The sequence below is a fragment of the Mesoplodon mirus genome (assembly GCF_964341445.2).
Source record: "Mesoplodon mirus genome assembly, chromosome: 3".
Classification (NCBI taxonomy): domain Eukaryota; kingdom Metazoa; phylum Chordata; class Mammalia; order Artiodactyla; family Ziphiidae; genus Mesoplodon; species Mesoplodon mirus.
In genome coordinates, this window is record NC_138978.1 from 115413457 (window position 1) to 115529520 (window position 116064).

The 116064-nt window shown below is 37.4% G+C and overlaps 3 protein-coding genes and 1 pseudogene across 7 annotated transcripts; all 4 read right to left on the bottom strand.

The window, feature by feature from the left end:
• Positions 1-11770: 11770 nt before the first annotated feature.
• GOLPH3L (golgi phosphoprotein 3 like) lies at positions 11771-53355 on the bottom strand. Of its 3 annotated transcripts, XM_082615371.1 has the most exons (6): positions 53169-53353; positions 52575-52711; positions 51167-51361; positions 29296-29427; positions 27710-27824; positions 11771-12448 (listed from the first exon to the last, which is right to left on the bottom strand). In XM_082615371.1, the coding sequence occupies exons 3-6, from the start codon at positions 51347-51349 to the stop codon at positions 12021-12023; spliced, it is 858 nt and encodes a 285-aa protein (XP_082471497.1). In that variant the 5' UTR covers positions 51350-51361; positions 52575-52711; positions 53169-53353; the 3' UTR covers positions 11771-12020. The 3 variants fall into 3 exon arrangements, with proteins under 3 accessions (XP_082471497.1, XP_082471496.1, XP_082471498.1); XM_082615370.1 differs by lacking the exon at positions 52575-52711 and having other exon boundaries at positions 53169-53352; XM_082615372.1 differs by lacking the exons at positions 29296-29427; positions 52575-52711 and having other exon boundaries at positions 53169-53355.
• LOC309800826 lies at positions 32381-33283 on the bottom strand (annotated as a pseudogene). Its single transcript has one exon. The product of its transcript is annotated as an uncharacterized misc_RNA (transcript).
• Positions 53356-54789: 1434 nt separating the features above from the next.
• HORMAD1 (HORMA domain containing 1) lies at positions 54790-71556 on the bottom strand (the record flags this gene model as incomplete). Its single annotated transcript, XM_082614373.1, has 14 exons — positions 71500-71556; positions 70641-70785; positions 69196-69259; positions 68724-68760; positions 66514-66534; positions 66221-66247; positions 64587-64654; positions 63568-63719; positions 61544-61803; positions 59992-60058; positions 59838-59914; positions 59021-59104; positions 56550-56621; positions 54790-54870 (listed from the first exon to the last, which is right to left on the bottom strand). The coding sequence occupies exons 1-14, from the start codon at positions 71530-71532 to the stop codon at positions 54790-54792; spliced, it is 1188 nt and encodes a 395-aa protein (XP_082470499.1). The 5' UTR covers positions 71533-71556.
• Positions 71557-84967: 13411 nt separating this feature from the next.
• CTSS (cathepsin S) lies at positions 84968-114462 on the bottom strand. 2 transcript variants are annotated; one of them, XM_082616499.1, is made up of 8 exons: positions 114336-114462; positions 113249-113375; positions 110049-110171; positions 109063-109212; positions 107301-107528; positions 105135-105300; positions 104159-104261; positions 84968-85915 (listed from the first exon to the last, which is right to left on the bottom strand). In XM_082616499.1, the coding sequence occupies exons 1-8, from the start codon at positions 114359-114361 to the stop codon at positions 85816-85818; spliced, it is 1023 nt and encodes a 340-aa protein (XP_082472625.1). In that variant the 5' UTR covers positions 114362-114462; the 3' UTR covers positions 84968-85815. The 2 variants fall into 2 exon arrangements, with proteins under 2 accessions (XP_082472625.1, XP_082472626.1); XM_082616500.1 differs by lacking the exon at positions 114336-114462 and adding an exon at positions 113765-113902.
• Between the last annotated feature and the right edge of the window lie 1602 nt (positions 114463-116064).

Sequence of the window (116064 nt, forward strand, 5' to 3'; positions counted from 1 at the left end):
TGAGATCTCCATAGCTGAAATTTTAGCATTCTAGGAAATATAAATCTGGAGTTTGGAATAAAAGTAGTAGCCAAATATGAATGAAATTTGGACTTCTTCACATAACTATAGGTAAAGTTGTGGAATTAGATGGGATCAACCAAGGAGAAAGTAGAAAAAAAAAGAAGTCCCAAGACACAAACCTGGGGAAAAGTTGGCAAGGGACCCAGAGGAAAATGATCAGAGTGGTAAGAAGAGAGAAGTAACAGAGAAGTTAAAGTTGAAGGGGACAAAAGCTAATTGCAAGTGGTTAAAGAGTGAAGAGGTGGTAGCAATATTTAACAATAAAGCAAAGAAAGGAATGAGGACAATGAACAGAAGAGGAAGCAGCAGAGGACTTTCTTTTTTTGGAGAGTAGGAAAGATTTAAGCAAGTGTTAGAAAAGGGGAAGGGCTAATTGAGAGAAAAACTAAAAATATAATTAACTACTTAAAGAGGAGATAAATAATTAAAGTCTCATAGAAAACAAACTTACAGTTACCAAAGAGGAAAGAGGGAGGAGGGATAAATTAGGAGTTTGGGACTAACATATACACACTACTATGTACAAAATAGATAACCAACAAGGAACTACTGTATAGCACAGGGAACTATACTCAATAGTTTGTAATAACCTATAAGGGAAAAGAATCTGAAAAAGAATATACACACACACACACACACACACATGCATAACTGAATCACTCTGCTGTATACCTGAAACTAACACAACATGGTAAATCAACTATACTTCAATTTAAAAAAAAGTTAAAGTCTCAGAGGAGATCATTAGATCAGGAGAGAGAGAGGCAGAAAGGTTGGCTTTGGCCACTGAAAAGGAAGAATGGGAAGGGAAATGTACAGAGAGATTTTGAGGTGGCTAAACATTTAGAGAAGTCATATTGAATGGACTTGCTTTTCTGAGGTTAAGCTTTTGAGAATAAAAAGGATGATGGGTGGGATAGAGGATCTAGGAAAAATGGGGTAGAAACTGTGCCATAGAAAATGGCAATGATGCAAAACAGCAAGAAAGATCTACCTGAGATTAGATAAGAGTGAATGTGTAGTAGTCTTAATCAGCATGGCTTTGTGACTTCGGTCAGTAACTCCTGGCTGCCTTGGGATGGAGAAAACAGACAGCCTGAGTGAATTAACCAGGATGAAGGACTGGTAAAGAAGGAACAGTGGAGGGAGGACAATGAGGAAGTCTAGAATGGTTTGCCTGTTTGTTGAAATAGCTGACTGTGGCATCTAGGCTCTTTAGGAAAGACAGAATGAGATTGATGAACTGGGAGGAGTAGAAAAGAGTTGAAGAACTGGTTATGAGACAGATGAAGCTCAGATTTGGTGGGAATGACTGAGAGGCAGATGAATAGGAAGCTGCAGTGAGAGGGAAATTTCAGTTTGTATCTGGGAAGGTGGAGACATTGTAGGTTATGATGAGCTCTAGCCTATAATAATTATAATTGGTGTCAGATATGGCTATAGTAGTCACTGTTGATACAATCAAGCAAATATGAAGTCACAAAATTTGAAGTTCCAGAGCATGATAAGGAAGGTGGTTAGGACAGGGTGTCTGCGACCCATATGTTGGAATGAGCTATAGGTCACCAATACGTGTATTTAAGTATATAAGGTACCACATTGTGTGGAAGTAACTATAATATTAGGTAATGTATGATACCAAGTGAGTTGTATTTATAAGTGTTTCAAAGATCATTTCTGGCTGAGCTGGTCAAGGAATGTTTTAGATGTTAGAGAACCTAAACTGGGACTATGAGGATGAATAGAAAAATTGGAGATTAGCAGGAGGGGGGAGGAAAGGAAGACAATTTAGAGGACCACCCTATCTTATAAAAGTTTAGAGGGTGACTGACCCCTGACTGAGGAGAAAGTATCTATAGCAAGAGTTTCTAGAGGGAGTGAGATCCTGCTAGCCCAGCAAGACTCCTCTTTCATCCAACAAATTTCATTGAGCACTCATTACGTGTTATGTATTGTGCTGGGCATGTTACCGAACAAAACTTGGGTCTGCTGTGCTTGGGATGCACAGCAAAGCCTATATACTGACACTGGGTTGTGATGAAGAAAAGTACAGTGTTTATTGCAGGGCACTACACAGGAGAATGGGTAGTTAGTGTTCAAAGGACCCAAACCTCCCTACCCCCCCATGGCTTTCAGAGAAGAGTTTTAATGCCAGTGTGAGGGAGAGGGTCATATGTTGTGTGATCAGCTCCTACACAATTCTCTAATTGGTGATGGTGAGGTAACAGGGTGATGTTTTGTGAATCTGTCATCAACCTTCTGGTTCCAACTGGTCTGGGGTCTGTGTGCTAGTGGTCAGCATGCAGTTAACTTTCTCTGCCTGGTGGGGATTTTAGTATCTGAAAAAGAACTCAAGGATATGGCTCAGGATATTATCTACAGCCCTTGAGGAGGAACTAAAGGTCCTTGACTTTATGGCTAAACTATTATTTTGTCTTGCTTGACTGATCCTGTTTCTGCATTTCTCACTTTTCTTGATTAAATTTGCTCTTTGGAACTTGGGGAAGGCCTAGGAGGCTAAAGCTTTTCTATAAACAAGAGTTGAGGGACACAGTGGGATCTGTTCCTGAGAAGGCCCTGCAAGTTCCTGCTCGATTTCAGGCACCATGGATGGATGCAAAGATAAGGTCAGTCCCTGCCTTCAAGCTGTTCACAGATGAGTAAGAAGATAAGAGATGAAGATGGTTTACACCGGCGAAGACTATTAAAAGCAGCTTCTTGGAGGAGATGACATTTAAGGAAGTATAGGAATACTCAAGGTAAAAAAAAAGGGAGTGTGGAGAAGCCCTTTTCAAGCAGAAAAAGCCTCATGTGAAAAGACATAGAGCCATAAGAAACTCCATGTTCTGGATCCTTGGTTCTCAGACTCGGTTGATTAGAAGTTCCCAGGGAACTTTATAAAAATACAGATTTCCTCAGCCCTCTTTCACCCCAGTTGAATCAGCATCTCTGGGCTGGGGCCTGGAAATCTGTACTTTTAAAAAGCTCCCTAAGGAGAGACTGCAAATAAGGCTGATTTGGAACCCCTGTGGAGCAGCAAGACATGACACTGTTCAGGTTGCTGGGGTCAGGGGAGGCTTGTAAGTCATGCTAAAGTGTTGGGGTTTCATGAAGCCAAAGGGGGAACCTCTGATTTCAAGCAGGGAAATGGTATTGTTAGACTTGGGATTTGGAAAGATATAACTGTGGTAGTGTTGCAGCAAGAAGAGAAATGAGACTTTTCTGATAAACAAAGAAAACAAGAGGGGACTTCCCTGGTGGTCCAGTGGTTGAGAATCTGCCTTCCAGTGCAGGGGACACGGGTTCAATTCCTGGCCCGGGAACTAAGATCCCACATGCCGCGGAGCAACTAAGCCCGTGTGCCACAACTACTGAGCCTGCTCGCACTGGAGCCTGCATGCCACAACAAAGAGCCCGTGAGCCATAACTAAGACCCGATGCAGCCAGATTAATTAATTAATTAATTTTTAAAAAAGAAAACAAGGGAACAGTGAACAGGCTAGAGAAGAAACAGACTGGCCTGAAAGAGTCAATCACTCCTAGTTTTATTTTAACTGTTACTAATCTATAGTGTCTGTAACTAGATTTGTACTTCATGAAGCTAACCTATCACTCCTTAACACTATGTGAATTACACCCTGCACTCCCCTGTAGCAAATCACCCCTTGTAGCATTTGCATTTCAGAAAGAAGGTTGCAGGCCAATAACCCAGAGACAAACGGACCCAATTACCGGGCTTGCCTGAGCCAGCTGTGACTGTTTTGAACTAACTCAGGAAGAATACAAGAGCTTCATTACTAGAGCCTTATCACCTACCATAGACTATGAGCCCTGGCTATATAACCTCTCTCAGTTCCCCAGGGAGGGGGGCACAGTTCTTGAGGCGCTAGCCTGATCTGTCTTCCCTTTGCATGGCAGAGGAATAAAGCCTTCAAAGCCTTATCCTTCAAAATCTCTATCTCCGTATTTCTGTTCAGCGTCGGTGCACAGAGAGCCAAGGTTTTTTGACAACAGTAGCCATGTGGAGATTGGACTGAAGTGGAGAGGGAGACTCCAGGATTGCAGTAAATCCAGGCAAGACTTGAAAGGCCTGATCAAAGGCAGGGCCGAGTGAATGAAGAGAAGCTGAAGAGACAAATGATATTGGATGTAGGGAATGAAGGTGACGGAGAATTAAGGATGAATCCCAAATTCCTGAGTAAATGGTGGTGCCATTTACCAAAAAGCAAATAGAGGGAGAAAAGTAGATTGGAGTGAGGAAAGTGAGGAGAGAAGAGGACCTGAACTTCTTGTTTATTCCTAGTCTGTTGGTCTTTTTTCTTGTTTATGTTTGAATTTTTCAGGGGAAGACCTAAATCTTTTCAGAGTATGAGAGATGAAATATCTTGGAATAACACTGTAAAATTCATCAGTGCTTAAGCAAGGTTCTACAGAAGAATGGAATATAAAAAGAATATAAAAAGTGAAACTGGGGACTTCCCTGGTGGTCCACTGGATAAGACTCCATGCTTCCAATGCAGGGGCACAGGTTCCATCCCTCGTTGACCCCTGGTCGGGGAACTAAGATCTCACATGCCGCACAGCGTGGCCAGAAAACTGCAGAAATATCTGGGTTTAAGACACATGCCATTAGCACTCTCTGATGGGCCAGACTGAGAATACCAGGGAATTAACCAAGCTCAGTCCTCTCCTTGTCTCTTTTAGAAAGGTATACTCTTAGGGCTGGCCTTAAGTGTAGCCTAAGAAAAGTAGCTAAATGATCAGAATAACACAGTGTTAAAGATAATTTTCAAAAAAGTAAAATCATAACTCATACAAATGAGGGAACTAGTAAGATGTTAAACTGGTTCAAAAGAGAATCTGAAGACAGACACATATATAGGCAATTAAGAATGCTGAAATTGGGCTTCCCTGGTGGTGCAGTGGTTGAGAGTCCACCTGCCAATGCAGGGGACACAGATTCGTGTCCCGGTCCGGGAAGATCCCACATGCCGCAGAGCGGCTGGGCCTGTGAGCCACGGCCGCTGAGCCTGCGCGTCCGGAGCCTGTGCTCCTCAATGGGAGAGGCCACAACAGTGAGAGGCCCACGTACCGCAAAAAAAAAAAAAAAAAAAAAAGAATGCTGAAATTGCTAATAGATATAAAATTGGCCAAAATCTACAGGGCATAAAATATTATGTTTGGAGTTACCTTTTTCACAGGGTGGAAATTGTATCTCACTGGCCAAAATTCATTTGTATCTCTATGTATAAGAATCATTTGCACTGCCATCAGTTTTCTCAATTTACAAATTGTAAAATAGTTCAAAGACAATGAAAGCCATAGATCGATTATGCCAAAGACTCCTCTAGACAATACCCAATAATGTTTTTGCCCATTTCAAAGTTTTTTAAATGATTTCCCCCCTGAGAACAGAAAAGCCTCTCTTCTCATAAATATCTCACCTCTGCCATACACTGCATTGAAGTGGAAGCAGCAGCAGGACACCAATTAGGAGAGATGACAGTGGTTTGGACTAGGAGGTAGTAGCTACAGAGAAGGTTGAAAATGGCTGGATGTGGAGTTTTGAAGGTACAGCCAACAGAATTTGCTGTTATGAGAATCCAGGATAACTTCAAAGCTTTTGGCCTGAGCAGCTAGGTGAACGATGGCACCATTTACTAATATGGGGAAATATGAAAGTGGGAGGTTTAGGAGAAGAAATACAGATTTTGTTTTGGACACATTATATTCTCTAAAGACATCATTTAAAATGTGGTATTTCTTTTTTTTTAAAGAGGTTTTTTAAAAAAATATCCACATTGCTTTATTTATTTATTTTTTGACACACTGGTGAGGAGAGCACTTCTTTTTTGGAGGCATCACACGGAGTGTGGAGCTTCCCCGACCAGGGATTGAACCCGTGCCCCCGGCAGTGGAAGCATGGAGTCTCAACCACTGGACCACCAGGGAAGTCCAAAAATGTGGTATTTCTATACAGTGTAAAATTATTTGACAATAAAAATAAATGAAGCACTGATACGTACTACAACATGGATGAACCTTGAAAACATTATGCTAAGTGAAAGAAGCAGTCACAAAAGACACATATTGTATGATTCCATTTATATGAAATGTCCAGAATAGGCAAATCTGCAGAGACAGAAAGTACATTAGTGTTTGCCTAGGACTGAGGGAAATGGGGAATGACTGCTAATGGGTATGTGTTTTTTTCTAGGGTGATGACATGTTCTAAAATTGATTGTGGTGATAGCATGATGCTGTGAATATACTAAAAAACCATCAAATTATTCACTTTAAGTAGGTATGCTATATGGTATGTGCATTTTATATCAATAAAGCTGTTATAAAAATAGTTATCAGGGTCTTCCCTGGTGGCGCAGTGGTTGAGAGTCCACCTGCCGATGCAGGGGACACGGGTTCGTGCCCTGGTCCAGGAAGATCCCACATGCGGCGGAGCGGCTGGGCCCGTGAGCCATGGCCGCTGAGCCTGCGGGTCCGGAGCCTGTGCTCCGCAACGGGAGAGACCGCAACAGTGAGAGGCTCACGTACTGCAAAAAAAAAAAAAAGATCAAAATATGTAGTTATCAAAACATTATGAAGCTATTTTAATAAAGGATTTTAACCTGCTAAAAATAAAAGGAAAATTAAGTGGTCAAGGGTGCTAATCCTTCTCTGTTAACCACAGGAAACCTGCCTATTCAGACTGTCTATGTCAATGCACCATAACCAACGTAGAACAGTTTGCTAATAGCAAGCAAATAGCTTCTTGACTGCTGGGCTCCCATAAAGCAATCATTCTTAATGTGTGTGTGTGTGTGTGTGTGTGTGTGTGAAGGATTGGATTATTTTTAGCTTTAGTATACACAGCCACCAGTTTTCCAAAGTATGGAAAATCTGATCTTTGAGAATCTAATACAAGCTGTGTTTCTTCTCTCCTCAAAGTGCACGTATACACACATGCATGCATGCAAAAATATTGTACATACTTTCAGGGTGTACAGAGACCCACTGAAGCCCACCAGAGAAGTTGTTTCCATAAATTAAAGCATTGTCACAGGAATTTACAGTGGCCTTCATTTATTCAGATTTGTGTTCAGTTATGTGCCCCAAATTTATGATTTGACAATTTAAAACTCTGTAGTATGGTTGGTGGGAGTGTAAATTGGTACAACCATACTTCGGAAAACTGGTGGCACTATATACTAAAGCTAAATGTAATTCAAATCCTATAGCCCAGCAATTCCACTCCTAGGTACATATATCCAACTGAAATGCATTCTCATGTTCACCAAAACAAGTATTCACAGCAGCTCTATTTATAATTGCTCCAAACTAGAACAACCCAAATGTTCAAAATAAAATAACCAACTGTCACAAAAAATACATATTGGATGATTTCATTTATATAACGTTCAAAAGCAAAACCAATCTACTGTATTAAAAGTCAGGATTGTAGTTAGGAGGGATATAGTGACTGGGAGAGGGCATGAAGGGGGCTTTTGGGGAGCTGGTAATGTTTTGTTTCTTGACTGGGGTGCTGGTTACATAGGAATGCTCACTATTCATTACTGAGTCGTACATTTTTATTTATTTTGATTTAAGCATTTTTCTCTGGTTATGATTCCATAAAAAGTTTTAAAAGATATCTAATGTGAAGAGTAAGATGGAGGAGAGAAGTGAAAGACTGAATTAAGTCATCTAATTTTTAAAACATGAACATTTTAAAATAAAAAGTATTTGTTCAGTCTTTTAAATGTTCACAATGTTAAGAATCTAGTCAACTATTCTGTTACCTTCTCTAGTCTTCCCCTCTTTGATCATAAACATCTCTTCCTCCCTGCTCTCAAATGAAAGGAATCCAATTTAGTTTAATATAAATCAGTTTAAACTAAGTTATCTAAGACCCTTCTGGCCTCCACTTGGGAGTTCAAGAAAGGCTGGAGTGACAGAGCTGGGGGAAAAAGTTTTTTAAAAAAATTATTATTAAGGCTAACCCGTAAGTATTTTGAGGTGTTGTATTATGGCTTTAAATGTCCAGAAATCTTTGAAGAAGTATTCATCTTTAGATTGGGAGTGGGATCTCAGCATCTCCGAAATATGAGAAAAACTTTGGCTTTGAATTTTTTCCCATCAAATCAGGAGAATAACATACATCTATTGGGCTTGCATATGTGGCAGAAACATGGCGATTTGGTCAAGCAGTCCTTCTGACGGGGCAGAAGCCTCTAGATTCCTAGCTGAGTTTCTAAAGTAAGTTCAGATAAAATATGCTATTATTCTTGGGGATGTTCACTTAGTTGAGAAAAACAAAGTGGTGGGCAGAGTATTGATATTCAGGGAACAAAAATCTACACAAAACACACCTATTTGAAGAGTTCTTATGGAGTATTTGCTCCCCACCTTCCACCCAAATTGAATCTACTTTTTTACAATCTGGAATGTAAAGAAAAACTAACAGCAGTGAGTTGGGCTGCTAGAAAAATATTTCCGCCAAGAAGTGACCCTTGCTTTTCTGACTTGCATTCCATGAGAATTTTATTGCGTTCTGGGAGGGATGGCTCCCTTTCTCACTTATCAGTAAGAAGTCATGTCTAGTCTGTCTCTTTCCAAATTATGTACCCACCTGGAACTCACTGAGGAGAAAAGGAAGGCAGACCAAGGCCTTGAGAAGAACTGGGGACACAGGAACAAAGATTCATGTACACATGTAATAGGTAATAGGAAAATATAAAAAATCCATTCTACTTAACTTATTTCAGCATTAAAGCAATTATTTTTATTCTTTAGGGAGTAAAACATTCTTAGAAATTATATGAATATATAATCTGTGCATTTTAGCTGTATGGAAAAGGAAAAGAACATTTAAAAAATCTTTCAATTAGAATTCTCTTTATAGTTTTGTTAAAATTTTTAAAAATTAGTTAATTAATTACTTAATTACTTTTTGGCTGTGTTGGGTCTTCGTTTCTGTGCGAGGGCTTTCTCTAGTTGGGGCAAGCAGGGGCCACTCTACATTGCGGTGCGCGGGCCTCTCACTATCGCGGCCTCTCTTGTTGCAGAGCACAGGCTCCAGACACGCAGGCTCAGTAGTTGTGGCTCACGGGCCTAGTTGCTTCGCGGCATGTGGGATCTTCCCAGACCAGGGCTCGAACCCGTGTGCCCTGCATCGGCAGGCAGACTCTCAACCACTGTGCCACCAGGGAAGCCCTTATCCTTCACTTTTGAAGGATAATTTTACTGGATATAGAATTCTAGATTGCTGGGTGGTTTTTTGTTTTTGTTTTACAATACTTTTTTATTTTTTATTTTTTTAAATATGTATTTATTTATTTGGCTGTGCCGGGTGTTCGTTGTGGCATTCCAGATGAGGGATTTTTAGTTGCGGCATGCAGGATCTAGTTCCCTAACCAGAGATAGAACCCAGGCCCCCTGCATTGGAAGTGCAGAATCTTAACCACTGGACCACCAGGGAAGTCCCCAACACTTTAAATATTTCACCGTACTCTCTTCTTGCATGAGTGTTTTCTGATATCAAATTTTAACAAACAGGTTATTTTGATGCACCACATTTTGAGAAACATTGTTACAAAGGATGACTTATGGGAAAACAATACTTCTTCTGAGATAAAAATAACAAGTATAAACAATCCTAGTAAATACATTTCTTATTGTCCTTTATGCTGTAGACATTATAAAAGTGAAGAACAATAAGCCAATTACAAGCTCAATTATCTTTCTTTTCACACGTTGTTAACTCTGTTATAATTAGGTATGTTACCTACACTTGGAACCTAAGACTTTCAGCTCTTCAGTAAGTTCAGGTGTCACGTGCAAACAGTTATTAATAGGACAGAATATACTCATTATCTTCATGGTAATAATGGTGTAATTGGGTAACTTATTTTGCTCGAGATGGAGACACTATTCAGACTTTACATTAGCTGGTGTTCGGGTTAGACTTAACGTGCCCTGCCCTCCAGTATATATATGTTACAATTATAATATTTGTGTATGCCTTATTTTCCACACAGGATGAAACAGAGGCTGGTATCCTAGTGTAAACGGGGAGTGTTACTGGCCCTGTGTGAAAAGTTCTTATTTCCAGTTAAAATAACTGAAGTTGTAAAACTGCACAGAGATACCAGAGACAATAATTGATCTTTATTATACAGAAATGTGAAGGCCATATGCATTAAATGAAAAGGTGTTTTGCAATGAACATTATGCAGATTCAAACTGAAGACATCTTCATCTTATTGAGATACAATATAAAAATAAACACTGACCAAGAGTTGCTAGAAAGAACTCAACTCAACTTCTACTCTCCCAATCAAGCTGAAACTTTCCACAGGAAAACCTGGTTTCAATTCATGCCGAATTGTTTTCATATGGAAAGAAAAAACTAAGTCAGGTAGAGACAACCAGGTACTGGTTTTTATACTTTTAGAGAGCCAGACGGAAGCTCTACTCAGCTTCACATTTAAGTATTTGTTTCACTTTAAAATTTATATCCCTAGTCACCTAAGTGATACCTAAAGTGAAAAAAGAAAGTTAATTGAGTTGGGAATTTTGTGGAGCTAGACAGGTTTAGGGGAGAAGATGAAAGTTACAATCATTCATTTAATTACTTCTGATCAGGAAGATTTGATATCAGGTCTGGATCATCTGTATTAGCCCTTTGATAGCTGGTTTCTCTGTAGTTGTCAAGAGGCAAGACCCATTAAAAGTATCAGCATAACAAATGCATGACATTAGCACAGTTTGGTGCCTGTCCTCTTTATATTCCCAAATACTGGACTTTATATCAGGATGCTTTTAAGATCAAATTGCCCTTCTAAACAGGATTTTTCTTAATAAGCTCCTGTTTGCATTAATTACAGAATTAAAAAATGTTTTAGCGATTTGGTTAGACAGATGGTTGTGTTGAGACAAGACTAATGACTAGAAGGGTATCTGTGGATTAAATATAGATAAAACTACCTCCAGAACCCTTAAATATAGACAGAATCTATCAATTTATGTAGGAAGCCAAAATAGGGAACAAGAGGATTTACAGTTTAGATATATTGTCTGGACTCAGGATGCTGCTTTATGCAATTGAAATTTATAACTCCCTAAATTCAATCAGAGTAGGGACATTTAAAGTAGTCAGGAGGAATCAGGATAGTCATGTGCTAAAGAGTGGAAATTCTGATGCCACCTCCCTTTGCAAATTGTATTGCTGACTGCTTAAAGGAGGTGGTTGAGAGATACATTTTTTTCATTTAGACTTCTGTTCTAATGAATGATGGAGTAGGATAATGCTGAGAGAGAGTAGAGAATATATTTCTGGCTCTAGGACTGTGAGAACCAGGTAATCACATTTGGAATATTCTCATTAGGTTAGAAAAGGAAAAATGAGAAAACCACTAGCGGGACATGCATTTATATGCCAGAGACCATATGCTCCAAAAATTAGTTTTGTTTCCATTGCCCCTTATTCAAAGAGATGGTTACTTCAACAAGCTACATTACTTAGCAGAGCCTGAGAGACAGACTGAAAACATATATTTAAAATGGAAAATAGAAATTTAAAAATATGATAAATGGTTTGCTCTACATCTCATTCACATTCTGTGGCTAGAGAAATCCAAATCTCACTTAGATATTCCTGCTAATGCAAAAGCACACTAGAGGGAAATAAACCAAGAAATGAGAGAAAATGTTTATTTATTGGGTGGCTGTTGGTTCACCCCGTTTATTCACCTCTGGAGTGGAAGTACAGGGAAATATAAAGTCTGCTTATAATAGTCAAGGTCTATACAGGAGCCTTGAAGTTGCTCTCCCCAAATAACGAGATTGGTTCAAGAGAAGGAAAAAACATGATGGAAAACATCTCATCACACAAAGCTTGCTGATGGTGTCTCTGACAGTCACTGGCCAGCAAGGGAAAAGGAGAAACCCACCTGCTGGCTTTAGGATTTATTGAAGGCTGCCAGCACAGCCCAGATCATCTCTGTGGCACTGTGCTTTGTCCCCTCTACCTCAGGGTCCAGCTCCACTAGGTCCTTGGCCCGATTCATTGCCACATCATACTTGTCATCTGTCAAAGAGGAGAAGACATTCTCTAGCACATCAGAGGAGTGGGCTAGCACCAGTAGTGCGAGTGTCCGCTTGTCCATACGCTGCGGGTCATTTACCCACCGCTCTAGGACACTGTCTTGAAGCTTTTTCACTAGCCGCTGCTTCTCTGTTGTATTGGTCACTGGGTGAGTAGTCATGTCAAATAGGAGGAAATTCTGCTTCTCAGTGGTTAGAATACCCTTCTCTACTAGGTTCTTTGCAATTCTCTCTCTTACATTTCTCAGCTGGTACTGTAATTTGAAAGGGTTCCAGGTCTCACCTATGGGAAAAATAAATAGAAGGCTTGAACAACATTATAAACCAACTAGACCTAAGAAGACATCTACAGAATATTCTACCCTATAACAGTAGAATGTACATTCTCCTCAAGTGCACATGAAACATTCTCCGGGATAGACCATATGCTAGGCCATAAAACAAGCCTTAATAAATTTAAAAGGACTGAAAACATACAAAGTATGCTATCCAATCACAATGGAATTAATAACAGAAGAAAATTTGGGAAATTAAAAAAATATGTGGAAATTAAACAACACAATCTGAAATAACCAATGAGTCAAAGAAGAAATCACAAGGAAAATTTAAAAAATACTTTTGAGTTGAATGAAAGAAACCCCACAATATACCAAAACTTATGGGATGCAGCTTAAAGCAGTACAAAGAGGGAAATTTATGATCCAAATGCTATATTAGAAAAGGAGATGTCAAATCAATAACCTAACATTCTATCCTAAAAAACTAGAAAAAGAAGATCATACTAAACCCAAAGCAAGCAGGAGAAAGGAAATAATAAAGATTAGAGAGGAAACAGAGAAAATCAATAAAATCAAAACTTGGCTCAATGAAAAGATAAAAAAAGGGACAAACCTAGAGTGACCAAGGAAAAAAGAGAGAAGACTCAAAATTACTAAAATTAGGAATGAAAGAGGAGACATCACTACCGACCTTATAAAAATAAAAAGGATTATAAGGAAATACTATGAAAAACAGGATGCCAACAAATTAGACAACCTAGAAGAATGGACAAATTCTTTGAAATACACAAATTACCTAAACCAACTCAACAAGAAAGAGAGAATTTGAATATATATATATAACAAGTAAATAGACTGAATAGTAACTTTAAAACTTCCCACAAAGAAAAGTGTGGTCAAGATGGCTTTACTGGTAATTCTACCAAACATTAATGAAGAATTAATGACAATCCTTCACAAATGCTTAAAAAAAAAGAACAGGGGGCTCCCCTGGTGGCGCAGTGGTGGGGATCCGCCTGCCGATGCAGGGGACGCAGGTTCGTGCCCCGGTCTGGGAGGATCCCACATGCCGCGGAGCGGCTGGGCCCGTGAGCCATGGCGGCTGAGCCTGCGCGTCCAGAGCCTGTGCTCCGCAACGGGAGAGGCCACAACAGTGAGAGGCCCGCGTACCGTGAAAAAAAAAAAAAAAAGAAGAGGAAGAGGAGGGAACACTTCCTTAGTCTACACAGTAAGTATTACTCTGATAGTAAAAGGAGACAAAGACTTCACAAGAAAACTATACACCAATATCCCTTATGAATATAGGTACAAAAATGCTCAACAAAATACTAGCAAACAAATCTAGCAACATATAATAAACACTATGTACGGAATTTCCTGGTGGCCCAGTGGTTAGGACTCTATGCTTTCACTGCCAAGGGTGTGGGTTCAATCCCTGGTCAGGGAACTAAGATCCTGAAAGCTGTGTGGCAAGGCTGAAGGAAAAAACAAACAAAAAACAAAAAAATGGGACTTCCCTGGTGGCACAGTGGTTAAGAATCCGCCTGCCAATGCAGGGGACACAGGTTCGCGCCCTGGTCTGTGAAGATCCCACATGCTGTGGAGCAACTAAGCCCGTGTGCCACAACTACTGAGCCCGCGTGCCACATCTACTGAAGCCTGCGCACCTAGAGCCTATGCTCCGCAACAAGAGAACCCACCGCAATGAGAAGTCCGCGCACTGCAACGAAGAGAACACGTGCAGCAACGAAGACCCAATGCAGCCAAAAATAAAGAAAGAAAGAAAAGAAAAGAAAAAAAAACTCTCCTAAACTATGTAATATGATCGGGGGGACTTAAACCAGAAATGCAAGGTTGCTTTAAAATATAAAAATCAAGTAATATGTCATGTCAATAGAATAAAAAGCAAAAATGAAGTGATCATCTCAATAGACACACAAAAAAGCATTTGATAAAATCCAACACCCTTACATGATAAAAACACTCCACAAGCTAGGAATAGACAGAAACTTTCTCAACTTGATAGAGGGAATTTGTGAAAAACGTACAGCTAGCATAATACTTAATGGGGAAAGACTGAATGTTGTCCTTCTAAGATCAGGGATAAGACAAGGAAGTCATTCTCATCACTCCTAGTACGGATGGTTCTAGCCAGGGTAATTAGGTAAGACAAAGAAATAAAAGGCATCCAGATTAGACAGGAACAAGTTAAACTATTTTTATTTTCAGATGACATGATCTTGTGTACAGAAAAATCTAAGAAATCTGCTTTAAAAGTATTATAGCTAATAAGTACAGCAAGGTTTCAGGATACAAGATTGATACTCAAAAATGAACTTAATTTCTATATATTAGCAATGAACAACCTGAAAAAGAAATTAAGAAAACAACTACATTTACAAGAGCATCAAAAAGAATATACTTAGGAATAAATTTAACAAAAGAAGTACAAGACATGTATACTGAAAATTACAAAATATTGTTGAAATTAAAGAAGATCTAAATAAATGAAAAGCTATCCCATGTTCACGTATTGGAACACTTAATATTATTAAGATATCACTATTCCCCAAATTGATTTACAGATTCAACACAATCGCTATCAAAATCCTAGCTTGCTTTATTGCAGAAATTGACAAGCTGATCCCAAAATTCGTATGGAAATGCAAAGGACCCAGAATGGCCAAAATAATCCTGAAAAAGGACAAAGTTGGAAGACTCACACTTCCTGATTTCAAAATTACTACAAAGCTACAACAATCGAGAAGTGTGGTACTGGCATAATGACAGACATATAGATCAGTGGAAGAGTCCAGAAATAAACCCATACATTTATGGTCAAATGATTTCTGACAATGGTACCATGACAATTCATGGGGAAACAGTCTTTTTAACAATAGCGGTAGGACAACTCTCTATATATCCTCATGCAAAAGAATGACATTAGAGCCCTACCTCACATCATATAAAACAATGAATCTCAAAAAGGATAATAGACACAAATGAAAGAGCTAAAGCTATATAACTCCTAGAAGAAAACATGGGAATACATTTTTATGATGTTGTTAGGTAATGGTTTCTTAGATATTATAACAAAATTACAAGCAACAAAAGAAAAAAAAGATTAGTTGAAATGTATCAAAATCAAAAACTTTTATGCTTCAAAGGACACAATCAAGAAACTGAAAAGACAACCCACAAAATGGGAGAAAAATTTTGCAAATCATGTATCTGAACAGATTTGTATTTAGAACATATTTTAACAGTACAACTCAATAGTAAAAAGCAAATCCAATTTAAAAATGGGCAAAGGATCTGAATAGACAGTTCTCCAAAGAAGATATACAAATGGCCAATAAGCACATATAAACATGCTCAACATCATTAGTCATTAGGGGATTGCAAATAAAAATCACAATGTCGTACCACTATATACTCACTAGGATGGCTAAAATAAAATTACAAAGACAGAGAATAACAAGTATTGATGAGGATGTGGAGGAACTGAAACTCTCACACACTGGCGGTGGGAATGTAAAACAGTATAGCCACTTTGAAAAACAGTCCCTATTTCTGTCCTCAAGAAATTTACAATCTAGAATGAGGTGAAAGTGGGGACACAAAAATAATATTTGAAGTGGGCCCTAAAGAAAAACTGGGTATAGTTGATAAGGGTCTTTTAAAATAATTAATTAATTAATTAATTAATGGCTGAGTTGGGTCTTTGTTGCTGTGCACAGGCTTCCTCTAGTTGCGGCAAGAGGGGGCTACTCTTTGTTGCGGTGCACAGGCTTCTCATTGCAGTGGCTTCTTTTGCTGTGGAGCAGGGGCTCTAGGCGTGCGGGCTTAAGTAGTTGCAGCACGTGGGCTCAGTAGTTGTGGCTCACAGGCTCTAGAGCTCAGGCTCAGTACTTGTGGCTCATGGGCTTAGTTTCTCCGTGGCATGTGGGATCTTCCCAGACCAGGGCTCAAACCCGTGTCCCCTGCATTGGGAGGTGGATTCTTAACCATGGCGCCACCAGGGAAGCCCGATAAGGGTCTTTAAAATGTTAATCACTGAGATATTACATCTGGGACAATGGCAGAGTAACAAACACCAGAAACTCATCTCTCCACCTAGACAATAATTATACTAGTAGAATCTATCCAAAACAACTATTTTTGGAACTCTGGAGTTTCTGTGAACACTTGTAGGTTCCAGGGAAAGGCTAGGCTGGCAAATTGTGGTTAATATCAGTCAATTTCAGCCTTCAGTGCAGTAGTGACTACTCAGCCCCCAGCCCTATGATAGGCAGCCGTGGGGAGAGCAATCTGTTGTTTTGGTGTAGCTTGCTTGAGTCAGGGTGGGCAATAAGGACGTTGTCTCTGAAATATCAGGAACAGTGTTCTGATTATGGACTGCAGCTTCTGATGGCTGACATGCAGCTAAAGGCTGCCATTGTCCCAATTCCCACCAGCTGAAGCAGCTTCCAGGGGATTTAAAAAAGCAGCTTTTTTTTTTTTTACATTCAAAAACAACTACATGTACACGGTATTTTAGAAAGCCACTGTGCTTGCTTAAGAAAAGGTGTAACCTCAGGAAAAAACAAAAACAGCAAAGCCTGGGGGATGGGGAAAATCTGATTTCCAGAGTTACCACATTATAAGATTAAATGTCCAGTTTTCAACAACAACAACAAAAATCACAAGGCATATAGAGAAAGAGAAAGGAAAAAAAGAAAAAGGAAAAAAAGAAAATGACATAATTTGCACTCGAGGAAGTCCAGGTGTCAAGTTTACTAGACAAAGACTTGAAAACAACTGTCTTAGAGTTGTTCCTTTATGATGCTTCCTTTAGCAAATAGCTAAAAGAAGACATGGGCAAAGACAGGAAAATGATGTATGAACAAAATTAGAATACCAGTAAAGAGACAGAAATTATAAAAAGGAACCAAAAAGAAAGTCTGGAGATTAAATACAATAACTAAAATGAAGAATACACTATATGGGTTCAAAAACAGATTTAAGCAGGCAGAAGAAAGATTAGCAAGTTTGAAGATAGGACAACTGAAGTAATAAAGTCTGGGGAACAACAGTAAAAAAAGTGAATGGAGCCCTAAGGGACCTCTGAGACACCACCAAATGGACAAATATTTTCATTGTAGGAATCCCAGAGGAGAAGAGAGAGAAAAAAGGGCAGAAAAAATATTTGAAAAAATAATGGCTGAAAGCTTTCCAAATTTCATGAACGACACGAATCTACGAACTAAGAAGCTTAATGAGCTCAATGTTGACTAAAACATCTGAGACATATCATAATCAAACTATTGAAAGCCAAAGATAAATAATCTTTTTCTTAACCATTTTTTAAATTGAAGTATAGTTAATTTACAATGTTGTGTTAGTTTCAGGTACAGAGCACAGTGATTCAGTTACATGTATATACCAAATTCTTTTTTCAGATTCTTTTCCATTATAGGTTATTATAAGATTTTTTTCCATTATAGGTTATTATGATATATTGAATATAGTTCCCTGTGCTATACAGTAGGTCTTGTTGTTTATCTATTTTATATATAATGGTGTGTATATGTTAATCCCAAACTCCTAATTTATCTCCCCCACACCCTGCCTCTGCTATCCACTTTGGTAACCATAAGTTTATTTTCTATGTCTGAGTCTATTTCTGTTTTATAAATAGTTCATTTTAGATTCTACATATAAGTGATATCATATGATATTTGCCTTTCTCTATCTGAGTTACTTCACTTAATATGATAATCTCTAGGTCCATCCATGTTGATGCAGATGGCATTATTTCATTCTTTTTTATGGCTGAGTAATGTTCCATTATGTATATATACCACATCTTCTTTATCCATTCATCAGCTGTTGATGGATATTTAGGTTGCTTCCATGTCTTTGCTATTGTAAATAGTGCTGCTATGAACACTGGGGTGCATGTATGTTTTTGAATTAGAGTTTTCTCAGATATATGGCCAGGAATGTGATTGATGGATTATTTGGTAACTCTATTTTTAGTTTTTAAGGAAACGCCATACTGTTCTCCATAGTGGCTGCACCAATTTGCAATCCTACCAACAGTGTAGGAGGGTTCCTTTTTCTCCACACCCTAGCCAGCAGTATATGTAGTTTACAAAGATAAAGAATCTTGAAAGCAGGAAGAGAGAAGTGAGTTGTCACACGCAAGGTGTCTTCAATAAGATTATCACCAGACTTCTCATCAGAAACTTTGGAGGCTAGAAGACAGCGGGCTGATATATTCAAAGAGCTGAAAGAAAAAAAATCTGTCACCTGAGAATCCTATATCCAGAAAAAGTGTCCTTCAAAAGTGAAATTAAGACTTTCCCAGATAAACAAAAACTGAGGAAGTTTGTTACCACTAGACTTGCCCTGCAAGAAATGCTAAAAAGGAGTGCTGCAGGTTGAAATGAAGGGAAGCTAGAAGTAACTTGAAGCAGTATGAAGAAATAAAGATATCCAATAAAGGCTAAATACATGGACAACCATAAAAGCTAGTTTTATTTCGTAACTCCATTTTTTATTTTCTATATACTTTAAAAAACAAATGCATTAAAAAACAATTATTAATCTATATTATTGGTCACACAATTTATAAAGGTATAATCTGTGACATCAGACCAGACAGAGTGAAATGAAGCTATATAGGAACAGTTTTTATGTTATTGAAGTTAAGTTGGTATAAATTCAAATTAGGTTGTCATTAACTTTAGGATGTTAAATGTAATCCCCATGGTACAATAAAGAAAATGTCTATAGAATATACACAAAAGAAAATGAGAGGGGAATCAAAATGTTTCACTACAAAAAATCAACCAAACATAAAGCAAGACAGTAATGCGGGAAGTACAGACAAAAATCTATAGACTATATAGTATTAGAAAACAAATAGCCAGGGCTTCCCTGGTGACGCAGTGGTTAAGAATCAGCCGGCCAATGCAGGGGACACGGGTTCAAGCCCTGGTTCGGGAAGATCCCACATGCTGTGGAGCAACTAAGCCCAGGTGCCACAACTACTGAGCCTGCACTCTAGAGCCTGCAAGCCACAACTACTGAGCCCGTGTGCCACAACTACTGAAGCCCGTGGGCCTAGAGCCCGTGCTCCACAAGAGAAGCCACTGCAATGAGAAGCTCGCGTGCCACAACGAAGAGTAGCCCCCGCTCGCCACAACTAAAGAAAGCCTGTGTGCAGCAATGAAGACCAAATACAGCCAAAAATAAAATAAATAAAAAAATAAATTAATTAAAAAAATTTTTTTTCATTAAAAAAAAGAAAACAAATAGCAAAATGGCAGAATTGACTGTCTCCTTATCAGTAATTACTTTAAATGTAAATGGATTAAACTATTTAATAATAAGAAAAAAATTGGCAGAATGGGTTAAAAAACATGATCCAATTATATGCTGTCTATGAGAGATTCACTTTAGATCAAAGGACACAGATAGGCTGAAAGTGAATGGATGGAAAAAGATATTCCACTCAAATAGTAACCAAAAGACAGCAGGGTGGCTATACTAATTTTGGACAAAATAGATTTAAAATCATATAAGGTAAGAGAGACTGAGAAAGACATTATATATTAATAAAAGTTTCAGTACAACAAGAAGATATAACAACTATAAATATTTACATGCCTAAGAACAGACTCAAAATATATGAAGCAAAATGGGCAGAACAGTCAGAAGTAGACAGTTTTATAACACCCCACTTTCAATGAGGCTTAGATCAAGTAGACTGAAAATAATTTAAAAATAGAAGATTCAACAACATAATAAACTCACTAAGCCTAACAGACATATACAGAACACTCCACCTAACAGCAGAATACACATTCTTCTCAAGTGTACAAGGCACATTCTCCAGGACAGACCACTTGTCAGGCCATAAAATAAATCTCAATAGATTTCAAAAGATACATACAAAGTGTGTTCTCTGACCACAGTGGGATGAAATTAGAGATCAGTAAAAGGAGGAAAATGAAAATTTGCCTATATGTGTAAATTAAACAAGCTTAAACAACCAATGGGTCAAAGAAGAAATTACAAGGGAAATTAGAAAATACTTAGAAATGGAGGAAAACACAATGCACTAAAATGTATGGGATATAGTGAAAGCAGTGCTCAGAGGGAAACTTATAGCTGTAAATGCCTAAATTAAAAAAGTAAGTCTCGGGCTTCCCTGGTGGCGCAGTGGTTGAGAGTCCACCTGCCGATGCAGGGGACACGGGTTCGTGCCCTGGGCCAGGAGGATCCCACATGCCGTGGAGCAGCTGGGCCCGTGAGCCATGGCGGCTGAGCCTGCGCGTCCAGAGCCTGTGCTCTGCAACGGGAGAGGCCACAACAGTGAGAGGCCCACGTACCACAAAAAAAAAAAAAAAAAGTCAGTCTCAAATCAATCACTTAACTTTACACTTTAATGGACTAGAAAAAGAAGAGCAAAGTAAACCCAAAGCTAACAGAAGGAACGAAATAAAGATTAGAGAAGAGATGAACAAAAAGAGAGATCAGAAAAACAACAAAGAAGACCAAAGAAACAAAGAGTTGGTTTTTTGAAAAGATCAACAAAATTCACAAACCTTTAGGTAGACTGCCAAAGAAAAAGAGAAAAGCTACAAACAACTAAAATGAGAAATTAAAGTGGGGACATTACAACTGACCTTGCAGAGATTAAAAAAAGGATTATAAGAGAATACTATGAATAATGGTAAGCCAACAAATTACATAACCTAGAAGAAATGGACAAATTCCCTGAAACACTCAAATTATCTAAACTGACTGATGAAGAAATAGAAAATTTCAACAGATTTATAGCAAGTAAAAAGATGAAATCAGGGCTTCCCTGGTGGCGCAGTGGTTGAGAGTCCGCCTGCCGATGCAGGGGACACGGGTTCGTGCCCCGGTCCGGGAAGATCCCACATGCCGCGGAGCGGCTAGGCCCGTGAGCCATGGCCGCTGAGCCTGCACGTCTGGAGCCTGTGCTCCGCAACAGGAGAGGCCACAACAGTAAGAGGCCCGTGTACCGAAAAAAAAAAAAAAAATGAAATCAGTAATCAAAAACCTCCCCAAAAAGAAAAGTCCTGGACCAGACGGCTTCATCAGTGAATTCTACCTAACATTTAAACAAGAATTAACACAAATCCTTCTCAAAGTCTTCCAAAAAACTGAAGAGGGAACACCTCCTAATTCATTCTGTGAGGCAAGGATTATCCTGATACTAAAGCCAGATAAAGACATCACAAGAGGACTTCACTGGTGGTACAGTGGTTAAGAAGCAGCCTGTCAATGCAGGGGACATGGGTTTGAGCCCTGGTCCGGGAAGATCCCATGTGCCACGGAGCAACTAAGCCCAGCTCGTGAGCCACAACTACTGAGTCCGTGTGCCACAACTACTGAAGCCTGTGCGCCTAGAGCCTGTGCTCCACAACGAGAAGCACCACAGTGAGAAGCCTGTGAATCGCAACGAAGAGTAGCCCCCACTCGACGTAACTAGAGAAAGCCCACGCGCAGCAACAAAGACCCAATGCAGCCAAAAATAAATAATAAATTAATAAATTTTAAAAAATACATCACAAGAAAAGAAAGTTACAGACCAATAAGTCCTATGAATATAGATGCAACTTAATAAAATATTAGCAAATTGAATCCAACAGCATAAAATGATTATTCACCTTGATCAAGTAAAATTTATCCCAGGAATGTAACAGAAAATCAAATGGGCTGAGGATCTGAATAGACATATTTCTAAAGAAGACATACAAATGGCCAAAAGACACATGAAAACGTGCTCAACATCACTAATCATCAAGGAAATGCAAATCAAAACCATAGTGTAATATCACTCCACATTCGTTAAGATGGCTAATATTAAAAAGACCAAAAATAACAACTGTTGGTGAGGATATAGAGAAAAGGGAACCCTTGTGCACTGTTAGTGAAAATGTAAATTGGCCCAGTCACTACAGAAAACAGTACAGGACTTCCCTGGTGGTGCAGTGGTTGAGAATCCATCTGCCAATGCAGGGGACATGGTTTAATCCCTGGTCTGGGAAGATCCCACATGCCGTGGAGCACCTAAGCCCGTGTGCCACAACTACTGAGCCTGTGCTTTACAGGCCGTGAGCCACAATTACTGAGCCCGCATGCCACAACCACTGAAGCCCACGCACCTAGAGCCCGTGCTCCGCAACAAGAGAAGCCACTGCAATGAGAAGTCCACGCACTGCAACGAAAAGTAGCCCCCACTCACTGCAACTAGAGAAAGCCCACGTGCAGCAATGAAGACCCAATGTAGCCAAAAAAATAAATAAAATTTAAAAAATGTTTTAATTAAAAAAAAAAGAAAACAGTATAGAGGTTTCTCAAAAACTTAAAATTACAACTACCATATAATCTAGTAATTCTACTTCTGAGTAGAATTGAAAAGATATATGCAGCCCATGTTCACTGCAGCATTATTTATAATAGCCAAGACATGGAAGCAACTTAAATACCAATTATGGATGAATGGATAAAGAAAATGTGGTATATGTATATACACACACCACACACATACATATATGCACACATATACATACAACAGAATATTATTCAACCATAAAAAACAGGAAACCTTGCCATTCATGACAACCTGGATGGACCTTGAGGGCATTATGCTAAGTGAAGTAAGTCAGACAGAGGGACTTCCCTGGTGGTACAGTGGTGAAGACTCTGTGCTCCCAACGCAGGGGGCCTGGGTTCAATCGCTGCTCAGGGAACTAGATCCCACATGCATGCCACAACTAAGAGTTACATGCTGCAACTAAGGAGCCCTTGGGCTGCAACTAAGAAGCCTGCCTGCCACAATTAAGGAGCCTGCGAGCCGCAACTAAGGAGCCTGCGAGCTGCAACTAAGGAGCCTGCCTGCTGCAACAAAGACCCAGCACAACCAAATAAATAAATAAATATTAAAAATATATAAAATAAAATAAATAAGTGAGGCTGAATGCCCACATAAATCTATATAAAAAAAAGTCAGACAGAGAAAGACAAATACTATTATGATCTCACTTATATGTGGAATGTAAAACAAAAATAAAAAATTCCAAAATCATAGATACAGAGAACAGATTGGTAGTTGCTAGGGGCAGGAAGGGGGAGAATGCCAGAATGGGTGAAGGAGATCAAAAGATACAAAATTCTAGTTATAAAATAAATAAATCCTGGGGATGTAATGTACAGCATGGTGACTACAGTTAATAACACTGTATTATATATTTGAAAGTTCTAAGAAAATAGATCTTAAAAGTTCTCAGGACTTCCTTGGTGGTCCAGTGGTTAAGACTCCATGCTCCCAATGCAGGGGGCCCGGGTTTGATCCCTGGTCGGAGAACTAGATCCCACATGCCACAACTAAGAGCTCACATGCCACAACTAAAGATCCTACTTGCCACAACTAAAAGGTCCCATATGCCGCAACGAAGATCCTGCATGCAGCAATGAAGATCCCGTGTACTGCAACTAAGACCCGGTGCAGCCAAATAAATAAATAAATAAATAAATAAATAAATAAACATTAAAAAAAAAAGTTCTCATACAAGAAACAAAAACTAACTATGTGTGATGATGGATACTAACTAGACTTATTGTGGTGATCATTTCATGATATGTACAAATATTGAATCAATATGATGTACACCTGAAATTAATATAATGCTTATGCCAATTATATCTCAATAAAAAGTCAAACAATGTAATACATCATTTAATAGAATGAAAAAAAACCTCACATGATCATCTCACTTGACTCAGAAAAGCAACTTGAGAAAAACAAACACCATTTCATGAGAAAAACTTATAGGAAACTAGGAGTAAAAGAAAAATTCCTCAACATGATAAAGAGTATTTATGAAAACCTCAAAGCTAATAACATATTCAATGGTAAAAGGCTGAAAGATCCCCCAAAGGTCAAGGAACAAGAAAGACAAGGATGCCTGCTTTCACCACTGCTATTCAACAATTTACTGGAAGTTCTGGCCAGAGCTAGTAGACGAGAAAGAAAAAATTAAAGGCATCTAAATTGTAAAGGAAAAACTAAAACTATCTCTGTTTGCAGATGACATGATCCTATACATAGAAAATCCCCCAAAGTACACAAAAAGCTACTAGAGCTAATAAACTCAGCTAAGTTGCAGGGTACAAGATGAACACACAAAAAACCAGTTGTTGGGCTTCCCTGGTGGCGCAGTGGTTGAGAGTCCACCTGCCGATGCAGGGGACACGGGTTCGTGCCCCAGTCTGGGAGGATCCCACATGCCACGGAGCAGCTGGGCCCGTGAGCCACGGCCACTGAGCTTGCGCGTCTGGAGCCTGTGCCCCACAACGGGAGATGCCACAACAGTGAGAGGCCCGCGTAATGCAAAACAAACAAACAAACAAACAAAAAACTTACCACGAAGCTACAGTAAGTAAAACAGTATGGTACTGGCATAAGGACAAACATACAGATTAATGCAATAGAATAGAGAGCCCAGAAATAAACCCTCACAGATATAGTCAACTGATTTTTCAACAAGGCTGCCAACACCATTCAAGAGGGAAAAAATAGTGTTTTTAACAAATGGTTCTGAGAAACTGCATATCCACATGCAAAAGAATGAAGCTGAACCTTTACCTTACATCATATACAAAAATTAAGTAAAAATGGATCAAAGAACCAAATTTAAGAACTAAAACTATAAAACTCTTAGAAGAAAGCACTGGGGAAAATCTTTATGACATTAGATTTGGCAAAGATTTCATGGATATGACACCAAAAGTACAGGCAACAAGTAGATAAGTTGGACTTCATCAAAATTAAGAACTTTTGTACATCAAGAGTTATTATCAGTAAAGTGAAGAGATAACTTACAGAATGAGAGAAGATATTTGCAAATTATATATCTGATAAGGGATTACTATCTAGAATATAGAAAGAGCTTCTAAAACTCAACAACAACAACAGAAGCCAATTCAAAAATGGGCAAAGGACTTGAATAGACATTTCTCCAAAGAAGATATATAAATGGTCCATGAAAAGATGTTCAACATCATTAATCATTAGGGAAATGCAAGTCAAAACCACAGTGAGATACCACTTCACACCTACTAGGATGGCTATAATTAAAAACAAAACAAAACAAAAATTAGAATATAAAAAGTGTTGATGAGGATGTGGAGAAATTGCAACCTTCACACTTGGCTGGTAAGAATGTAAAAGAGTGCAGCCTCTGTAGAAAACAGTTTGGTGGTTTCTCAAAACATTGAACTATCACATACCCAGTAATTCTACTCCAAGATATACATCCAAAAGAATGGAAAGCAGTGACTTGAACAGATATATGTACAAAAATGTTCACAGCAGCATTATCCACAATAGCCAAAAGATGGAAACACCCAAGTGTCCATCAACAGATGAAATGAACAAAATGTGGTATACACATACAGTAGAATATTATTCAACCATAAAAAGGAATGAGATTTTGATGTATGCTACAAAATGAATGGACCTTGAAAACATGCTTAGTGAAATAAGCCAGACATAGAAGGAGAAATATTATATGATTCCACTTATATGAGTTACTTAGTACAGGCAAATTCATAGAGACAGAAAGTAGGTGGAATGAGGGGAGGGAGGAAGGGGGGTGTTTGCGATGATGTGAAAGCTTTGAGTGTAGAGAGAAGTGATGGTTATATAATACTGTGCCTGTATTTAATGTCGCTGAATTGTACACTTATGATTAAGATAATAAATATGTACATTTACCACAATAAAAAGTTAACTATATACCCCCCAAAGTTAAAACATGTCCACACAAAAACTTGTCTATGAATGTTCATAGCAGCACTATTCATAATAGTCAAAAAGTGGAAATAACTCAAATGTCCATCAACTGATGAATAAGTAATTAAAGTTGTATAAGCATATAATGAAATATTATTTGGCAATAAAAAGGAGTCAAATTAAAACTGGGGAAATTCTTGGGACTTCCCTGGTGGTCCGGTGGTTAAGACTCTGCACTTCCATTGCAGGGGGCACAAGTTTGATCCTTGGTTTGGGAACTAAGATTCTGCACGCTATGCAGTGTGGCCAAAAAAAAAAAAAAAAAAAAAGGGGGAAATTCTAATAAGATTGGTGGATTGTATCAATTTCAGTATCCTGGTTGTCATATATTAAAATTTTGAGAAATGTTACCAATGGGGGATTCTGGACAAAGCATATAAAGGGATCTTTCTGTATTATTTCTTACAACTGCATGTGAATATACAAATGTCTCAATAAGAACTTCAGTTAAAAAAATTGTTCCAGGGCTTCCCTGGTGGCGCAGTGGTTGAGAGTCCGCCTGTTGATGCAGGGGACACGGGTTTGTGCCCCGGTCCGGGAGGATCCAACATGCCACGGAGTGGCTGGGCCCGTGAGCCATGGCCGCTGAGCCTGCGCATCCAGAGCCTGTGCTCCGCAACGGAAGAGGCCACAACAGTGAGAGGCCCGCGTACCACAAAAAAAAAAAAAAAAAAAAAAAAAAAAAATTGTTCCAGAAGGTGACACTGGTTGTGATCTCAAAGTGCCCTGTGGAATATTCTCCTAAAATATTATGCCTTAGGCTTGATTATTCATATTAAAGTTTTTGAACTTGACCTTGAGAAAAACAGGAATGAAGTGCCAATACATGCCACAACATGGATGAACCTTGAAAATATTATCCTTGGCAGTTAGTCACAAAAAACCATAAGTTGTATGATTTCATTTATATGGAATATCCAGAATAGGCAAATCTACAGAGGCAGAACGTAGATTAGTGGTTGCCTGTAGCTGGGCAGGAGGGTTGGGGAAATGTGGGGAAAACTGCTAATGAGTATGGGGTTTATTTTGGGGATGATGAAAATGTTCTAAACTTAGGTTGTGATGATGGTTGCACAACTGTGTGAATATACTAAAATCCATTTAATTGTATACTTTAAATGGGTCAACTGTATGGGATGTGAATTATACATCAACATGGTTGTTAAAAAATTTCTTGTGAGCTTATGAGGTGGACAGAGGTAAGATGAAGCTTTGGAAAACTTTATGTACTGATTAATCATGTCTTTTTTGTCCCTCATTAGTACAGTTAAACAGTGAACCATATATATCTTACGTAGCACCCTGACCTTCTATACTTCTTCTCCCAACCTTAAGAGTAGGATAAAAATGATAAAATGTGGGATTTTTAAATCATTCTGAGTCTTACCAGTGAGTAGCTCTATCCATGTTTGGACAGTTTCTGTGGGTTCAGTTGCTTTGATGTGTTTGAGAGTTTCATCCAGTAAAACATCACCTGTTGGGCTGTCTGACTTTAGTAGTACCTTTCAGAAAAGAAGAAACAAGAGACCCTGGTTGATATACTTCATTCAAATTAAAGTTATTCAATATGCTATACATATATTATTGGTTAAGTCATAGGAAATGCAAAGCAGCATAACATATTTTCTCTGTCCTCAGAAATTTAAAATCTAGTATGGGGTGATAATAGGGAGATAAAAAAAAATTTGAAGTGGGCCCCAATGACAAACTGGATATAAATGATGATGGAGAAAAGATTCAATAATAACTCTTTGAGCCTGGAAAACCAACTTGTGAAACAATTAATAAAGATAGGAAAGTCAGGAAAAGTTGATGACGTTTGGTTTTAACTGATATGGGATAGCTAAGTTGAAATGTCTGGACAATACTTAAGTATGTTCCTGGGGGTAGAAAAAGAAGACAGGCCTAGAAATTTGGGAGTTAATATACATGGGGGTGATAGATGAAGCTGTAAAAGTAAATGATTTCTCCAAAAGTTATACAGAGTGATACAAACTGAGACTTAGATGTTAAGGAATGGAAAAGTAAAGGAAATAGGGTACAGCCAGAGAAGCAAGAGGATGTAATATAGCAAAGGTCAAGAACAGATGGGACTTTCCCGGTGGTCCAGTGGTTAAGAATCTACCTTCCAATGCAGGGGATGCAGGTTTGATCCGTGGTCGTGGAACTAAGATCCCACATGCTGTGGGGCAATTAAGCCCGTGCGCTGCAACTACTGAGCCCATGTGCCACAACTAGAGAGAAGCCCATGCGCCACAACTAGAGAAGCCCGCACGCTGCAATGAGGATCGCGCATGCTGCAACTAAGACCCGACACAGCCAAAAAAAAAAATAATAATAATAAATAAATAGAGATTTTTTAGAAAGAACAGAAAGTTTCAAGTAAGAGGTAGTCAAAAGTGTTGAACACCACATATAGGTTAAAAGAGAAAAATAAATTGAAGACTGAAAATTAGCTGGTGACACCTAAGAATGTAGTTTCAGTAGATTGCTGAGTATGACAATGAAGTTGTGAGTGGAAAAAATGAGTAGTAAGAAAATGGAGAGGGCGGTATACCTCATAGGCTAGAGAGAACTTGCAAAATACTTGGAAGGAGGGAAATTGAATGGTTATCTGAGGATGACCAGAGTTAAGTAAAGACTGTACCTGACCCACATGTTTGCCTCTTCATATACAATACTCTATTTCATAATATTATAGGTACAGATATAGAGAGAAAAATAATCAACACCATCCTAAATGTGATTTTTCTGCATAAAAATGGAAGACAAAATCATGAATTTCTTATAACTCTTTTGACCATGGATACTTGGATTTCTTTCTCTGCTACAGGATAATTAAACCTGCCAGACAATGGGACAACTGAATAAGTGATATTTATATTGTCTCACTACTCAAATCTTCCTATTCATCCAAAATGGACTGTTGCTATCTGCCCTTTCATAAGAGGATGTTCGCAGAGGACGCTCTACCTTTCTGTCTAGTAGTCGCTTCTTACGCATGGTGGGAGGTTCTAGATAGATTCGACCTCGCATGGCCAGCTCTATCAGGATGCCCCCTCGCAGGCCAGATGATATGCAGTCATTCCAGAAAGATGTGTAACCCTAGGAAAGGGGAAAAGAGAAGAGAAAGAATGTTCTGAAAGGGATATGGACTTGCAGCAAGCACTCAAAGAATGGTCCACTTTGTTGTGTGATTCATTTCACTTCACATTACATGAACTCAAGGCAACGTATAAAATAAATGAAAAAAATCTCTTTAAGTCCCTTAATCTAACCCCCTGCCCCAAAGTATGACTTTCTGTCTAACTTCAAGGTCTTTGTGAATTCCTGTGGTTTGGCTGTTAGTTAACAATTGGCATGCCAAATTTTAATTTTTGAGAAGACTTCTGGCTTCTTTGAAATCTGTTTCCATGACACTCTAAATTTCAGAGCGGGATACAAATAAGTCAAGTAGAAAAATGTATAAATCATTTGAGCCTTTTACGCCTCCAAGACATGTATTATTTGCAAGCTATTTTGATGGGTGGTATAGTCAGCTCTGCCACTGACTAGTTAAGTGCCTTGGGTATGTTACTTAGCCTTTCTCAAGTGCAATGTCCTCATCTGTAAAATGGGGGCACTGATATCTATCTGTATAAGTTTATTGTGAGGAATAAGTGAGATATATATAAGAAACCATTTAGTATAGTACCTGGCATATCATAGGCACTTAAATGTTAGTTTCTTTTCCCTAGGAACTATAGGGAATACAAAGGTATATAGTTAATAGCCACTGTCTTAAGGAGCTGAAAATGTAGCTGGAAAGACCATGCAAACTCCAGGAAAATTTTCTGTGATAATATAAAATTTAAATAAAAGCTCAACCGAAAATGGAGTAGAAGAGACAGGCATAAATCACTATAGGAAGTTTGGCTTGTTTATTTATTTATTTTAAATTAATAAATCTATTTATTTATTTATTTATTTATTGGTTGCGTTGGGTCTTCGTTGCTGCGTGTAGGCTTTCTCTAGTTGCAGCAGGCGGGGCTACTCTTCGTTGTGGTGCGTGGGCTTCTCATTGCAGTGGCTTCTCTTGTTGTGAAGCATGGGCTCTAGGCATGTGGGCTTCAGTAGTTGTGGCACGCAGGCTCAGTAGTTGTGGCTTGCGGGCTCTAGAGTGCAGACTCAGTAGTTGTGGCGCACGGGTTTAGTTGCTCCGAAGCATGTGGAATCTTCCCTGACCAGGGCTCGAACCCATGTCCCCGGCACTGGCAGGTGGATTCTTAACTGCTGCACCACCAGGGAAGTCCCGGAAGTTTGGTTTAGATGACAGTTTTTCAAATTATAAATCACTTTTGGGCTAGAGTAGTCAGGAACTCTTATGGGACTTGAGCTGGGGTTTGAAGAATAGGTGGAATTTAGCAGAGAGGGTGGATTTTCCAGATGAAGGAAGTCATCCAAATTTTACCTGTTCTTCAAAAGGTGTTCCAAGTAAAAGTGTCAAGGAAGGAGACCTCAAATATGTTTACAGATTTAACTCAAGAATTTAAAGAGAACTCATGAGATCAAGTTGGTTGGGCTAGGCTGTGGAAAGCCTTGATGCTCTGAACTTTTTATTGAAAGGCAATATTAAATTCTGAAGGTTCTGAACAAGGAGTTATGATTAACACAAGGAAGACCCATCAATGTTATCAGAACTGTTTAACACTCTTTAGCTATCTTTGTGTGTAGCATTCCCTCTCACTGGAGAGAAGGTGGGTGTGATGTTGGCAGATTCTAGCATGGCTTTAAAGCATCACCAAGACTAAGTCACTAGTAATAACAGTAATGTCTAATATTTGTTGAACAGTTATTATGCAGTAGATTTGTGCTAAGCTTTTTTGCATGCATTATATGATTACATCTTCACAAGAGTCTTATAAGGGAGGTATTACTATTATCCACATTTTAAAGATGAGGAAATTAAGGCTTATGGAGGTTATGTAATATGATAGAGGTCACAAAGCTAAGTGGTGGCAAAGAATTAAAAAACATCTTTTAAAAATTCCAGTTTTCCTCTTTACTGATTTGGAAGTTGTACATTCACTTTTCTTTAGGAAGTTATTTTTGAAATTTTAACATGCATGATCATTTAAAATTCATACAAGATCTAATTTATTTTTAAAAGATAAATATATTAATCACTCTCCTAGTTTGCCATATTTTATCTTTTTTTTAACCTCACAAATTAGACATCATTATTAGCATCATCATTATTTTATACAGGTAGCCCTTGTTTAGATTTACTCAGTTGCTTACCAAATTCTTTTCTCACCATTCCTTCGTGCATCTCAGACGTCCTTTCTGGTACCATTTTCCTTCCTCCTAAAGTAGAATTTCCTTAAATGAAATTCTGTTGGAGACAAACTTTATTTTGTTTATGTGAAATGTCTTTATTTTACCATTGTTTTTAAAATACTTCTTCTCTGGACATAAAATTCTAGGTTGATAGTTTTCTCTTTATCACATTGAAGATATTATGCCCTCCTAACTTCCACTGTTGCAGTGAGAAATCTATCACTCTTATTGATTGTGGTAGGCAATTTGCCTTTTCCCTTTGGTCCTTTAAGGTCTTCTCTCTTGGTGTTTTGCAGTTTGACTACAACATGACTGTGTGTGAACTTATGCATCCTGTTTGGTAATATGCTTCCTATGTCTGTACGCTCATTTTTTACTTCTTAAAAATTCTCAATTCTTATAAGAATTTTGGCTTTCCTTCATTTCCTTTTTTCTTTCTTTCAATCTTTCTTATTCTAACCTCCATGTCTTTTAATCTCTCCTTTATATTTTCCATTTCCTTTGTCTCTATATTGATTTCACAAGAGTTAGTTCATATCTGGCTTCCAATTTACTCTCTCCACTTATATTTAATATGTTAAACTATCCCTGAGATTTTGATTTCAACTATTTTTCATCTCTAAAAGTTTTATTTAGTTATTTTTCACATTTGCCTGGTCATTTGTGATCATTTCTTCTTGTTCATTTTGTGATTCTTATAATTCTTTAAAAATATCATTGATACTTCATATTGGTTGATCATTTTAATATCTAAGGTCCTTGAATGACCTATTATTTGTTATTTCTGCTGATTCTTTCTCATGTGTATTTTTCTTTGTATGTTTGATGATATTTGATTAAGAGGTCCATATTTAATTTCTTTTTCCAGGTTCATAATTTATTGTACAAATTGGGTATCACATGATGAGTTGACATTAGCTTCTTCAGGCACGGGAACTTAACAGATGAGGTACAGTTGAGAATCCGTTTATGTTGTTTTCACAGCTGGAGTTTTTTTAGACCTTAACTTAAAGTATAAAACTATCAAAGCAATACCTCTGTATGTGGCCAGTACACAATTCATTCTCCCTGTGAGAGTGTAAGAGTTGAAATATTTTTTTGATACCAGTGAATTGGTACTGGGCATCAGTTTCTGGACCTGCCATGATTTCAATCTTCCAAGACGCACAGACCCCGCTGCAGGTGTCCTTCAACTGATGAAGCTGCTCCTCTGCCCCGCCGCTAATTTTTTTTGAAGCTACGAGATTCTGGAGGCCTAAATTGAGGGTATTTTCCTCTAGAGAGGAAGATCTGCACTTGCTTCTGCTGAGAGTAAGGCATGGTGGACTGGGAGACTGCCACACAACAGGGACCACATTTAAACCTAGCTTCTCCATTTTATTTCAACCCAAAAGTTTATTCCTGACCACCTAATTCCTGAATCTCTGGACTGATCTGGTAATTTGCCCCAGAGCAATATGGTTTTCATGTTTGTTTTTGGCTCAAGTCTAGGATTTTAATTTTGGTGTTTGCTTCAGGGCCCTGAAGATTTCCTTTCCATTCCAAAGGCCCAACAATACATTAAAAATTAAGTCTTACCACTGTACTGCCAGAAGTAGAGGTCTTCTAATTCCATTTTTCCCACAGCCAGGATGATCTTTAAGCTCAAAGCTAATCATATAACTCCCTTCCCTTCTGCTTAAAAATTTTTCAAATGCTCCTCCCAGTCAAATCCAAATTTTTTAGTAATAGCACTTAAATCAGGAGGCTGCTTACTAGTCTCTCTCTGGCTTCTTTCCCCTAGAACACTATGCCCCAGCTTTCTGGAACCATTTTAAGTACTCTTAATGCATCATTTTTGCCTACTGGCCTTTGCACACACAGTTCTCTCTGTCTAGAAGAACCAATACTCTTCTTTACTCAACTCCTCCTTGTTCTTAAGGATTGAGTACAAGGGTCACATCTTCCATGTCACCTTCTCCAACATTATCTTTCCCTCCACTCCATCCTTTGGGTTAGATTCCTCACCTGGGTGTGTGTTTGTGTGTCTACTTCTCCCCTATCATTTATTATATCACATTGCAACCAACTGCTTGTCCTCAGTAGACTATAAATTCCTTAGGGAGAGAGTATATGACTGATATACAGTATTTCTCAATAAATGTTTTTTGAAAGCATATATTTATGATTGAGAGTAAATATGTTAACCTGGCAAAAGGTCAGCTTGAATCATAAGCATCCCTAGACATATCCAAATTTCCTGAGGGCCTGATCTTAGACTAAAACCTGGGATTAATTCTCTCCACTGCCCGCCTCGTGGCTACTTCAGGAGTAATACTTGTAACTCCTCTTTAAGGAGGGAGTAAGCCTTTTTTTACCCAATTAATACTTGGTTTATACAAGTTAGCTGCCTCGTTAAGGTTAAACTATAACTTTACTTTACAATATATAATATACTTAGGCATAACTTTTATATAATCCTGATGACTTTATGAATCTCAACAGGTGTGCAAACATTTCAGCCAGTATTAATGCAATCAGAGGAAAGTTTTTCTTGTTTTTTCATTTCTGCCTGACCATATAATTTCTGTTTTAGTAACAATGATGTCAGATTGTCAACAGAACTATAAATGAGAATCCCTGCAAATAAAGGAGCAATGGAGGCTTCCCTGGTGGTGCAGTGGTTAAGAATCTGCCTGCCAATGCAGGGGGCACGGGTTCGAGCCCTGGTCCGGGAAGATCCCAAATGCTGTGGAGCAACTAAGCCCGTGTGCCACAACTACTGAGCCTGTGCTCTAGAGCTCGCGAGCCACAACTACTGAGCCCGCGTGCCACAACTACTGAAGCCCGCACGCCTAGAGCCTGTGCTCTGCAACAAGAGAAGCCACCACAATGAGAAGCCGGCGCACCGCTAGGAAGAGTAGCCCCCACCTGCGACAACTAGAGAAAGCCCGTGCGCAGAAATGAAGACCCAAGGCAGCCAAAAATGAATTAAAAAAAAAAAAAGAAGCAATGGAGACCAGGATGTATAAACTGTATGTTTTTCAATATCACCCTTTCCCATCATAGTATCCCATATTATATAAAACTCTTCAAATGTTTTTTAACTTTCTTTTTATTGAATCATATGCCATAATAGAAAAAAGTATAAAAATATACATGAAGAGTTTTAAAAATGATTATAACTGTAAGTCCATTTTGCTCTAAATATATGGAGCTGTCTTGGTAAATTCTCAAACCATCTATAATAAAGATGCTATGTTAAAGGGCCACTGCTTTAGTATGCAGGATGATCTAGCACATGTATACTGAAATTCACCATTCAGTCATTAAATTTAATTACCAAAGGCTATATACATGAGGGAAAAGAGAAAAAGAAAAATTTTAGGATCTACTAAAAATACCAAAATTGCACACTACTTCATGACCAACAGAGACTATTGGAGGATTGGCAGAATGAGATCTTTGGATAGTAGATTTTTTTTGTCTTGATTTTAAACGTAATAGATGATTGTCAAAAAAAAAAAAAGAAAAGAAAGATCATATTTTAGAAATGTATAATTTAGAAAGTAAAAGTCTCCTATAATCTTATCATCTCCACATAACAGTTTAGTGGATATTTTCTAGATTTTACATACATAGTCTATTATATATTTGTTAATATTACATACAGAAATAAGATCATACTGAGTGGCAACTTTTCCACTTAGCCATTATTTTGGATATCTTTCCACATCACTAAACACAGAGCTACCTCAATCATTGTTATGACTGCATGGTACTGCATTTTAAATTTTTTTTTTTTTTTTTTTTTTTTTTTTTTTTTTTTTTGCGGTACGCGTGCCTCTCACTGTTGTGGCATCTCCCGCTGCGGAGCACAGGCTCCGGACGCGCAGGCTCAGAGGCCATGGCTCACGGACCCAGCCGCTGCGCGGCATGTGGGATCTTCCCAGACCGGGGCACCAACCCGTGTTCCCTGCATCGGCAGGCGGACTCTCAACCACTGCGCCACCAGGGAAGCCCAGTACTGCATTTTAGATGCACTATAGTTTTATTTTAGTAAATTTAATTGTTTATTTTTGGCTGTGTTGGGTCTTCGTTGCTGCCTGTGAGCTTTCTCTAGTTGCGCTGAGCGGGGGCTACTCTTCGTTGCAGTGCACGGGCTTCTCATTGTGGTGGCTTCTCCTGTTGCGGAGCACGGGCTCAAGGCGCACGGGCTTCAGCAGTTATGCCTTGCAGACTCTAGAGCGCAGGCTCAGCAGTTGTGGCGCATGGGCTTAGTTGCTCCATGGCATGTGGGATCTTCCTGGACCATGGCTCGAACCTGTGTCCCCTGCATTGGCAGGCAGATTCTCAAAAACTGTGCCACGAGGGAAGCCCGTAAATGCCCTATAGTTTATCTACCCAAGTCCTTTCTGATGTATGTATTGGTTGCCTACAATTTTTTGCCATTATAAAAAAAATGCTATAAAGAAATATTCATTTGTATGTGTATTTCTGTTGAATAAATTCCTAGAAGAAATTTTTGAGTCAAAGATTATACATATAGAAATTTTTGATAATGCTATTTTATTCTTGTAAAAGGTTGGACAATAAAATGTCAATAAATTCAGACAGTCAACACTTTGCACTGAATTTCTGCCTAGTGAAGTATTCGTTATTCAAACTTCTTTAAAGACACACCTTAAAACAACAATGAAGGTTAAAGATTTTAAAGTTGCCTGCTTGGGGTAAAAAGAGGAAAGAAAGTAAAGAAACTTAAAGCATCATTAAAAGGAGTTTTTAAAAATATGGTTAGAAAATCCTTATGATAAATTTGAATGAAAAACAGGCAAATACATAATTGTATATTCAGGATTATCACAATTATGTAAAATACTGTCTACAAACCAACCAAAAAAGTGGTTTTCTAATTTTTCCAAATTATCTACACTGAAAAAAAAATCTTTCTCCCCGACCAAATCTGAAGATTCAACATAAAAATTGCTTCACTTTCCATGAGAGAAAGAATTTTACTGTGTCTTCTTGAAGCCTTTTCTATATGCCCAGTTCCAAAGCCTAATGTCTGCATGATGATCTCCAGGGTTATCAAAAATTATACAAGAAAAAAAAAGTTTTACAAGCAAAACGAATTTTATTTCATTTTTTTCCTCTAAAAATTACTTTAAGAAGAGTTAATTTACTATTTTCCTTTGAAGTGCTCTATAAAAAGAGTGGCTTCCGGGGCCTCCCTGGTGGCGCAGTGGTTGAGAGTCCGCCTGCCGATGCAGGGGACGCGGGTTCGTGCCCCAGTCCGGGAGGATCCCACGTGCCGTGGAGCGGCTGGGCCCGTGAGCCATGGCTGCTGAGCCTGTGCGTCCGGAGCCTGTGCTCTGCAAAGGGAGAGGCCACAACAGTGAGAGGCCCACATACCGCAAAAAAAAAAAAAAAAAAGAGTGGCTTCCAGGATTTGATCTAAATTCCTCTTTTATAAATTAATGTGATTCATTCTAACACTGATTAATATTTCTATGTCCACAGAGCCAAAAGAGACATTTTGTTTATTTTTATTGGAGTCTAATTGCTTTACAATATTGAGTTAGCTAATACTGTACAGCAAAGTGAATCAGCTATACGTATACATATATCCCCTCTTTTTTGGATTTCCTTCTCATTTAGGTCACCACAGAGCACTGAGTAGAGTTCCCTGTGCTATACTATATGTCAATCCCAGTTTTCCAATTCATCCCCCCACCTTCCACCTTGGTATCCATACGTTTGTTCTCTAGGTCTGTGTCTCTATTTCTGCTTTGTAAATAAGATCATCTATACCAATTTTTTCAGATTCCAAATATATGCATTAATATATGACATTTGTTTTTCTCTTTCTGACTTACTTCACTGTGTATGACAGTCACTAGGTCCATCCATGTCAAAAGAGACATTTTAGAAAAGAGATTAAGCATTAATAAAAGCTCACTCTGCTTAATCATAATGGGGAATAAGGAACTGTGACCTCGATGTTATTCTGGTTTAACAGATGATTTCAGCATGATTGGGAAGAATGGATTATAAACCCAGACAAATGGATACAATTTCTCAAGCCATGAGAGCCAGGAATCCTAACCACTAGGCCACCAGGGAACTCCCCATGCGCCCTTTTTAAAATAAAAACCACTATCAAAAGTTCAGAAAATAAAAACAACATGGAAATGCCTTGTCAGTGAAAAGGAAATACAAAATAAAGGAAAGCAACTGGTAATCTTTGAATATTCCCACATAAGCTTTAAATCTCATTTTGGCCAGTAAAAATGTCCTCAATTTTTAATTCTAAAAAATTTTAAAATGATGGTAGCACCAAAAACAGTAACAGTAACTTACATGCCTTTCTTTTCCCACAATCTGTTACTTATGAGAAAATGGAATTTTCATTGCTACACACCATGCAAAGAAAGTTGAAAAGGGGGAGTAGAAAGTCTGAAAATGTGTCTAAGGCGCTAAATCTACTTCCCTACAATTCCTCAAATGATTTAAAATAGATTTAGAAACACATAAAGGCATTTATGGTATGTTCAAACCTCAGAAGAGCCAAACTACGTGAATGCAGATATATCTTTTGTCTTCAAATAGATCTTTTCTCCCTGATTAAAAAGTAATATACATATATTTTAGAAAATATGGAAAGAAAAAAAGAATCATAAAAAATAAAATAAAAATTGCTCATAATTCTATCATCCTATTATCATTTTGGTGTATGTAAAACTAGATTTTTCTTTATATATGCAATACACATATCTTCTCTCATACCCACCAAGTTTCCCATCTGCTTCTCCCCCCACCCCAGTTGTGGGGCTTCCCTTCATAGAACAGCTTTGTGTAAATTATGGAACAGAACATATACATTATAAATTTTCATAAAGTATTGGGGAGTAGAAGTAAAAGAAACTGTGAGAGAGGTAATTTCTTAATCTTTCATAACAGGGAGTCAATAGGATATTGCCTAAATTGGAATCATGTGGTTTAAGAAAACATGACCCCAACACCATTTTCTAAACGCATTTTTGGTTTAACATTTCCAAACATACACAAACTATAGAGATTATTAACCTCTATGTATCCATCATCTAACGTCAATAGCTACCAGTACAATCTTTCATCTATACCTCTCACCCCAATTCCAGATTATTTCAGTGCAAATCCCAGCCGCTGTAACATATCATCCATAAAATATTATAATACTCTCCCCAAGAGATGAAGGAAAAAAATGCAATACTTCACACCTAAAAAAATCAATAATTCCTTAATACTATCAAAATATTCAGTAAGCGTTCAAATTCCATCAATTGTTTAATGCGTTTTTAGAATACCTGGTTTGCTTGAATTAGGAGCCAAACAAGGTCCACACATAGTCTTATTTTTTTCATAAGCTCTTTTTTAACCTTAGTGGGGCCTTTTAGTAAATGATACCTTGTGATGAAGAAAAGCAATATTCAGTTTAACCTCAATTTCCCTTTTATGTCAAATTCAAGTAACATTACACTCAACATTTTTAAAAAATGGAGTAAATCATACTACATATGCTATTTTTAAAGTAAAATGTAATAAATATAATTTTACTTAAATTTAACATAAAAAGAAAATGAACTGAAACTGAAGGAATAACTGAACTTCAAACATTTCCTTATTACATGAGATTTTCCTAAAAGACTCATTTCTAAGGTTAAGAAAATAGATTAAGAGGTTGAGTTTTTTGTCTAAAGTAAATGTTTCAATATTAGACAACATCTAATTGACTTCTTACTATAAAAAATAAAAGTTAATATTTCTCCTATGCTTTCTCCCATCTTTATTCCTTGACTTCCCAATTTTTAAATTATAAATTTATATGGCTATTATTATTTTTTATTGATATAATTGACATATAACTTTATATTAGTTTCAGGTGTACAACATGATTCTATATATGTATATATTGTGAAATGATCCTCACAATAAATCTACTTAACATCCATTATCAAACATAGTAAATTACAAATTTTTTCTTGTGATGAGAACTTTTAATATCTACTCTCTCAGCAACTTTAATATATACAATACAGTATTATTAACTATAGGTATCATGCCAAAGATTACATCTCCAGGACTTATTTATTTTATAACTGGAAGTTTGTACCTTTTTGATTACCTTCACTCATTTCACCTACCCACCAATCCCTACCTCTGGCAACCATCAATCTGTTCTATGTGTCTATGAGTTTTTTTTTTTTTAATTCTTCATATAAGTGAAATCATACAGTATCTTTTGTCTGACTTATTTCAATTCACTTTGGTTATTGAGTATTTATATGTGTCAGGCCGATTTAAACATTTTATAGAAGTAATTTAATTCTTACAATAGCACTATGAAGTCAATATTATTATCTCTATAAAATGAGTATAAGGAAATAATGTAGAAAACGAGGCCAAGTCAAATATTTAGTAAGTGGTAGACTTTGCATTTTAATGTAGCTATGTCTGCTTCCAAAGCCTGTGTTGTTTTTTTAAAAATAAATTTATTTATTTATTTTTGGCCACATTGGGTCTTCGTTGCTGCATGCAGGCTTTCTCTAGTTGCAGTGAGTGGGGGTTAATACTCTTCGTTGTGGTGCGTGGGCTTCTCATTGCAGTGGCTTCTCTTGTTGTGGAGCACGGGCTCCAGGCATGCGGGCTCAGTAGTTGTGGCATGTAGGCTCAGTAGTTGTGGCTCGTGGGCTCTAGAGCACAGGCTCAGTAGTTGTAGCGTACAGGCTTAGTTGCCCCACGGCATGTGGGATCTTCCTGGACCAGGACTCGAACCCATGTCCCCTGAACTGGCAGGTGGATTCTTAACCACTGCACCACCAGGGAAGCCCCCAAAGCCTGTGTCTTTAAACACTGCCTATAAGAAAATTAGAAAATGCAGTAACTAAGCACATTGAGATGTATGATAAATGCAAGGGAATTTAGAGAATGGAAAGATCACTGTTTGATTTGTGATAGGCTTTGAAAGGAAATGTAGAATTTAAATTAAAACAAACTATGGAGACAGTAACATGGTAGGAATATGTAAAAAACAAATGTGGGGATTCTGGGAAGTTGCAGAGTAGGAAGCACCAGAAATTTGTCTTCCCACCTAGACGACAACTGTATCAGTAGAATATGTCTGACATAACTATTTCGGAACTCTGGAGGCTATTGAAGGCTTGCAACTTCCAGGGGAAGATGTGGATCATAAATTACAGTTAATTCCAGTCAATTTGAAATCTTAGTTTAGCAGAGGCTACCCATCTCCTATCCCCTCACCCCATGGCAGGAAGCCATGCATGTGTTCTTAGAGCAGCTTACATGCCCCTTACTAGGAGCTAGGATGGGCAATAAGGACTCTGTCCTCCAAATAGCAGATATCAGTGATCTGCATTCTGATCATGGAGGTGCAGACACAGAGGCCATTTTTGTAACCTCCTTGGTTTGCTGCAAGCCCTTCCCCTTCTGGTGACTTCCAGGTGATTTAAAGGGCTTATGCCTTTTCCCTCCTCTTCATTTTCCTTTCCCCTCTTTTTGGAGCCAGATACCAAAGACTAGGACATTCAAAAGTAACTACATACACAGGGGAAATTAGAAGGTTGTTGTAAATGCCCAAGAAAGGCACAGGCTCAGAAAAGACTTCAGAAGACCTTAATTTTACACTTTAGGCTGATCCTCAGCACAAAAATAGCCTACAACAATTTTTAAAAAAAGCATTATACCATACACAAAAATCAACTCAAAACGGATTAAAGACTTGACTGTAACTCCTGAAACAGTAAAACTACAAGAAGAAAACAGAGGGTAAGCTCCTTGACATTGGTCTTGGCAATGTTTTTTTGGACTTGACACCAAAAGTACAAGCAACAAAAGCAAAAAAAATCAACAAGCAGGACTACATCAAACTAAAAAGCTTCTGCACAGCAAAGGAAACCATCAATAAAATGAAAAAGCAACACATGGAATGGGAGAAAATATTTAGAAATCACATATCCAATAAGTGATTAATATCTAAAATACACAAGGAACACACATATTAATAACTCAACAGCAAAAAACCAAATAACCCAATTTAAAAATGGGCAAAGGACCGGAACAGACATTTTTCCAAAGAAAACATATAAGTGACCAACAGGTATAGGAAAAGGTGCTCAACATCACTAATCATCAGGGAAATACAAATCAAAACCACAATAAGATAACGCTTCATACCTGTTAGGATGGTATTATCAAAAAGATAAGAGATAACAAATGCTAGCAAGAATGTGGATAAAAGGGAAACTTTGTACCCTGTTGGTGGGAATGTAAAGTGGTACAGCCACTATGGAAAACAACATGGAGGTTTCTCAAGAAATTAAAAATAGAACTACCATATGATCTAACAACCTCGTTTCTGGGTGTCCATCCAAAAGAAAAAAATCATTATTTCAAAGAGATATCTGTATTGTCATGTTTATTGCAGCATTTTTCACAGTAGCCAAAGTATAGAAACAATCTAAGTATCCATCAATGGATAAATGGATCAAGGAAAAAAAATGTTACTCAGTCTTTAAAAAGACAGAAATCCTGTCATTTGTGACAACATGGAAGAATCTGGAGGGCATTATGCCCTGGAGATATTTCACCTGGAGGTGAAATAAGCCAGAGAGAAAGACAAACATTGCATAGTATCACTTACATGTAAAATCTAAAAATACTGAGCTCCTAGAAACAGAAAGTAGAAAAATGTTTGCCAGGGACTGGGGGTGGGGGGAAATAGGGAGAGGTTGGTAAAAGGGTACAAACTTTCAGTTACACGATGAATAAGGTTTGAGGGTCTAATGTACAACGTGGTGACTATAGTTGACAACACTGTATTGCTATCTACTTTTTTTAAGTAGAGTTGATTTACAATACTGTGTTAGTTTCAGGTATACAACAAAGTGATTTGGTTAGATAGATATAGATATAGATATATTCTTTTTTTCTGATTATTTTCTATTATAGATTATTACAGATGCTGAATATAGTTCCCTGCACTGTTACAGTAAATACTTGTTTATTTTATATATGGTGATGTGTATCTGATAACACTATATTGTACAACTGAAATCTGCTAAGAGAATAGATCATAAATGTTCTTTCTCACACACACACAAAGGTAAATATATGTTAGGTGATGGATATGTTAATTAACATGATGGGGGGAATCTTATCGCAGTGTATACATATATCAAATCATCATGTCGTATACTTTAAATATTTTACAATTTTGTCAGTTATACCTAAATAAATCTGAAAAAATAAAAACAAAACAAAACAAAAACCAGCAAACTCTTGGTAAGGGGCATAATCTGATTTCCAGAGTTACCATATCATTAGATTCAAATGTCTAATTTTCAGGCAAAAAAATCATAAGACATATAAAGAAACAGTTCAGTATGCTGACTTAAAGGAAAAAAAAAATGACAGAAACTGTCCCAGAAAAACCAGACGGCAGACCTAGTAGACAAAGACTTTAAAACAACTATCTTAAAGATTCCCAAAAAACTAAAGGAAGATGTGGAGAAAGTCAGGAAAATGATGTATGAACAAAATGGAAATATCAGTAAAGAGGTAGAAAACCTAAAAAGAAACCAAAAAGGAATTCTAGAGCTGAAAGTATAATAACTGAAATTTAAAAATTTACTAGAGGGATTCAAAGGCAGATTTGAGCAGACAAAAGAATTAACAAACTTGGAGACAGGACAAATTGAAATTATTGAGTCTGAGGAACAGAAAGAAAAAAGATTGAAGAATAATGAACAGATCCCAGGGAACTGTGGGATATCAACAAAAGTGAACCAACGTACACATTTTGGGCCTTCCAGAAGAGAGAGCAAAAGGGGCAGAGAGATTATTTGAAGAAATAATGGCCAAAAACTTCCCAAGTTTGATGAAAGATATATGTATAAATATCCAAAAGCTCAATGAACTCCAAATAGGATGAACTCAAAGAGACACACACTGAGTCACATTAAAATCAAACTGTTGAAAGTCAAAGACAGAGAGATCTTGAAAGGAACAGAAGATAAGCCACTTGTCCCATACAAGAGATGCTCAATAAGATTATCAACAAATTTCTCATCAGAAACTTTGGAGGCCAGAAGACAATGAGCTGATATATTCAAAGTGCTAAAAGAGAAAAAAAAACAATAAACCTGTCAACCAAGAATTCTATATCTGGCAAAACTATCTTTCAAAAGTGAAGGAGAAATTAAGACATTCCCAGAAAAACAAAAGCTCAGGGAGTCTTTACCACTAGGCCTGCCCTGCAAGAAATGCTAGAGAGTCCTACAGGTAGAAATGAAAGGACACTGGACAGTAACCCAAAGCAGTATGAAGAAATAAAGATGTCAGTAAAGGTAAACATATGGGCAATTACAAAAGCTAGTATTATAGTAAAAATGGCTTGTAACTCCATTTTTTGTTTTCTACATGATTTAAGAGACTAATACACTTTATTATTTTTTTTCCCAATGAGGTATATACTTTCTTTTTTTTGAGACTAATACACTTTAAAACATTTGTCTAAAAACTAGTATTAGTATAACTTTGGTTTGTTACTCTACATTCTGTTTTGTACATAATTTAAGAGACTAATGCATCATAATTAGTTTAACTTTCAGGGCACAAAATGTATAAAGATGTAATTCTGTAACATCAAGAACTAAAAGGGATGGCATAGAGCTATACAGAAGCAGAGTTTTCCTATTTTATTCAAGTTAAGTTGGTATAAATTCAAATTAAAGTGTTCTAACTTTAGGATGTTAAATGTAGTCCCCGTGGTAACAACAAAGAAAATATTTACAGAATATATAGAAAAGGAAATGAGAAGAGAATTAAAACATTTCAGTATATTTATGTTTGGTTTGAACATAAATTCCACAATTTATTGGCCAGTTTAACTTTGACTCCCATAAAGAGAGGATAATATTTGCCTTACAGGATCAAGCAAGAGAAAGTACAAAATGTTTTGAAAACTCTATGTTACACTAATAAAATATGAAGAGGGAGACAAAAGAGATGAAATGGCTCCCATCAAGTTTACAGAGTCAGTGGTTACTGCCAGAAGTCCAAATTTAAGTGGGTGGGTTTTGTCTTAATATCAATACCAGATATTTCAGAAGACAACAGTGTGCAACTCGTGGTTGGGGGAGCATACAGAGAGGCAGACTCTCAATGAAACAGCTTAAACTATATTTTCCTACTGTTAAAATAGGACATTGGTCTCCCAGTTTATTTCCTTTTGTACCAAGAGTAAATAATTCTTTGTGGTTATATGACTAGATATAATTTTTAAAAAGCAAAACAAAATTTTTTTCTTTTTTAATAACAGCCTGTGTTAATAAAAACCACAAAACCTGACAAACGAGTCTTTCTGATACACTTGCCCTATTCACAATGGCAATACTAGTGACAAGAGATTTATTGTTCATTTTGTGCTATCAGGAAACTAAAAGACCAGGTCGTGACCTAAATTATAAATTACACTTTTAATCTTTTGATTTTAATAAAATGTTTTAGAACTGAACAACTTTCAAAGAGGAGCAATTTTCTCCCTCTATAGCTATTCATCCACAAGTTGTTTACTGACTTATTGTGACTGATTTTTTTTTAACTTACTGATTGTTCACTGAGATTTTTTTTACCAGCTTTAAAAATGTTTGCACTTCCAATCTCCCATTGCTAATAAATTACAATGAATAAATTATAACTGATGAAGGATCATTAGTAAGCTTGAAAAGCTTAGCATTAACATATTTTATATTTATAATTTAAAATGAAAGTTTTATTCAGTTTATCATTTTTATATATGTATGAATAGTGACATTGTTTGAAAGAACATAATTGGTAAGTACAAGAGTATTGTTAGCAGCACTATTCATAATGGACTCCTGAATGTCCATCTACCAGTAGAATGAATGGTCATATGTTCATATAATGAAATACTATATTGCAATAAACTGAATTAAATTATATACAACAACATGGATGAATTTCAAACATATTGGACAAAAGAATACATGACAGTATTAATCCCAAAACATAAAGTTTAAAAACAGGCAAAACTAAAATATATTGTTTAGGGATATAATCACATGTTAAAACTACAGGGAGGTAGGACAGCATGTGATTAGGGAAGGGCAAAACATGATGCCTCCAGGATTCTGACAATGTTCTACTGATGGTGGTTACATGAGTGTTTGCTTTCAAATTGCTTGTTAAATTTTACATGTGTTTTTTTTTGTTTGTTTTTGTTTTTTTTGGCGATACGCAGGCCTCTCACTGCTGTGGTCTCTCCAGTTGCGGAGCACAGGCTCTGGACGTGCAGGCTCAGTGGCCATGGCTCACGGGCCCAGGCGCTCCGCGGCATGTGGGATCTTCCCGGACCGGGGCACGAACCCGCGTCCCCTGCATCGGCAGGCAGACTCTCAACCACTGCGCCACCAGGGAAGCCCCTACATATGTGTTTTATAAACTTTTTTGAATGTGCTATATTTCACAATTTTTGAAAAGTTAAACAATAAAACACACAACTGGATGTCCAGCTCTGGTACTTGTTTCAAAACATGAGTTCATTTAAAGGAGATGGGATGCTTTCAAATATTTGTGATTTTTCTAGCTGCAAATCACTGAAATTATTACAAACATCCAGCTCATGTTCTTTTTTCCTAGAAACTGTCTCTCTTCACAGACTAACTCTTGCTTATCTTCAGAATTCAGGTTAAGAGTTATCCCCTCCCAGAAGTCTTTCCCAGTATCTCTTCTCCTTCTCTCTCCCACCTACTACTTTCCACACCCATTCAAGTTAGATGCCTTTCTTTGTTCCCTCAGTACTCAGAACACAGTTATGCATATATCGCACTGTACTCCAACAGTCCACTGACTTTCCTGACCCCCTCCTAACTTCTCCAGCCACTAGACTATAAGTAATCTCAAAAGCAGGGACTATTGTTTTTGTTCTCTTCTAATATTCAGCACTTGACATATATGAGACATTCAATGAATTTTTGGTGACTAAACAAATGAATGAAAATATATTTCCCTAAGACCAATGAACAATACTTCTTGTTGATTTTTACTCCAGTGACATGAGAAATGTGGTGAAAAGCTTTTATGTCACAGTGCTTAGTAAGCACTCAATAAATGGCATTATTAAGCAAGAGCTTTGCAAGGAAGGGAAGAGGGTTAAAAAACACTATCCAAATTTAAAAGATTATGGCCAAAAGTCAAAAGCATTAGTAGGTTCACTCCTATTACAGGTAACTTAATTATAAAGATTTTCATAAAGAAGAAGTTTTAAATATATTAGTAATTTAATTAAAGCATTAACTGTCCATGAATCAATACAAATATCTATATCAAAACTCTTAACAAAGGCAATAGTGACAAATAAACAGGATCTTGATTTCAACAGGAAATAAATCTATTTTATTTTGGTCAGGCTGGTGCTCAAGTTTAATTTTCTCAGTTGAGGTCAGTGTTATTGAACTGAGGTAACATCTAATTTTAAATGTATTTGAAAGGTTAGACTCTTCATCATAAAAATTTCTTGATTATTTCACAAGACAATGAAGCTTAATATTTTAAACCAGTCTCTGGCAGCTACTACTCAGAAGACTCTTAAGAAAGGATGACAGTAATATTTCACAAGCAATCTGACTATATGACCTGCTGTCATTTTTTTCTAGGCTTACAATTCTTGAAATATTAGTCTCATTATGTTATTTTCTACGTATAGACTTTTTAAAACATAATTTAAAAAATTATAGCATTAGGTTCTATACTTTAAACTTTATGAAACTCTTCAGCAGAAGTTAACTTTGAGACATTGGGATGCAAAGTTTAACATTTGGCAATTTTTTTTGACATGTCACAAATAAACCATGAAAAAACAAGAAATTACATACATATCAAAACATATACTCACAAAGAACATAGAGCAAAAATATCCTTCAATTGGATACAAAAATGAAATGGACGTTGCTGTTTTCATCAGGCTGATCCCCTTTTACTTAAAGGAAAGAGTCTAAGTTTCGTCTGGCACTTAAAATCATTCCTACTCTGATCTGAGTCTAATTTGTCAATTCTGAATCTCATGGTTTTCTAAAAACACCATCTACTTCAGTCATACTGGTACTCAATTATCTCCCAAATTCATCAAGCTCATGAAACCTTTGCTCACTCATCCAGAATGTGTTCCTTTCCCTTCTTCCATTTATGTAAATCCTATCCATTCTTACAGGCCCAGCTGGTTTTACTGCCTTCTGTTCTTCCCCAGATTATTTCCACTTATGATGATCTCTCCTCCCTCTAACTTCCTCTGCTCTTACTGTTCTAACTTGGAAACACTTGCTGTTTTTTAGTTGTCGTTTACTTCTTTAAAAATCTTTTGAATTGTGAAATATAACGCACACACAGAAGAGTACACAAAAGTGAAAAGCTCAGTGATTTATCCCTAAGTGCATATCCATGAAACGTTCCCCAAGTAGAGAAATAGAAAACTGTTAGCACCCAGAAACCCCTTCATGCTCCTGTCTAATCACTAAAACTCCCCTCCTCACCTGCTCCTCACTACCCTAACAACTATGGTAATCCCCTTCTTGCTTTTCTGTATGTTTTACCACCTAAATATGCAATCCCAGATAACATAGTTTAGCTTTTTGAATTTTATATACACATAATCATACAATATGTATTCTTTTGTGTCTGGCTTCCTTTATTGAACATATATGAGAATCATACATGTTTTCTAACAATGTTCATTTTCATTCTATATAGAAAATATATTTATACTCATTTAAATAAATGAATGATTCATTTTTATCCACTCTTCTGTTGATGGAGCTTTGGGTTACTTAATTTTTAAAAAGATGTATTATTTGTTTCCCCAGCTAGAATGCAAGTTTCTTGAGGACAGGGACAATATATTATACTATTTTATATTTACCTTAGTATTTGTATAATGCTAAGCACATTAAACATTGATTAAATAAATCAACAAATGGTTTGAGAAATAAGAAGAAAATAAGTTGAGCTGGAAATCAATGTAGTATTTTTTAGAGAAAGTTATGTAACTGGCATTTTGTAACAACTATTACTACTTTAATAAATCAGAAGGTTTGACCTCTCCTATTTATGTACGCCTAAGGATTTATCATTGCTCATTCTTTCTGAGCCAACTGAAAGCTAAAAACTTAATTTATCAGCTATCACCAAAAATAAAATTCAAACAATTCAAAAGGTGGATATTATCTACCCATCTTTATACAGTATTTCACCAATATGTTGAATACGCACTATGATCATAGCTCTAAACAAGCTCCTTTATTTTTTTATCCTATTTCCTTAAGTTTATATTAACTATTATAAATTTAGAAACACATAAAGACAAGTCCAAAGGCAGTTTCGCTACAGAACAGGAGCAGAAATTCTAGTACCTAGGTTCAGCAGGAAATTAATCATTCCTATTCAAAACTAAAACAAACAAAACAGCTTTTTAGATACAGTATGCTCTTCTGTTTTAGTGAGTGAATGTTTCCTAGGCACCGTATAAACATCTCAGAATAGTATTTATACCACCTAATCTTCAGACCTACTCTGACTTTCTCTTAGAGAGTCAGTTTTGCTTTTTCATTTATTTGACTTTTATAAAACTAGAGCCTCATCAACTTTCTCAGCAAACAGGAAAATATACTCCCGGGCAAGATTTTATGATATATTTGCATCTTGGCCAAGTACACATGGGCATGTCTCTAACGTTAGTTTTGTTTTTTTGTTTTTTTGTTTTTTTTGCGGTACGCGGGCCTCTCACTGCTGTGGCCTCTCCCGTTGTGGAGCACAGGCTCCGGACGGGCAGGCTCAGCGGCCATGGCTTACGGGCCCAGCCGCTCCGCGGCATGTGGGATCCTCCCAGACCGGGGCACGAACCCGTGTCCCCTGCATTAGCAGGCGGACTCTCAACGCGCCACCAGGGAAGCCCTCTAACGTTAGTTTTAATAATACACAGGCTATAACAAGTCTTGTAATTTCTGTTTAAGTTGGTAATTTGACATGACAAAAATCAGAGAAGGGAAAAGTGGTAAAGAAAAACTAAACTAAACTAAACTAAAATAAGGGTATTCTCAAGTTGAGGAGTCAATGTAGAAAAGAAGAGATATTACTAGATGTATGTAAACAATTCATTCCTAAGAACAATGATCAAAGCCACATTTAGTATTTTTTTAATATAAAGTAACATTTTAATTTGATAAGTTTTCAAAACTGAGGCCAATAATAAATATGCCTCTTTTTGTACTCACCAAAGTCTTCTTAACAAGGAAGTAGATTGTTTAAAATATTATTTGTATATCCTTTTTTTTTTTTGGCTGCACTGCACAGCATGTGGGATCTTAGTTCCCCAACCAGGGATCAAACCCTCGCCCCCTACTTTGGAAGTGCGGAGTCTTAACCACTGGACCACCAGGGAAGCCCCTATTTGTATATTTTTATAACCTCTTCATTAGCGAAGAAAGTGATGGGAAAACACAATAAAAAGTTAAATTACAAGTGAAGGATAATGTATACTAAACTAGTAGAAAAGCCAAGAAAATATTTGGTTGTATCACAAGATTTGCTATCTCGACTAATTTCATTATAAAATAGATGTTCTGTTAATAAGGGAAAAATTAGGAAAAAGGGAAAGCTGTAATTAATTTTAAAACATTTTCTAAAATAATCCTCATCAATTGTTGATATTTAACTTCTAAAAATCCACAGAATAGAGGGACTTCCCTGGTGGTCCAGTGGCTAAGACTCCTCGCTCCCAGTGCAAGGGGCCCAGGTTCCTGGTCAGGGAACTAGATCCCACAGGCCACAACTAAGGTTTTCGTGCTGCAATTAAAGATCTCACATGCCCTCAATTAAAGATCCTGCAGGCGGCAACAAAGATCCCACATGCTGCAACTAAGACCCGGCACAGCCAAATAAATAAATAAATATTTTTTAAAAAAATAGCTGTTCTGCTTGTCCAAAACAACTAATAAAAATAAAAATAAAGATACACAGAATAGAATAAAAGTTATTCTTCTGTATTATAAGAAACCAACCCCTGTTTATTTTTGTAAGACAGCTAATCATACATGTTCCTTGTCTTCTCATTTAAAAGACTTTTCTCCCCAAAGCTCAAGAAGACTTCAATGTTGAGCCCTCTTTCTTAGTTTAATAAGAGGTTATTTCACCATCAATCTCACTTGGGAAACTACAGGTACAAACACTTTACACTGTGTTATATCTTCTAAAATTCTGGAGTAATTTTGTAATTAAATTATACTTCAAGTAATTATACTTCTGGATTTTACCCTCCAAGTATCAACCACCCTCCCAAACTCCCCCATCCCCTAGATGGCTGAAGCACAATTCTAAGGCCAATTTAGTATTAATGAAAATATTTTATCAGATTACTTCCTAAAAACATTCCAATATTTAAGTCTTTGAGACAGCCTAGCAAATCCAATTGCATTACCTCTTTATCTTTTAGTCCCAGGAGCAATACTTCTTCCATAAGCGTGAGGCGGATATCCTTAGAGTCTTCAGTGTCCTCATTGTCTTGACTTCTGTCTTGATTAGTGTCTTCCTCACTTTCCACCTTCTTTTCAGAGTTCTTCCCTCCTTCTGTACGACGGGCCCGGTGAGTTAAAGTGGTCATTCTTACCTGTCTCTGGAGGGGGTGATGAAAAAATATCTATACGTGTGCTTATGTAAATAAACATCTAGATATTCATACATGCATACTAAAAATGTATACAGGTAAGAAATATTTACAAACTTAAATAAAGAAAGGAAAGAGTAATGGCCAGAAAAAATTAGGTGGATAACAATATCTTTTCCAAAGTACAATAGGTTGAACTCCAGTGGAGGCATTGACAAGAAATCAAATCATTAATTCTAAAGACCAGTAGAACGGACGCACTTTTAAGCCTGCTGATTTCTTGTGCATAACCTAATCACATAATCATTGTGATTCCTTTCACAAAATGGATTCTCCCCAAGTTAAATTATATGGAACAGCAAAAAATTGTGAGCATCCAGCTCCAAAGAGCATACATTAATTTATGTGCAATTTCTATAAATATTCAAGTTCATTATAAAACATACAAAAAATAGTAAAAAAAATTAAGAAAAACTAAATAGAAATATATATTCTAATATTTCCTTCCCAAACCCTAATGACTCATTTCATGCATTCACTTTGGAGATTACCAGTCTAGAGAATAACACTCAGAAGATCATGTGTAGTAATTCCATATAGCTAGAAAACTTTCATCTCTATCCCTAGGCTAGCCACCTTGCAAATACACAAACAGCTGACAACAAAAAGCACTGGTAAGAGAATGTTAAAAGATTAGCAGATTCTTTCTCAAGTACAAAAAAAATCAGAGCACAAGCCCTTTTATATCATGCACTATAGTTGTTTTAAAAATCTACAGTCAAGAGAAATTGCACTACCATGTGTGATAAAGTTTAAAGTTAGCATACTTTAGATAAATCTAAATGTCAGTTTTTAAGATGAAATACAATAAATATTTTAAATCAGCAATTATTGAAAATAGCTTTTTCAAGACCAAAAGAATGCATTCAAGAGCCTCTGTGACTGGATTCCATTCTATCTTCTAGCAATATCTTCCATTACTCCCAATTATGTACTGTTAAACCATTTCTCAAACATGTCCATGCTTTCCACCTCTCTCCTTTGTACAGGCTGGAGTTCTCTCCCTTTCCCCTTCCTTTCTAAATTCTACACATTCTTCAAAGTCCTATTGAGGACCCACTGTAAAGCCTTCAGTGAATCTGCTTCTCCATTACCCCTATGTCCCATAGCCAGAATAGGTCTCTCCTCAGCTGTACTTTCACACAACTTTATTTATACTTACTTCCTTTAAAGTATTTATTATAGTCTTTCTTTTGGTATGGCTGTCTCTCAACTGTAAACTTCTTGAGGGCAGGGATATTGTCTTCTTGGATTTTTATATTTTCCATAGCAACTAGCACAATGTCTTTAACGTTGTAACTGCTCGATAAATATATACTGATTAAAATGAATACTCAGAAATACATGTAAACATTTAAAAAAGAAATACAAATGAAGTGACTTACAAAAGATTCTTTGTACAAGGCTATATTTCAAATAATTCTTGGCGGGAGGTGGGAAGAAGAGTGAAAGAGGAAGAGAAGCATGAAATAAATGCTTAAAGGCACTAACCCTATCTGGCACGGTGAATAGAGCTTATATCCTAATCCAATCCAAGAAACTTTAAATCTTCAGGGCAAAAAAACAATGGGGCATTTTCTTTAAAAAATTAATCGCCCTTGGACATTTACTAGTTAAAGACCCTATTTGAAAAAAAAAACCCAAGGGCCCCAAAATTAAATAAATAAAAACCTCCCTCTCCCCACAAAATGAAACACCTGGAGGTTGTTTTTTTTTCGACGTTAGAAAATGTATTGATATTTCCCCCGTTGCTTACCTGACGTTACTTCCTGGGTTACGGCCAAACTCAGGCTGCAGCTTGCGCTCTATTTCAGGGGGACACCTATCCCCACCCCCACCCCCCACCCCCGTCCGAGTAGGTGAAAAACTTCTCAGCCACGCAGAGAGAACAAACTTCCTGATCCTTCGATGCACAGAAGGAATAACACATCAGCTTCCTCAGGATCACTAGGCAACCTACCTTGGTTTCTTCATTGGACCAATCAGAAGCCTCCAAGGTTGAGTTCAGCCAATCGGAGCTTACGAGGGGAGGCTCTCCCCCGGCCCGGCTATTGCGTTGCGATCCAGACAAACACCACCAAAAGGAGGCAGGTTTGGGCTCAACCTGACAGCTGGTCAATCCAATGAAGGAACCTTGGTAGAGAAAGGAAACAGGGCTGCCCTCCCCACCCCCATTAAATCGGCCAATCAAAGCGTTCGGTGAGCTATCACCAGCTGCCGATCTACAAAGGTTTCTGTTGGTCAACCTCAGTGTAGCAGGTGTGTTACTGTAGCAGTGTATACTGTACTGTGACAATTAGGTGAGATGGGTTGGGATCCAATAAAGCTAAGAATACATAAACATTTAAAAATTGGTTGTTTTCGACAGTTAGCTTATCCCTAACTTTCCTTTTCCAGAAAAACCCGATCTGGGTCAGTTTGTGGACGTTTACTTGGTTTACATTAAACAGGATAGGCACATTTCTACCATAGCATTCATTCTAACATTCACTATTAGTGCTTGTTACTGGCAAGCCCATGGATAATGTATGTTTTTAGAATATGGCTGCTGAAAATGCAAGAGGCAAACAGACCAAGTTTTAAGCTTTCCTTTTCTAGAGCACAGAAAACAGTCAAGTCTGGAACCAGGTCCCAGGTTTCTCACTAAAAGCACAGTATCTTTCACTACCACTCAAAAGTTCTAGAAAGTGTGCTCAACTCTTGCAAAGTAACATCTACTGAAATGATCTCAAAATTAGTGCCTAAAAATTTTCTGCTATTTAAATAAAAATTAGAAGCCATGAAAGAGTCTAGATGCTGAACAATATTTTATTTATGCTGCCAAAAATGACAGACTTTAAAATCATTTTGTCTTGTAGTAAAAAATGTTAAAAAAGTTAAAGCACCAATTTTTAATTGTACATTATATATTATCATGTTAATACACTATATCAAAGTACTGAAGAACATTGTTTTAATAACATGACAGACATAGCCAGTTAAATTGTATAGTTTTAACATAAGTAAAAAGTGAATTACTATCAAAATTTAATACCCAAATAAACATTATTTACTTCAAAAAATGGCTTTAGAGGACCTTAAACATTAATATATGTTAAAAGGAAGTGTCCACCAAAATGGAAGATAGATCAATATTGAGTATATAATTAACAGAATAAATTATGACACTGGTACTTTTTATTCAAAAGTTCTCCTGAGTTTGTCTCAGATAAGATTAAGGATCACAATATGATAGTCAGCTAGGGATTAATTTTAGTGTACTAACTGCTTAAGACTACATGTAAGTTTTCAGAGGTAGGGCAAACACACCTTAAAACAGTAATATAATGTCCTTTAAATGTTGTGAAGAACTTTGCAAACATGCAGAAAAAATTTTTTTATGTATTTTTCTTTGGTTCACTAAGCTTTCTTCTTTTTGGCACTGACTCTTGACTAGAAGAATCAAAGTGACGAAGGATCTGTCAAAAGAAAACAACTACTAAGAACAGATACTTTCCAGTTTAAATGTCTTTAATTTTTGAGCTTTTTCATGTCTCTGAGGTCTCTTCCTTCCTTCCTTCTTTCCTTTCTTCTTTTAAAAAATTGTAACTAACATACCATTTCCTAAGATAGGATAGCTGGGTTCTCTAAAAGTAGGTAAATTTTATTATTGACATATTTATATATCCTGATGGTTGCTGAAAGTATAGCCTTACAAAGTATAAGGTTTTCATTAGGGATGTTGGAGTAGTTAGAAAGATAGATTTGACATTATGTTCTCAAAATAGTAAAATATTTTGAGGGGAATGAGGGGGGAGAGATTAAAAAATGAGCTGCAAATAGAGAAACATTCCACTTTGGCATCATGTAAGATTTAAATCATGTTTTGTTTTTGTATATGGTGCTTAGCAGTGCCTGATAGATTTTAGAAATTCAATGCACCCTTGAATGAATGGGAGGGTGAATTAGGAAAATTGCTAACAAGATTCTGAGTTATCAAACTTTTATTTTTCTGGTAAAACTCACTAATGATACAAATTGGATTATAATTTTGCATAAAAAATCAAGGCTTAATACACTGGGGGAAAAATTAAAGAACCTAATATATCAGGTTATTCCATTCCCTTCTTAAGATATATAAATTGAAAATAGTATTAACCAACTAGTATATTTTTGAGATTACCCCTTTAACACTTGATTTCTAAAAATAATCTTAAGTTTTCAGTTATCTAATTTTAACCTACTACTAATAATAAAAATTCTGGTTGAAAAAATATAAATATTTATCTCAGAAATGACAAATACATTATCTGATTTGGTAAAATAAGGTTCCAAATATAAGACAACTGTTACAAGATTTAGGTCAGGAAAATTTTCTTTCTTCTAAGGTACTAGGAGGAGATGCTATATTTTTAGAGAACATGTGGATTTGGTAACTTACCTTGTTTCTACTTTCTCTAGAAAGCTCAGATCAAATCTGTGGCCCAATTTTAATTCTATATAAATAAAATGGCCTGAATATTCTTGTACTCTCATTTTCTCATTCTTTTCATATTTTTCCTGACATAGATCTTTTAAAATTTTATTTTATTTTTATTTATTTTTGGCTGCATTGGGTCTTTGTTGCTGCGCATGGGCTTTCTCTAGTTGGAGTGTGCGGGCTTCTCTTGCAGTGGCTTCTCTTGTTGCAGAGCACGGGCTCTAGGCACGCGGGCTTCAGTAGTTGTGGCACACGGGCTCTAGAGTGCAGGCTCAGTAGTTGTGGCGCACGGACCTAGTTGGTCCGCGGCACGTGGGATCTTCCTGGACCAGGGATCAAACCTGTGTCCCCTGCATTGGCAGGTGGATTCTTAACCACTGTGCCACCGGGGAAGTCCCCTGACATTGATTTTTATTTTATAAATTCCTCCAACTATTTCAAATCATTCATGGAATAAGATAGTAAATGTTTACATGGAAAAATTAATAAACTATATAGCATATTTTATTTTAAAATCACCCCATTTTTTAGAATCAAATATATTTAAACAAGATTTGGATACCAGAGCTCTGAGGTATATCCAGGAATATAATCATATTTATCATTAAATTTAATCTATAGTGATGATATTCTGATACTTGCTATTTTATTCAGCCTATATATTATTATAAGACTTACTGTTTTCGCAGATTCAAGCTGACTTCTCTTCCGATTTTCCTTAGAAGATTTTACTTGTTGGTTTCCATTAGCCTCCAAAAAGATAGAATAATTACTAATTGGTTATTTCTCAAAGAACAACCAACATGCTTTTTCAACCGCAGGCAGCTATATGTGGTTTTTTTTTTTTTTTTTTTTCTTTTTGCGGTATGCGGGCCTCTCACTGCTGTGGCCTCTCCCGTTGCGGAGCACAGGCTCCGGATGCGCAGGCCCAGCGGCCATGGCTCACGGGCCCAGCCGCTCCGCGGCATATGGGATCCTCCCAGACCGGGGCACGAACCCGTATCCCCTGCATCGGCAGGCGGACTCTCAACCACTGCGCCACCAGGGAGGCCCTATATGTGGTTTTTAAAAAAACAACTTTACTGCGATATAATTCAGATACCATACAATTCATCCATTTAAAAGTGTACAAAATTAAGTGATTTTAAGTATATTCACAGAGTTGTGCAACCATCACCACAGTCAATTTTATAGCACTTTCATCCTCCAAAAAGAAATCTTATACCCTTACAGCCATCACTCCCCTATTCCCCCATCCTCCCGCCAGCATTAAGACTTTCTGTTTCTATACAAATCCCTATTCTGGACTTTCATATAAATGGAACCATATTATATATATATATATATAGATAGATAGATAGATAGATAGATAGATATAGTGTGTGTGTGTGTGTGTGTGTGTGTGTGTGTGACTGGGTTCTTTCACTTAACAATGATTTTAAGGTTCATCCAAGTTGTAGCACGTACTGGTACTTCATTCCTTTTTATGGCTGAATAATAATAGTCTACTGTATGAATACCACATTTTGTTTATCCATTCATCTGTTACAAACATTTAGGTTTTTTTCCCCACCTTTTGGCTATTGTGAATAATGCTACATATGCAGTTTTTAAAATGAATATTAGATGGTGACAAATTATTAGCTGTCATAGTATTATTCTTTAAAAGTACATATTTATTTTCTGATGCTTGAAATGTCCTTTTCAACGATAACTTCCTTAGTATATATATTATTAAATATTTTCATTTCCTGCCCTTTTCTAACCATAATTCAGTCATTATTCTCAAATACAGAAGTACTTTGGTGGAGTAAAGGATAGTAAAGGATACTCATCCTAAACAGAAGCTGCCTAGGAAGAACATTTTGCTGCTAGAGGTAGTAATTTTTGAAATTCTTTTATCTCTTGCTTTTCTCAGCACACTAGTTTGAACGCTGCCTTCTACCAATTCTAACTTCCCATCGAGAATGTGGAAAAAAAGGATACCTAAAAATGGCACTATCATCAGTGGTGTTCTGGTAAATGTTTAACAACCAGTTCTCTGGGAGAAAGAAATCCTGGGTTGAGGCGTTTGCTGATTTCCATGCTATGAATCTCTCATCATGTCCAGTTTCAAGCTGTCAACATGATGTCACTGAATAAAGAGTTGGAAACAAATGCTCCAGCATACCACTGTTAGAGTGTGCTATTTGTTTCCTTACATTTTACAGAATGCTTTTTCTTCACCTCTGAACCTTTGAGAGTAACTTAAGGGTCTAAATAAAATACAAATTTCTATTCAGTACAACTCATACCAAAAACTAAAATAAAGCAGTGGGGTTTTTTTTCTTAAAAAATAAGAGATTCACTTTATGTAAGATATACATAAAACAGTCATTTTTAATGTCTTATTAACAAGATAGTCCATTTACAATATAGAACACGGGAACAGTTTGGTGTTCTAGGAAATTTCCTTGGGAGTCTGGATGATAGCATCACTTCTCAAAGCCTTTCCTGGATTCCCCTTTCTATTTATTTTTTAAATAAATTTATTTATTTTTGGCTGCATTGGGTCTTCATTGCTGCACATGGGCTTTCTCTAGTTGGGGCAAGCGGGGGCTACTCTTTGTTGCGGCACGCGGGCTTTTCATTAGGGTGGCTCCTCGTTGCAGAGCACAGGTTCTAGGCGCGCGGTCTTCAGTAGTTGTGGCACGTAGGCTCTGTAGTTGTGGCTCGCGGGCTCTAGAGCATAGGCTCAGTAGTTGTGGTGCACGGGCTTAGTTGCTCCGGGGAATGTGGGATCTTCCTGGACCAGGGCTTGAACCTGTGTCCCCTGCATTGGCAGGCGGATTCTTAGCCACTGCGCCACCAGGGAAGTCCCTCCTCTCTCTACTGTACCTTCAGTAGAATTAACCATTCTTTCCTTTGTACCTCTATGTAGCCTATTCAGACTGCTGTTATGGCCCTGTATCACTGCTTGTTGACCTCCAATTACTAGACTCTCATCTAAGAACAAGTTATACCTCCAGCACCTAGTAAAGTACCTGAAACATAGTATGTGCTTACCAAACGTTGGTCCAATAAATGAAGTATTAAAAGCAAAATAACCTCAAATATGGGGGGAAATTACAAGGTTAGAATGGAAAACAAATCTAAAGAGATGCTTTTACCATTTTATTCTGAAAGATTTTTCCACTTCTTGTTTTGCTTTCAGACACATCAAGTTCAGATGTTTTCCTGACTACCTGCTCAACCTAGAAAAGAAAATAATTACACAAAACCACATAAAATAATATAATAAAATTTTTCATAACAATAATGGGGGTCAAAAATTCAATCACATAAATTTAGGGTCTTGCTATGTTGAGTTAATGAAAACCAATAATTTTGTGTTGATTCTTACTGTCATAAAAAGTGCAAAGGTAAAGATAGTGAAACTGGCACTGTACACAATTGACAATTCACTGAATTCAGGAAGTCCCAAATTATCACTAGGCACCACTCTTCCAGAAGATAAGAACTTCAGCCCACCCCCATTGGAGAAGGGCTGCGCAAAGGAAGGCAGACAATCATCAGTCCCATTATTTTCATGTTGATTTCATCTAAATGTTATTTCAGGATTTTACTGTGTGTAGAAAACAAAATTAAACATGTTCTGCTCCAAGGCAACAAAAATGTATTATATAGTCTATTTGTAAATACAAAGAGTGGTGGAGTTAATAATTGCTTAAGATTTTATTTAGCTCTGAAATTCTGAGATTCTCTGAACAGTATTTAGGTTCATTACTAAACAAATCAACCAATAATATACTCAAAACTTTTCAATGTATAATTCTCAAATTTTATTAATAAGCATTCTTAATAGCTAATTTTCTTCTAAAAGACCTAGAATATAAGAAAATCTGAGAAATAACTAAATAAGCATATAAGCACCTGTCTTTTGAAAAAAATCAAATTAGAAGTGAGATAGAACTGTCAAATTTATACCTGAGAATGAGAAATTGAAAGATCTGGACTTTCTTTAGACCTCATAGTTTCATCTTCTTCACAAACTACACCTGGTTCTGTTAAAAAAAAAAACTTAAAATGGTATAAGATTGAATTGGAAGTGAATTAATTTACATTTTCATTAACTCCTCACCTCCAAGTTCAGAAGATCCAGGTTTTTTCTTCTGCTCTTCCATTTTAGTTTCAATGTCAAAATTATCCTACATAATTACATGAAGGAAAAAGATGGACACATTTCAAAAAGAAACTAAAACAACTGGGTAGAATATTTACGAACAAATTTGTTTTATGTGAAGGTTAAATATAACATAACACTACAACGACCTTACACTTGCTAGAAATAAAGTGGCCCTATAATTACTATAATAAGGTAACTTATTTATCCAAAGTATAAAATCCTATTTTTTTTTTTACTTTGCAGGGTTGCTTTAAGGCAGATGATAAAAATATACAACTTTCTCAAAAATGTATGATGGTTCTAAGAACACTTAGTTCTTACTATTGTTTGAGAGCACTGAATTAGACATGGTCACACAACAAGCTACTGCTTCTGTAGCTCTGGAATTTCTGTATAGATATTAGCATAAACTCTGAATATGACCCAACCCTCTTCAGGGAGTTGGGGAAGGATAAGCACAGTTATGGTATGGTAGAAATGGCAAAGGTTTAATGTCTATAATTATTATTCCCTTTGTGACATTTGTCAAAGAGCTTTAAATATTTTAAAGAATGCTTCATAAATCCCAGCCATATTTGTTTATAAGGCAAGACTGGGATTTAGGTTTTAGGAAGAAAATTCCTTCTTCTTTGACTGAATTGGTTAAAAACTGAATTTTCTACTTGTAAGGATGTGGCCACAGAGCCTAAATCAGAATAGTCAGTCTCTATACATAAGAACTGTGGTCATAATTTAGAATAAAATGAGATGAGAGAAAATAACAAAGATGAGATTAAAGAAAAATTATATTAATGATGAAAGATTTTCTGGGAGTGAGGCTATAACAAAAAAAGCTTTTTTTATACTTCAATTCATCCATTCATTCAACCAATACTGTGAATGAATTCCGTAAATCTAAGCGTTAGGGACAGGAGGATTAAAAAGATAAGACACTTTTCCTGCCTTCCAGGAACTTCCAAGCTGCTTCAGGACACTGAATTTCCAGGTCCTGAAGAAATTCAAGCATGAGCACCTAGTAGGGGTATTGTATGGTAGAAAAGATTCCAGCATTAGTTGGGGGATTGGAGTAGTTCATTGATCTTCTTTTCTTTTTTTTTTGGTCGCGCCGCGGGATCTTAGTTCCCCAACGAGGGACTGAACCCAGGCCCTGGCAGTGAAAGCGCTGAGTCCTAAACACTGGACCACCAGGGAATTCCGTGGTTTTCAAATTATGCTCCAGACCAAGGGGTTTCCTCAGAGTCCACCATGAGGGTAGGTGAGGTGGTGAGTGGCTGGGCCTCCAGGACCATTCCCTACTTCATTCACAGTAGTTGTGCTTTTAAATTTCTGAGAATAATGTTGTTTGCATCCAGGTAAAAAGTTTTAAAACCACAAACCTTAACCTTCTTTAAGGTCCCTTCCAAACTTGAGTTTATGATTGTAATAAATATTTATAGCTATTAAAGTCCTCAGAATTGAATCAAACATTCATTACTCTTGTTCTTCATAACTCTTTGAATATACTTACACTTATGTAATGCTCCTGTTCATCTTTGAAATCATCTTTGTCCATAAGAATTTTTTGAAGTGGTGTTTTTAATTGTTTTGGTGATAATATTGTTGAATCAATATTTTCCATTCGTTCTTTCTCAGTGGTCACTTTTACTTTGAAGGTGTGAAAAGGTGTTGGGATTTCTCCCACATTTAAGTATATAGGCTCCCCTTCAAATATCACTCCTTCACAATCACCATCCTTAAAACCAGGAGGCTGGTAATCTGGGGGTGTAACTGCAGAAAAGTAAGTATAAACTGTGCTGTTCATGAAATTGAAGAAAATACATTAATTTTTATTATTATAAAATATATGCAGATTAAAGAAATTTCAAATAGTATAGAAGGACATATAATAAAAAGTAAAAATCACTCTCCTACTATCTCCAAGTTCCTATTTTATTCCTTAAAGGTAAACTTTTTTCCCTACACTTGACTGACTACGTGACCTTGAGGAAACTACTTGTCATTCTTGATTTGGTTTCCTCATCTGTCAAGTGGGGTAAATACTAGTACCTACCTCATAGGGTCACTGTGGTTTAAAGTCTGTAAAATACTCAGAACAGAACTGGCACAGTTAAGTATTCAATAAATGTTAGTTATTATTGTTGATGCTTTATGTTCTTCTAGAAGATACGATGCATGTAAAGTATATAATATTTTATATATTTATATAATAAATATATAATAAATATTTACATTATATAATAAATACATGTATATCTCCTTAAAAAACACAAATGAGGTCATACTCTTCTGTACCTAGCTGTTTTTAACATCACTTTTAAAAAAAATTTTATTTAATTTATTTTTATCTTTGGCTGCGTTGGGTCTTCATTGCAGTGTGCGGGCTTCTCATTGCAGTGGCTTCTCTTATTGCGGAGCACGGCACACGGGCTTCAGTAGTTGTGGAGCATGGGCTTAGGTGCTCCGTGGCATGTGGGATCTGCCCAGGCCAGGGCTCGAACCCATGTCCCCTGCATTGGCAGGCGGATTCTTAACCACTGTGCCACCAGGGAAGCCCTTTAACATCACTTTTTAATTTTTTTTTTTTAAGATGTTGGGGGTAGGAGTTTATTAATTAATTAATTAATTTTGCTGTGTTGGGTCTTCGTTTCTGTGCGAGGGCGTTCTCTAGTTGTGGCAAGTGGGGGCCACTCTTCATCATGGTGTGCGGGCCTCTCACTATCGTGGCCTCTCTTGTTGCGGAGCAAAGGCTCCAGACACGCAGGCTCAGTAGTTGTGGCTCAGGGGCCTAGTTGCTCCACGGCATGTGGGATCTTCCCAGACCAGGGCTTGAACCCGTGTCCCCTGCATTAGCAGGCAGATTCTCAACGACTGCGCCACCAGGGAAGCCCCTTTAATCTGTTTTTAATATTTTTTGGATAACAATTTATCAGCACATTCTTTTAAATAGCTTGCACAGCACTATTATATAGATGCACCACAATTTATTTACTCAGTTCTCCAATAAACAACTCAAGGTTGTTTCCAGTTTGTTCCTAGTTTAACCAATACATTATGAAAATCCTCATAAACATATAACCTTGCAAGGTTGTCTAAGTATATTTCCAATATACTCTTCTAGCTACAGAATTTCTGGATTAAAGAGAATGTGCCAAATTTTGATACTGCCAAACTGTCCTCTTAAAATGTTACATGGCACCTATATACATTCCCTCAAGAGTATACAAAAATACCTGCTTACTCCCACACCCTTGTCAACAATGATTTTACAAGTTTTACTGATCTGATAACTGAAAAATGGTATCTCATTGCTTCACTTCCTTAGTTATGAATGAGGTTGAACTTCACATGGACATGTTCAGACCACTGGAGAAGTTGTGTATATTTTTTCAAATACTGATATTAAATATAAATTTTATAATTTCAAAAAATATATAACAATTTAGGTGCTTACAAACATTTGGGATGGAAACTGTTTCAATGACAAGAAAATATACAGATACCAACTGAAACAGGATGAACTGGAAATAGTACCTTCATCGTAGTAAAAAAGTTTCATGGTCAAACAAACATCATTAGGTAAAGGTTCCAGATTTTGCATTAGAATATAAATCTTGCGAATGAGAAGAATACTTGCTTTCTTGGTGTCAGCAGATGACATACTAGATTCACCGCTTTGGTTTTTACTGGAAGAGAATCGCACATTAATTTCTTTTATAGTACCCATGGCTTCTAATAACATAACTTCACATTTTACTACTTGAGATTCTTATTCCCATTAAAGCATTAAGTTGTTAAGTTAAAAATTGTGATATAATGTGTTTTAATGCCACTATTATAAAAATTAATATCACTGTTAATATTATTATTATAAACTAATTTACATATATTAAATTAATATGCATTTTATACAAGACGTTTAAAGGAAACAAATGATGGACTTTTATTGTATTTCTTTTTTTTAATTTTTAAAAATTTATTTGTTTTATTTTTGGCTGCACTGGGTCTTCATTGCTGTGCGCGGGCTTTTCTCTGGTTGCAGCGAGCAGGGGCTACTCTTGGTTGCGGTGCGTGAGCTTCTCATTGCGGTGGGTTCTCTTGTGGAACACGGGCTCTAGGCACGCAGGCTTCAGTAGTTGTGGCACGCGGGCTCAGTAGTTGTGGCCCACAGGCTCTAGAAAGCAGGCTCAGTAGTTGCGGCGCATGGGCTTAGTTGCTCCGCGGCATGTGGGATCTTCCTGGACCAGGGATTGAACCCGTGTCCCCTGCACTGTCAGGCGGATTCTTAACCACTGCACCACCAGGGAAGCCCTTTATTGTATTTCTAATAACTTAAGCATACAGTCGCTTTCCTATTCTTTGGCTCTGTTTCACAATCAAAACAGTATATAATTAGCCACAGAATTCTGGCTTGCAGCCACTCCAAGGATATTTTGTATCCTTGATGGTTAATTGGGGATGTTTGAGAAGTTTCAGAATTATTCCTGAAGTTTAGCTATATAGTATTAATAAGTGGTAATCTGTAATACAAAAATAAAACTATAGAACAATACCTTATGAAGTCCATGATTGGTCCATTACTGGTGTACTTGAATTTAAACTGGTAACATTCTGAAATTGTCTTAAATAGAAAATACTGCAGTTATGAATCTGATATACAGTACCAGTGGCCAAGTAGCTATATATAGCTTTTGTATGACTCACCATTTATTTAATAATTTTTTCTGCATGTCAATCCCTATTCGTCCATTGAAATTTTCCAGTCCTAATAGTCAATTCCAAGGGTCTGGGATTTGGGGCTTCAGTGTTGGAGAGATAGTTATTCCCTCAGTCATTGCAATGTATGTTTTACATACCAGAGGGAAGGAACTCCTTAGCAGGCAGGTGAGAGAGGCAGCACATCTCTTCCTCCAGCAGAATGACTAAGCACAGGGCTTCAATCCTTGGTAACCACAAGCAAGTCATTTAAGCCCCCTAAGTCTCAGTTTCCCCAGCTAATAAAAGGGGTTGAAAATAGTACCTATCTCATTGGTGCCTATGAATATTTCTCAAATGGGATAATTTATATAGAGCCCTTAATAAAGTATCTGGCACACTAAGCATTCAATAAATATTAGTGCACCAGCAATGTTGCTCTTTTACTGAAAGAAAAAATGTGCAACTATAAAACATCTTCAGATGTACATTTTCTGTACATTTTCTGAACAGTTAGTTTCTGAGCAATCAAATAATTCATAGCCTTTGCCCATATGATTTTGTCACCATGGGCATATATTAAGCATTAATTGTAGGCTTAATTTGTAGTATCAAAGAAAAGATATTCCTAGCTCTCTTGAAGCTCTAATACTTTTATTGCTTTCTTTATATTCCATTGCTCACTTAGGGATGGGGTTAGCTTTCTCTTTCTTTTTTAAAAATCTGCTTCTCCATGACTGAATGAAACACGATATTGTAACAGCTATAGTGTAATGGGTAAGCACTCAGATCATGAACTGGCCTTCTTAGGTCCAAATTCTGGTTCTGCCACTATGACCTTACACAAGAAACCTTGTGTCTAGGTTTCCTCATCTATAAAGTGGAGATGATAATGATATATTACCTCATGATGGTTATAATGAATAAATGAGATAATGCACATGAAACCCCAAAGAACAGAGCCTAGGAATAGTAAGCACTCAGTAGATCTTTCCCCTTTGTTTCTTGTCCTCTGGTTTTCCCTTTCATTTATTATAACCCTTTCTTTCCTTTAATTGTCAGATGAACATGTAGATGTGACTGGATTGGGGTGAATATTCAAAGATTAAGGATGAGTATCTTATTTTTCTCAAACTCAAACATTTTATAATTCTAAAAAAAGAATATAATTTAAAAATATTGCAAAGAACCAGAAGTCAGGAGATTTAGGTTATTTCTAATGGTTTGTCTGTGTGGCCTAGGCTCAGTCACGTAATCTCTCTTGTGGTAAGTGTATTAATCTGTTTAAAGATAACAATACAAGCCTGGTCTTACCTAAAAAAAGTCTTTATGAGGTTCAAATTTTGAAAATATATGTGAAAGTGCATTGATAAAAGCACAGTTAAAAGCACTGGATATTATTATATTATATTTTTAGGTTACTTATAGATATTAGAGGCATTACGGTTTTATTTTTGGCATTATGTTTTTTTACTAACTTAAGCATACTTACCTGAGGGTCTTCTGGATTAGTGTATACCTATTTAAAAATAATTTATAATTTAGTAAATTGTAGAGGCTAAGTATTCAAGGAGAACTAAATTGGATGTTTAGACTAAAATATTAAATGAATTCAGTAAAGCAAAATACAAAATGACCCCCTCAAAATATTAGCTACTTTTCCATTGAATAGATCAGTAGTTTGTATCAAGTGACATGATCAATAGGTGGTTTTAATGTTATTTTATTAAGCAAGGCTGAATTTGACAGTCTTTAAAAAAGAATATACAATTTAAAAATACTTACAGCCAGAACAACCAATCTTAGCTGAAACATAACAAAGAACAAAAATCTTATTATTTTTTAAATTAATTAAATTTTTATTATCATAGTTTAAATATTATATGTTTCAGGTGTACAACATAGTGACTCACAATTTTTAAATGTTATACTCCATTTATAGTTATTATAAAATATTGGCTATATTCCCTGTGCTATACAATATATCCTTATAGCTTATTTATTTTATACATAGTAGTTTATAAGAATCTTATTTTTATTCTATAAAATATTTGTGCATGATAGACCATAAGAATTCTTTGTCCTATTTCAACATTTATTCCTAATAAAAATAATCTTGCATTAAATAGACTTCATATGATGCAGGTAAAGCAGTACCTCAGATATCTTTCTCTATTCCCCAAAATATCTATTTCTAGTTGACTTACTGAAGGTTGAAATTCATATCACTAACTTAAGCAAACAGGGGCATTACTGCCAGTTACAAGGAAAATATATATTGTGAAATAACACATTAAGTATTACCAATATGAGAACTGATTTTGAAAAGAGAAAAAGAGAGTTCAGGGCCCTGCTCATTTAGTAAATGGAAGAGGATTTGGAGACTATAGGAAAAGAGAATCACAGGATATCATTCACTCAAGTAATCTGCCAAAATCTGAGTCATCCTTGATTTGGATCTTTTCCTTATACTCCAGAACCAATCGTCAACAAGTCCAGTCAGTTCTGCCAGATATATCCTGAATCTTCTCATTTTTCTCCTTTGCCATCCTGGTCTAAGCCACCATTATTTTTTATCAGTACTGTAGTAATGGATTAAGTGTCATTCTCCTTAATTCCATTCTTATTGTCCTTCTACAGTACATTCTCTAAATAGCAGTTCAGAGAGATTTTTCTTTTAATTTAGAATATAAATCAAATAATGTTACATTTCTACTCAAAACCTTCAAATGGCTTTTATTTACACCTAAAATAAAATCCAAACTCTTTTTTTTTAAAGACTTTTTTTTTCTTTTTTTTGATTTGGACCATTTTTTAAACTCTTTATTGAATTTGTTACAATATTGCTTCTGTTTTATGTTTTGGTTTTTTGGCCCAGAGGCATGTGGGATCTTAGCTCCCTAATCAGGGATTGAACCCGCACCCGCTGTATTGGAAAGCAAAGTCTTAACCACAACCACTGGACCTCCGGGGAAGTCCCAAAATCCAAACTCTTTACCTACACAGCTCTGAATGCTCTGGCCCTGTCCATCCCCACAGGTTCATCTCCTGCCGCTCTCTTGCACTGTTCATCACACTCTAATCATTCTGGCCTTCTGTTTGTTCCTTGAACTCTCCATACTCCCCTCCAACTCTTTGCATTTGCTGCTCTGTCAGGAATATTCTCCCAAAATCAGTGCCTGGCTGGTTTCTTCTAATTCAAGTCTCAGCTTAATTATCACCCCCTCAGAGAAGCTCCTCAGACTACCCTATCTAAAGTTACCCCATCTCTCCACTTGCCACATACTTTTTCTTAAAATGTTAATGGCAGTTAACACTATTGGATGTTATCTAATTTCCTTGTTTTATTGACTATTTTCCCATTATAGAAGGGACCCTCTTTGTCTTGTTGACCATTGTTAGCTTACCCAGCTCCTACCTAGAATACATGCCTAGCACAGAGCAGGCACTCCATATTTAATGAATATTAAATACATTATGTCTTAATGAGGGAGGTTGGTGACCATGGATAAAATTTTATCTTTTTCATAATTTTTTTTAGAGTTGGACTTCTTTATATATGTTGATACAAACATAAGCTAAGTAAGTATACAAAAAGGCTTGTCACAATTTAACCTAGACTACATGTAAATTTATTTCTGAACTCTCATGAAGAAATAATTTATTAAATTATTAGTATAAACATGATTATAGAAGGCATGTGAAACTAATGAATAAACTATTTTAAAAGACTTTTTAATTCATTAAGTTTTTGTAAGTTAATATGTGTTATTAATACAAATGAGTGTTAACAACCAAAACTTGGCAAAATTCGTTAAGTATTAATTCTGTTTGCTTTAAATGAGTTGAAAATCAGACTTTAAAATATTCAAATTTTCAGCTTTGGACTGGCCTATGCCCAAGTTAGTTTAAGTTAATCTTTTACTACATGTAACAGCTGTTACATCTGTAGAATATAAACTGTAGAAAAAAAGGATAAGGAGATACCGACTTACATATTTTTTCTGTAAAGCATCATAGCATCCTAACAGCCTAAAAAATAATCAAGGATTCATTTTTAGACTGAATGCATTTCCAGAAAATAGTTCTTTTAATAAGTCTCCATATTATCTCATTACTAAATAATACACAGTTTTATTATTAAAGCTTCATTCTTATTAACTAGCTTAAAATAATAAAACAAAACAATGTGGCAGAAATATAAAATGTCAATAGCGGATGGAAGGAAAGGAAGATAGAAAATATCTGGCAGCTATTTGTGAGGAACAATAATAGGAAAGTGAAGCCTGCTCACATGGAGCATGAAACAAAGTAAAATTTTAATGCAAAAATCCAAAGACCTGCAAAAATGGTATCCAGAGTTAAAGAGGGAATCACTAAAACTGGGTTAAACACTTAAAGGTATCCAAGGCACAAAAAAATGTGATTTAAGAAAAAATAATTTTCTTCATTAGGTATTTCACTTACCACTTCACTAACTGTGTAGATCCTGGACAATTCTCCTCTTCTCTCAGAATTTTGACACACAGATCTAAATGCAAAAATAATGATATGAATATAGAGCTACTTAAGATTAGCAAACAACTAGAAATTTAAATGAAGATTATTTTCTTCAGCTGTGTATTACAGGTTTATTATTAATGGCAATTAACTTCCAGATGATTGATGTTAATATAATTAAAGGAAGAAAGTTTACATGGAAACAAATAATCTTTTTATTCTTATTATAAAATGGCATCATAATGATAAGGATGCATGTTGATGGGTAGAAAAATTTTTCCATTTTAAAAGCTATAGAAACTTAGATATAACACTTTCATGCCATTGTTATCCAAGAGTCTTAGCATATTTGCTATGGACTCTTATCCCAGTAAAATACTTGTAAAAGGCCAAGAAGTTAACAGGCTATCAGACAGAGCCCTGTAAGGAAGCAACAAGTAATATAGTGGAAAGGATGAGGTCTCTCAGTCTCAGGTTCCTTATCAGAAAAATAGGAATAATATCTAACTCATAAGTCTGTAATGTGAACTAACAAGATATCATACATAACATGGTGCTTAACATATTGCCCACAGAGTTGGTGTACAATGTTAGGTATACATTATGTGTTAGGCAATAAGTTAGTATTATAGTATAAACTGGCTCTATTACTTTTACTTCTTTAAAATAACACAAGAACATACACTACCACTGTAGGAGGCTATAAATAGGATGCTTTTACTATTTACTTCATCATTATAAGAATAATGTCAGGTGATATTATACTTGAGAGATTAAGGGAAATTTTTATGATTAAGAGCTTTCAAAGGTATTGAATATACTTTAAAAAAATCACTTAGATGTCCACACAAAAACTTGTACAGGAATGTGGCATTATTTATAATAGCCAAAAAGTGGAAACAACCCAATGTTCATCAACTGATGAGTGGATAAATAAAATGTGGTATATTCATATAATGGAATATTATTCGGCCATAAAAAATGAAGTACTAATCCATGCTACAAAAGGGATGAACCTTAAAAACATTATACCAAGTGAAAGAAGCCAGTCACAAAGGACCACATATTGTATGATTTCATTTATTTGAAATGGCTAGAATAGGCAAATCCATAAAGACAGAAAGCAGATGGGTGGTTGCCTAGGACTGGGAAATGGGAGAAGTGGAGAGTGACTTAATGGGTATGGTGTTTCCTTTTAAGGTGATGAAATGTTCTAAAACTGACTGTGGTGAATATACCCAAAATCAATGAATTGTGTACTTTAAATGAGTGAATTGTTAGATATGCGAATCATATCTCAATAAAGCTGTCATTATAAAAACAAAATCTCTAAGTCAAAAATTATCATTTTAGAGCAAGCCAAAATAAAAATAACATCTTTAAAGAAAGTCTTTAAATAAACATTATATTACCATCTAGATATCTTGTTCCATAAGCACATTCTGGGAATATTCCTCTCAAATACGTGATGCAGGATATTGAAACTGCTAGAAGCCTCTTCACTAACATTAAAGACTGCTGCTCAGTTGATATCTTACTGGGAAATACCAACGCACTCTAAATTCAAGGGAGATTAAAACATTTTATTTAGATTTACTAAAAATACAGTCTTCCTGAACTTAAAAGTAGATCTAATTTTTTGCATAAGCATGGTACTTTCCCAAAGAATTCTTAACCATAGCAGTTAGTAATCCCCCCAAAATCAGAGTGGCTTCTAAAATGTGAGGGTGTTTGCAGGGTAGCAGCCTAAAGGTAACATGCAAAAAGTGCTTAAGAATCGTGTTAGAAATCCCTTGCAGGTTAACTGTCTGTAACTGCATAATAGGATAGGATGGATAGGTAACACTGATTTTTCTCTTTAGTCACTGACTGGGTTTAACACAGGTAACTGTAATGCAAGATCTGTGAAGGGAAGACAATCTTATCTTTGTCTGTGGGGCATAAAAATTCATTTTCTAGGAGCGGACTGCTATTAGTGATAATTTCATCAAAGGAACCTAATAGCATTCATTGATACCTAATGTGAACTGAATTTGAACCAGCAATTTAATACAATGCATCAAGCATCCAAAAGAATTCTCCATTAATTCAACTTAGTTTAGCAAATATCTTCATTCTTAGAACATTGACTTTACTGATATCATTAAACCCTCAAAGAGTTGACTCTAACTTTCAAACATAAAAATAGGTGAGACTTCAAGAAACAATAAAATTAGCTAAATTAAAATATATTAAAATACAAGATTGTAAAAAAAATACAAGAAATCATACCATGGGGGTTCTCTGCAATTGTGTAGTGGCCATCCTCTGATAAAGTATTTTCTTTAATTCAACCTTGGGACACAAATACAAGCTTTAACTTCAGATCTTATTTTTATCACTAATTTGGTTTACTATATGTAAAGTCAGAAAGCATTTTATGTGACTAAATGACAGGATTTTTTTTAACTTAAAATAGAATCTTCAAAAACAGATTCACTTTGCTATAGAACTCTTTTGAGTAAAGTGCTAATTTTAAACCATTTGATTAGCAACCCTCACATAAAAGTGTTATTAAGAAAGCTCTTTAAAAGACCTGTTTTAAAAAGCATAATCTTCTATTTTTCTTCACAGTATTCAAACATTGACAACATTGCACAGGTAGGTAATGAAAAACTACCCCTGCCAAATCCTTTAAAATAATCTTAATTTTTGTTCTAAATTTGTAGTTTCAAAATGACCAAATCAGGTAACTTTCGTCCCCTGAACTTGAGCATAGCTCTGGATATAACACATTGTCCTATTCTGTGGAGCAACCATAAAAGAGCAACAGAAAATATTCTAGATATTTTGGACTGATTTTTCTCAATTCTTTGATATTTTGAAGTAAGTTTCGATTTTTTTGGTTCCAATTTCATCTTTCTTAACCAGACAATTCATCTAGAAGACTTCACAGAAGAGTCTATTTACTGTAAACATTCAAATTTATCGTGATAATTCTAGACCAGACGCCAGAGCTCACCTATTCTCAAGAACCTCTGTGAAAAGTAGGTATACATTTTCCCCCTCCCCCGAATGTTTCACCGTTAAGACGTTAAGAAACTTAAAAGTAGGTGGGAGGTAACAGGAAAAGACATTAAAAAGCAAAAGAATAAAAGAAAAGGGAAAGAAAGTTAACAAAGAAAACAAACATGTATTATGTACCGTCTGAGGGTCCGGCGGCAGCGACCAGGAGAGAGGCACGACGTGGCACGCGCTTTGCCCGATGCGCTTGCGCCTTCCTTCAACGGTAGCCAGCGGAGGCGAGACAGTAGCCTTTTGACCTTTGGTCGGGGTCACCTTTCCCGCCAAGAGCAGCGCAAGGTGCGCTGGGAACTCCGAGAGCCTGAAGGACTCGTCTCAGCCAGAAAAGCCGCATGTCAGCCGGGGAAGGTTAACTGCATGTGCTAAGCATTCCCGATATACATAGCCGTCTTACAGTGACCAAAGTGTTCTCAACGGCCATTTAATTAGTCAGATTAATTTCTGATTGTTTTCTAACTTTTGATTTTGTTATTGGATCTACCGCATACTGCATTCACGCTTTACAGTTCCTATGTCTTCAGGAAACCAGCTGCCCTAGCAGTCTCCTACCTAGATGTTTCCACTGTGCTATGTCTGTGGGGACAGTGTTAGCTTTACTGTAATTAATGTCTCATTTAGAAGCAAAATAATAAACTCAGAGCTGGTAGGTAGTTGGAGATCGTCTAGTAATACAAACTTCTTAGTTTGCAGATTGTTATACACACATATAAGTTGTGTTAGTAGTGTAGACATATATTAATTTCTCATAAACTTTGGTATGTCTGCATTACCAGTTAGAAAACAGCCACCCCAGATATGAAAAGATTTTCCCAGAGTCAGTTAGGAGAGGAATGAAGACCAGAACCCTGTTTTCAGGGTCAAAATTAGTGAAAATCCCCTGGTCTATTTATTTTGCTTCATATTTCCCTTACACTTAAAGTTTTGTAAATAATGAACAGAAACCTCAATTAAATAGAGTTGGGAGATCAGAATGGGGAGTTCTCATGCCCTGAGAGGGAGCAGAGTCCAATAGGAAGGACTCCAAAGAGGACTTCCCAGGACTTCTGTTGCCAGTGTCCTTGTCCCCACCGTGAGCCACAGCCACCCTCTGCCTCTGCAGGACACCCCCCAACACTAGCAGGTAGGTATGGTTCAGTCTCCCCTGGGGTCACTGCTCCTTCCCCCTGGGTCCTCATGCGCACACTACTTTTTGTGTGCCCTCCAAGAGTGGAGTCTCTGTTTCCCCCAGTCCTGTCGAAGTCCTGCAGTCAAATCCCACTAGGCTTCAAAGTCTGATTCTCTAGGAATTCCTCCTCCTGTTGCCGGACCCCCAGCTTGGGAAGCCTGACGTGGGGCTCAGAACCTTCACTCCAGTGGGTGGACTTCTGTGGTATAATCGTTCCCCAGTTAGTGAGTCACCCACCCAGTGGTTATGGGATTTGATTTTATTGTGATTGCGTCCCTCCTACCGTTTCATTGCGGCTTCTCCTTTGTCTTTGGATGTGGGGTATCTTTTTTGGTGAGTTCCAGTGTCTTCCTGTGGATGACTGTTCAGCAGTTAGTTGTGATTCTGGTGTTCTTGCAAGAGGGAGTCTCTTATATGTTGTTTTTTTAATTTAATTTTATTTATTTTTTTGTACAGCAGGTCCTTATTAGTCATCAATTTTATACACATCAGTGTACACATGTCAATCCCAATCTCCCAATTTATCACACCCCCACCCCCACCCCCCATGGCTTTCCCCCCTTGGATCCCATATGTTTGTTCTCTACATCTGTGTCTCAATTTCTGCTCTGCAAACCAGTTCATCTGTACCATTTTTCTAGTTTCCACATATATGTGTTAATATATGATATTTGTTGTTCTCTTTCTGATTTACTTCACTCTGCATGACAGTCTCTACAAATGACCCAATTTCGTTCCTTTTTATGGCTGAGTAATATTCTATTGTATATATGTACCACATCTTCTTTATCCATTCGTCTGTCAATGGGCATTTAGGTTGCTTCCATGACCTGGCTATTGTAAATAGTGCTGCAATGAACATTGGGGTGCATGTGTCTTTTTGAATTATGGTTTTCTCTGGGTATATGCCCAGTAGTGGGATTGCTGGGTCGTATGGTAGTTCTATTTTTAGTTTTTTAAGGAACCTCCATACTGTTCTCCACAGTGGCTGTATCAATTTACATTCCCACCAACAGTGCAAGAGGGTTCCCTTTTCTCCACACCCTCTCCAGCATTTGTTGTTTGTAGATTTTCTGATGATGCCCATTCTAACTGGTGTGAGGTGATACCTCATTGTAGTTTAGATTTGCATTTCTCTAATAATTAGTGATGTTGAGCAGTTTTTCATGTGCTTATTGGCCATCTGTATGTCTTCTTTGGTGAAATGTCTATTTAGCTCTTCTGCCCAGTTTTGTATTGGGTTGTCTGTTTCTTTAGTATTGAGCTGCACGAACTGTTTATATATTTTGGAGATTAATCCTTTGTTTATTTGTTTGCAAATATTTTCTCCCATTCTGAGGGTTGTCTTTTCGTCTTGTTTATGGTTTCCTTTGCTGTGCAAAAGCTTTGAAGTTTCATGAGGTCCCATTTGTTTATTTTTGTTTTTATTTCCATTATTCTAGGAGGTGGACCAAAAAGATCTTGCTGTGATTTATGTCAAAGAGTGTTCTTCCTATGTCTTCCTCTAAGAGTTTTATAGTGTCTGGTCTTACATTTATGTCTTAATCCATTTTTTTATTTTGTGTATGGTGTTAGGGAGTGTCCTAATTTCATTCTTTTACATGTAGCTGTCCAGTTTCCCCAGTACCACTTACTGAAGAGACTGTCTTTTCTCCACTGTATATCCTTGCCTCCTTTGTCATAGATTAGTTGACCATATGTGCGTGGGTTTATCTATGGGCTTTCTATCCTGTTCCATTGATCTATATTTCTGTTTTTGTGCCAGTACCATATTGTCTTGGTTACTGTAGCTTTGTAGTATAGTCTGAATTCAGGGGGTCTGATTCCTCCACCTCTGCTTTTTTCCCTCAAGACTGCTTTGGCTATTCGGGGTCTGAATAGCCCCAAAGAGTCTTATATGTTTTTAATGGCATTGTCCAGTGGACTCCTAGTTCTGGAATGTTTAAGTCCTCTTGTTTCTTTACCTTTTTTTTTATCCAGTTAAAAGTTTTGTCAACTTCTATGGTGTCTCCCAGATTTGTTCTTTGTTTTTGATTTGTTTGTAATTTTTTCCCTTTTTTCACAGTTACAAAATTTGTCCAAGGTTTTAACACCACACATATACTTGCTGTAGTACCTTCAAGCTAGTATTCTTCTTTTTATTTTCTTCAAATCATCCTATATACAGTTTCCAGAGTAAGACTTTTTGTTAATTTCTTTTTTGATTTAACATTTTTATTTTATTTTATTTTTTGTGTAAACTTTTTATTTTTTAAAAAAAGGCTTTTTATTTCTGTATGTTTGAAATTACTTATGGCTAAAAATTTCTCCTTATATTAGACATACAATAAAGATTTTTGTTAAATATTTCATTATTCTACTTACTAGTTCAGAGGTTCTTCACCTGGGATCCACGGATTCCTAAAGGATCCATGGATAGAATTCAGAAAATCTGTGGATTTTTATGGGGAAGACAATAACATCTTTATTTTCATTAACCTCTAACTGAAAGCATTTCCTTCAACTCTGAACATAGTTCATAAACCACAGTAATATTAGCAATACTTGTAATTCTATCACCCAAAGAAAACTCAGATATTTTTGTATCACATTACAGTTTTTTCAGGTATCTTCAAATATCATTTATACTTGTCACTATTTCAAATTTAAGATAGTTATTAACTCTTGTTATTTAATGCATTTTTAAAGAAGCATGTTTATGGTGAACTTCCTAGGATTCTTCTCAGTGATGTAAGTTGCTGAGCCAAGTGTTATTTTAGCCATGGTTGTGCCTCCAGTTTATGTAAAACATACACACGTCACTTAACCCTGTTTGTATGAAATGTCTATATCTTGAGTATATCAAGAAAAATAAAGGTGAAAGCATTCTTGAAAAAAGAAAGAAACATGCTTATTACTATAGCACAAAGTTATATTTAAAAATTTTAATAACTGTATTTCAATATAATCAGCATCCTTTGTAATTCTATGTATTTTATTTTATGGATTTAAAAACATTATTCTGAGAAGGTGTCCATAGGGTTAATGAGACTGACAAACGTTAAGAACCTATGTTTTTGTTCCATTTATAGTGCTTGAAAAATTGTGGGCAAAATAAAAATTAAAAAATAATCAACTAAACACTTTTTATTTTAACTTAATTTTATTTATTTATTTATTTTGTCTGCATTGGGTCTTCACTGTGGTGCACGGGCTTTCTTTAGCTGTGGCTAGTGGGGGCTATTCTTCGTTGTGGTGTGTGGGCTTCTCATTGCAGTGGCTTCTCTTGTTGCGGGGCATGGGCTGTAGACACACAAGCTTCAGTAGTTGCAGCACGTGGGCTCAGTAGTTGTGGCACACAGGATTGGTTGCTCCGCGGCATGTGGGATCTTCCCAGACCAGGGATTGAACCTGTGTGCTCTGCGTTGGCAGGCAGATTCTTAACCACTGTGCCGCCAGGGAAGTCCAACTAAATACTTTTTAACTACAATATTTCTCTACACTTTTGATGATATTCATATATTATTACCATGTTTTTATAGTGAGCAATTCTTGTTCTTTAAAATGTACTTTGTGGAAAGGGAACCAAAGATAGTAAAATTAGTTTAAGTTCAGTTTAATATGTATTAATGACATCATCCCATACATTTTTCATGTCATAGACATGAACTTATAAAATTTAAAATTCCTGATACCTCTTCAGAACCTGTCTACTAATCTAGAGCAGTTGTGAGGAATATCAATCTGAATTACTCATAAAAATATGAGTAATGGAATATTTTTAAAGAAATGCAGTTTGGTTATTTTTTCAGGTTGACTAATAATTTGTCCCCAGAAGGTACTGGCCCATTGCTAATGACTAGATAAAAATAATTTGAATTAGTATAATTATTGTTGATCATTAAAATAATTATTACAAAGCACTTGAAAATAGATTGTCTCTTTAGCATGTGTCTACTTTGACATCATTTATTTTAAAACATTTACTGAATCCTTTTATGTGAAAAGATACAATCTCAGGACATGAATAAACTAACAGTTTCCTCCATTAAACTTGCCATAGTGCGCAGTGGTGAAGAATCCACCTGCCAATGCAGGGGACATGGGTTCAAGCCCTGGGATGGGAATATCCCACGTGCTGCGGAGCAACTAAGCCCGTGCACCACAACTACTGAGCCTATGTGCCTACAGCCCATGCTCTGCAACAAAGAGAAGCCACCTCAATGGGAAGCCCACGCACCGCAATGAAGAGTAGCCCCCCCCTTGCCGAAACTAGAGAAAGCCCGCATGCAGCAACCAAGACCCAATGCAGTCAAAAATAAATAAATAAATAAATGTGTTTTTTTTTAAGTTGCCATAGCATGTGATGTATCGCATTCATTGATTTGTGTATATTGAAGAATCCTTGCATCCCTGGGATAAATCCCACTTGATCATGGTATATGATCCTTTTAAAGTGTTCTTGGATTCTTTTTGCTAGTATTTTGTTCAGGATTTTTGCATCTGTGTTCATCAGTTATATTGGTCTATAATTTTCTTTTCTTGTGATGTCTTTTTCTGGTTTTGGTATCAGGGTGATGGTGGCTTCGTCAGATGACTTTGGGAGTGTTTCTCCCTCCGCAATTTTTTGGAAGAGTTTGAGAAGGATCAGTGTTAACTCTTCTCTAAATGTTTAATAGAATTCACCTGTGAAGCCATTTGGTCCTGGAATTTTGTTTGTTGGAAGATTTTTAATCACAGTTTCAATTTCATTACTTGTGATAGGTCTGTTTATATATATATATATATATTTTAAGATATATATATATATTTTAATGCTTTTCTTTTTTTTAATTTATTTTATTTATTTGACTGCATTGGCTCTTTGTTGTTGTGCGCAGGCCCTCCCCAGTTGCGGTGAGTGGGGGCCATTCCTCTCTGCGGTGGGTGGGCCACCCATTGTAGTGGCCTCCCCCGTTGTGGAGCACAGGCTCCAGGCACGTGGGCCTCAGTAATTGTGTCACACAGGCTCAGTAGTTGTGGCACACAGGCCTAGCCACTCCGCAGCATGGGGGATCTTCCCGGACCAGGGCTCAAACCTGTGTCCCCTGCATTAGCAGGCGGACTCTTAACTATTGCACCACCAGGGAAGCCCTGTTTATATTTTCTAATTCTTCCTGGTTCAGTCTTGGAAAACTGTACCTTTCCGAGAATTTGTCCATTTCTTCATGGTTGTCCATTTTATTGGCATATAGTAGTTTGTAGTAGTCTCTTATAATCCTTTGTATTTCTGCAGTGTCAGTTGTGATTTCTTCTTTTTCATTTCTAATTTTATTGATTTGCATCCTCTCCCTTTTTTTTCTTGAAGATTCTGGCTAAGGGTTTATCAATTTTGTTTATCTTTTTGAAGAAGCAGCTTTTAGTTTTATTGATCTTTGCTATTGTTTTCTTCATTTCTATTTCAATTATTTATTCTCTGATCTTTATGGTTTCTTTCATTCTACTGACTTTGGGTTTTCTTCTTCTTTCTCTGGTTGTTTAAGTGTAGGGTTAGATAGTTTATTTGAGATTTTTCTTGTTTCTTGAGGTGAGATTGAATTGCTATAAACTTCCCTGTTAGAACTGCTTTTGCTGCATCCCATAGATTTTGGGTCATTGTGTTTTCATTGTTATTTGTTTCTATGTATTTTTTATTTCTCCTTTGATTTCTTCAGTGATCTCTTGGTTATGTAGTAGCACACTGTTTGGCCTCCATGTATTTGTGTTTTTTACAGTTTTTTTCCTGTAATTGATTTCCAATTTCATAGTGTTGTGGTCAGAAAAGATGCTTCATACAATTTCAATTTTCTTAAATTTTCTGAGGCTTGATTTGTGACACAAGATGTGATCTATCCTGGAGAATGTCCCATGTGCACTTGAGAAGAAAGTGTATTCTCCCAATTTGGGTGGAACGTTCTATAAATACCAGTTAAATCTATCTGGTCTATTGTGTCATTTAAAGCTTGTGTTTCCTTATTTATTTTCTGTTTGGATGATCTGTCCATTGGTGTAAGTGGGGTGTTAAAGTCCCCTACTATTATTGTGTTACTGTCGATTTCTCCTTTCGTGGTTGTTAGCATTTGCCTTATGTATTGAGGTGCTCCTATGTTGGGAGCATCAGCATTTTTAATTGTTATATCTTCTTCTTGGATTGATCCCTTGATCATTATGTAGTGTTCCTCCTTATCCATTGTAACAGTCTTTATTTTAAAGTTTCTTTTATCTGATATGAGTATTGCTACTTAGCTTTCTTTTGATTTCTATTTGCATGGAATATCTTTTTCCATCCCTTCACTCTCAGTCTGCATGTGTCCCTAGGTCTGAAGTGTGTCTCTTGTAGACAGCATATATATGGGTCTTGTTTTTGTATCCATTCAGCCAGTCTGTATCTTTTGGTTGGGGCATTTAATCCATTTACATTCAAGGTTATTATTGATATGTATGTTCCTATTACCATTTTCTTAATTGTTTTGGGTTTGTTTGTGTGGGTCTTTATCATCTCTTGTGTTTCCAGATTAGAGAAGTTTCTTTAGCATTTGTTGTAAAGCTCATTTGGTGGTGCTGAATTCTCTTAGTTTTTGCTTGTCTGAAAAGCTTTTGATTTCTCCATCAAATCTGAATGAGATCCTTGTTGGGTAGAGTAATCTTGGTTGTAGGTTTTTCTCTTTCATCACTTTAAGTATATCCTGCCACTCCCTTCTGGCCTGCAGAGTTTCTGCTGAAAAATCAGCTGATAATGTTATGGAGATTCCTTTGTATGTTACTTTTTGTTTTATCCTTGCTGCGTTTTTTTGTTTGTTTGTTTGTTTGCGGTACACGGGCCTCTCACTGTTGTGGCCTCTCCCATTGTGGAGCACAGTCTCTGGACGCGCAGGCTCCGTGGCCATGGCTCACGGGCCTAGCCGCTCCGCGGCATGTGGGATCTTCCCAGACCGAACCCATGTCCCCTGAATTGGCAGGCAGACTCTCAACCACTGCGCCACCAGGGAAGCCCCTATCCTTGCTGCTTTTAATATTTTTTCTTTGAATTTAATTTTTATTAGTTTGATTAATATGTGTCTTGGTGTGTTTTTCCTAGGGTTTATCTTGTATGGGATTCTCTGTGCTTCCTGGACTTGGGTAACTATTTCCTTTCCCAGGTTAGGGAAGTTTTCACCTATAATCTCTTGAAATATTTTTCAGACCCTTTCTTTTTCTCTTCTTCTTCTGGGACCCCTATAATTCGAATGTTGGTGTGTTTAGTGTTGTCCCAGAGGTCTATGAGATTGTCTTCAATTCTTTTCATTATTTTTTCTTTATTCTGCTCCTCAGCAGTTATTTCCTCCATTTTGTCTTCCAGCTCACTTATCAATTCTTCTGCCTCAGTTATTCTGTTATTGATTCCTTCTAGTGTATTTTTCTTTTCAGTTATCATGTTGTTCATCTCAGTTTGTTTGTTCTTTAGTTCTTCTAGATGTTTGTTAAACATTTCTTGTATTTTCTCAATCTGTGCCTCTATTTTATTTCCTAGATTCTCAGTCATCTTTACTATAATTACTCTGAGTTCTTTTTCAGGTAGATTGCCTATTTCCTCTTCATTTATTTGGTCTTGTAGGTTTTTACCTTGCTCCTTCATCTGTAACTTTTTTTTTTTTTTGGCTGTCTCATTTTTCTTTCTTTCTTTTTTTTCTCTTTTATGAGTGGGATTGTGTTCCTCTCTTCCTGGTTGTTTGGCCTGAGGCTTCCAACACTGGAGTTTGTAAGCTGTTAGGTAGAGCTGGGTCTTAGTGCTGAGATGAGGACCTCCGTCAGACCTCACTCTGATGAATAGTCCCTGGGATCTGAAGTTCTCTGTTAGTCCAGTGTTTCAGACACAGAGCTCCCACCACAGGAGCTTCAGCCCCACCACAGCTCATGAACCAAGATCCTGCAAGACATGTGGGGCAGGAAAAAAAAAAAAAGAGAGAACAATACCAATGTAAAAACTAAAATTAGACTAGGAAACTAACAGATATGTTAGAAAAACTATAAAAATAAAAATATAGATGAATCAAAAACCAGAAGGTAAAACAGTACCACAATAGTAAAAAAGAGGAGGAGGGGAAAATAAAGCAGTGGGGGAAGGCTTGGCTGTGGAGGGCAGGGCCTAAGCAAGGGTGAGGTTTGGGTGGTGGGTGGGGCCTATGCTTGGGACCCACAAGGCTGGAAAAGGCGCTGGGGACTGTGGGTGGTGGGGCATAGGCTCAACAGGAACAGAAGGGGTCCAGGTGTACCCCCCACCCCTGGTCTCAGAGGGTGGGGGACCTCACTTGGCAGCCCAGCAGGCTTCCTGGGCTCAAGTGGGTGGGGCAAACACCATCCACTCCTCTCCTGCTCCTCCTGGAGGGCCCCTTCTGCCTGCCTCTCCTGATCTCCTCAGCCTCCCTCTTATACCCCCAGGACCCACGTGGCCTGGAGGAGGGTTTGGAGGGAAGACCGATATCACTGATAAATATAGATGCAAAAATCCTCAACAAAATACTAACAAACAGAATCCAGCAACACATTAAAAGGATCATACACCATGATCAAGTGGGATTTATCCCAGGGATGCAAGGATTCTTCAATATATGCAAATCAATCAATATGATACACCACACTAACAAATTAAGGAATAGAAACCATAGGATCATCTCAACAGATGCAGAAAAAGCTTTTCATAAAATTCTACATGCATTTATGATAAAAACTCTCCAGAAAATGGGCATAGAGGGAACCTACCTCAACATAATAAAGGCCATATATGACAAACCCACAGCAAGCATCATACTCAATGGTGAAAAACTGAAAGTATTTCCACTAAGATCAGGAACAAGACAAGGATGTCCACTCTTGCCACTCTTATTCAGCATAGTTTTGGAAGTCCTAGCCACAGCAATCAGAGAAGAAAAAGAAATAAAAGGAATACAAATTGGAAAAGAAATAAAACTGTCACTGTTTGCAGATGACATGATACTATACATAGAAAATCCTAAAGATGCCACCAGAAAACTACTAGAGCTAATCAATGAATTTGGTAAGGTTTCAGGATACAAAATTAATGCATAGAAATCTCTTGTATTCCTATACACTAATGATGAAAAATCTGAAAGAGAAGTTAAGGAAACACTCCCATTTACCATTGCAACAAAAAGAATAAAATACCTAGGAATAAACCCACCTAAGGAAGTGAAAGACTTGTTCTCAGAAAACTATAAAACACTGATGAAAGAAATCAAAGTTAACATAAACAGATGGAGGGGCTTCCCTGGTGGCGCAGTGGTTGAGAGTCCGCCTGCCGATGCAGGGGACACGGGTTCGTGCCCCGATCCCGGAAGATCCCACATGCCGCGGAGCGGCTGGGCCCGCGAGCCATGGCTGCGGAGCCTGTGTGTCCGGAGCCTGTGCTCCGCAAGGGGAGAGGCCACAGCAGTGAAAGGCCCGCGTACAGAAAAAAAAAAAAAAAAAAACATAAACAGATGGAGAAATATACCATGTTCTTGGATTGGAAGAGTCAGTATTGTGAAAATGACTATACTACCCAATGCAATCCCTATCAAACTATGGCATTCTTCACAGAATTCTTTGGTATTCTTCACAGAATTAGAACAAAAAGTTTTACAATTCGTATGGAAACACAAAAGACCCCGAATAGCCAAAGCAACCTTGAGAAAGAAAAACGGAATTGGAGGAATCAGTCTCCCCAACTTCAAGCTAGACCACAAATCTACAGTAATCAAGACAGTATGGTACTGGCACAGAAACAGAAATATAGATCAATGGTACAGGATAGAATGCCCAGAGATAAACCCATGCACATATGGTCACCTAATTTACGACAAAGGAGGCACGAACATACAATGGAGAAAAGACAGCCTCTTCAATAAGTGGTGCTGGGAAAACTGGACAGCTATATGTAAAAGAATGAAATTAGAACACTCCCTAACACCATACACAAAAATAAACTCAATACGGATGAAAGACCTAAATGTAAGACTGGACACTATAAAACTCTTAGAGGAAAACATAGAAAAAACACTCTTTGACATAAATCACAGCAAGATCTTTTTTGACCCACCTCCTAGAGTAATGGAAATAAAAACAAAAAATAAACAAATGGGACCTCATGAAACTTCAAAGCTTTTGCACAGCAAAGGAAACCATAAACAAGACAAAAGACAACCCTCAGAATGGGAGAAAATATTTGCAAATGAAACAACAGACAAAGGATTAATCTCCAAAATATACAAACAGCTCATGGAGCTCAATATCAAGAAAACAAACAATCCAATTAAAAAATGGGTGGAAGACCTAAATAGACATTTCACCAAGGAAGACATACAGATGGCCAAAAGACACATGAAAAGATGCTCAGCATCACTAATTATTAGAGAAATGCAATTCAAAACTACAATTAGGTATCACCTCATGCCTGTCAGATGGCCATTATCAAAAAATCTCGAAACAATAAATGCTGGAAAGGGTGTGGTGAAAAGGGAATCCTCCTGCACTGTTGGTGAGAATGTAAATTGATACAACCTCTATGGAAAACAGTATGGAGCTTCCTTTAAAAACTAAAAATAGAACTACCATATGACCCAGCAATCCCACTACTGGCCATATACCCAGAGAAAACCATAATTCAAAAAGACACATGCACCCCAATATTCATTGCAACATTATTTACAATAGCCAGGACATGGAACCAACCTAAATGTCCATCAACAGATGAATGGATAAGGAAGATGTGGCACATATATACAAAGGAATATTACTCAGCCATAAAAAGAAATGAAATTGAGTTATTTGTAGTGAGGTGGATGGACCTAGAGTCTGTCATACAGAGTAAAGTAAGTCAGAAAGAGAAAAACAAATACCATATGCTAATGTATATATATGGAATATAAAAAAAATGGTACTGATGAACCTAGTTGCAGGGCAGGAATAAAGATATAGACATAGATAAGGGACTTGAGGACACGGGGTGGGAGGGGGAAGCTGGGGCGAAGTGAGAGTAGCATCGACATATATGCACTACCAAATGTAAAATAGTTAGCTAGTGGGAAGCAGCATAGCATAGGGAGATCAGCTCAGTGCTTTGCGATGTCCTAGAGGGGTGGGATAGGGAGGGTGGGAGGGAGGTTCAAGAGAATGGGAATATGGGGACATATGTATGCATATGGCTGATTCATTTTGGTGTACTACAGAAACTAACACAGTATTGTGAAGCAATGATGCTCCGTTAAAGATCTATTAAAAGAAAAAAAGTTGTCATAGCATATCACCAGCATACTACAATTTATATTCTCATGATAGATTATAATAGTTACCTAAGAATAAGAAAAGAATGGTATGGGTGGCCTCGGCCTGCAGCGGCTTGAAGCAGGGTTTTAGTTCCCGGCCAGTGATTGAGGTCGGGTTGCGGCGGTGAGAGCACCAAATCCTAGGCACTAGATCAGCGGTCAGTGAAAGGTCCGGGCCCTGTGGCGTTGCAGAAAAAGAATTCTCACAAAGATGGAAAGTGGTGAAACAAGTATTTATTTGCAGAAAAAAGTGCAGTACTTGTGGATAGACACACGAGCGGGCTCAGAAAAAGTCGCGCCCTGGTGGCAGTTTAAATTACTTATATAGGGCATTCTTTCCAGGTTTCCTTTGGCCAATCATTTTGATTTGCCTGGTTCAAAGTCTGAATTTGGTATAGCTCAGGATTTTCCCATGTGTGCATGCACATCTCTTAGCCAAGATGGATTCTACCGAAGAGGCCTATGGGTAGATTTGGCCACTTGGCATCACTCTCCTTTTGACCTCCAAGGAGACTTTCTGCGCATGTGTAGTCCGGGAGGTCTCCTGACTTCAGGAATGAGAAATATGTGGTCTTTTATCTTCTGTCTGGGCAGGGCCCAGCCTCCTCTCTCAATTGTCCTGTTATTCCCATGTCGGAGTATCAGTCCACAAGGAAAGAACTCAAACCATTTGCCCCGGGGGCCCATCTGTCTCCTGACTCATGGTATTGATACAAAGTTGAAAAGGCAGTTATTTATTAAGCATCTATATGCCATCGAGGTTCAGCAGGATATCAGGGGACTTAAAAGGACAAATAAAATAAGACAATGAAAAACATGACAGATTATCTCAGGTTGACCAATTTTTGTACAGTTATATCTATAGTACATTATTAATTTACTTAGCAAACTGTTCCCCAAGATCTGCAAGGTTAAAAAAGTAGATGAATCAAACTATATTTTCTGTTAGTACAGTAAATATACATTGATCATGACACACATTTCTACTGGTTACAGCAGGTAAAATTAAATTGTGAGAAAGTGTTTCTTCTTTCTTGAATTGTTATAAAACAAAGAGGTCCTCTAGATTTCCGGGTAAGAGGGATAACTAGCAATCCCACAGTGATTTCCACTATTTCTTGCCATCCGTATATATCCTTGGTCACCAAAGTTGAGGCCCCAGCTTTAGAAAAAGAAGTAACACAAAATTACAAATGAATATAATCAAATCACACTATCAACTTTTATCTCTTAGATTGCTTTTCTCCTAAAGAGATTATATATGAAAAGCTGTAAAACAAAATTAGAACAAAATAATATAATAGTTTCCCCAGGGCTTTTAGGCAATTTTCAAAGGATGGTTTGGTAGGTTTTAATGCTATATTAATGAATAGATTTAATACCTAAGGAAAACAATATAAGGTCCATCCTAAACCTTTAAATCCTCCTATTTCTGCAGGGAAAGAGTTTTATTATCCTTTCCAAGACCCCATCTTTAACTGTTTTTGCATAATAGGGATCATAGGTGATGATTCCCTGTCAAACTTCAATTTCTTTAGAGAGTGTCAATTAAGAAAGATTTTTGAGAGACGACTATGGAAAAGGCACAGGGCAGGGGATTCTCAAAAGGAGAGCTCTCAAACACCTTTTTGACCTGGAGTGGAGCTGAGATAAGGTAAGACTTGCTCATAGTTAAAGCTGTAAAAAATGGAATATGCTACCTTGGGAAAAGATGAGCTCCCTGGCACTGGAAGTGTTCAATTAGAGATGTACATAACTTGTCAGAGATGTTGCAGGGGGAATTCATGGGTCAGATAAGAGTTAGAGGAGATCAATGGTTCCTCACTTTTTCATTTCATGGACTTTGAGAATTTCAAAAAATTTTGCAGATTGACATAAAGTTACCAGTTTTTAAGTTAGCAAGTACAGACATTAAAAAAAACAAAACCCTTTATAATCACCATCAAATTGTAAAAGAAAAGACAGTTTAACATCAAAAACAAAACTTAAGAGGACATAACCTCTAATTTAAGTATAGTCCTTTGAGACAAATAAATTTAGACTTATGAAAGGTTTACCAAAATATTCTTTTTTCTCCATTTTTCACATACTAGTGAAAAAATTGACAAAATTCTTGTAAGAGAAATGACTTGTGAAGTTTTTTTATGATTATGAGATTTTATAATTGTAGGTGTACAAATAATTATAATATGAGGCAGAATTCATATTCTGTATGAATTGTGCTATAACTAGTATACAAATAAAAGCATGAAATACTGTGTTTGTATTTGGAGAGCATCAGGAAATTTAGTTGAAGGGAAAACTGAACATCTTTAGGGGAGTAGTGTGAAAAGAAGATAGAAAGTTGGTTTGGGGCCATATTGTGCGGAGCTTAGAACAGCAGACTGAAGAACTTGTTTAAGTCCATAGGCAGAGGGAAGCCATTGCAAACTTTTGCTCAGGACTCAAAGGAAGGTTGTGTTTCTGCGTGCAGTGGAGAAACTAAGAAATGCTGGACTACTGGAAGAAGACAAGTGGCATAATTTAAAATAACGGTGCTTCAATAGGCCTTAAATGTTCTCTGTATCAGCCATTCACTGGACTCTTCTGGTCTTATTTCTCTCTCTCTTGTACAATTTAACACAGTTGTCTACTCTCACCTTACTTCTCTCTTGGCTTTAAGATACTACTGTGTCCTGATTTTCTCTTCTCTCTCTGGTTACTCTTTCTTAAACTCTCTTATGGGCTCCTTCTTTTTTTTTTTTTGGCCGCACCAAGCGTCTTATGGGATTGACCAGCAATTGAACCAGGGCCCTCAGTAGTGAAAGCGCCAAGTCCTAACCACTGGACCTCCAGGGAATTCCCTGGGCTCCTTTTTTGATTCCTTTCATTTATTGCCACTCCCCTGCTCAAAATCCTTTAATGCCTCACCAACACCTTGAGAATAAAATCCAAACTCCGCTGTCACCTCTCATCAATGTATGCAGTGTTTTTTTAGTATCTGGTTTGATAAGCAAAAGCAATAATAAATTCTGGCTAAGCTATTATTATTAATATCAATAGCCACCACTTATTGAGCACTTTCTCTGTGCTAAGCAGCTTAACATATATTATCTCATTTAATCATCATCCTGTGAGGTAGGTATTATCTTCTTTTTACTAAAGAGAAAAACTGGCAGAGGTAAAGTGGCTTGCCTAAAGTCACACAGATGGTTAATTGTGAATCAAGCGTTCAAATCTAGGGTTGTTTTATTCCAAAGCCTACTGTAACTTTTATACTATCTTCCTGTGAGAGAGGTAGTATGGGGAATGAAATTCAAACCAAAACATCCAGGATCTTATATAATTAGTATATTGCTATATCATACTATATAGTTATTTCACTGCCTAAAAACAAGGTAAAACATTTTAGATAAGCTGAGTTTAGACTTAAGTTCTGGTAATGAAAGTTGAATTGAGGCTCTTAGGAGTAGTAATATGAACTCAGTCAGTGAGAGCTAGGAGTCCCAGATCCCACTCAGTATCTGGACAAGATCAATTGTCCCAAACTTTGTAGATCCCAGACCTCTTTTTTGGCAGAGTACTGCTAACCCGTCTTTTAAAAATACAGCTGATTAAAAATCTCAAGCTAAATAAATATTTGAGGACAAATTCTTGTCTTCAGAACTGTTCAAGGTCAGTTCCAAATGCTCATTCCAGTCCTTACCAAGTTGTTTATTTTTATCAACTCTATAGCCTTTTCACTCAAACTGTTCAATTCTGGGCAAGTTTCTTAACTCTCTCAGTATCAGGAGTTTCCTATTCCGTGTTATGGGGATAAAATGCCTATCTCATAGATTACCTTAAAAATTAAATGAGAAAATGTATTTAAAGTGCTTGCACAGTGTTTGTAGTAAATGCTCAACAAGTAGAGGTAGCTATTTTTGTTCTTATCCGAGTATAAGTCCATTTGATTTGACTCAAGTAGAGTCCATACCCTTTAAAAGTATGTAGTGTTTTTCTAGGGTGACCAACAGTTCCACTTTCCCTAGGATTGTCTTGGTTTTAAAAATAAAGTCCTATGGCCTGGGAAACCCCTTAGTCAGTGACAAAGCAAGATGGTTTGTCCCCCTACCTTCTCTCTGCATATTATAGACTACTAACTTATTAGATATTCTTTCTAAAATATATGCCAATTTCCTTTGTAATAAATTGCAGCCTTGAACTTCTTAGGCTGTGCCAGACACTATTCTAGGCGTTAGGATTATGGAAGTAAACAAGGTAGACAAAGTCTTTTTAAAGCCTATGCATTTTATATGGGAAACATATAATAAACAAAGAAGTACATAATATGATATGATATGATAAGTACTATAAAGAAAAATAAAGAGTAAGGGGATACAGAGTGTTGGGAATCCGGGCTACATTTTTTAATTTTTTTTAATTTATTTTATTTTATTTTATTTTATTTTTTGGCCATGCCATGTGGCTTGCAGGATCTTAGTTCCCCAACCAGGGATTGAACCAGGGCCCAGCAGTGAAAGTGCAGAGTTCGAACCACTGGACCACTAGGGAAGTCCCCAGGGCTACATTTTAGATGGTGTAGTCAGGGGATGCTTATCTGAGGAAATATTTGAGCAAAAACCTAAGTAAACTGAAGGTGCAAGTGATGCAAAATTCTGGGAAAAGAGCTGGGAATAAGCTTAGTGTGTCTGGGAAACAACAACAGGCTAGTGTACCTAGATCTCAGTGAGAGAGGGGAAAGCAATTGGAGAGGTGGTTGGAGAGGCAGGCTGAAACCAGATAATGTCCTGCTTTTAACAGACGTGGGTCTTATTCTGAGTGTAAAGGAAAGCCATTAGAGGGTCTGGAGTAGAAGAGTAATAACATCTGCTTTCTGATTTTAAAAAGCTCCTTCTGGCTACAGTGTAGAGGATTGACAATAGACAAAGAGAGATGGACAGTGGCTTGAACTAGAGTGGTAACAGTAGAGATATTGAGAAGTGATAAGGTTTGGGATAATTAGTGATGGTAGAAATGACAGGATTTGCTGATGGCTTAGATGTAGGCTATCATATGAAGAAAGAAGAGATGGCTCCAATGTTTTTTGGCCTGGGGTAAGTGCTGTTGGCATTTACTAAGATGCGGAAAATTGGGGCAGTAGCAGGGAGTCAAGAGTTCTATTTTGAACATGTTAAGTTAAAGAGACCTATAGACACACAGATGGTAGACTGCTGGACATGGAATCTGGAGCTCAGGGGAGAGATTAGGGCTAAAGATACAAAGGTGAGAGTCATCAGCACATACCTGGTGTTTAAAACCATGAGACTAAATGAGATTACTTAAGGAGTGAGCCTAGAGAGAGGGGGAACTGAGGCCTGGGGCAGTCTAATATTTATAAGCAAGAAGTAATAAAAGGAACTAAGGAACTCAGGAGACTGAGAAGTAAGTAGAGCAGGAAGAAAACCAGGAGAATGTGGTCCCCTGAAAGTCGAATAAAGAGTGTTTCAGAAAGGAGAGAGTAATTATGTATCAAATGTTAAGGACAGGTAAGGTGAGATTTTGAAAACTGTTTAATGAGGCAAGATGGAAGTGAGTGGCAATCTAGGCAAGAGTGATTTCAGTGAAGTGGTGTAATAAATACCTGTACTGAGTTATAAACCAATATGCACGTTCTTAATCTCTTTATAGAGAAATCTCTAAGGAAAACCACTAGGTTATAACTTTTTTTCTTTTTACATCTTTTTTTCAGCCTTCAATTCCATGGAGAAGAGGCAGTATGTATGAATTTAATATAAATTCCTATAATGTTTAATATAAAACATTTACCCTAACTCTACTTTAAGATCAGGCTCAGGCTTCCTTGGTGGTGCAGTGGTTAAGAATCCACCTGCCAGACTCTGGGAGGGCTCACACCAAGGAGTACTTCCCAGAACTTCTGCTGCCAGTGTCCTTGTCCCTGCAGTGAGCCACAGCCACCCCCTGCCTCTGCAGGAGACACTCCAACACTAGTAGGCTACAGGGCAAGCAGAAGCAAGAAGAACTACAATCCTGCAGCCTGTGGAACAAAAATCACATTCACAGAAAGATAGACAAGATGAAAAGTCAGAGGGCTATGTACCAGATGAAGGAACAAGATAAAACCCCAGAAAAACAACTAAATGAAGTGGAGATTGGCAAACTTCCAGAAAAAGAATTCAGAATAATGATAGTGAAGATGATCCAGGACCGCGGAAAAAGAATGGAGGCAAAGATTGAGAAGATGCAAGAAATGTTTAACAAAGGCCTAGAAGAATTAAAGAACAAACAAATAGAGATGAACAATACAGTAACTGAAATGAAAACTACACTAGAAGGAATCAATAGCAGAATAACTGAGGCAGAAGAATGGATAGGTGACCTGGAAGACAGAATGGTGGAATTCACTGCTGTGGAACAGAATAAAGAAAAAAGAATGAAAAGAAATGAAGACAGCCTAAGAGACCTCTGGGACAACATTAAATGCAACAACATTCGCATTATAGGGGTCCCAGAAGGAGAAGAGAGAGAGAAAGGACCCAAGAAAATATTTGAAGAGATTATAGTTGAAAACTTCCCTAACATGGGAAAGGAAATAGCCACCCAAGTCCAGGAAGCACAGTGAGTCCCATACAGGATAAACCCAAGGAGAAACACGGCAAGACACATAGTAATCAAATTGGCAAAAATTAAAGACAAAGAAAAATTATTGACAGCAGCAAGGGAAAAATGACAAATAACATACAAGGGAACCCCCATAACGTTAACAGCTGATTTCTCAGCAGAAACTCTACAAGCCAGAAGGGAGTGGCATGACATATTGAAAGTGATGAAGGGGAAGAAGCTACAACCAAGATTACTCTACCCGGCAAGGATCTCATTCAGATTCGAAGGAGAACTCAAAAGCTTTACAGACAAGCAAAAGCTAAGAGAATTCAGCACCACCAAACCAGCTCTACAACAACCGCTAAAGGAACTTCTCTAAGTGGGAAACACAAGAGAAGAAAACGACCTACAAAAACAAACCCCAAACAATTAAGAAAATGGTCATAGGAACATACATATCAATAATTACCTTAAACGTGAATGGATTAAATGCTCCAACCAAAAGACACAGGCTTGCTGAATGGATACAAAAACAAGAACCATCTATATGCTGTCTACAAGAGACCCATTTCAGACCTAGGGACACATACAGACTGAAAGTGAGGGGATGGAAAAAGATATTCCATGCAAATGGAAATCAAAAGAAAGTTGGAGTAGCAATACTCATATCAGATAAAATAGACTTTAAAATAAAGAACGTTACAAGAGACAAGGAAGGACACTACATAATGATCAAGGGATCAATCCAAGAAGAAAATATAACAATTATAAATATATATGCACCCAACATAGGAGCACCTCAATACATAAGACAACTGCTAACAGCTCTAAAAGAGGAAATCGACAGTAACACAATAATAGTGGGGGACTTTAACACCTCACTTACACCAATGGACAGATCATCCAAAATGAAAATAAATAAGGAAACACAAGCTTTAAATGACACAATAGACCAGGTAGATTTAATTGATATTTATAGGACATTCCATCCAAAAACAGCAGATTACACTTTCTTCTCAAGTGTGCATGGAACATTCTCCAGGATAGATCACCTCTTGGGTCACCAAAGCCTCAGTAAATTTAAGAAAATTGAAATCATATCAAGTATCTTTTCTGACCACAACACTATGAGATTAGAAATGAATTACAGGGAAAAAAACGTAAGAAACACAAACACATGGAGGCTAAACAATACGTTACTAAATAACCAAGAGATCACTGAAGAAATCAAAGAGGAAATCAAAAAATACCTAGAGACAAATGACAATGAAAACACTGAAGAAATCAAAGAGGAAATCAAAAAATACCTAGAGACAAATGACAATGAAAACACGATGATCCAAAACCTATGGGATGCATCAAGAGCACTTCTAAGAGGAAAATTTATAGCTATACAAGAAACAAGAAAAACCTCAAATAAACAATCTAACCTTACACCTAAAGGAACTAGAGAAAGAAGAACAAACAAAACACAAAGATAGCAGAAGGAAAGAAATCATAAAGATCAGAGCAGAAATAAATGAAATAGAAACAAAGAAAACAATAACAAAGATCAATAAAACTAAAAGCTGGGGGCTTCCCTGGTGGCGCAGTGGTTGAGAGTCCGCCTGCCGATGCAGGGGACACGGGTTCATGTCCCGGTCCGGGAGGATCCCACATGCCGCGGAGCGGCTGGGCCCGTGAGCCATGGCCGCTGAGCCTGTGTATCCGGAGCCTGTGCTCCGCAACGGGAGAGGCCACAGCAGTGAGAGGCCCACGTACCGCAAAAAAAAAAAAAAAAAAACTAAAAGCTGGTTCTTTGAGAAGATAAACAAAATTGACAAACCATTAGCCAGACTCATCAAGAAAAAGAGGGAGAGGACTCAAATCAATAAACTTAGAAATGAAAAAGGAGAAGTTACAACAGACACCACAGAAATACAAAGCAACCTAAGACACTACTACAAGCAACTCTATGTCAATAAAATGGACAACCTGGAAGAAATGGACCAATTCTTAGAAAGGTATAACCTTCCAAGACTGAACCAGGAAGAAATAGAAAATATGAAGAGACCAATCACAAGTAGTGAAATTGAAACTATGATTAAAAATCTTCCAACAAACAAAAGTCCAGGACCAGATGGCTTCACAGGTGAATTCTATCAAACATTTAGAGACGAGCTAACAACCATCCTTCTCAAACTCTTCCAAAAAATTGCGGAGGAAGAAATACTCCCAAACTCATACTATGAGGCCACCATCACCCTGTTACCAAAACCAGACAAAGATACTACAAGAAAAGAAAATTACAGACCAATATCACTGATGAATATAGATGCAGAAATCCTCAACAAAATACTAGCAAACAGAATCCAACAACACATTAAAAGGATCATACACCATGATCAAGTGGGATTTATCCCAGGGATGCAAGGATTCTTCAATATATGCAAATCAATCAATGTGATGCACCATATTAACAAATTGAAGAATAAAAACCATATGATCATCTCAATAGATGCAGAAAAAGCTTTTGACAAAATTCAACACCGATTTATGAAAAAAACTCTCCAGAAAGTGGGCATAGAGGGAACCTACCTCAACATAATAAAGGCCATATACGACAAACCCACACCAAACATCATTCTCAATGGTGAAAAACTGAAAACATTGCCTCTAAGATCAGGAACGAGACAAGGATGTCCACTCTCACCACTATTATTCAACATAGTTTTGGAAGTCCTAGCCATGGCAATCAGATAAGAAAAAGAAACAAAAGGAATACAAATTGGAAAAGAAGAAGTAAAACTGTCACTGTTTGCAGATGACATGATACTATACATAGAGAATCCTAAAGATGCCACCAGAAAACTACTAGAGCTAATCAATGAATTTGGTAAAGTTGCAGGATATAAAATTAATGCACAGAAATCTCTTGCATTCCTATACACTAATGATGAAAAATCTGAAAGAGAAATTAAGGAAACACTCCCATTTACCATTGCAACAAAAAGAATAAAATACCTAGGAATAAACCTACCTAGGGAGACAAAAGACCTGTTTGCAGAAAACTATAAGACACTGACGAAAGAAATTAAAGATGATACCAACAGATGGAGAGATATGCCATGTTCTTGGATTGGAAGAATCAATATTGTGAAAATGACTATACTACCCAAAGCAGTCTACAGATTCAAAGCAATCCCTATCAAATTACCAATGGCATTTTTTATGGAACTAGAACAAAAAGTCTTAAAATTTGTATGGAGACACAAAAGACCCCGAATAGCCAAAGCAGTCTTGAGGGAAAAAAATGGAGCCGGAGGAATCAGACTCCCTGACTTCAGACTATACTACAAAGCTACAGTAACCAAGACAATATGGTACTGGCACAAAAACAGAAATATAGATCAATGGAACAGGATAGAAAGCCCAGAGATAAACCCATGCACCTATGGTCAACTAATCTATGACAAAGGAGGCAAAGATATACAATGGAGAAAAGACAGTCTCTTCAATAAGTGGTGCTGGGACAACTGGACAGCTACATGTAAAGAATGAAATTAGGACACTCCCTAACACCATACACAAAAATAAACTCAAAATGGATTAGAGACCTAAATGTAAGACTGGACACTATAAAACTCTTAGCGGAAAACATAGGAAGAACACTCTTTGACATAAATCACAGCAAGATCTTTTTTGGTCCACCTCCTAGAGTAATGGAAATAAAAACAAAAATAAACAAATGGGACCTAATGAAACTTCAAAGCTTTTGCACAGCAAAGGAAACCATAAACAAGACAAAAAGACAACCCTCAGAATGGGAGAAAATATTTGCAAACGAATCAACGGACAAAGCATTTATCTCCAAAATATATAAACAGCACATGCAGCTCAATATTAAAAAAACAAACAACCCAATCCAAAAATGGGCAGAAGACCTAAATAGATATTTCACCAAAGAAGACATAGAGATGGCCAGGAAGCACATGAAAAGCTGCTCAACATCACTAATTATTAGAGAAATGCAAATCAAAACTACAATGAGGTATCACCTCACACCAGTTAGAATGGGCATCATCAGAAAATCTACAAACAACAAATGCTGGAGAGGGTGTGGAGAAAAGGGAACCTTCTTGCACTGTTGGTGGGAATGTAAATTGATACAGCTACTATGGAGAACAGCATGAAGGTTCCTTAAAAAACTAAAAATTGAATTACCATATGATCCAGCAATCCCACTACTGGGCATATACCCAGAGAAAACCATAATTCAAAAAGACACATGCACCCCAATGTTCATTGCAGCACTATTTACAATAGTCAGGTCATGGAAGCAACCTAGATGCCCATCAACAGACGAACGGATAAAGAAGATGTGGTACATATAAACAATGGAATATTACTCAGCCATAAAAAGGAACGAAATTGGGTCATTTGTTGAGACGTGGATGGATCTAAAGACTGTCATACAGAGTGAAGTAAGTCAGAAAGAGAAGAACAAATACCGTATATTAACACATGTATGTGGAACCTAGAAAAATGATACAGATGAACTGGTTTGCAGAGCAGAAGTTGAAACACAGATGTAGAGAACAAATGTATGGACACCAAGGGGGGAAAGCGGCGGGGGTGGTGGTGGTGGTGTGATGAATTGGGCGATTGGGGTTGACATGTATACACTGATGTCTATAAAACTGATGGCTAATAAGAACCTGCTGTATAAAAAAATAAATACAATTCAATTTAAAAATTGAAAAAAAAAAGAATCCACCTAGCAATGCAGGGGACACGGGTTCCAGCCCTGGTCCGGTAAGATCCCACATGCTGCCGAGCAACTAAGCCCATGCACCACAACTACTGAGACTGCGCTCTAGAGCCCGTGAACCACAACTACTGAGCCCACGTGCTGCAACTGCTGAAGCCCGCGCGCCTAGAGCCTGTGCTCCACAACAAGAGAAGCCACCGCAATGAGAAGCCCACTCACCCCAATGAAGAGTAGCTCCTGCTCGCCACAACTAGAGAAAAGCCCGCGTGCAGCAACAAAGACCCAACGCAGCCAAAAAAAAAAAAAAAAAAAAAATCCGGCTCTCTTGAAAGATCATTCAACAGTTTTCAGTGAAGGAAAATGGAATATGTTCTTTCTTCTAACTTATATTTTAATAACTTAATGCCACTTATGGATGAAGAAGAGTCATTTCTGTACCCACCCCCAACCCAATCCATCAACTTACCGCATGACCTAGAGGCCCATCTATTTCGCAACTGTTTATTTTAGAGAGTTCACCAGATATTGCTTAAAGGTGTCCTGGGTGCTTACTTAGTTTTTTGGTGTGTGTGTTTGCATGCATGGGTGTGTATGTGTGTGTGCATGCATGCGTGTGTGTGTGTGTGTGTGTCTTTAAGGTTCTAATGGGCACATAGTTAATACCTTTAATATTTTTTCCTCAGGCCAAAGTTGTCTCATGCCCAGTAACTGTGGAGCCTGCATTACTCATTGATCTGTATGTTAAATTAAACTCCTCCCTTTTTTTCACAAAGACAATCTTGGCCCATCTTGTGGGCAGTCCCTTAGACTGGGGTGGCCTTCTGACAAAGTTTAGGCTCCTAAACTTTTCTAAGTACATAGCAGTTGTATCTCTAGCTCAGCTAGTTTTCTAGATTTATAGATCTGCCCATCACTGAAACATAGACTATCCAAATACTTAAGGATCTTCTCAGATAGTTTAACCTCAAAATCTCTACTGCCTAATATTTAGGGAGAAGTCCCTGAAAAATATGTAGTTCATCATTCCTCACTTAGATGATCTAGTTTTATTTCTGAATTAAGTCAAACCATCAGAGGGTTGTATAATAAGGTATTTTGCATTATTTTGGTCCCCATAAAATAATTTTTACTCAGTTATGCTTGGTATTAAATCATTTGCCTATATGCTAGACATTCTGAAAGCATTCTGTAAAACTTCTAGCTGCATTTACGCTTGGGATGTTACTAAGGGGCATAGTTTTCTGCATTAGATTGTATTCTCTTTATAGAGCTTCAAAGGAGGAATAATAATAAAAATAATAACTATGATTTATTGGACATATTATGTGTCAGACACTATGTGCTAAGTGTTTTACATACATTATCTTGTTAAATCCTTATAGTAATCTTGAAACTATTATTCCCATTTTACAAATGGGAGAATTGAAAGTTAAAGATATTAAATAACCTGCCTAAGGTCACACGGACAGTAAAGGAGCTAGGATTCTAAGCAAGTTCTGCCTGGCTTCAAAGTAAATGCTTTTACTTGCTATGCTATACTGTATTATAAAAAGAAGCTAAATACCCATGTCCAGAAAGGGAGAAAAATTCAGGGACATTGGATCAGTGTTATATATATACCAAAAAGTTTAAGTGTAAACAAAAGGAAGATAAGAAAGAAGAAGCCAAATAGAGGAGGACTCCACATTCTTTTACTTAAGGTTAACTTGGTAGCACTGGAATGACATAGAATCTAACCTTTTAAGAGATCATTAAGAGCAAGTCTGATAATATAAGAGGGTTTTGCTTGAGTCAACCTCTGTGGAGCCTGAAATTCATGACCATATCCAATCTGTCCTTGCTGGGATTTAGTGCCAGAATTGCTGTGGTCGTTCATAATTTGTTCCCTTCCTATCTCACATCTCTCTCTAACAGGCTTCTTACACTAATACCTTTATAAAAGAACATGCAGTTCCCTTAACTCATTTACTTTCTCTCAGTTCTAGACTTTGGCACATTTACCTTCGTCTGTTCTGATTGCCCTTTTTCGTCTGGTTATTTCTTTCTCATCCTTCAAGATTCAATCAAATAATCTGGCTAAAAGGCCCTCCCAGACTCCCCAGACTATGCCAGGTACTCTTATTCTGTGCTTCCACTGCAACGGATGCATACCTCCATCTTAGCATTTATTACATTCTATTGCGATGGTCTGTACATGCACACACCTGTTTCCTTGACTCTACGTACTAAACTATGAGTATCTTGAAGGATGATAGGAAGGCTGTATTTTTCAATGCCTAGCACTGTGCTTGGCACATGATAGGTACTAATATATGTTTGTTGAATCAATGTATGAACAAAGATACAAAAATGAACAAGAGACTGTTCTACCTTTGAGGAGTTTATATTTTAGTGAATGGAACATGATTTATAGAAATAGCTATAACAGAAGGTACAATTTGTTAAATGCTATAATAGAATTTATAAAGCATTGCTAAAGCTTAGAAGTTAGAGAAACAATTCTGAGTAAATGAATGGGGTATGGAAGAGAGAGTACTGAGGTAGGTTTTTTTTGAAGAATGAATAGGATTTTAATGATATTTTATGGATTTTTAAGGGTTTTTTTATTTTAAAAGTAATAAGTGGTTTGTTAAAGGCAGTTTTGAAAATATGTATAGGCAGACAAAGACAACCTTTGGTTTTTTTTGTTTTGTTTTGTTTTGTTTTTTTCTGTGCCGCGGGGCAGGTGGGATCCTAGATTTTTTTTTTTTTTTTGGCCAAGCTGTGGCATGTGGGATCTTAGTTCCCTGACCAGGGATCAAACCCATGCCCCCTGCAGTGGAACAGTGGAAGTGCGGAGTCTTAACCACTGGACTGACAGGGAGGTCCCAAAGACAACCATTATTAACATTTGGTATAATTCCTTCTGGTCCTTTAGTATAACATATATCAGGGAAATGGTGTATACTATTTTAAACTTAATACTTATACTGTATATAAATGTTGTATTTATATGTATTTTTTCATTTAAACATATATTCCAAGTATTTTATTAGGTTATTAATAATGGTCTGAATAAACATAATTTCTAACACATGGACTGATTATCTCATAATTTATTTAACACTATTTCTATTGTTAGGCATTTTTGGTTGCTTACTAGTTTTCACTATTAAAGGAGAAGAATGCTACAATTTACACAAGTCAGGTGTGAAGTTTGCCCCAAATTAGGATTATTTTCTTCATATAGATTACAAGAAATGGAAATAATTGGATGAAGAATATGAACACTTAAAAAGTTCTTTATTCATATTATCAAACTGCTTTCAAGAAGGACTGTAAAACTTTACTCTTCCACCAGAATGTATAAGGGTGCCCATTTCACCACAGACAGTGGGGTTTCTGTAGGGAGCAATGGGCTTTAAGGGCATTTCAGAAAGATGAAACGGCACAAGTAACAAATTAGAAATAGCTAAGTAGGGCTTCCCTGGTGGTGCAATGCCTGTCAACGCAGGGGACACGGGTTCGAGCCCTGGTCTGGGAAGATCCCACTTGCCTTGGAGCAACTAAGCCCGTGTGCCACAACTATTGAACCTGCGCTCTAGAGCCCACGAGCCACAACTACTGAGCCCTTGTGCCACACTACTGAAGCCTGCGCCTAGAGCCCATGCTCCACAACAAGAAGCCACCACAATGAGAAGCCCGTGCACCACAACAAAGAGTAGCCCCCGCTCGCCGCAACTAGAGAAAGCCCGTGCACAGCAATGAAGACCCAATGCAGCCAAAAATTAATTAATTAAATAAAGAAAATATCATTAGAAAAAATAGAAGAAAAAAGAAATAGCTAAGTGTCTCTAAACTTAAAGAATTCTGAGAAAGTAGTTTGCTGTGGCCAGAGTGTGAGTATGGGTACATGAGAATATAGTGGAAGAAAAGTGTAAAAGGCTATGTTGGAAGCTACCTAGTGGAGACCCTTGAACGCCTGGCCAGGAGTTTGGACTTTATTTTGATGAAAATGGTAGACTGTTTAGAATTTTAACCTTGGGTTTGGATGATACATATTTTAAGAAGATACTTCCATAGCTGGGTGGGAAGAGAATCTGAATTAATGTCATTAGGAATGGAAAAGAGAAAATATATATAAAGTATGATTCAGAGGCCTAAAGGACAGGGCTGTGTGGGTTTAAGGAGAGAAGGAAGAGCCCAAGATGATACCAAGGCTTTGATGATCTGAAGATGATGATGTATTACTCAAAATAGAGAATAATTTTCCCTTGAACTTACTCTGAAATCATTTTCATGGATGGGGGATTTAGGGCAAGTTGGGACAGGGAGAGGGGGAATTTGATTTTAGATTTGTTGAGTGAGAGAGAGAGAGAGAGAATGTGTGTGTGTGTGTGTGTGTGTGTGTGTGTGTTGTAAGTGGAAGTAGGGCAGGTGGGTGGGGAATTTTGATTTTTAAAGTAGAGCTAAAGTTGGAAGTTGGACATAGAAGTCTGTTGCTTAGTAGAAAGGTAATTTTTAGAAATTGTGAACTGGGTGTCATTCACATAATGGTGATAGATGAAGCTCAAGGGTCAGAGGAGTTTGCTTTGGCATGGCTAGAGCTAGAGTGTAAGGGACAGGTGGAAGAAAATAACCTAAGAAATGAGGCTAAAGCTGATATAGCAAAACAAGCCAGGAGAGTGATATGTCATAGATGTCATAGAACTAAATGCAGTAGAGAGTTTATAAAGCAGAGAAGTCTCTCACATTTCTGTGCCATTGCATATCCTTTTTGGATCATTGGGCAACTTACTTCCCTCCTCCAACACATGATCAGTTCCTTTCATCTGAAAACTTGTTGCAAGTAGTGCCTTCTCTCTGGAGCTTTAGGCAGTTAGGCATCTCCTCTATGGCCCCATAGCCATTTAGACATATTATACCATGATGTGGTGTATTTTATTGCTTAAAAATACATCTAATTCCCAAGTGGACTGTGAGCCCTTACAGGATAGGATGATTTCTCATTAATTTTTGTATTTCCAAGGCCTAGATAATGTCTGTCACATTGTAGATGCCTAGAAAATGCTTGTTAAATTAGTAAGTGCTAAGAAGAGGTTTTGAATTAAAACCCTAAAAGATATATAATCTTCAAGAAGAAACTTCAATAGAGAAGAGGATTTACAATACCTACTGTAGGGAGTAAACAAAATATATATATAAGTGAAAGTATTGCTCCATTTAAAAAAGTTATCACTGGTCTAGATCCAAGCTGATCAGTACTGTGAATGGGTTATAAATGAACCAAGATATTAATCACCTCAACTACTTTCCCAATGGGCCATGCAAATATTATCATCTTTGTGGGCCACAACATGAAAAAGATAGGAAAGTACCTTTTTGTTTGTTTATTTATGATCTGTAGACTAGGTACTTCCAGTAAAGATTTGAGGGGGGTTATGGGTTGAATTGTGTCCCTTCCAAATTAATATGTTGGAACCCTAACCCCCAGTACTTCAGAATGTGACCTTATTTGGAAATAGAAGCAATGCAGATATAATTAGCCAAGAACAGGTCATTAGGGTGGGCCCTAATCCAATATGACCGGTCTTATAAAAAGAGAACATTGGACAGAAATACACATGCACCAGGGAGAATGTCATGTGGAAATGAAGGCAGAGATCAGGTGATGCTTCTACAAGCCAAGGAAAGCCAAAGATTGCCAGCAAAACTTCAGAAGCTGGAGGAAAGTCACAGCCCTTCTGACTTCTAGTCTCTAGAACTGTGAGACAATAAATTTCTGTTGTTTAAGCCACTCAGTTTGTGATATTTTGTTATGGGAGCCCTGGAAAACTAATACAAGGAGAAACTTGGAAACTAATACAAGGAGACACGTTTAAGTCTCATCTCTTCATATTTCCTCTTTTTTTCCCTCTGAAAGCTACATTACTTTTGTTTATGGGTTTTATGGATGTCAGCTAATTCATGTATTGAGGGGCTGTTAGGTGCCACATACTGTGATGAGGATTCAAAGACAAGACATAATCTCTGCCCCAAAGGCACATACAGAATATTGGAGTGACAGTTAGGTGAACATACAATTTAAATATAATGTGTAAAATATTCCAGTATGCATAGGATATTTTAGGAACATAGAAAAAAAGACATTTTGCCTAGCCCAAGAATTTAGGGAAAACTTTCTGGTATAGATAATGCCTGAGCTGGTTTTGAAGGGAAAGGAGGAATAAACCAAGTGAGGAGAAAGGATGTTTCAGGCAGAGGGGCCAGCATAACCAAGATATGAAGATATTAAAGGTAAAATGATATGTATGGGAACTATAACTGTGTATGTTTCAATATAACTAGAATGAAAAATGTGAGACAAGTGCCAGGAGTTGAGGCTGGCAAGGCAGGTAGGGACCAGACATAGGCAACTCATCTTTTCTACTAGGGAACATTCATCTCACAATGAATGGTACTAAGCATAAGAGGTATAAGCCCAGACTTATATTTTAGACAAACCAGATTGGAAGCAGTATAAAAGACAGATTTAAGAGTAAAGGAGAGGGCTTCCCTGGTGGCGCAGTGGTTGAGAGTCCGCCTGCCGATGCAGGGGACACGGGTTCGTGCCCCGATCCCGGAAGATCCCACATGCCGCGGAGCGGCTGGGCCCGCGAGCCATGGCCGCGGAGCCTGTGTGTCCGGAGCCTGTGCTCCGCAATGGGAGAGGCCACAGCAGTGAGAGGCCCGCGTACAGAAAAAAAAAAAAAAAAAAAAAAAAAAAAAAAAAAAAAAAAGAGTAAAGGAGACCTGGGTATACATCCAAAAAAAACAAAAACACTAATTCAAAAAGATACATGCACCCGAATGTTAATAGCAGCATTATTTATAACAGCCAAGACATGGAAACAACCTAAGTGTCCATCAACAGATGAATGGATAAAGAAGATGTGGTATATATATATAATGGAATACCATTCAGCCATAAAAAAGAAGGAAGATTTTGCCATTTGCAGCAACATGGATGGACTTGGAGGACATTATGCTAAATGAAATAAGGCAGACAGAAAAATAAATACTGTACGATATTGCTTATATGTAGAATCTAAAAAATACAATAAACTAGTGAGTATAATATAAAAGAAGCAGACTCACAGATATAGAGAACAAAGTAGTGGTTACCAGTGGCAGGGTGGGGGAGTGGGCGGTACTAAGTATTGGGTGTAAGATAGGCTCAAGGGTGTATTGTACAAGCCAGGGAATATAGCCAATATTTTGTAATAACTGTAAATGTAAAGTAACCTTTAAAAATTGTGTAAAATAATTTAAATTTTTTTTAATTAAAAAAGAAAAAGAAAGAGTAAAGGAGACCAGTTAGATGGTTACAGGGAGAGTCCAGGCAAGAGATGTCTCAACTAGAACAATAATAGAAGAAATGGAGAGGGGGCAAAATCAAGGACAGATATGAGGTAAAATTAGTTCGACTTGTTGCTTGATTGGGTCTGGAGGATCTAAGACAAATCCATAGTATCTAATTGGGTAACTATGTTGTGTGGCGTTGCCTTTTAGTGAGATGGGAAGTTCTGAGAAGGAACAAAATGGTAGGGAGGGCACCGGGTTCCCTGGACATGCTGAGTTTGGAGAAACTAAGATACATGGAAGTGCATGTGTCCTGATAAATAAATCTGAAGTTCAGGGCAGAGGTCAGAGCTAGAGCTAGAGATTTGAAAGCCATCAGCATATAGTTATAGCTGAAATCATAAGAATGGAATGATTGTATCCAAGAAAGATGTAGAATAAGAAGAGTAATGGGCAGAGGATGGAGCCCTGGAGGAAAGACCAACAACTGGGGGCTAAGCAGAGGAATGGGTATTCATAAAGGAGACCAACAAGGAATGATCAGAGAAGTATTGTAGAAGATAAATCATGAAAACCAAGAGCTGACCACAGAATAGGAAGTGAAGAATTCTGAGTAATTTAAAATGTCACTTTATAAGAAGCTATAAATATTCACCATTTTCAATATCATGATGACCATAATCACAAGAAAGCATTGGTTGAGGCTCCCTCAAATTCCTGATTTTACTTAAATATACATTCAAGTGTGAGTACCTGTTTTTCACAAGCCAGTAGTCTCTCCCGTTAAGGTTACCATAGCCAATCACCAGTACACCATGATTCACAGTCTGAGTACACAAGGGATCATAGTAGACACCTGAGAATAAAATATGGGTAGAGAAAAAGAGTAAGTGATGTGTGGCAATGAAGGACATTTGAAAATGCTATTTTATTAGACTGTTTTCGGTATATGTCAGGAACATATACTCTCACATTTAAACTATTTAGAGTTCATGATTCTTTGCCATCAATGCTGTATTTGTCAGGGTTTTTTTATTGTTGTTGTTTTGTTTGTCTGTTTGTTTGTTTAGCCAAGTTTGGCATCAGTCTAATCACAGCTCCCTCAGAAATCTTCTTTGATGAACTGACACATTTTTCTAATTATTTTTTAACTTATATTGTTGTATTTCTATGTATATATTCCTAAATTGTTTGTTCTATACATTTTCATCCTTTACTAAATTAAATGATCTTTAAGGTGAGGTTTGAAAAAAAAAAAGATGATAACCTTCTAGTTTGTCTAATACAATGCTCTACCCTTAGTGGGCGCCCTCCTTGTACACTACTGTGTTGTACCACAGCGGCTACAGCAGCTAGGAGCTCAGGCTCTGGAGTCAGGCAGCACGGTTTCTAATTCCAGCTGACCACTTGCAGACTGTATGACTTTAGGCAAGTTAACCTAAGACTTAATTTTTTCATCTGTAAAATAGGGTTATTGTAAGGATTAAATGAGATAATGCACAGAAAGAATTTAGCATAGTACTTGGCCTGTACTCTTAGTAAATTTTGACAACTGTTACTTTACTAATTAGAACTGGGTATAAAAATATGTATATGAAATGATATGAGGCGGAGGATTCCGTTTAACCTAATCTAAGCATCCAGAGGCATAGTGATGGGGAAGAAGAATATTCTTTCTTATGGTGCAAGGGCAGTAAAAAGCACGAGGATAACATGTCTGGATTTTTACCACTTCTGTAGAGGAAGAAAGAAGAATGGCGTGCATCTATAGCAACAGACACAGGTCCTTTGTTGGCCACAGCTTCCTTTAAGGCATCTTCACTGCCGAAGGGAAGTTCAATATACCTTGAACAAGTGGCAGCTCGATTTTTTGCATCATACTGGCACTTTTCATCCTGTGGGAAAAGGATAAATCAGATAAAGAAGTATACTTCAACTTCCTTTATAAATCGACAGTATCTTAAGTCTGGATTTCAAATATGCTTTCTTTCCTCATTTAGTCTTTTCAAGTGTCTAAGGCTGCTTCTTCCTTTTAAAGAAGCATAAAATCTTCCAAACCCTAATAGTTCTATGTTTCACCAATAAAAGAGGAAATACAGAACCATTCTATTGCTTTAAATTGTATACATCTTCATATGTGCAAATTTACCAGGGTAATGTCTCTCAGACTCTAACGTGGATTGTTAGGGGCATACTACATCAAGACTCGAGACTAGAGCTTTAAGATCTTTTTGATGGTATAATACCTGCAAGATGATCTGCAGTTTAGGGACTTCCCTGGTGGCACAGTGGTTAAGAATCCGCCTGTCAGTGCAGGACATGGGTTTAATCCCTGGTCCGGGAAGATCCCGCATGCCGTGGAGCAACTAAGCCCGTGAGCCACAACTACTGAGTCCGCAAGCTGCAACTACTGAAGCCTGTGCGCCTAGAACCCGTGCTCTGCAACAAGAGAAGCCACTGCAACGAGAAGCCCGCGCACCACAATGAAGAGTAGCCCTCACTCACCGCAAATAGAGAAAGCCACACAGCAAATAAATAAATAAATAACATAATTTTTTTTAAAATGCCAGAACAAGTCTCAAAATAAAAATCTAAATATAACAAATTTTAATCAAAACATAATAAACCAGTCTTAAAAAAATGATCTGCAGTTTAAATATTGGTTTAAAAACACCATATTTCAAGTGAGAAAGGGGAGTTTACAAATTCATGTTTGTTGTGTATACAACTATGTTTTTAAAATGCTTAAAAGGAAAAAGAACTTGAAAGAAATAAACCAAAAAAATAGCGGTTAATGTAAGAAGTTTTTGAATGATTTTTTTGTCTTTTCTAAATTTTCTGTCATATGGAAGAAAAGTGTGATGAACCTGCAAGGAGGAGGAGAGCATTATTTAGCTTTTTAGTAGGTAGAAGAAAGATGGTTGATGATCTGACAATAAGGTTGAGGATAGGAGCTTGTGGGACAAAAAAGTTTAAATACCAGGCAGATATACAGAAAGAATTTTAAGGAAGGTTTGCTGAAAATCTATTTTTCTAATAATTAATTTATTTTTATTATTATTATTTTTGGCTGTGTTGGGTCTTCATTGCTGCACGTGGGCTTTATCTAGTTGCGGCGAGCAGGGCCTACTTTTTGTTGCAGTGCATGGGCTTCTCATTGCGGTAGCTTCTCTTGTTGCAGAGCATGGGCTCTAGGAGCGCGGGCTCAGTAGCTGTGGCTCGCAGGTTCCAGAGCACAGGCTCAGTAGTTGTGGCGCACGGGCTTAGTTGCTCCGCGGCATGTGGGATCTTCCTGCACCAGGGCTCAAATCCATGTCCCCTGCATTGGCAGGTGGATTCTCAACCACTGGACCATGGAAGTCCCTGAAAATCTTTTTTTTTTTTTTTTTTTTTTTTTTTTGCGGTACACGGGCCTCTCACTGTTGTGGCCTCTTCCGTTGCAGAGCACAGGCTCTGGACGTGCAGGCTCAGCAGCCATGGCTCACGGGCCCAGCCACTCCGCGGCATGTGGGATCCTCCCGGACCGTGGCACGAACCCGTGTCCCCTGCATTGGCAGGCGCACTCTCAACCACTGCACCACCAGGGAAGCCCGAAAATCTATTTTTAATCATGAACTCTGCTTGCTTGTTTAAAAATCATTGTGCCACTGATAAATTAAGTAGGCTGCTGCATAAGAAAGAGAACTCTTGAGAATTTAAGAATTCTTGATGGAGGTTCATTCTCTCTCTCTCTCTCTCTCTCTCTCTCTCTCACACACACACACACACACACACACACACACACCCCAAGCAGCACTGTTTCTCAAGCAATTGGCTTGGTGATAAATTTAGTACAGTGAGTTGGAGGGATAGCATGAGGTCAAGGGGCAGCACAAAAAGTTTGCTTGTGGCACACCATGGCTTTGTAGGGATAGGAAGCTTCTGAATCGATGCCGTTGTTGTCAATGATATATTGGAAAGCCTCTGTCATGAAGCCACCATTGCAGCCTTTATTCCCATATTTTTCAGTTGAGCAATCCACCAGGTTCTGTGCACTCAGAGACACCAGCTTTCCTGTTTTCAGCTTCACTTGTGCTTCCAGGGCTCCCACAGCACTGAAAGCCCAACAAGCACCACAAGAGCCCTAAAACAGAGACAAAGTCACAAGGGCAATCACAGAGTCAGTAAGGATGACTTCCATAACACAAACTGGGCAACTCCCAACACGTCAGCGCTTTCAGCAGTTCTAGGAAGAGCTCCCCAACTACAGTTTCGTCTTCCCTTCGGCCATGGCAATGAAGACCAAATACTTGATTGTTCTCTGGGCAAGGTCTAACCTTAATAAATATTTACGAATGGCTGAGCTCAGAGCATAATTGCCATATTCAAATATATTAAGAAACAGTACTTACTGAGCATGTACCAAATCCCAGCTATTTTTACCCCATAGTAAGGGAGATAAATGCTAATAGTAAAGTGATTTTTGAGAGGAACTGGGATGATTTCCTTGACCTAAAATACTCTTCCTCCTGCCAAATAATGCCTGAAACATAAGGTTAGCATTTTTCAGACATTTTTAGCTATAGAATTTTTTTGGTCATAAGATATTTTACAGGGAAGCATAAACAAACAGAAAAACACAAAGTTGCTTTAGTTTAAAAAGGTGCAGAGTGTTCTAAGCCACATCATAATTGTTCTCTCTCTCTCCACCTCATCCCACTCTGCTCTCTAGAGGAAGGAAGCAAATTTAATTTGCTTTTGGCCAAAGCAAAATCACCTGCTAAAATGCAAGCACCCAGAGAAAGTATTTCATTAAATTATTTATAGTTAACACTTAGATATGTAGTTTATTGGGTCTTCTTATACTTTTGTTTTAGGGAAGCTCCAGTAAGAAACCCAAAACTAGTTGAAAGAAAAATATCTAAGTGGAAAAGAATAAGAGATTAGCAGTATCATTCACTTCTTAATTTTTCTATTCTTCTTTGGTCACAAGCTGGAGCAGCTGCCCAGGACACTGATTCTTTTCCCTTATCCTGACCTCTAAGGTGATACATGTGTTTTATCCTTAGTTGTCCCTAACTAATTTAGGATTTTGTAGCTTTCTTTCTTTTTTTTTTTACAAGCAAATTAAAGGAAATACAAAAACATAGGAACAAATTTATAAAGTCCATATATTTCTTATTCTAACAACGTAAGCCTAGTCATGAATTAACTTGACCACTACAATTTACAGGCCACTCTTAGCTCTAGTTTTTCCTCTCCTTCAACCGTGAAATTCGTAAGTGAGATGGAGGAATAAACTTCCTGATTGAAATTCTCTCACACACATGATACTATTTCTCAAGTAATTGGTTTGGTGGAGGGTCCAGCGCAGTTCATGGATAGCATGAACACTAAAGGTCTGTCTTAAAGACCTGTTTGCTTAATTCACAGTTTTTTCCTTAGTCTAATATTGATGGCTCTAACCTTTGATGTTCTCAGCACTGTGGGGAATACAAAAAGTATCATATGTGGTCCTGGCCCTTCAGGAGCTCACAATGTACTTGGGAAGACAAGAATAGCAAACATACTTAGAAAGGAACCTAAGGGACTATGAGATTCACTGCCAGATTACGTAGCTAGACTCAGTATTTAAGGAAGAGAGATCTCGAACTGGGGCCTGGGATGACAATACTCACCTGGTATTTCACTTCAGTAACACACCCCTTCTCTCTCCAGTCCAGAGAATCAGGCAATTTCTGATTAGGGTTTGACTTGTAAGTGACATTTCTCTTCCATTGGCTGGGAACTCTCAGGGAACTCATCAAAGATATCACTTCTTCACTGGTCTACAAAGATATATACATAGATCCTTTCACTTATACCCTTCTTTTCAATATCCTGATAACTGTAACTGTGAATATATTTAACAACTGAGAGAAACAAGTGGTAGCTGTGACTAACATAGGTAACTATCTGGTAGGTGAATGATCTGGGTCTCTTTAGTCTTACACTTTGCCATTAACATCACAGTTAGGCATTGGGAAGGAGAAGAAGAAGATGATAAAAACTAGGTTACAGAGAGGCGGATTTTTGGTTCAGAGCAAGGCAGAATTTTATAAAAGGGTTGTCTAAAAAGTGGACTAAACTGGTTTTCCTTGTGAGAAAGAATTATAAAAGAGATTCCTGCATTTAAGCTACTTAGGGTGTTCCTTTCCAAGGGGTACTATGACTCTTAATTTTGGCCACAGTGAAAAAGTTTTGTAGGGTAGAACAGAATCTAATAACTAATGGGAGATGATTTGTGATATTAAATACCCACACTCCCCCATTAAGAAAGCAAGTGGACCATATTAAATTATCAATTTAGACTTACATAACTATGGTAACATTCTAAAATATTTCGGGTAGCCTTTAGGTAATGCTTTCTAGAATTAATAAAAATAAAAGTAACAGTGGTCTGCGAGTTAAAAATACTCCTTTAAAGAAGGGATTTGTTAAGGAAAGTGATCACAGTAGGACCAAAGAAGGAATCTGTACAAATTCTTATGTCCTTAAATTCTGTTTTCTAATTTTATACACATACAGAAAACACTCCTTTGTTGTATACCTTCAAATTGCCTTTGGGGAGACAGAAATCCTGTTTACCCAGAGATGAAAATAGGATTATTTATAATTTACCTACCATGTCTCCCAGGTGGTTCATGCCTAGATCATATGAATGCATTCCCATTGAATGCTCCAGATTGTGAAGCATCACAGTTTTTAGATTCTTTTCCCAGATGAGACGCCGTGCTACTTCCTCATTCTAAAATATAAGGAAAAAGAACATAGTTATACTGAATTCTTCAAAAGTGTGTTCAATAATGAAAATAAACATATTATGAAGCATTCTATTAAGTGTGGATCTGTTTGGGAGCATACAAATAAATGAATATATCCAATATAACTGGTAAAATTGCACAGTAATCTTAACTCTTCCTCTTAATTGCTCTGATGGTGATTAATATCATTTTAGATATACACAATGAACTTCCTCAATTTGCTAAAAAGTTTTTTTTTAGAAATTGCAGTTTGTTGAAGTATATCCTTTGTAAATGGTAAACTCACTTAATCATTATAGATCTTTAAAAAATATTTTCTTTTTTACCCTCACACTTGAAAAATAGTTTAGCTGATTATAAATTTCTAGCTTTTTTTTTTTTTTTTTTTTTTTTTTTGCGGTACGCGGGCCTCTCACTGCTGTGGCCTCTCCCGTTGCGGAGCACAGGCTCCGGACACGCAGCCTCAGCGGCCATGGCTCACGGGCCCAGCCGCTCCACGGCATGTGGGATCTTCCCGGACCGGGGCACGAACCCGTGTCCCCTGAATTGGCAGGCGGACTCTCAACCACTGCGCCACCAGGGAAGCCTTCTAGCTCTTTTTATTCAGTTATTTGAAGATATTTCTCCATTGTCTTCTGATATCTATTATTGCAGATTAGAGGTCTGTTTAGTCTAATTGTTGTAATGTTTTTAACTTTGGTAACTTTTGCGATTTTCTTTCTCTTTGATGTTTTGCAGCTTCATTACATGTTTGTGGGTGTGGGTTTCTTTATTTTACTCTCCTGGGTACTTTAAATTGGAAAGCACTTTTGACTGGAGGACTCAGGAACATTTTTTTTCCTATCTGGAAAATTCTCAACCAGTATCTCTTCAAATATTGCTTCTCCACCATTCCATCAGATGGAGCCACAAACTCTCTTTCATCTCTTTACCTGCATTTTCATAGTTTTTCCTTTTTATTTTTGTGTGCTGCCTTCTTGATGAATGCCTCAGTACTATCTTTCAGATTGCTGATTCTATCCAGCTCTTTCCAGTCTGGAGTTTATCCCTTTTATTGAGTTCTTATTTCAATGACTATATTTTTTTCATTTCTGAGATTTCTAATTGGATTTCTAATACATTTCACAATTTCTTGTTCATTCATGCAGATGTTATTCCATTATACATAGTTTTAAAAATAATTTTGGTCCTATTATCCTAATTTTATCCAGAGTGAATTCATATTCAGACGGTTGATTTTGTTGCCCTCCAGGAGCTTCATTTACATAGAATGCAATGTACATGGTGCCTCCTAGAATCGCTGACCCTCACCTCCACCCCCAAGGCCGGAGTTTATGACAAGCCATAGCCCAATGAGCAGTCAGCAATAACTCTTTTCTGCCTCATTTCATTGAGTATTAGAACCCAGGCCTAGGCCCTGGTTCTAGGTAGTAAGTCTGGATGCAGTCCCTCTGTCTTGGAGCAAGATTTTACTGTTACCCCAGTAATGGACATGTACAGATATACTTCCAAACCACTAGAGGGAAAAAATGAAATAAAGAAAAAATAAATCTAATGAAGTATAGGAAAGAAAAAAAAAAAGAAGAGAACTTGGAGATACAGTTTAATGGTAAGATACTAATCAAAAGTCATTTTCATTCCTCCTGATGGACTAGAATCATTAAAAAGCGAGATAATATTCATTTAACCAAATAGTGGTGCTAACTGCACATCTAGCTCTAGTTAACGTTGAAATTGAAGGTCTGGTCCTAAAGGGGAGTGGATGAGGGTGAAATTCATGAGCACTAAGAAAACAACTCAGACCATTTTTATACAAAAACCATACATCAAATAAGTAAATATATAATCCTTGCGTACAAACTCAGAAATATGATACAGTTATAGGACTTAGTTATTTGAAGCACCAGGGTTAAAATCTTAAAGTCAATCAAGAAGTATGTTTTGAAATAAAAATAAAAGTACAAACTGGGAAGTGAGAGTCAAGAAATAATATCTGCCAGTGCTTCTCTATGCCAGGGACTGAAAGAGGCCTTTTTTGTTCCTCAAACATGCACTCCTTCCCTCTTGGCCTGGGACTTTCACTCCCGTTTTCTACTTTGCTTGCTCCCTGGCTTCTATCCATTCTCTGCTCATATGTCAACTTATATGTGAAGCCTTCCCTGACCATTCTCTCAGATGTATAAAATAATCACTCCCAACCCCTCACAGGCATCACACAGGACCCTTCCAACTCCCCCATTCCTTGCTTTGTTTTTCTCTACTTCTTTCCTGTCTCTCCTTTTAGGATGTAAGCTCCATAAAAACAGGAACTTTCGGACTTCCCTGGTGGCGCAGTGGTTGAGAGTCCGCCTGCCGATGCAGGGGACACGGGTTTGAGCTCTGGTCCAGGGAGATCCCACATGCTGTGGAGCAACTAAGCCCGTGCACCACAACTACTGAGCCTGAGCTCTAGAGCCCGTGAGGCACAACTACTGACCCTACATGCTACAACTACTGAAGCCCGTGCGCCTAGAAGCCGTGCTCCGCAACAAGAGAAGCCACCGCAATGAGAAGCCCATGCAACGCAACAAAGAGTAGCCCCCACTCGCCACAACTAGAGAAAGCCCGTGCACATCAACAAAGACCCAACGCAGCCAAAAATAAATAAATAAAATAAATAACTTTATTTTAAAAGAACCAACAGGGCTTCCCTGGTGGCGCAGTTGTTGAGAGTCCGCCTGCCAATGTAAGGGACACAGGTTCGTGCCCCGGTCCGGGAAGATCCCACGTGCCGCGGAGCGGCTGCGCCGTGAGCCATGGCCGCTGAGCCTGCGCGTCCGGAGCCTGTGCTCCGCAGTGGGAGAGGCCACAGCAGTGAGAAGCCCGCGTACCGCAAAAAAAAAAAAAAAAAAAAAAAAAAAAAAAAGCCAACAGGAGCTTTATTTTGTTTCCTGTTGTATCTCTAGTACCAAGAACAGAATCTGGCAAGAGAGGAGTGTGTAACATTTATTGAAAACAGTGCTTGTCACAATATGTAGGGTACTTGAGTAAAAGCAAATTGCTCAAGTGGCAGCCCATCTACCTGTTCCTTGTATTGTTTCCCATAGGTTTTCTTCCAGAGATCCCAGTGATGATCCAGAGTGGAATCTCTGTGCTGCTGTGCCATCACAGAGGAGCAGAGCAGGAGCACCCATACCAGCCATTTCATTCTGTTAAAGGAAAGGTAACAGAGGAAGAGTAGCTGTTAGCTGCATCTATTGTGACCATATTTTTTTCACAACAAAAAGTAGGAATGCAGAGCTTGTCAAAGGGACAGAATATTACAAAGCAGAATTATGCAGGAAACTTTCTGGATTATATAGTGACAGGGAGTAACTGCAGTTTTTTGTCTGAAATACCACTTCCAATTCTTAGTAGCACTTTAAAAGTGATTTTCAAAAAGTTTCCAGATATCTGGTAAGCCAAATTTACATCTAAGTTTGGGGAGATGTGGAGATGAGGAAGTAGGGATTTTACAGGATTTGACAACAAATCTAACCAAGGGAAATCCTCTTTCCTCCTTTCCAGAAAAAAAAAAATCCTTAAGAAGAATGCATACCTTTGAAAAATCAGTTTATCTTCATAATTTTTGAATACATGAGCTCCTCTTAACTGGTCTATCCACAACCTTCAGAGATAGTTAAAAGACAACTCCTGTGTATTGCTTTCCCATCTTTGGATCATTTTTACCTTTTAACCTTTTTTTCCCCTAAAAATCAAAATATCTGTTTCAAAAGAAGAGGTTAACTGCTTTTGAAAACACCACTTCTATATTTAATACAAAGAGACTTCAACAGAAATTCAGTGACTAACTCCCTCAAACTGGATTCTATTTTCTTTTCCACTTCTTTTTAATTCAAAACAGCTGGATTTTTAACCATGTAAATCTTCAAATTATATTCCAAAGAAAGCTATGTGTCCGCCTCAGGCTTTAGATGTTTAAGCAGACATTAACTTTTCAAAAATAGACTCTTTTGAGTCAAAAAAAAGAAGAGGCAAATTGGGCAACAATGATTCTTTTAGTTTACTTCCTGTAAAAAACGATGTAAAACCTGGCAGGCAGAGCAAGCTAAAAACACAAATGAAGGATTTAAGGACCAAGTAGGAGAAAAAGAACAGACAGTACGTACATGATAGAACCAGCAGGTGCTCCCATACTAAGAATGCTTGATGGTGGGCTCTCTCCAAAGATTTCAAAGGCAGCAAAGAGACTTCAGTTAAAGTGACTTTAAAAAGAAATTGGAACTTGTCACATGAGGTATCCACAATGAGGAAGTGAACTTTCATTTCAGTTTCATTTAAAATCTAACTAGATTTGCTACCTCTGGCTCTCTTGCTGCAGTTTTGGAGATAAAGCGGGTGCAGTAAACCATCAAAAAGAGCCCCCAGTAGAGGAGATCAGTAGAAAAAGCTCAGCAAAATAACACCAGTACACGTTTACCCTTTAACTTTTCATCATTTTGATTATTCACTTTACCTAGAAACAACAATTTTCAGAAGGAAAACTTTAGCTATGAAGAGATTAGGATTAAGTTCCTGAAATCCAGGCTTCCTCCATGATTTCCTAGGAAAATCCACCTTATTCTTTTTTTTTTTTTTTTTTTGGTGCCGTATGCGGCCCTCTCACTGTTGTGGCCTCTCCCGTTGCGGAGCACAGGCTCCGGACGCGCAGGCTCAGCGGCCATGGCTCACGGGCCCAGCCGCTCCGCGGCACGTGGGATCCTCCCGGACCGGGGCGCGAAGCTGTGTCCCCTTCATCGGCAGGTGGACTCTCAACCACTGCGCCACCAGGGAAGCCCAAAACACCACTTTTTATCAGGCTATTTTCTACAAACGCTCTCTGTTGCCTGATGCCTTTCCCCATAATCTGGCCCATCCTTAGGCACTTTATTCAATTTAGAGTAGATTTTTTTAAACTTTCACCCTCTGTTGTAGTCAAGCTGGTCTCATGGGCCCCCACATTGCACGGTCATTCGTGTCTTTCTGAAATGACTCTCTCTATTCCTTGGCCTCTCTACCTTGCAAGTTCTACTTCAAGTATCGCCTTTCCCAGTCTTCTCTGACTGCCTCACCATCTTCCATTTCTATATACTTTTTTTAAATTTAATTTTTATTTTATATTAGAGTATATTTGATTTACAGTGTTGTGTTAGTTTCAGGTGTACAGCAAAGTGATTCAGTTATACATACACATATATTCTATATACTTTTAAGAAACAAATTGCACCATGCAGTTTTGAACTTATTCTCTATTTGTATCATATAAGATGGTTTCATCTCACCAGCTGACTTGAGAATACAGGATCCTGTCTTACTTATCTTTGTATTGTTCTGTTTAATACATGTTTAGGCAAAAACAAATAAATATTTATTGGATTAATTTTCTAATTATAATCTTCTACATGTTTTATCTTCACTTCTGATTCATCACCCGTTCGGCCATGGCTTCTAAGGCTTTTAGCCTTAGGTTTCTCTGCTTCTTTTGCTCTCCTCTTCGTATATAAAAGTCTGTAAATAGTCATACTACCGTATTTAAAAAACATTAGGGGAACACATCATTATATAGTCTATCCTCAGGTACACTTAGTGCATTTCATAAAATTAAAACTCATTCTGCAACATTCTAAACCTGTAAATTGGATTTTTGCACAATTAGTTTCCTTTGAAATGGGGCAAACCTGCTGTTGCAAATTTAACTAGAGATATCTTTTTTTTAAAGAGAGGAAATCTGCAGTAGTACAGTACTTAATCTTCTCTAGAATGCTGTCTCCCTTCCATCACAGATGAGGAAACATTTCCTGAATGATGTTGAAAAGGAAAGTGAAAGCCAAATAAGGAAGCCTAGTGCCTTCTCCAGGT

Bases quoted from the DNA above. Each gene is read 5' to 3' on its own strand.
- GOLPH3L (XM_082615371.1), bottom strand. From the start codon at position 51,349: ATGACCACTTTAACTCACCGGGCCCGTCGTACAGAAGGAGGGAAGAAC. The intron at 29,428-51,166 runs GTAATGCAATTG...CCCCTTTCCTAG, and splicing joins TGGGACTAAAAGATAAAGAG to GGTTACACATCTTTCTGGAA. The intron at 27,825-29,295 runs GTAGAGCGTCCT...CTTTTCTGAAAG, and splicing joins AGCGACTACTAGACAGAAAG to GTACTACTAAAGTCAGACAG.
- CTSS (XM_082616499.1), bottom strand. From the start codon at position 114,361: ATGGGAGCACCTGCTGGTTCTATCAT. The intron at 107,529-109,062 runs GTGAGTATTGTC...TCTCTGTTTTAG, and splicing joins TTACTGAAGTGAAATACCAG to GGCTCTTGTGGTGCTTGTTG. The intron at 104,262-105,134 runs GTAAAAATCCAG...TTTTATTCTCAG, and splicing joins TTTCTTCCTCTACAGAAGTG to GTGTCTACTATGATCCCTTG.